Genomic DNA, 144,179 nt, shown 5'->3' with positions numbered 1-144,179 from the left:
CTCAGTTAAGTCCATGTTAAATGACCAAAATACCCTTGCTTATTAACTCTCTTTATAATTTTTGTTTAGTTTTACTTTTGACTTGGTTAAACCCATCATCATCTTCATCAGTAGGACCAAGTCATCTTCATCACCATCATCTTCATCATCATCATCATCATCATCACAAATCCACACCCCATCTCTGTCTCTTATAGATAATAAATCGCTAATCAAAATCAATGATAAACCTACTTTATTTCATGTTATTGTTAACCATTGTCACACTCAAAAAAATCAAACCATCAGATACATAAATAAAAGTTTAACTAATAAACAAAAAGAGTTACACCAAACAAAGGTCTTAAATAAACATACACTGATCAAGGGACTTCGAGACAAGGGGGTGCCCAGCAGCCGGAATCCACTGCCGCTGCCGGCATTTCACCATCGTCATTCCAGCCTCCGGTACCACCTCTGATGCTGGAGTAGTTGCTGCCGCCGGAATCCACTGCCACTGCCTTCCACTGCCGTCACCGGTCATCATCAGCATCAGCATCATCTCGCATCATCTTCATCGGAGCAGGGGTCAGGGGGGTGTCGGAGAGTGGTTATGGTTGTGAGGATGTCGGCAGTCGCCGAAGAAGAAGAGAGGGCAGAGGTGTGCAGAGGTTAGAGGGGGAGGAGAAGGAGAAGTGAGGGTGTGGGGATGTCGGCAGTCGCCGGTGGTTTCTTGCCGACTCCAAATTCCCCCAATCTCGAAGCCTAATTTTCAACATCTTCATCGTCTCCATCAGGTAATGAAGATGAAGATGGGTCAAAAGTAAAACTAAACAAAACTTATAAAGAGAGTTAATAAGCAAGGGTATTTTGGTCATTTAACATGGACTTAACTGAGAAATTTAACTAATGTTAGGGCTAGGGACAAACCGAGTGCATTTTTGACAAGTTTTGGGACCACGTGTGTAATTAGTAAACCACTGGGACCAAGTCTGCAATTTTTGAAAACCACAGGGACCAACCAAGCATTTAACTCTAATTAAAAACGAATATACAAAGGTAAAATGTAAGTGTAATAAAAATGAATATAGAAAAGTAAAAATATAAGGGTCATACAAAATTTGAAAGTCAGAGTATGTGCACGTGTCAACTTGTTACTTGCTTTAGAAAAAAGGTCCTAATATTAATACATGGCAAAAACTTATTTACACATGGTGTATACTGTCACACCCCCAAAATCCACCCTGCTGAGTATCACCGCTTGGAGGCGTGACGTGACCAGGATCGAGCCACCAATCATATTGAACAACATAATTAAGTAAATAAAACCAAACACAATACGATTGGTAACCAAAAGGAAGTAAACCAATTGTAGGTTAACAGCGGAAGATAAAACATAAGTTCAAAACATAAGTCCATAGTTCATAAGTTTAAAGTCCAAAACGTAGGTTTAATAAGTTCATAAAGTTTATTTATTAAATATGGGACATATCAGTTCGCATCTCACAACGACCACCTATATATGCAAGCTCCATAGCATCTAATGACCTGCAAAGCATGTAATAACGAGTCAACAACAAAGTTGAGTGAGTTCACGGTTGGTTGTCCCTTTTAGAGTTGTTTCCAAAAACATAGTTTAATCTCATTCGGCTATCCAGCCGTGGGGGGTTACCCCATAGTTCGAAAACGTTTATTAGTTAACCATCCCATGTCCACCTTCCCTGGCTATCCAGCCCGGCACTTTGGCCGTGGGGAGGTACCCCAGCATTTTAAACTACCAGACTCGTTTATCATATCGACTACTAACAAAAATCAATTGTGCCCTAGCGTCGGTGTTCTATCACCACCGACGTGCCATAGTCCATTAGTACACGCCCGTCCGACTGGCACGGTGTGAGGTTTGTTAAACCTAATAGCGCTATTAACTAATGACCCGCTCGCCATAGCCTCGGCGATTAAGTCGATACAAAAAGGGAGGGACTTCGCTGATAGAGTTCTAGTCTAGTAAGTCTAACACGTCCCAACAGGACGAGGAATTTACATTCCTGAACACGTCTCAAAGGACGAGGAATCCCTATTCCTGTACCCATTCCCATTCCCACCGGGAAATTACCATGCTTTGTAGAAAAGTGTGAACTCACCACGGTTTGCTCGGTTAGATTCTCAAATATCGCTAACAGTCAAGGTCGGTCAATCACGTCTACTAGCTTATAGCTAGGGTAGAATCTATTGAGGAGGATGATGAGAAAAGATGAAGAACAAGCAAGACAAAGCCCTTCTTGAAGCTCCACAAGTAGCTACCTTCTTGAATCCTTCTAAGCTTAAAAGGGGACTTGTAAAAATGGAAGATGAAGATGTGAAGAGAGAGGGGGGTGGGTTCGATTTGGGGAAACCGAATAGAGAGAGAGAGAGAGAGAGTAGTGAGGTTGAGTGTGATATTTGTTGTGATGATGAGGATCCATGAGTTCCATACTTATAAAGATTGTTTCATATATCTTGGCAACTTTCACAAGCTAAATCAATTAAAATAATAGATCATAATCTAGTTAGGAGAGAGTAGTGAGGTTGAGTGTGATATTTGTTGTGATGATGAGGATCCATGAGTTCCATACTTATAAAGATTGTTTCATATATCTTGGCAACTTTCACAAGCTAAATCAATTAAAATAATAGATCATAATCTAGTTAGGAGATTGGAAGTATGGTTAAGATCTTGGGTGGGGTCCATGGGGGCTGATTTACGGTTTGGGGGGGGGGGGTCTAGTGTAAAAATTGTGACTAAAATGTAACAAGGTAGTTAAATTCCAAGTAATAAACTTACACTTGTTAGTCAGTTTATTTGTGGTGGGTGTTATGGCATACGGGGACCATGACTAGCCAAGAATAATTAAATAATGTGTTTGACAAATATTTGGCGTCCCGGGTAATGTCCGGTTGTTCGGTCGGATACTGTTTCGTTAAAGTGTTTAATTATTCCGTAAGGCGTCTTATACATATATTTTTGTAACACAATTAATTCCTAACACATAGGAAAATATTCAGGACCATTTAGTCAAGTTTTCTGCACAAGCCAAGTACGTTAACAAACACATGTAAGTATATCACAGTAATCAGAGAGCAGTTAAGTAATTCCACACAGTCGTCAAACACTTTAATTATCAATAATAAATTGTACGGAATACATAGGATTTTGAGGGTTGTCACATTCTCCCCCTGTTAAGAGAATTTCATCCCGAAATTTAGCGCGTGGTTACTGAGGAAGCTAGTTAAGTTGCGTTGTTTTCCTGATTTTCCTGGGGTGTCACATCACCCCCCCCCCCCCCCGTTGATTTGGAATTTCGTCCCGAAATTCTGCGGTAGCTTCAGCCTCAGTAGTGGTTGCATTTTTCTTAAACAGCTGGGGATACTTGAGTTTCATTTGGTCTTCTCGTTCCCAGGTATACTCTGGGCCACGACGGGAATTCCAACGAACTCGGACGAGAGGTATTCTGGTGTGCTTGAGAATCTTAACGTCTTGATCCGTAATCTCTACTGGTTCCTCAATGAATCGCAGCTTGTCGTGGATTGTGAGCTCTTTGAGAGGAACTATGAGGGTCTCATCTGACAGACACTTCTTCAGATTCGACACATGGAATACGTTGTGAACTCCACTGAGTTCTTCAGGTAGGTTCAGCCTGTAAGCGACTTTGCCAATTTTCTCAATGATCTCGAATGGCCCGACGTAACGCGGATTGAGTTTGCCTCGTTTGCCAAAACGAACTACGCCTTTCCAAGGTGAGACTTTGAGTAGCACTCGATCCCCAACCTGGAACTCGAGTGGTTTTCTTCGCTTATCGGCATAGCTTTTCTGACGGTCACGAGCTGCCGCCATTCGCTGTCGTATCTGAGCAATCTTTTATGTTGTATCTACTACAAGTTCTGGGCCAGTGATTTGACTGTCACCAACTTCTGCCCAACAGAGAGGTGATCGGCACCTGCGTCCATATAATGCCTCGAACGGAGCGGCCTGGATGCTGGTGTGGTAGCTGTTGTTATATAAAAACTCCACTAACGGGAGATGCTTTTCTCAGCCATTACCAAAATCGATTACACATGCACTAAGCATGTCTTCAAGAGTCTGGATGGTGCGTTCTGATTGCCCATCTGTCTGTGGATGATTAGCGGTGCTCATATCTAAACGTGAGCCAAAAGACTTATGCGAGGTAAAACGAGCATCACGATCAGAAATGATGGAGGTTGGCACTCCGTGCCTTTATACCACTTCTTTTAAGTAGATGTCTGCTAGAGTAGAAAACTTATCCGTTTCTTTGATAGGCAGAAAATGTGCAGACTTGGTCAGTCGATCCACGATCACCCAAATGGTATCGTTTCCGCGTTGAGATCTGGGCAGACCAGTAACGAAATCCATGGAAATTTGCTCCCATTTCCATTTAGGTATCTCTGGTTGTTGGAGTGGGCCTGATGGTTTCTTGTATTCGACCTTGACCCTAGCACAAGTCAAGCATTTACCGACGTAGGTTGCTATGCTGGCTTTCATACCAGGCCACCAGTATGTAGTCTTGAGATCATGGTACATCTTGTCCGAACCAGGATGTACTGAGTAACGAGACTTATGCGCTTCATCCATCACAAGCTCGTGCAAGTCTCCATACAGTGGAACCCAGATGCGTCCGTTAACATAGTAGGCGTCGTTTTCTTTTTGTTCTAGCCGTTGCCTCGATCCTCTTAGGGACTCAGCTCTGATGTTCTCTGCCTTCAATGCTTCAACCTGAGCATCGCGAATCTGAGCGGGAAGGTTAGATTGGATGGTAAGTTGTAACGCGCGTACCCGCCTAGGTATAGTATCCTTTCGACTGAGGGCGTCGGCCACAACATTGGCTTTGCCCGGATGATACTTTATTGCGCATTCATAATCGTTCAAGAGCTTGACCCATCAGCGTTGTCACATATTCAATTCCTTTTGCTTGAAGATATGCTCGAGACTCCTGTGATCGGTGTAAATGGTGCACTTGGTACCGTACAGGTAATGTCTCCATATCTTAAGCGCGAAAACAACTGCTCCCAATTCCAGATCGTGGGTAGTGTAGTTCCTTTCGGGAACTTTAAGTTGACGTGATGCGTAGGCAATGACCTTGTCACGTTGCATCAACACGCAACCAAGTCCTTGGATGGAAGCATCGCAGTAAACCACAAATCGTCTGTGCCTTCAGGAAATGAGAGGATAGGCGCGCTACAAAGTCTATCCTTCAAGTGCTGAAATGCGGACTCCTGTGCATCACCCCAACGATAGGTGACACCCTTTTGAGTCAGTGAAGTGAGAGGTTGCGCAATCTTGGAGAAATCTTTGATAAACCTTCTGTAATATCCTGCCAAACCCAAGAATTGGCGGATCTCTGTTGGTGTGCGGGGTGCAGGCCAATTCTTGATCGATTCAACCTTAGATGGATCCACATGAATTCCATCCTTGTTTACCACATAGCCTAGAAAGTGGACTTCGCGAAGCCAGAATTCACATTTCGAAAACTTGGCATACAACTGCTCTTTTCGAAGAAGTTCCAGTATAAGTCGTAGATGCTGCTCGTGTTCCTCCTGACTCTTAGAATAGATCAGGATATCGTCGATGAACACAATAACGAACTTATCCAGGTAAGGCTTGCACACTCGGTTCATGAGATCCATGAAGACCGCTGGTGCATTCGTCAGCCCGAATGGCATAACCAGAAACTCGTAATGGCCGTAACGAGTTCTGAATGCTGTTTTGGAGACGTCCTCATCTCGGACCCTCAGCTGATGGTATCCCGATCTCAAGTCAATCTTGGAGTAATAGCTCGACCCTTGCAACTGGTCGAACAAGTCGTCAATACATGGAAGAGGATAACGATTCTTCACAGTCACCTTGTTAAGCTCGCGATAGTCAATACACATTCTGAAAGTACCATCTTTCTTCTTTACGAACAAGACTGGAGCTCCCCAGGGCGAAGAGCTAGGACGTATAAAACCCTTTTCCAAGAGTTCTTGTAGTTGTGTGGACAGTTCTTCAAGTTCTGGTGGAGCTAGACGATATGGTGCTCGAGCTACTGGCGCTGCTCCAGGAGCTAGCTCGATTTGAAACTCAACTTGGCGATGAGGCGGAAGACCAGGTAATTCCTCAGGAAATACCTCGGGAAAATCGTGCCCAATAGGGATGTCTTCAATTCTCTTCTCTTCCGTTGATGTGTTACTAACGAGTGCTAAAATGACAGTGTGGCCCTTTCGCAAACACTTCTGGGCCTTAAGGAAAGAGATGATGCCTTCGACAGCACCACTCTTGTCGCCACGAATCATGAGAGGTTCTTCACCAGAACGAGGAATGCGGACGATTTTCTCCTTACAAACAATCTCCGCTTGATGAAGAGATAGCCAATCCATCCCAATAACGACGTCGAAACTACCCAGTGTGATAGGAATAAGATCGATAGAGAAAGTCTGACCAGCTAAGACGAGGCTACAACCTTTAACTACGTGTGTGGCATCAAGACTTTTACCGTTAGCTAGTTCTACCGTGTGTTTGGTGTTCAGAAGTGTTGGAGTGCGCTTAAGCATTTGGCTAACTTTTACGAACACATAACTAGTATCGGCACCTGAATCGAACAAAACAGTAACAAAGAAGTCGTCCAGAAGAAACTTACCCATCACGACGTTGGGATCGTTCCTTGCTTCTCCCTGACCAATCACGAACACACGACCTTGGGTGCCGTTTCCATTATTGTTACCTTCATTGTTGCCTCCGTTGTTGTTTCCATTGTGGTTCCCGTTTCTTGGTTATTGTTCTGGTTTTGGTTCAGCTGGGGGCAGTTCCTCTTAAAGTGGCCTTCAACGCCACATTGAAAGCATCCTTTGTTGTTACCCTGTTGCTGCCGCTGCTGGCGTTGATTGGGTGGGGCTTGCTGTTGCTGCCGGTTCTGATTCGCTGGATGCTGACTCCTGCAGTCCCTTGCCATGTGACCAGGCTTGTTGCATCGATGACAGTTTCCTTTACCACATGGCCCACTGTGGTGCAAGTTACAGTGATTACATTTGGGGTGATTTCCCTTGTATCCACCCTGACCTTGATTCCCAGAAGACTGCTGACCGGGGCTCCTGTACTCATCTGTCTTTCGCTGCTGGGACTGAGCTGAAGTAGAACCTTTGCCTGAATTCCCATCCCACTTGCGCTTATTGTCGTTGGGAGCATCAGAAGTAGTGGTGCTAATACGCTTGGGCAGCCTGTTCTGCTCAACTGCCTGATCAGTGAGGTGATGAGCCAACTTGACGACTTGCTGAATGGTGCCAAGATTAGCCGAGGTTACATGGCTTTGAATCTCTGGTACCAGGCCCTTAAGGTACAGCTCAATGCGTTTGAAGGGAGGGTCCACCATAGTGGGACACAGAATGGCTAGCTCATTTGACCTCTTTGAGTATGCCTCGATCTCAGACCCCGTCATCTTCAAATTGAAAAACTCCACCTCCAGCTTGTGGATGTCGTCACGACTGCAGTACTCTTCTCTAATCAGTTCTTTGAAACCGTTCCACGGGATGGCATTAGCAACCGCCAACCCAAGCAGTTGAACCTGTGCTTTCCACCAGGTTAACGCAGCACCCTCGAGTGTTCCAGTAGCATACTTCACCCTGCGATCTTCAGGGCATTCACACATCTCGAAAACAGACTCGAGCTTCTCAAACCAGTGAAGAAGGCCTACAGCTCCTTCTGTGCCGCTGAAAGTGCTAGGTCGGCAATCCATGAAGGTCTTGAACGTGCACATAGGAGGCTGTGCAGGTTGACCTGAGGTGCGAGAATAAAAGACAAGGTTAAGCACGAGGGTTGGTGTGTGAAGGTAGGATCTAAACGTCCTAAGATAGGTCGAAGTAGCAGGTTATACCTCCTGCAGGAACAGCCGCGAGTGCCTCAGCAACTCGTTCGTTGATCAGAGCCGTCAACTGGGCTTGAGTGAGGTTGATACGTCCTCCGCGTCCACTTATGATCTTCATCACGAAGCAACGTAAGTGAGAAAAGTGTCGTGAAAGTGCGTAAGTGTGGGACGACGGTAGAGAGTAAGCACACAAGGTTCAAATAGCAACTACCACATTATCTAATGCACAGTGAGAACTATCTAACCGACAATATAACATAAATCATACCACTTATGGTGTCGAGTCTTGCATGTGGAGCGTAGTGTCGTTGTGGATCGTTGAGCACTGTACTGGTTATAGTCTAGCTTTTATAAAAAAAATTTCCCTTTTAAAAACCAAGTTCACTATAACCAATGGCTCTGATACCAATCTGTCACACCCCCAAAATCCACCCTGCGGAGTATCACCGCTTGGAGGCGTGACGTGACCAAGATCGAGCCACCAATCATATTGAACAACATAATTAAGTAAATAAAACCAAATACAATACGATTGGTAACCAAAAGGAAGTAAACCAATTGTAGGTTAACAGCGGAAGCATAAAACATAAGTTCAAAACATAAGTCCATAGTTCATAAGTTTAAAGTCCAAAACGTAGGTTTAATAAGTTCATAAAGTTTATTTATTAAATCCGAGACATATCAGTTCGCATCCCACAACGACCACCTCCATATGCAAGCTCCATAGCATCTAATGACCTGCAAAGCATGTAATAACGAGTCAACAACAAAGTTGAGTGAGTTCACAGTTGGTTGTCCATTTTAGAGTTGTTTCCAAAAACATAGTTTAATCTCATTCGGCTATCCAGCCGTGGGGGTTACCCCATAGTTCGAAAACGTTTATTAGTTAACCATCCCATGTCCACCTTCCCTAGCTATCCAGCCCGGCACTTTGGTCGTGGGGAGCTACCCCAGTATTTTAAACTACCAGACTCGTTTATCATATCGACTACTAACAAAAATCAATTGTGCCCTAGCGTCGGTGTTCTATCACCACCGACGTGCCATAGTCCTTTATTACACGCCCGTCCGACTGGCACGGTGTGAGGTTTGTTAAACCTAATAGCGCTATTAACTAATGACCCGCTCGCCATAGCCTCGGCGATTAAGTCGATACAAAAAGGGAGGGACTTCGCTGATAGAGTTCTAGTCTAGTAAGTCTAACACGTCCCAACAGGACGAGGAATTTACATTCCTGAACACGTCTCAAAGGACGAGGAATCCCTATTCCTGTACCCATTCCCATTCCCACCGGGAAATTACCATGCTTTGTAGAAAAGTGTGAACTCACCTCGTTTTGCTCGGTTAGATTCTCAAATATCGCTAACAGTCAAGGTCGGTCAATCACGTCTACTAGCTTATAGCTAGGGTAGAATCTATTGAGGAGGATGATGAGAAAAGATGAAGAACAAGCAAGACAAAGCCCTTCTTGAAGCTCCACAAGTAGCTACCTTCTTGAATCCTTCTAAGCTAAAAAAGGGACTTGTAAAAATGGAAGATGAAGATGTGAAGAGAGAGGGGGGTGGGTTCGGTTTGGGGAAACCGAATAGAGAGAGAGAGAGTAGTGAGGTTGAGTGTGATATTTGTTGTGATGATGAGGATCCATGAGTTCCATACTTATAAAGATTGTTTCATATATCTTGGCAACTTTCACAAGCTAAATCAATTAAAATAATAGATCATAATCTAGTTAGGAGAGAGTAGTGAGGTTGAGTGTGATATTTGTTGTGATGATGAGGATCCATGAGTTCCATACTTATAAAGATTGTTTCATATATCTTGGCAACTTTCACAAGCTAAATCAACTAAAATAATAGATCATAATATAGCTAGGAGATTGGAAGTATGGTTAAGATCTTGGGTGGGGTCCATGGGGGCTGATTTACGGTTGGGGGGGGGGGGGGGTCTAGTGTAAAAATTGTGACTAAAATGTAACAAGGTAGTTAAATTCCAAGTAATAAACTTACATTTGTTAGTCAGTTTATTTGTGGTGGGTGTTATGGCTTACGGGGACCATGACTAGCCAAGAATAATTAAATAATGTGTTTGACAAATATTTGGCGTCCCAGGTAATGTCCGGTTATTCGGTCGGATACTGTTTCGTTAAAGTGTTTTAATTATTCCGTAAGGCGTCTTGTACATATATTTTTGTAACACAATTAATTCCTAACACATAGGAAAATATTCAGGACCATTTAGTCAAGTTTTCTACACAAGCCAAGTACGTTAACAAACACATGTAAGTATATCACAGTAATCAGAGAGCAGTTTAGTAATTCCACACAGTCGTCAAACACTTTAATTATCAATAATAAATTGTACGGAATACATAGGATTTTGAGGGTTGTCACATTCTCCCCCTGTTAAGAGAATTTCGTCCCGAAATTTAGCGCGTGGTTACTGAGGAAGCCAGTTAAGTTGCGTTGTTTTCCTGATTTTCCTGGGGTGTCACATATACGGCCCCGTATATAATAAAATGAAACTAACAAAGTCAATGCCTTCAGACTCTGTCAGTTTTTTTCATTCCATACGGGCCGTATAACTGTATACGGCCCGTATACACCATGTGTAAAGAATTTGCCTGGTCGTATACAATGGATACGAATAACGTATACGGGCCGTATAACTGTATACGGCCCGTATGAAAAGAAAATTAGATTTTACCCAAAGTATTTAATGGATTTAAGGTGTGAATCACACGAGACATTTTACAGTCGTTAGGTGGTCAAATCTTTCTAAAAATAGAAAAAAATAAAACTTTAACAAGTAACAAAGATTGAAAAACAAAAAAAACGTGTCGTATGACTGTAATAAAAAGGAAGGGTGAGGCATTTGATGAGAGTTGTAAGGAGAAGCGTTTTAATCACTTGTTTTCAACGGAGATATAATGAAATGATTCTGCTAGTGGTCGGGCTTCCAATGCTTACACAGGGTGATAAACAACGCTGATATGAACCCAAACCAACTGCTTTGTCCTGAGTCGTCGGGAAAACTTTTCCTCAGGGGAGGGTGAGTAGTATGAGTCTGAGTCCATTGTGGTTCGTGAATGTTTCGAATCATCATAGAAGACGTGTCGGGTTCTGCTAGAAGAGTATTAGGATTTTGTTGGTTTGTTTCCAAGTAGGGTTTAGAATGTTTGAAGTATTCTTGGTTCAATACCAACTCTTCTGAAAGACAAGAATACAACGTTCATGTATCACAAGGAATGACCGATCTAAGGTAGAGAACCTGATTTAGATACACAAATTCATCTCCGGTTGCTACAGCACAAGCACATACACAGTTTGTGTAGAGATCTTTACGTACAAATTTGCATTATCCTTATGGTTACAAATGAAGTATTAAAAGATGTTTTCTTGACAATATGGTTTCTCGACAAATGAAGTATTATATGTCCTTGCTGCCTCTTCGGTTGGTGTTGGGATTGAACCCTATCAGAGGAACAGACAATGTAAAGCCAAAACTGGATCAGCTCAGTGGATTCAGAATAAGCAGATGCTGATATACATATCTCTCCCCTTGAAAGTGATTACAACAACTGATGACCTCCTATCTGCTGATCTTACTAACTGCTGACCAATAACTGCTGCTCAATTAAAGATCTGATGAAGACTCAAGTCCTGCTGTTTCAATCTACTGCCTTGAGTTAAGCACTGCTGATCCGGATAAGTGCTGCTGGGTTCACAGAGATAGAAGGTTGCAGTAGTAGTTCTAAAGTCTGTTTGTAATAGAATGTAATAGCAGTAGTTAACACAAGCAGTGTCTGTATAGATCAGAGGTTAGAGTTTGTTAGGAGGTTAGATGTCACTTTCATGGTGACGTCAGCTAAAGATGCTCAGTAGTTTGCAAGTGCTTATAAATAGTACAGTACTTTGTACTGTTCTATTAGCTCTTCACATCATTCGTCTTCTTTGCACGAACAAACTACTGAGCTCGGACTGAGGGGGAGTTTGCATTCATACATCATCATTGTAATCGTGTTTGAAATAAATTCAATCATTCGGTTCTTTGTGTAAAGATGTTTGATTAAAGTATTACTCTCATTTGATTGTATGCAAAGTTTGTTATCATTTTAATTCCGCTGCACAACTCATCCATTTTCCATTTTAACTTCAAACAAAAATACAATCAAAAGGAAACTCAGATCCAACAATTGGTATCAGAGCTAGAACAGTCAAATTTGATTTAACAATCATTTTGACGTAAATAGTTCAGCTCAAAACAGTTGATACTGATCGTTTGTTCGTCGTTGAAAAACAGAGTAAGGATTAATCACCATTATAGTTGATTTCTCAGTACCTGTAAAACAACAAGAATGACGTCACAATCTCAGGACGATAAAAACAACATTGGCTCGCTCTTTAAACCACCTATGCTAAAAAGAAATGAGTACAACATCTGGCAGAGGAGGATGGGTCACATCCTCGCTCAACAACGCACAGGTTGTTGGAAGTCTGTTATCTTTGGTCCTCATGTTCCTACAGTGCCAAGCGCTGAAGATGCTAAAAAACAAGTTCCTAAACCTGTTGAAAATTATACTGAAACGGATTATCAAAAATTTGAACTGGATGCTAAAGCATTTAGTATTGTTGCATCAGCGTTCCCCAACGAAATATATGCTGGACTGTTACATTGTAACAGTGCCAAAGAGTTGTGGGACGCACTTAAGGAACAGTTTGGAGGTACCGAAGAGGTCATAGAAAACAATAGGGAAATCCTGAACCAACAGTATGAAACGTTTTGTCATGTTAAAGGTGAATCACTGACTCAACAATTTGAGCGTTTCAGTTGTCTCATCAGTGAACTGAGGCTTGTTAAGGTCACGTTTTCAAACTCGACTCAAAATAGCAGGTTCCTCAGATCACTGCCAGAAAAATGGGACACAATAGCTATTGTCACCAGAACTGCACCTGAGTTCAAGGATCTGACCTTGACCCAACTCCATGGTCGACTCCTGACCTTTGAGAGGGAGTTGAACCAGAAAAGGAAGTTACAAGAGTCAGGGAAAACCGTTGATGATTATTCATTCGGTAACACTGCTCTTCTGGGTCAAGAAGAATCTGGTGGTAGTGGTAAGGATCAGGGTTATGATCACTTCATTGACATAACTGTTGGTGCAAACTTTAACAACCCTGATCCTCACTCTACAGGTTATGCATTCACTGCAAATGAAAACCAGATGTCAGACAATTTAAGCTTTGAACTCAATGATTTACAGCATTTCGACCCCACTGACCTAGAAGAAATGGACATCCTGCACCAACTGGCCTTGCTAAGTGTTAGAACTAGCAAGTTTTATAAGAGAACTGGGAGAAAATTTCCAGGTCTTCATGGGAACCTAAGGGTTGGGTTGGATAAATCGAAAATCAAGTGTTACAAGTGTAACAGGTTGGGACACTTTGCTAGGGAATGTAGGAGTCAAACAACTGGTCCCATAGTCACTCACCCTAGTTCAAATCCTAGACCTCAAACTCAAAACACTGTGCACTATGCCCAATATGCCCCAGCAGCACATGTGAACACTGCTCACTATGCTGTTGCCCCTATGCCAGTGCATTATGTCCAAACAGCTGCTCCACATATCCAATTTGTTCAAACCCCTGCTCCCCAGGCACAAGTGCAATCTGCACCTCAAACTACTGCTCCAGTAGTTACACAACCTGAACAACAAAGTTTCTTTAGTCAAGAGTTTGTTGACTGGAGCAGTATGCCTGAAAATCTTAATGATGAAAATTTTGCACTATATGATGATTCTTCTCACAATGAATTTTGTTTGATGGCATTAGAGTCAATACAGGAGGGGGTTGAATCTGAGGAGGAACAGCTGAAGGTTGAAACAGTGGAAGAGGTGACTGAAGCAGTGGTTACTGCTGTGACTGATGAAGTACTGCTGGGAGAAAGTTCAGGTACCCTGATTGAACCAATGACAGATCTATGGTCTGAAGAAGACAAGAAAGATGAAAAGGCTGGTGAGGAAGAAGAGAGAGCTGATAAGGAAGAAAATCCTAAATGTGATTGTGCAATGATGGCTGCTGCCAAGGTATCACCTCAAGTTCTAGAAAAACTATGTTCTGACAATTGCATTATTGCTTTTGTTAACATCAAAGAGGTGAATGAAAACCTTAGGAACAAAATCTTAACTGATGAAGTCAAATTTGAAAGATCTTTAAAAGAACTTAAAAACAAGTTGACTGAAAAGGAAAAAGAGATTAGCAGTTTAAAAGAAGAGCAAAGCATAACCAAAACCCTACTCCAAACTATGGTAGAAAAATACCAAGTTTGCAAAAAGGAGTTAGAATCCACCCAGATCACTTGTGAAAGATGGGTGGAATCATGCAAAGGGTATGAGGTTATGCTTGAGAAACAGATAAAAAGCAATGTAAAATTTGGGTTTGGTTATAGAAAACATGATAATGAAAACACTGCTTTTGAAAAATCTGTTTCAACCACTGATGTAACTACTGAGTTCATCCCAACAAACAAGGATGGCCAAGAAGTGAAAATCACTGACAAACTTGGTAACAAAATCACACTTGACAGACCAATGGGTCCCTCTGCATTTGAGGAGATTGAAAATCATCAATTTAAACCAAGATGGTCTGATGAGTGTGATATCCTTGAAAATTTCAAGCCAATGGACTTTACATCAATTGATGGTGTTAAGGCTCCAAAAGCTAAAGTCATTCCTCTTAAGGATATTCCAGCAGTGGTCAAAACCTCTGCTACAAAGGAGTCTGAAAAGAGGAAGAAGAAAGAGAAAATTGATAACTTATTTTGTGAATTCTGTGAGAAGAGGAACCATCTAACAAAAGATTGTTTCCATCTAAAAGCTTATGACTTAACCAAAACAAGTGTCACTACTTCAGCTGAAAGTTGCAGTGTTTGTGGTAAAACAAACCATAAAACTCAGGCATGTGTGTACCTCAAAAACTTCAATGAAAAGAAGAATGAGTACATGGCTAAAACATCCTTGAGTTCATCAGCATCTGCACCATCTGTCAAGTTCACAAAGAAACAACCACTGTTTGTGCCAGTTCAAACAGCTGTCACAAAACAGCTGAACCAAACATCTGTCAAAAGAGATGTTCAGGTTACTGATGCACCTCCTGCCAATCAGTTCAGAAAGGGCAAGGAAAAACAGTCTTACCAAAGGATTCCACACGTTTATGAGGTCTACAAAAAGCCCTCTAAACCCAGAGTGAATAGGCATCCTTTCGGTTACCAGCAGTTGATTGGGCAAGACCGCCAACAGTGGTTAGCAAGAAACAGTACTAAAACTGTCCAAACCCCTGACTTAACCACTGCCCATCACACTGCATCCATACCAGACACTGTTGAGACCCCATCCAAAGCCCTGTTGGCTTTGGAGTCCTTAATGAACTAATCCTTTTACTTCATGTGCAGGGAGCTTCTGCATGCTTTGATAGTCTATGGTATGTAGATAGTGGAGGCTCCAGGCACATGACAGGATGTAAAGCCCTCCTCAAAGACTTTAAAATCCATGGTGGGGGTGATATATCCTTTGGAAATAATAGTAAAGGGAAAGTTCTGGGGTCTGGCACAGTGCAATCTGGCAATGTAAAATTTGAAAATGTCAATCTAATAGACAATCTAAAATTCAACCTTCTGAGTGTGTCTCAAATGAGTGACAAAGGGTTTGGGTCATTCTTCATAAAAGATTGTTGTAGGATTGTTGGACCAGAAATGGTCAAAAAGATTGAAGCAATAATTAAAAATGGTCAAACTAAACTTGTTGCTCAAAGAAGTGGCAATGTTTATGTTGTTGACATGTCTAAAGAGTGTCCCAGAGCTGATGCCTGTCTGTTCTCAGCTGCCTCTAACAAAGAGACAGAACTTTGGCACAAAAGACTGGGACACACAAATCTTAAGACAATAACAGAAATTTCAAAAAATGGTTTGGTGAGAGGCCTTCCACAAAAATTGTTTTCATGTCCTGAACATTGCATTTCCTGTTTAAAAGGAAAACAGCATAAAAGTTCCTACAAGTCCATTGAGGAGTCCAAAACAACCCAGTGCTTGCAAATGCTGCACATGGATTTGTTTGGCCCAGTTCAAGTCATGAGCCTCAAAAAGAAAAGATATTGTTTAGTTATAGTTGATGACTTTTCTAGGTTTACATGGACTTTCTTTTTGCACTCTAAAGATGAAACTGCAGGCATTTTGCAAGACTTTGTGACACAGGTTGAAAAGTAATTTGATCTTCCAGTTAAAAGCTTTAGGAGTGACAATGGCACAGAATTTAAAAATAGGGAGTTGGATGCCTTCTATGTGAAGAAAGGGATTGTAAGGCAGTACAGCATCCCTAGAACACCAGAGCAAAATGGGGTTGTTGAGAGAAAGAACAGAACTTTGATTGAGGCTGCCAGAACCATGCTTGCATATTCAGGTTTGCCATTAACTTTCTGGGCAGAGGTAGTAAACACTGCTTACTATGTCCAGAACAGAGTTTTAATCAACCCCAGGCACAAAAAGACTGCCTATGAAATTCTGTACAAAATCAAACCACTGATCTCATACTTCAAGGTATTTGGCTGCCCATGCTTTATTTTGAACTTAAAAGATTCCATTTCAAAATTTGCAGCCAAAATTGATTGTGGTTATTTTCTGGGATACTCAACCACTGCCAAGGCCTACAAAGTGTTCAATGCACGGACCAAGGTAGTGGAGGAGACTTTGGATGTAAAGTTCAATGAACTTTCATCAATGAAAATCCCAGCAAATCCTGCTGAACTGTTTGATCTTGAAAAATTCACTTTTGAAAATACTGCTGTCAAGACTAACAGTGCAGGTCCATCAGAGGATACAACACCAGACTATGGGTATGAAGTCATCATCCCTCAAAGGTCTGCCACCAAAGGGAAAGCATCAGTTGTTCAAAACATCTGTGAAAGCTCAACCACTGCTGCATCAACAGTTGTTGATCAAAGTAGCCCATCCACCACTGCTTCCATATCCTCAACTACTGCTGACAAAAGTCCTCAAACAGTGGATAAAAGTCAGCAGTGGTCTACTCCATTACCACCCATTCCACCACCTTTTGAAGCCACTGCTGGGTCATCAAAGTCACCAGCAGTGGTTAGCTCATATGATACACATTTGCAGCCTTCACCAACAAATGCCATCATACCATACCAAGGAGATTTAATCTTCTTGAGATCTCATCCACCTGATTAAATCATTGGCAACATCAATGAAGGGGTGCTCACAAGAAGCCAAACCCAAAACATTTGTCTTTTTGCTGGTTTTCTATCACTCCATCAGCCAGTCAAGTACCAAGAGGCACTAAAAGACAACAGCTGGGTAGAAGCCATGCAAGAGGAGCTCCAACAGTTCAAGAGACAACAAGTATGGGAGCTTGTACCACTGCCAAAAGAGGTCAGTCCCATTGGCACAAAGTGGGTCTTCAAGAACAAAACAGATGAAAGGGGCATTGTTGTCAAGAACAAAGCCAGACTTGTGGTTCAAGGTTACAGACAGGAAGAGGGGATTGATTATGATGAAACATTCGCCCCTGTTGCAAGATTGGAAGCTATCAGACTGTTCCTGGCCTTTGCTGTCAACCACAACATGAAGGTGTTTCAGATGGATATCAAAAGTGCTTTCCTCTATGGTACATTGCATGAAGAGGTATATGTATGTCAACCTCCAGGCTTTGAGGATCCATTTTATCCTGATCATGTCTACAGGCTAAACAAAGCCTTGTATGGCCTGAAACAAGCACCAAGGGCCTGGTATGAAACTCTTTCCAACTTTCTACTCTCAAATGGTTTCAAAAGAGGTACCATTGATAAAATACTGTTTCTTAAATGGAGAGGGAAAGATTTAATGATTGTCCAAATTTATTGTCACACCCCAACCGATGGCGGAAACATCGGGATGAGACGAAGTGTGTAAAGATTGCTAGAGACGTCATAACACTATGTGACAATACTTAATTAGATTCAAATTTCATTTCAAAAGTAAATGTTACACAATATTCAAAAGGAAATAACAACATTGTTTCAACAAATAACATAACAACAAAAGATAGATAAATTTAGGTGTGTATCTAGCCACCCTAAACTTGTTTCATCAATCATCCATACTTCAATAATCAACCTGCAACATGTATTAAAATAGAGTTTCAATGCAAAAGCAAAGAGCGAGTATACAAGTTTGTTTACATAGCATAATAGAAAAAAAAACTCATATCCAACATGAACATAATAAAATAGTTTCAGCCATGCTAGTTTACGCAGTCCAAGTGATAGCCCAAGTTTCCAATGCGTTAAAGTACCTAACCCAAAGTTTCACTGGAGGTTAATATGTCTCCTCCTAACAATACCCCTCGACTACAAATGGGGGAGGTGCATTACCCCTATAGCGCTACCATTGTTAAGGCGGAACTACACACAAGGATTAAACGTTCACATAGCACAAAATAGTCTCAAGTATCACAAGTTTCATGTTTCATGTTTAAAAGGATAGAGCATGTTTCAAATAAGTTTCAAGTGTCACATGCGTTTAATATAGAATACATGTTGCACCCAAAGTGTTTAAAAGTAAAATGGGTTCGAGTATACTCACAGTGGTTGCGTATAAGAATCCCTTGAAATGACGCACGAGTAAAGATTACGAAACCCAAAAGGACGAACGAAACGGTTATCCTAGACGTTAAAATACCACATAACGATTCGTTAATATTTATAGGTTAAATATAATTCCTAGTATTTAAGGTTTACGGTTATATTAATTAATTATTAACATTATTTCATTTTCAACGTTTCATGTAAAAAGAAAACAATTAATTATCTTAATTACTTATAGATAGGTCTAATAACTTTAGTTTATAAAATTATCCAATTATCTAATTAGCCGAGTAAGTCGATATGAATTAAACTGGTGGGATGAGTTTAGTGATTAGTAGTTATATTTATAAAACTATTTGGTTGAAGAAGTGTTTATATTTTTTTTTATTCTTATATAAATGCGAAACATAATTTTTTATTAAAAAAATATCTTTTTTTTTAATCAAGTATGACATGCAGTGTATGATTAAATACTTGTTAGATTATTTAGATGTATAATTCTTTATATAAACGGCTTTTTTTTTGCTTTACAAACGAAATAAATATAAATAGCTTGTTACACAAAAAAAGAGATCTGTTATTTCTTATAAAGTAAATAGAAATAGATTTAAGGACTTATACCCCTTTTATTTATGTACTGTAAACTAAAAGAAAAAAAACATCAGGTTCAGATTCATATTTTATATGAACCACTTTTATGAGAATTATTGTACTGAGTTTTAGGTGGAAAAAATAAAACATTAAATATACAAAAGATTGGCTTTGTTTAAGTACTGTCATTGTCTCCTTTGTTTAAAAAAAAATCAACACAGACGAAAACCAAGTCATCTTCTTTAATAATTCATATGTAGACTAACAGAAACAAGAACATTCATTGTTTTTATATCTTGAGTTTGATTTAACTATTTCAGCCATTCATCATATACAAATTAATAAAATAAATTTCATCGAAGAGGAACAGAATATATCGAAAACAAGACGAACGAACCTCCGACGACGGTGCGAGTTCCGTCGAATCCCCGGTGAAGTTACCGAACTAAGAACCGAGCTAGGAGCCGAGATCAAACGAAACCCGAAACCAAAACTAACCACGAGACCTGAAATTAAAACCCGATTCCCGACAAGAACAACATCAGCAGCTGCACCACCATCACCGCTGCAGACGGTGGTGTCGTCGCCTGCCGCCGCCACAGCTCGTCGGTGCTCGACGCTGGCTCCGACCTGTTTATTCTCTCTCTCCAATTGCTGCTTATAATGTCACTCTCGTTCACCGAAGAAGTGAGAGGGGTAAGAATGAGGGTGTGAGGGTGCGACTGTTGTCGGAGAACTGCACCGGCAGTCGCCGGTAAAGCGGCTCCGCCTGTTATTCCGGTCGCCAGAATATAAACGGTGGGAGGGAGTGGATGTGGTGTGAAATAACATTGATTTTTTTGTAGGTTGTGACTGAGTATGTGGTGTTTGCAAAGGGAGAGGGGAGTGAAGATGATGGTGTTGTCTGTGTTGTGAGGTTTGGAGAGGATAAGGCTTGTGAGTTAGGGTTTCTCCAAAAGAAAGTGCAGAGAAAGAGATGGGAGGGAAAACAGGTCAAGTGTCGGCTGTTTATAAAAGATGATTAGGGTTTGATGTATTTTAGTTTTAGGAAAGACCATTATAATCCCTAAATTTTGAAGGATTTAGATAAATTAGTTGAATTAGCTTAGTTTTAAGTTATATAACATAGTTGACCAACTACTAGGTTATACGTAAATTCTAAATGAACCAATCTTTACAACTAAATTTAATCTATCCTTAATTTTAAAGTTTAACGGGACTAACTAGATTATTATAAAAATAAGCCTTTAAATAGTAAAATCAATTGATTAAACCATGAATAAATAACCATTTTTTTTCATAATGAATCAGACCAAAGATAAAGATTTTTCGACGATTAAAACGAAACGACGAATATTAGGATACAAAGTTTACAAAAATAGGAATATGAAAAATGGTTTCTAAATATGGAAAGTTATGAAAACACGGAGCGTTACATTTATGTGGATGACATTATTTTTGGAAGCACATGTACCAAAATGTGTGAAGAGTTTAGAGAACTCATGACAGCTGAGTTTGAAATGAGTGCAATGGGTGAGCTGCAATGCTTTCTTGGTCTCCAAGTACAGCAAATGCAAAATGGAACTTTCATTCATCAAAGCAAATATGCTAAAGAACTTTTAACCAAATTTGATATGAATGATTGTAAACCATGCAGCACACCCATGGCCACAAATAAGCTGGTCATGTCTGATGAAAAGGATGAGCTGATTGACCAAACACTTTATAGGAGCATGATTGGGTCTTTATTGTACCTAACTGCATCCAGACCAGACATCATGTTTGCAACATGTGTCTGTGCAAGAAGTCAATCAGCTCCCAGAAAATCTAATCTCATTGCTGTAAAAAGGATTCTCAGATACATAAAAGGTGCTCCCACACTTGGTATCTGGTATCCAGCTAATGGGAATTGATGTGGAAAAAGTAGTTCAACTAATTAAACTAAAATTACCCTAAATTACGACTCAAGTAATAAAAATCTAGACTCCTAAACCAGACTAAACTACTCACCGGCAAGTGTACCGGTCGACTCTAGCACAGAAAAGTAAGTCCGGATGTCGAACCCACAAGGACTCTACGAATTACGTTAACGACTCAGTTAAGACTAAATACTGACACGACTAACAAATATTGTGTTTGGGGGGGGTTTTTGCTAAAATCCTAAAATTGTGATTAAATTAGAATTAACTAAAGCACGCACGAAGAACTAAGGTTTTGATTCAGATGAGATTAAAGACTACCTAGACATGAATCCGGTTTGACAATGAATGGACTTTTAACAGGTTTATTGTTGTATGGAGCCGGGATCGTTAAATACTAAACCTTAAGGTATTTCAATGCTAAGACTTCCCGACCCTTCTCAGGAAGAAACCTAGGAAACCCTACAAGGCTGTTATGATTACCGACTGTTAGATTTCCTCTCAGTCCTCTAACGATTCTAAAAGTGCCCTAATATGACTATCTACCTCTCAGCGCGATAATCTAAGGCAGTTCTAGGTTCTGACTTGACTTACTAGACACAACTGCAATTAGGGAACTAACCTCGACTTCTCTCAAAATCTAATTTAGCTATATATTGCACTGCGACCTAATAACTAACTCGAGCCTCTCAGCGACAAGCTAAGCAGAATACTTACTTCTAATTATATTTTAGTTACTGTTTCTAAGGCTATCGGCCGATTTACCCAAAGATTACCCGAACCCGCAAGGATGCAAATAATCAACACAGACCTATGTTGTGATAAAGACCGTCACTAAGATCTATGTGAAACAGCAAGTAATCCACAATCAAAGGTAAATACGCATGTGCACCAAGTCAAAAATTCTAGAACACGTTACTTTAAAAATCAATCCATAATCAAACAAATGAAAACCATTAAAAGATCCAAAACAATGATCAAACCATCATCTAGTCTAGGCAGTTACGAAGATCTAGCCAAGAAACATCATGTCTAACGAAAACAAATCAGTTTCAAAACAAGAATTCATGACTAAAGTGACAAAACGTGAAAGTAGTGAAAAACGGGAGGTAAGACCCGAGTTATCTTCTTTCCTACGCTCCGTGCTTCGATCCTATGATTCTTGTACGCTCGAACGCCTCGAAAACCTTCAAAATCTGCTGAGAAAATCGCCTTAGGGTTCTTGATTCGTGTCCTCTTGTTGTTGATGATAAAATATTCAATTTATATGAAACCCTAGTCGACCATCATATCAGGCGTGTCAGTTACACCAGTCGCGTAGCGCGACTGGTAAAGGATTCTCTCTCGCGCTACACCAGCGCATCCCAGGTCAACGAAAAATCAAACTGTGGCAGTAGCGTAGCGCGACTGGTAAGGGTGTCACCCTAGCGCTACGCGAGTGGGACTTTTTCATAGAATGTTGCTTCCAAAAGCTAGTTCAACTCTCCAAAATCCTTGAAAATTATTCTAACACCTTGTGTATTGATTCCAGGACTTGACATTCGACATTCCAGCTCGGTTTTGCTCCAATTCCAGCATTTTTGTGTATCACGACCTGGAAAACGCAATACAGATCAATAGCACGCAATTCTAACCTAAACTAAACTAAAAATAACGATAAAATATACAAACTATACACGATAAAAGTATGTATTTTGCAATACATCAAATATCCCCACACTTACTCTTTTTTCGTCCCCGAAAAAGAATTATGCAACGGAATCATAAACAAACAAACACTCGGGCTGAAAATCATAGGTATATTTAATTAAAACCAAGACTTGCGTTAGCTGCGATTGCGGATATATTGATCCACTCTAAACCCGAATCTAATCCTAAACCCTTATCATGTAGATTTAGTTCAAGTGCGGTCAGTCTACCTAGGGTCTCACACTAGAATCAACAGTCCACCTATTCCCAACTCAAGCTTATAGGGCTAAAAGAACGATCATTTGACCAATTCCTAACCGTTTTATACCAAGATAAAGAGAGTTTGACATCAAATCTAATTTTTTTTTCTTTTTCTCTTTTTTTTTTCTTTTTTTTTCAGCTTGTTTTTTTTTTCAAATTCATTTTCGTGAGACTAGACGATGCTTTCCCTAACCCAGCGGTATTCCGACTGTAGAGTCGCTATCCCCAATCACAGATTACATAGGTTTCGGTACTTTTATTCGGCAAGTCGATTTCACACATCCCAGAGGCATTCCGGCTGTAGAGTCGCTATCCCCAACCACAGATTACATAGGCCTGTGTTACTTTCATTTAGTTTCTAGCTCACTTTTATTTATTTTTTTTTTCAGCGAGATATGACAAAAAAACTCTAACCATCTTAGCTTATAACGGCACCCCTTATACTATTTTTGCCAGTTTTAGTTTCCCATATTTCCCAGGCGAGAACCCACTAGCAGACCGACAATTAAGGTATATTAACTCAAAGGGATTTAAAACCAAAACCCGGGCCTACCCACATATCCCTAACTAGACGCAAGCTTGATTTATTATGATCTCATATTATTATTATTCAAACCCGAGCAATCATTTGTTTTTTCTATCATTTTCCGTTAAAAATGCAAACTTCTTTTTATTTCGAAAGACATTTTCTGATTTTTCAATTTTTTTTGTATTTTTTCAATTTTTTTAATTTTTTTGGATTTTTATAATTAAGACTCGATTATTTACATGTATTCCTATCCCCACACTTAGAGATTGCATTGTCCCTAATGCAAGAACGAGAATACGACTCAAACTAACTAACTACTAAATAAATAACGAACTAACGAAATAAAAATAAATACAACAACAAAAGGGAAACGACTTAGCTGATATGTGAGACTGTCAAAGTGCCAGTCATTTCCACATAAGCCCTCCAATTCGAAACGCGCTCAGCAAACAATTCAACCTCGTACACGCGAACGAAAGCGGCTAACATAATCACCTATCAAACAACGAACAACCTACCAACATGCCATCATATATATATATCTATCAAAATAACAGCATAAGTTGTTCTTCAAACCAACCCAACCTACCCAACCAGTTTAACGTATATCAATATCAAGTACAGACCAAACAAACTAGGATGAAAACAGCAATAAAGAAAAATAAACATCAAAAGATATCATCAGCTGCTGCTCATCCTCCTGTACTCCATCCACAGTCTCTAGCCACTGTCTGTCTCGTGGCTACTCGCCTCATAAACCTGATAAGTAGAAACAGAACCTGCCGGTGCACCACGTTCCCTGTGTAGTAGCTCAATCATGCGCTCCAGTCTATCAAATCTCTGCTCCACATAGCCAGAGAATGACTCTAAAGTAAGGGGAACTGGTAATGGAACTCTCCTCTCAGCCTGCTGTGCCGGCTGTACCGGTGACTGTGGCGGCTGCTGAACACCCGACGGTCCTGCCTCCTGCTGAGGCTCAACTACCTCTACCGGTCCTCTCTGTCGCGGCTGAACAGGTGGGCCCTCTCTAATCGGCTCCCAGCCGTACGGTGCCTTCCATGATGCTATTCCTGCCTTCTGCAGGTCCTCTAACCCAAAGATCGCAGTAGTCGGCCCCCTATGTAAGAACTCAGGTCGATATACATCTAAAACCCCCAACTGTGATGCAATCCTAGTAATGTAGGGGCCCATATCCAACCTAGCTCTATTTCCACCTCTCCTACCTCGACTAATCGAGTCTACCAACACGGTGGCTAAGTTAAACTCTCGCCTCTGCACCCTACACATCAACACAAACAACTCAATCCAGTTGGCCTTATTCTCCCCTGATTTCCTACCTACCAACGTAGTCGCCAACAACCTCAGCACATACCTATATATCGGATTCCTAACCGTAGTAATCAGATTTGTCTGGCCAAACTTCGTATCCGATATCGACTCCCAGAACGCCTTCAACTCTCTTTTCCCCACACTAAACCTCCTATTCTCCACATACGCACCCCTCAGACAGGTCGAGAACTCGGGCCTCCTAACCTCATCCTCAGTATATAAGCCCGAAATAACCGCGAACCGAGGTACGTTCATCTCATACACCTTCCTACCAGAACTGAATGATAACGCATTTCCCTGCTCGAACTTACCTTCCTTATGATACCACGTACTGTGGAACTCTAGCACAAGCTCTACGTACTGTGGCTCAATGCAGTTCATCGCAGCTATTAACCTCTCTCCTAACAAATCTCTAACCTCCTGCTCAGCTCCTATCTCACCCAACCATTCCCAGTGTATTATCCTATGCTGAAGCAAACCCATTTTCTTAAACTTATTGAACTTGTCCCATTCGTACGTATCCTCTTCGAACTTGAGGATCGGATGGTCCTCTCTGTGCATCTTACAATCCGGGATGAAGCTATACTTATCATATGTGATTTTTCGTAGATTCGGATCATCGGGTGCTATCTGAATGATTGGCGTTTCGACAACTACCGGATCCTGTCCCGGTGCAGTCTGGCCCGCGGCCCTTTTCCTGGCGCGACCTGCTCTCGCACTGCTCGCCATATCTGCAAAACAATTAACATTCAAGACAAACCAAGCAGATCATCAGTAATAACAAACTATTTTTGGATTTTTTTTTTTTTTTTTTTTTGTACAGTCGAACACTGGCCGTATAGCATTTCGTTCGCGGCCATTATCCGATACAAGTGACTTTTACGCATATCGGTCGAAAACCAAATCAACTATGCCCGAATGGAGATTGAGTACGAGCAAAGTGATCCGATTGTCAAGCGATGTACATCGCGCAAATTGACACTGGACAAGACTTCAAGACGACTCGACAAACTAAAGACAACACTAGATGACTCACACGACGCAAACTTGACGCAAAAGACGCAACATTTACCCCCTTCCGGCACTTTGCTCGCCCTCGAGCAATCCCAAGTGCCGAAAATTAGACAATCCCAAAGTGTGGAAGCAATGGATGCGGCGCGCGTATGTTTGATAAAAAATTTCGAAGTTTGGTGACAGGGCGCGCGTCACATCCCCACACTTGAGTTTTATTTATCCCATAAAGGTTAGCGCATAAGAACTCGATCAATAAGACACGGACAAAACCACCCCACCCGTAGAAATTATCACACCCCCAACCTCACACCTCTCAAATCAAGCAACATGTCCAAAACCAACCCATGCCACCCGCATCCGTGCAATAATGAACAAGCACACGCAAACCATTATCCTACTGATGCAACTCGATACCCGTAAACAGCATACTAACAACTTGACCAAACAAAACTGAGGTTGACACTCGACACCGACTCTAGTACAAACGTCAGACTCGACTCAATGACTCGACAAACTCCAATGAACTAACCAAAGTCCCGGACTTAAAATAACAACTGAACAGAAAGAAAAATGCGAGAAACGTACCTGAATGGCTGTAAAATATAAGAAACGGGATTATGAAGTGGGTTGTCGGCAGCGAGTGTGGAGGAGGATGTGGCTAATCGGCTGTATGTGGGTGGTGTGGAGGTTAACGGTGGCTGAATGGTGCGGGTGGAGGTTGAACGGTGGTGAGATTGTCGGAGGTGGGTGGATGTGGTGATGGATGATGGCCGGCCGGAGCGGAGGTGGAAGGGTGGTCTCGGAGTAGGAGGGTTTGGGTGAATGGAGATGGGGGGGTTGATGATTTGGGAGGTGGAGGTGGTGAACGGGATGGCCGGAGGTAAGGGTGTGGTGGTGAAGGGGGGTTATCGTGGTGAAGGGGGGTTATCGGCGGTGGGGGTTGAACAGGTTGAAAGTGGTGGAGGGTTGGGGATGTCGGCTGTGGAAAGGTTTGGGGATAAGGTTGTAGGTTTTCATGTTTTTATATTTTTTTTTTTATTTTAGTTGGGCAGTAACGTAGCGCGAGAGGTATAGGTGGTGTGGTGGCGCTACGCGAAGGGTAGGTTCAGGTGAAAGGGTTCAAAAGGGTAAAGGTTCAAACGGTTCAAAGCTGCAAATGAACCCCGAAGGGCTCGCGTAGCGCGAGTGAAGGGGGGGGTACCCGTCGCGCTACGCGACTGGGCATTTTGGACAGTAGGTTCGTGGGATTTTTGGTTTTATGCCTTAGAAAAATTTTTAAGTTTTACCAACCCATTCCCAAGTCATCCCAAAATTTTCTAAGTATGGGACTTACCTGAGACCTCGTTTTCTTCAAATTTCCAGCTCCTCAAGGCACGTTTCCTGCAAAATTTCTCAAACACACACGAGACACGAAAACAAAAACTACGAAAAACACAAGAAATACGCAATTTACAAACGGTACAAACTCTACAACCGAAACCTTACGCAATTACTGTTCGGCGAAGGTGGGTGGGTCCTCTAGAGGAATTTCTTCCTCTTCGGTAGCATCAATTGGACCTCCCAAGTAATGTTTCAAACGGTGGCCATTCACCTTCCAAACTCCCTTATCAACTTCATCGTAAAGCTCAACCGTGCCGTACGGAAACACTTGTTTAACCACGTACGGTCCATTCCACCTCGATTTCAGTTTACCTGCTATCAATTTCAAACGGGAATTGAACAAGAGTACCTTGTCACCTACCTTAAACTCTTTCAAACCTCGCAACCTTCGATCATGCAATGCCTTTGATTTTTCCTTGATGCTCCAAGATCTTTCATATGCGGCATCCCTCAAAGCTTCCAACTCGTGAATTTGGAAGAATCTCCTCCTTGCGGCTTCGGTAAGGTCAAGGTTCACGGTTTTCAACGCCCACAACGCCCTATGTTCTAATTCAACCGGGAGATGGCAAGCTTTGCCATATACGATCATAAAGGGTGTGGTGCCTAACGGTGTCTTATAGGCGGTGCGGAATGCCCACAAAGCGTCGTCGAGCTTTTCCGACCAATCCTTCCTACTTTTTCCTACCGTTTTCTCAAGGATTCTCTTCACCCCTCGGTTTGCATTCTCTACTTGGCCACTAGTTTGCGGGTGATATGCGGTGGAAAGACGATGAGTGACACCGTATCGCGCAAGTGCCTTTTCCATGGCGGAATTGCAAAAATGCGTGCCACGGTCACTTATTATAGCTTTAGGTATCCCGAAACGTGTAAACAACTTCTTGAGGAATCTCACCACCACTCGGGCATCATTGGTGGGCAAAGCTTGAGCTTCAACCCACTTAGAAACGTAGTCAATGGCCACGAGGATGTACCTATTCCCGCTAGAAGACGGGAAAGGTCCCATGAAATCAATGCCCCAAACGTCAAAGACTTCCAATACTTGGATTGGATTTTGAGGCATTTCATCCTTGGATGAGATGTTGCCGGTACGTTGGCAACGATCACAAGTCCTAACAAACTCTACGGCATCCTTAACTACCGTCGGCCAATAAAACCCACTATCGAAAACTTTTTGTGCCGTCACATGTGCTCCGTGATGACCCCCAGTTAAACCTTCATGCACATGCCTAAGGATGTCTAAACCCTCTTCCTTAGCGACACACCTTCTAAGCACTCTATCTCCTCCTATCCTAAAGAGGTAAGGATCATCCCAAATGTACTTCCTAGCCTCCCTAAGAAGCTTTTTCTTTTGTTGGAAAGACATACCCCTCACAAGGTCTCCGGTTGCCAAATAATTTGCCAAATCCGAAAACCATGGCAAACCCTCTACCTCGACACTCACAAAATCTATGGTTTCGTGGGGAAAGGTATCTCCTATGGTATCCTCACGAACTTCCTCTCTCTTAGGGTCCTCTAACCGTGACAAGTGGTCGGCGGCCACATTTTCCGCTCCCTTTTTATCCTTAATTTCTATATCGAACTCGGAGAGCAAAAGAATCCATCTAATAAGACGTGGCTTTGCGTCTTTCTTTTGAAACAGAAATCGCAAAGCGGAATGGTCGGTGAACACGGTGGTTTTAGAAAGCACGAGATATGAGCGAAACTTGTCAAACGCAAACACTACGGCTAAGAGTTCCTTTTCCGTCGTGGTATAGTTCTCTTGAGCATCGTTCAGAGTTTTGCTCGCGTAGTAAATCGGATGAAAGTGTTTATCGACTCTTTGACCTAGGACCGCACCTACGGCATAATCACTTGCGTCACACATGAGCTCAAAGGGTAAGCTCCAATCGGGCGACACAAGTATTGGGGCACTAACGAGTTTCTCTTTCAAGAAGTCAAACGCCTTGATGCACTCCTTGTCGAAGACAAAAGGTACATCCTTCTCTAAAAGCCTAGTCATCGGGCGTGTGATTTTGGAAAAATCCTTTATGAAACGCCTATAAAAGCCCGCATGACCTAGGAAACTCCTAACGGACTTAACACTAGTAGGTGGAGGCAATCTACTTATGGTATCTATCTTGGCCCTATCCACCTCTATTCCCTCTCTCGACACCTTGTGTCCTAGCACTATCCCCTCCGTCACCATAAAGTGACACTTCTCCCAATTCAACATAAGGTTCGTCTCTATGCATCTCTTAAGCATCCTATCTAGGTTGGAAAGGCATTGGTCGAAAGTGGTGCCATAAACCGAGAAGTCATCCATGAAAACTTCCATGGAGGTCTCAAGCATGTCTTGGAATATGGCTACCATGCACCTTTGGAAAGTTGCCGGAGCGTTGCATAACCCGAAAGGCATGCGGCGATACGCATAAGTGCCGTAAGGGCATGTGAATGTCGTTTTATCTTGATCCTCCGGGGCGATGGGGATCTGAAAATAACCCGAAAATCCATCGAGAAAACAATAGAATTGTTGACCCGCTAGACGCTCCAACATTTGGTCAATGAATGGTAAGGGGAAGTGGTCTTTCCGGGTGGCGTCGTTTAATTTTCGATAATCTATGCATACACGCCAACCGGTAACGGTACGGGATGGGATTAACTCGTTCTTTTCATTCATGATCACCGTCATCCCACCCTTTTTTGGGACGACTTGGGTCGGGCTAACCCATGGTGAATCGGAAATGGGGTAAATTGCCCCGGCATCTAACAACTTAAGAACCTCTTTCTTAACCACCTCTTGCATGTTCGGATTAAGTCGCCTTTGAGGTTGCACCACCGGCTTATAGTCATCTTCCATGAGTATTCGGTGGGTGCAATAGGCGGGACTTATGCCCTTGATATCCGAAAGTCGCCATGCAATGGCCTCCCTATTCACTTTCAACACCTCTAAGAGTCTACCCTTCTCTCCCTTCTCTAACTTAGACGAAATAATGACGGGAAACTCGGACCCCTCACCTAGGAAAGCATACTCTAAGTGGGACGGGAGGACTTTAAGCTCTAAAGGGGCGGGCTTCTCTACGGGTGTACTCTCACTTTCACTCTTTATTTCACTCAATTCTAGCACTTCGGGAACCCACTCATCCTCGTCTACCTCTTTACTCTCACTAACACTCTCCTCTACCTTCTCAACTACCTCCTCTATCCTACTCTCGACTAGGTCGGCTCCACTAATGTAGTCAAAGCAATGGTCAACACAAGATAAGAAAGACTCTATGAAATAGACCGAATGACAAGGACTACTAAGATCGTCGGAACTACTAGGGTGTTCCATGGAGCGTGCTATCTCGAAAGTCACCCTCTCCTCGCCGACTTGAAGTGTGATTTTCCCGTCGAAGACATCGATGATGGCCTTGGCGGTACACAAGAATGGGCGTCCTAGAATGATGGGAACCTTTTCGTCGGCTTCCATGTCAAGAACTACGAAGTCTACCGGGAAGACAAACTTATCCACTTTGACTAGAAGGTTTTCTATGATACCTCGTGGATACTTGATGGACCTATCGGCTAGCGACAAAGACATGCGTGTAGGTGACAACTCTCCTAGCCCTAACCTCTCATACATAGAATATGGCATCAAGTTAATACTCGCTCCTAGGTCGGCTAGGGCCCTACACTCGGTATCACCCCCAAACAAACACGGGATGGTAAAAAGGCCCGGATCCGTCAATTTCTCCGGAACCTTGTTCAACACTACGGCTGAACATCCTCCACTAAGGGGGATGTTGGAAACCTCTCCTAACCTATCCTTACGCTTCAGAAGGTCCTTAAGGAATTTTGCATACTTGGGCATGGACTGGAGGGCTTCTATGAAAGGAAGGTTTATCCTAAGCTGCTTGAAGATTTCTAAAAATTTTCCGTACTCTTTGGAATAGGTTTGATTTCTAAGGCGGGACGGAAAAGGAGCACGGGAAATATCAACAGTCGGTGAAGGAACAACTTGGACGGGTTTCTTTCCTACACTCTTCTCACTCGAGGGCGCTCCGGTGTGTGCGGTACTTGCTGGGATTAACCTAGGTTGCACTTTACCGGGCGCCTCCATCTCAATCTCTTCATCTACAGGCTCTTCCTCTTCTATCTCTACGGTCTCGGGTCTCACTACCTCTCCTAAGGTCCTACCACTACGGGTTGAAATTGCCTTCAAAGAACCAGATGGGTTGGGCTTTGTGTTGCCCGAAAAGTGACCGGGAGGTCGTTCTTGCAACTGGCGTGCAATATCCCCAACTTGTCTTGGAAGGTCTAGGAAACTAGAATGATTGTTCTTTAGGAGAGTGGCGTGGTCCTCTAAGGTACGTTGGGTAGCTTGGTCCTTAACCAATAATTGGGAAAGAAGGTCCTCTATCCTAGACAAACTACCCCCTGACCCCTCACTCTTGGGTTGAACCTCTTGGTTTGACCCCTCACCCCTAAACTGACCACCTGAACCTGAACTAGCAAATTGACCTGTTTGACCCGACCCCCCACTAGAATAAAAACCTGGCCCCCTACTTTGGTATTGACCTGACGGAAAACCAGGAGGGTTACCTGAGGAGCGATAATTATTAGCACACCAATTAGAGTTACTATTGTTGAACGGGTTAGTTGGACCCCTATTTTGACCTGCTAAATACTCGACCTGCTCTAGTGTGATGGTTGGGCAATCAATGGTGTCATGTCCCCCTCTACAAACCTCGCATCTATCTACCTTCTTCTTAATTTCTAGCAACTCTTTGGTGATATAGTCAAGCTGAGATATTACCTTTGAGTCTGAAACGACTTGATTCACTCCTCGAGAGGATGAGGAGGTAACCACAGGATTGGAATTCCTGCCGGTAGCACTATGATCTATATCAGCATGAGCGAAACTCTCAAAGAGGTCGTTGCAGTCAGCCACAGTTTTCTTTCCCATTAGGTGGCCTCCTGCGGATGTGTCGAATCGGGCCTTGCACTCAGGGGTAAGACCATTATAAAATTTTTCTACTAAGGCCCAATCCGACAGTCCATGTTGGGAACAACGCGAGAGCAATGTTTGAAACCTCTCCCATGCTAAGTGATAAGGTTCGTCAGGCTCCATTCTGAAGGAATGGATCTGATCTCGAAGGCGGGAGGCCTTCGCAGGTGGGAAATACTTAGCAAGGAAGGCATCTCTAAGTCCAGCCCAAGTGGTGTAAGTACCTGCCGGCTGCGAATCAAGCCAGGTGGCTGCGCGGCCAGCAAGCGAAAAGGGGAAGACTTGGAGATAACGGGCATCAAGATTCACACCTTCGATACCGAAGGTGCTACACAGACGGGTGAGACGGTTGATATGTGCTGGCGCGTCTTCATCATCACGACCGTGAAACTGACAAGAGTTGTTAATGGCAGTCATGATGTATGAAGGAATTTGCCAAGACTTATCATTGGTGATTTCAGGGAGGGTGATGGGTGAGTTTGCGGTAAAACCCGCGGTGGAACGCTGGTGGACAGTTTGGTTTTCGGCCATTTGGTGAACTGGTGGTGGACTATGGTGACGGGAGGGTGGTGGGGAATTGTGGGGTGATGACTTAGGGGTAAAGTCGAAGTTCGGTGGTTTAGATGGAAGTGTAGAGTCAGAAAGGGCTGAAGATGAAGTTGGGGGTTTTCGAACCTGAGGGATTGGTGTGGAGACAGAAGACTTGTCAATTGGTGGCTTCACTGGTCCCTGCGAACGTGTGTGGGGCATGAACTGCAAAACCAAGAATAAAACAAGTAAGTCAACTCCAATAAAAGACTCAAAGAAATACGAAAAAGACACTAAAAGTACTTGGACTCCTACGACTCACAAACACACAAAAAGCACGTAACGAAATCAGTTGAAATCCAAACAAAGCAGTTAACGCAATTGCCAAGAAATCCCCGGCAACGGCGCCAAAAACTTGATGTGGAAAAAGTAGTTCAACTAATTAAACTAAAATTACCCTAAATTACGACTCAAGTAATAAAAATCTAGACTCCTAAACCAGACTAAACTACTCACCGGCAAGTGTACCGGTCGACTCTAGCACAGAAAAGTAAGTCCGGATGTCGAACCCACAAGGACTCTACGAATTACGTTAACGACTCAGTTAAGACTAAATACTGACACGACTAACAAATATTGTGTTTGGGGGGGGTTTTGCTAAAATCCTAAAATTGTGATTAAATTAGAATTAACTAAAGCACGCACGAAGAACTAAGGTTTTGATTCAGATGAGATTAAAGACTACCTAGACATGAATCCGGTTTGACAATGAATGGACTTTTAACAGGTTTATTGTTGTATGGAGCCGGGATCGTTAAATACTAAACCTTAAGGTATTTCAATGCTAAGACTTCCCGACCCTTCTCAGGAAGAAACCTAGGAAACCCTACAAGGCTGTTATGATTACCGACTGTTAGATTTCCTCTCAGTCCTCTAACGATTCTAAAAGTGCCCTAATATGACTATCTACCTCTCAGCGCGATAATCTAAGGCAGTTCTAGGTTCTGACTTGACTTACTAGACACAACTGCAATTAGGGAACTAACCTCGACTTCTCTCAAAATCTAATTTAGCTATATATTGCACTGCGACCTAATAACTAACTCGAGCCTCTCAGCGACAAGCTAAGCAGAATACTTACTTCTAATTATATTTTAGTTACTGTTTCTAAGGCTATCGGCCGATTTACCCAAAGATTACCCGAACCCGCAAGGATGCAAATAATCAACACAGACCTATGTTGTGATAAAGACCGTCACTAAGATCTATGTGAAACAGCAAGTAATCCACAATCAAAGGTAAATACGCATGTGCACCAAGTCAAAAATTCTAGAACACGTTACTTTAAAAATCAATCCATAATCAAACAAATGAAAACCATTAAAAGATCCAAAACAATGATCAAACCATCATCTAGTCTAGGCAGTTACGAAGATCTAGCCAAGAAACATCATGTCTAACGAAAACAAATCAGTTTCAAAACAAGAATTCATGACTAAAGTGACAAAACGTGAAAGTAGTGAAAAACGGGAGGTAAGACCCGAGTTATCTTCTTTCCTACGCTCCGTGCTTCGATCCTATGATTCTTGTACGCTCGAACGCCTCGAAAACCTTCAAAATCTGCTGAGAAAATCGCCTTAGGGTTCTTGATTCGTGTCCTCTTGTTGTTGATGATAAAATATTCAATTTATATGAAACCCTAGTCGACCATCATATCAGGCGTGTCAGTTACACCAGTCGCGTAGCGCGACTGGTAAAGGATTCTCTCTCGCGCTACACCAGCGCATCCCAGGTCAACGAAAAATCAAACTGTGGCAGTAGCGTAGCGCGACTGGTAAGGGTGTCACCCTAGCGCTACGCGAGTGGGACTTTTTCACAGAATGTTGCTTCCAAAAGCTAGTTCAACTCTCCAAAATCCTTGAAAATTATTCTAACACCTTGTGTATTGATTCCAGGACTTGACATTCGACATTCCAGCTCGGTTTTGCTCCAATTCCAGCATTTTTGTGTATCACGACCTGGAAAACGCAATACAGATCAATAGCACGCAATTCTAACCTAAACTAAACTAAAAATAACGATAAAATATACAAACTATACACGATAAAAGTATGTATTTTGCAATACATCAGGAATATCAAGCTTTCAGGTTTTTCAGTCAGTGACTTTGCTGGTTGTCACACAACAAGGAAGTCCACTTCAGGAGGGTGCCAGTTTCTAGGTGATTGCTTAGTTTCTTGGCAAAGCATAAAGCAAGCAGCAGTTTCAACATCCACTGCTGAGGCTGAATACATTGCTGCTGCAAGCTGTACAGCCCAACTCCTGTGGCTTCAAAATCAGTTACTGGATTTTGGTATCATTGCCTTAAAGACACCACTTATGCTGGATAGCCAGGCAGCAGAAAATATCATCAAAAATCCAATTTCCCATTCTACCACCAAACACATCGACATCAGACATCACTTTGTGAGGGATTGCTATGAAAAAGGTTTGATTTCTCTGCATCATGTCCCAACTAAAGACCAGCTGGCAGATGTGCTCACAAAAGCACTTGATACAGCCACTTTTGAAAGTCTGGTCTCTAGGATTGGGATGCTGAACATGGAATAACAAGCAACATCTTGTTTTTCTATGAATAAAAGCAACAAAATGTTTTCAGAAAATCAAAAATCCATCCTTAAAAATAGCTTAAAAATGAAAATTTCATTAAAATCCTTAAAAGTTTGCCATAACCACTGATTGTTCAAAAGTCTGCTCTACATCAAAAAGTCTGCCCATTGCTGAAAGGCAACCTCTGTTCTCTTATTCCTTGATAACCACTGTTGTTCAAAAGCAGTGTCTTATCCACTGATATGCTATCTACTGATAGTAAAAATCATCCACTGCCCCCTTTCCACTGCTTTCATCAGTTGCTTTCATCCAAAGTACTGTCCTTCATCTTCACCAGTGGTTGTCACGTGGGCAGTACATAGTGTCAGACTTTTTGTAACGGCTGCCACGTCAGCATTCACTCTCTCTCCTATAAAACTCCCCACTCACCATCCAAACAGGGTTTTACTGTCGAATTGAATTCATAAAAATTCTCTTCTCAAAGCAGTTTTTCTTTCATCTCCCACAAAATTTCTTCGATCAATCATTTCAAAAATGACAAAATCGAAGTCATCTGCAAAACCCACATTAAAATCTTCGAAAACAGCCTCTCAAAAGGCAACCACCACTGACATTCCATTCAAAAAATCTCACAATCTCCTGGGTCTTCTCACATAACCAGGAACCACAGATGTTTTCAATTCCATTATCACCATCATGGAAAAATCAAAGTACAAAACTTTGCTCACAGCCGACGCACCCATCTACTTGGCAACCCAAAGGGAGTTTTGGATGAATGCAACCCTTGAAAAACAAGGAGACATTGTCACTGCAATCAAATCTTCCATAAAGGGTAAAGCTGTCCACATTACACCACAATCCATCTCCGAAGTCTTTCAACTCAATGATCAGGCAGGTAAAACTTCCTTCACCAAAAACGAGTTGCACATTGACTTCATTGAAAGAGGGTATGAAGCCACAATGATGACGAAATTAACTTTAGAAAAAGGTTATTTTCCTCCTGCACCAAGATTTTTATTTCATACCCTCCTAGTATGTGTTTCAAACAAAACCACTTCTTTCAATGAGATCCCTATAAAGATTCAAAATCTGGGATATGCGATTCTTCAAGAAGAAAATTATAACTATTCTCGGGAAATCTTTAAAGATTTGGTTAATAATGTTGAAAGCAAATCATTTTTACTGTTTCCAAGGTTTTTAAGCTATTATTTTCAAAAGAAATTCAGTAAGGATGATATGTCTCTAATAAACCAAGGTGAAATAACTGCAATAAACTGTCTAACATCTGAAACATTTTCACGTATGTTAGCACCTTGCAAAACACAAGCAGGGGTACCTGAGCAGATTTTAGCAGCTACCACTGCTCCTCAGGTATCTGCTGCTGAGCCTACTGCTCTAGGTGATCAAAGCAGCAGAACAACTGTTTTGAAACCCACACCTACCAAACCAAAAAGGCCATCCAAAAAGAAAAATCAAAAACCCTCCAAACCAATCAAAAAGGCAACTCTGGCAGATGAGATACCAGAGTTAATGCCTGTGACAACACAAATGTCACTAGAAACCACTGCTGCTTCTTCCTCACAGCAGTTGGTACAAATATCTCAACCCATAACCATAACTCCTCCTGCTTCTTCACAAAAAGGACAGGTTGTACACAAAGGGCCACCACATCATGATGCTCTGGATACACTTGTCTCCATCATCCACAGCTCAATGCCCGGAGCAACCCCGCCTTCTAAACCCACCATCACATCCTCAATTCCACCAAAAACACAACTACTGTTGAATGCAATTGACTTGAACCAGGCACTATCCAGTCCTTCTCAATCACCTGTCAATGAGAATATACCTCAACAAATGACTGAGCCTGCTGTATCATCCATTGCTAACCCACCAACAACGCCTGAGGAGGTTACACCCATTGAGTTACAAGTAACTCTTTGTGGTAATCCAAGTGAAGCAGCCACTACAACTGTTGAACCTACAGGTTTACAGTTGGGCAGTGGTTTCATTAATAAGACTTCCTTGGAGGCAATTCCTTACATAGCACCTCTGCCAACCACCAGTGGATTTATATATCCAACTGGCATCATCAAAAGGTTGTCAAGTGTTGAAGGAAGAAGACCCCAGTACCAAGAAAAAGGGGCATCAGTGGTTAGTGTTTGGAATAAATTTCCTACATCTGCCACTGATAAAACCACTGTTAGTGGGAAATCAGATGATCCCATTAAATTGGGTGATGATTTAAAGTACCAGAAATTGACGGATCATGTTGAAAAACTTGATAACTCTGTTGCAGAGCTCAAAAATATGCTCCAGCAGTTGTTACAGGTACAAAAGGTACAATCCACTGCTGTTCCACCTCAAGCACCTACTCTACAACAAGCACCTGCTACAAATGAGCTCTGGAATCTCTTTCAACCTTATCTCCATCATCAGGCACAACTGGCAGATCAGCAACATGAAAAACATGTTCAACAGCTGAGAAATGCTATGGAGTCTAGGTTCAAAGACACTCAGGCTGATCTAAAGGCTCTCAAAACTCAGATCCTGCACACCACTGGCACTGCTCCTCCACCAGTATTCTTCATTGATCAACTCCCTGAAGATAATGCCAAAAAGGGGGAGAAAATTCAAGAATGGAGAAGAAAGGGAATAACTGATGGTCTTTACCTTGCACCAGAAAATTCAAATATGACCAAGCAGACCCCTTTGCCAGATGGCAGTAAGAAAATTGATGAGACTACAAATGCACTTGCAGAAGCACTTGCTTGTGTAAAAAGGGATAGAGAGGCCAAAAAGAAAGCCAAGGTGGATTATCCGGATCAGGGTACTTCAGGGTCAAGAGATGATGAAAATCTTTTTGATGAAAAGAAGAAGCCTACTAGAAAAGTAAGGCTACCCAAATCCATTCCGGTCAGGCGTTCAAAGTCTGTTCAAAAACCACCTCCCAAAACAGGTGTTGTAACCTCTGTTGTATCAGCTGCTGTTGGTACCTCAGTAGTTTCAACATCTACCCTCACTTCGACACACACTTCATCTACTGCTTTACCATCATCACCACCAAAATCACAATCACCTCCTGTCAAAAGGCAGAAGACAGCAGATGTTAAAACATCTGTTGTAAAGACAACAGTGGTTGGAACACCAGTTGTTTCAACAACTGTTAGTCTATCACAAACCACTGCCACTACAACCATCTTTCCATCCAAAACATCATCAGTCCCTCCTCAAATAAAGAGGAGGAGGCTAACTCCTAAAGATGATGTCACTTCACCACCCCAAACATCCTCAAAACCTTTAGCTCTTGTCAATATACCAAAAAAAGTTCCACTTTCTTCTGTTCCAATGCACAAACCTTTACCTCCTGCAGGTGTTCAATTTCCTCTTGAACTAGAAGCTGTCAGAGAAGAGATAAAATCCTTCTATACTGAGGATGACCCTGCCAAAAGGAGTTTGCCCTCAATCAAAGGATATCCATGGCCTAAAAACATTGATGAATATTTGAAGATAAAGGCCAAACAAGCAGAGGATATCTCGCAATGAAACTCACAAGGGAAATCTGACAAAGAAGTTTCAAGATACTACCAATATCTGCTTACACAAGTCAATTCCCTAGAACGTTTTGCAAAGAATGTTAGTCAACAAATTTCTGAAAGAGCTGCTGAAACTCTGAAGAAAGACTACATTGAAAGCATCATGTTTTACAAGAAATACAAAGGAGAGAGACACATGTACAAAGAGTGGACTGTTCCTGAGCTTGAAGCTGAAGCAGCTAGAATTCAAGATATGATAAAAAGGAAAGTCACTCACACTCCTCCTGATTGGGCAAGGTTTAAAAAGAATGTACCTGAAAAGCAGTTGGAACTAAAAAGAATGAAAGAAGAATTGGTGGTTGTTGAATTCGGAACCAAAAGACAAGTTGCTAGATGGAAGGAAGATTTGGTCAGGTCAACCTACAAAAGGTTGGAGGAATTAAGGAAGAAAGATCCTAAAATCCCTCAAAAACCTGACTACCCTGAAGCAGCGGTTTCAAAAGGACCATCAAAGCTGCAAATCAGGAGATCCACTGCTCCAGCTGGTACTTCCTCTTACAAAAGGAGGAGACAAAGCCAGTTAGGAGGTGAGACAGTTCAAGATATTCTTTCGGGCAATATAGTTTTAAAAGAAGGCGTGTTAAAAACGTTAAAAGAAGAACTTGAACAAGAAAATTCTGCTACCACTGCTCAGCCAGTGATAAATCGGCCAGCCTCTCCAAATACTTCAGCAAATAAGCATCTCCCAAGAAACCCACCAGGCTCAAAAATACAAAAGTGGGCAACTGACAAACAGACCCGCGTATTGACTTTGCTCAGGTCTGGTGGAGAAGTGAAGATAATATCAAGGGAACAAGCTCTTGGCCTGAGTCTTGAAGATTTGCAGGATCTCCTTGATCTTCCACTTAGCAGGGATGATGAAGATACAGATGCCCTTAACTTTGAATTGCAATTTAAAGGCCAGATAAGGGAGCTGTTGATGAGGCAATAAAATATCCACAATAATGAAGAGTTTTGGCATTATCTGTTCCAGGGGGAGATTGTTGGGATTGAACCCTATCAGAGGAACAGACAATGTAAAGCCAAAACTGGATCAGCTCAGTGGATTCAGAATAAGCAGATGCTGATATACATATCTCTCCCCTTGAAAGTGATTACAACAACTGATGACCTCCTATCTGCTGATCTTACTAACTGCTGACCAATAACTGCTGCTCAATTAAAGATCTGACGAAGACTCAAGTCCTGCTGTTTCAATCTACTGCCTTGAGTCAAGCACTGCTGATCCGGATAAGTGTTGCTGGGTTCACAGCAATAGAAGGTTGCAGCAGTAGTTCTAAAGTCTGTTTGTAATAGAATGTAATAGCAGTAGTTAACACAAACAGTGTCTGTATAGATCAGAGGTTAGAGTTTGTTAGGAGGTTAGATGTCACTTTCATGGTGACGTCAGCTAAAGATGCTCAGTAGTTTGCAAGTGCTTATAAATAGTACAGTACTTTGTACTGTTCTATTAGCTCTTCACATCATTCGTCTTCTTTGCACGAACAAACTACTGAGCTCGGACTGAGGGGGAGTTTGCATTCATACATCATCATTGTAATCGTGTTTGAAATAAATTCAATCATTCGGTTCTTTGTGTAAAGATGTTTGATTAAAGTATTACTCTCATTTGATTGTATGCAAAGTTTGTTATCATTTTAATTCCGCTGCACAACTCATCCATTTTCCATTTTAACTTCAAACAAAAATACAATCAAAAGGAAACTCAGATCCAACAGTTGGTAAAAGACATAGGATGGTTTCTAATACAGGCTCTTTTAGAGAAGCGTTGGGATTCAAGGGTTTATGAGTAAAAGATGGTAGTTTATTGACAGTATAGTTTCTCGACAAATGAAGTATTATCTGTCCTTGCTGCCTCTCCGGTTGGTAATAGACATAGGATGGTTTCTAATACAGGCTCTTTGTCAGTTGTGGTTGATTTATAGGAGGAGGTTATGAAACGAATATATGTTTATGCGAATTCACAACATCCTTGCTTTATTCTCTTTAATCTATTAGAACGTTCCTTGTTTTGTCACGTACATGCGTTTAATTCCCAACATCCTTATTGTATCAGACTATCTCACCTCCTTTTCTCTCTCTGACAACCTAGACCCAAACCACCGCAATCAACCACGTTCTGCGAAAAAAACATCATATGTTCATCATTGTTCTTGAAGATGAAAATGAAGAAACGAGGGTTTATTCTCATTAATCTATTAGAACGATCCTTGACTTGAATTTGTGGATTTCGGTTGGGTCAGAAAAACTTAACAAGAGAATCAACTAAAAAAATACAATTGATTACTCGGTCGAATAACCGGTCCGTTAAAGTTGAGCTTCCTGATGCAACTTTCACAGTGGTACCAATGTCCTACTACTACAATCCTTCCAACGCCTGATTCCGATACAACCCTCGATGTTGAAACCGGTTTTACCTCATGAAAAGGAAAGAGTTAACATTCTGATTCAGATTCAGGAAGTAGATATTTATGAGTGAAAGAGTTAACATTCTGATTCAGATTCAGGAAGCAGATGTTTATTAGTGTTTGAGAAACTAACAAGGTAAACCTGAATTTTCAAAATTTTAGACACTTACTTGAACCGTTAGTAATGCTAGATGTCATTTTGGCTGAACCACAACCTATTACAGCACTGTATGAACCTGTGTTTTGAAAATAGGCTTTGTTCTTCGTTTATTGGATCGTTCTAGTAGATTAAAGAGGTTTTTACCATTTTTTACCATGCGTATAAGGGTCGTATACCGTTTATACGGCCGTATATGATTGGTAAAAAATATTTTTACCGATCGTATACTATGTATACGATGATTGTATACGGGCCGTATATTGTTATACGGCCCGTATACTATGGGTAAAAAATGGTAAAATTGGTTTATTCTCTTTAATCTATTAGAACGATCCTTGTCTTGAGAACCCGATTCTGATTTAAACAATGGAATTTGTGGATCAACAGAATAACTGAAAAGAACTCGCCATTCTCTTGCATCTGTATACGTTGATTGTGGATTTAACTTGCAAGAATTGTGTCCGTCGCATGGACTCAGACTCATAATACTAGCAGAACCCGACTCGTCTTCTGTGATGATTCGAAACATTCACGAACCACAATGAACTCAGACTCATACTACTAGCAGAAGAACCCGACACGTCTTCTGTGATGATTCGAAACATTTCGAATCCATAGCAGAAGAACCCGACACGTCTTCTGTGATGATTAGAACGATTCTTGGTTCAATACGAACTAAATAACTGAAAGACAAGAATACAACATTCTACAGCACAAGTTCATCACCGGTTTCTACAGCACAAGCACATACACAATTTGTTGGAAGAACCCGACACGTCTTCTGCTAGTTACTCTTTTCTTCGATTTCAACAAATCTTTCAAGGTCTTAAGTGATGGACGATTTCAACAATACGTTCACAAACCACAATGGACTCAGACTCATACTACTAGCAGAAGAGCCCGACACGTCTTCTGTGATGATTACAACGATCCCACTCACAAGTTGTTGATAGATATCGTCCGGTGATTGTTGATACATGGAAAAACAAGGACCATTCACCTCTTTCAACCTACCAAAACACCAAAATCCGTACCGGTGATTGTTTATCCATACTATTCTTTATAACCATATTCCCACTCACAAGTTGTTCATACATCTCGTCCATTCAAGTTGAGCTTCCTGATACATATCGTTCGTAAGAAACTTTTCGTGCACTGAACCTTCAGCTGTTTTATTATCACGAAAGTACTGAACAACCGAGATAGGCACAATAACAACAACAGCTTTCCATGATTTGGAGACTGATCGGAATCGAATCAGTGATTTTACTGGAAGCCGTTTGATTATTTCCTCTTGGATCTCGAAAGGCACGTTGTCTAACATCTTGATTTTGATTACCAACTCACCATATCAATTTCTAGGTAGTTAACAACGCTAATTAGAAAAAAACGTGATTCATATACACAACGGTCTCTTTGCTTCGTCCACTAGAACTATTTGTGTATGCATTCTTTTGGTAGTTAACAACGCTAATTAGAAAAAAAATCTGTAAAATTAATCATATCGATTGCTATAACAGGATGGATGTGACACACACAGATAGATAAGTTGTCACAGTTGTCAAGACTGTTTGTCGGGTTTCCAATGCTCACACAGGGTGATAAACAACGCTGATACGAACACATGTGTTTCGAAATAGGCTTTGTCCTTGGTTTAATGAAGTTACACGTAACATCTACTTATATTCAGATTTAAACAATGCCCGCCTCAACTGAGATAACGGACATCCATCAAGCTCAAAAAGAAAACTTGTGTTTCCCATAGTCACAAAAGATTGCGGTTTGTATTTTGCATAGCCACCGTTTTCGTAGTAAAAAACGGTTGCGGTTTGTATTTCGCATAGCCACCATTTCCGTAGTAAAAAACGGTTGGGTTTGCACATTCAATCTTCAATACTTCATTAAAATACCACTAGTAGAAGAACCCGACACGTCTTCATGTTACGGAGAATGTTCTAGAAATTGAAGGAAAAGGAAAAGATTTGTTGAAATCGAATTTGACAACTATGACAGCTTATTAAAAGTAGCAATCACCTCCAATCATTTCCTGGTCAAATCACACACTATAAAGTTTAAAGTTATCGTGTGTTGTAGTTTGGAAAGATGACCGAATAGAGATCTGAATAACAAACTGTGGAGAACTTGTTTGTGTCGGTTTCTTCTGCTAGTTACTTGATCAACGGACTGATCGGTAACGTTACTCTACTTGTGCTCCGATCTAAGCGGCGTGTTCCGATCAACGTTGTTTAAAGGTGATGAAGAGTTTAGAAACCCTAGAATGATGGTGTTTTTACGGGAAAAAACGTGATAACTGAAAAACATCCAACATCCATATATACGGCCCGTATACAGTTATACGGCCCGTATACATTTGGTAAACATCAAAAACCTCAGAATTAAATCCATTGAGCCGTATAGTTTTTATAAATCGTATACACTTGTATACGGCTCGTATAACTATATACGGGTCGTATATAGTAAAATCAAAAAAAAAACATTCTTTGCGCATTTTCCTATTCAAAAACATTCTATAAGGGCCGTATATTTTGTATACGGCCCGTATACACTAGGGATGTGAAAATAAGATATAGGGGGTGTGGGAACAAGGCACCCCTAGAAAAAACATTAGTGGATTACATAAAATTACAAAACTACCCCTATTGGATGTATATCAAAAGTCATCTTCTCCAATAAAACTCTGCAAGCTACATCAAGTCGGAAAATTTTTTTGGTGAACATTTTCGTCCTTTTCTTTTATTTCAATTTCAATTAAAATTAGCTTCAAGCATTCGTCTATTAGCATATTCAAGGGGGCGGTGTCAAAATTTCATGGGGGGCGCTCGAGATTTTCACGTACGTATAACACTAAAGAACTTTTTTTCAAAGGGTGCGCCCGCCCACCCACGGCTTGGGGTGGGTCCGCCCCTGATTGGTATACGGTATGTGAGTATACAATATTATTTTAATTATGTATTACTCATAATGCATTATGCTTTAATTATAACTAGGTTATAACCCCGTGTATTACACGGGTGTAACATCCCGAAAATACACATTTTTAAATTTGTATTTAGTTGCAAATAAAATTAGTAAAAAAATAAACTAACTAGGAATGGCACTAACCTAGTTAGATGTTGACATATGAGTAGTTAAGGAGTTAAAACAAAATAAAAAACGAAAGATGAGAGACCAAAGGTGCCTAAATTGAAACTAATTCTAATAAAACAAAAAAAATTAAAATCTCAAACACACTGATGTGTGTGAGATCGATCAGACAAGAAGAAAGGGGGCGACCAAGCTCTTCAAAACCCTAAATCCCACAAAACTCTTAAATTGAAGGTTCAAATTTGATCCAAAACGAAATCCGAGTTGAAATTAGTGATCCCCATTGCAAGGGGGTTGTAAGGTATGTAAAATTTGATGAAAATTCTCTGTTTGAAATTCTCATGAATTTGGGAAATCCGAAACTAGATGATGCATGTTTGTTATTTGGATAGAATATGGATGATATAGTGTCTAGGAGTAAAACCTAGACAACAACATGTGAAATCATATCTAAATTCAGGAAATTTCATGAACACATTGAAGGTGGTTTATGGGTTTTGTGAGAAAATGATGAACACTAGGGTTTAGAAGGTTATTCTAGTGTAAATTGATTCATAGAAACTGATTTATGAAAAATATGATGTTTAATTCTATATGTGATAGCTCAATTAATGTTAATCGAGGCTAAGTGACAAGCCAAGGATTAGAATATAAAAGATATAAATTCTGCCCTTTTTGTGTTCGTAGAAATGCCTCAAAGAAGGCTTGAAACTGAAAATTTAAGTTAAAAACGCATAATTGTGATGTTTAGGCAAATTATGCGACATATGATTGAAAAGGAGTTCTAAACGTATCGTGATTAAACTCTATAGGAAAAGATACCGGAGCGTCGAGTGGACAAGCCGGTGGCGACTTACGTTTGAAGGGCGTGCATTGAAGGTATGTAACTTGATCCGTTACATTGAGTAATTTTGATAATTAGAGTGTGTTTAGTTGTGTTGTAGATTAAATGTTGCGTTGATCGAATGACAATATCCGTTATTTGAAATAATAGGTTAAGAATTGGTTAGAAGTCGTTTGGTAGTCATCATAATGGAGGATTCCGTAGATGAGCCAAACGGGTTGAATAATGGTGTAATAGTATTGTTAGAATTGTTAATAGTTAGCATAGGCGGTTACAATCATACGAGCATGAAACCATAAGATTGGTAATAAAATGCCGGTGATAATAAGCCCCGGAAGTTGGGTAAAAAGCGCCTATGTTTACTAATTAAAAAGGGTAGTAAAATGAGTGTAACTTGAATGGGTCGAATAACGCATAAGTGACTTTTATTCGTTCTGCCCGTAAATCCAATTTTCGGTATGACAATTGTGGTAGGCACGTCGGTAATGAATTTACAGACGTATAGGAAAAAGAATCACCTAAAACGGACAACCGAGCGAAAAGTTATGAGCATTTAAAGTTGAATTTTGTGAAATTCCGTAGCTGGGCGGATATGCAGGACCAACTCCTGGACTTGCTGGAAAACGTACTCCCCCGCGCCACGCGGGGGAGACACAGGGGACTGGCGCGACACGCGGGGGCACCCGCGCCACGCGACAAAATGCATGATACCTGGCGCGACACGCGACAGGATCGAAAATAAAATTTTATTTTATTTTTCATGATTCGATGTCGGAACTTATTTATATGTACTATATCAATGTCAAAACTAACATTTTTAGTGGTTTTGACCTTAGGTGATAAAAGGGATCTTACGGATGGCGGTCAAGCAAGTTTTGAAGAACTGAACACAACTTTAGAAGCTTCCGCGATTTCATAACTTTGTTAAACAATGTTTTTATTTCTTTTGAATGTAAACAACTTGCTAATCATGTCATGAATGTTTTAAACTAGTCGGTAGTTGACTAGTTTTTGATTACTTAGAACTTTATTTTGGTAACTATGTTTTAATTTAGACACCTTTTATATAAGTCGTGCGAATTTTTATTAAATTCAAGTAGTAATTAGACCGGTGTTACAACGGGTTCAACAAAAGTGTAAAACACTAAAGAGTGACATGTGACTTTTATTAAATGATATAGATATGTGGATAATGAGAAAACTTAGTTAAATAATAAATATATCTATCTATAAAGACACCAAGCACCTATACTTAATATATTCAACTTAAATTTAGTTTTTTAAAGATACGGGAGCTTATGAATACAGTATACGTATTATTTGCTATTAGAAACTAAAATATATATATATAAAAATATATTCCAAACAAAATTTGTGATTAAAATATATATATTAGATGCTAAATTTGCATTTTTTTTAAAATATCTTATGATATGTCGTCTTTATTTTAAAAAACAGAACATATATACTGTTATAGTTTATATTTACACCAGCCTTTTAAAAAATAATAAAAACAATCTCTGTAAACATAAATACAATTTCATAAGGCTCATTTTATTCTCACATCCTTAAATTCTTATTTCCATACCCTTTTCAGTCTATCTCTTTCTTCATATATCCATGTATAGAGAGATGGGAATGGTGTGTGAATTTTAACACCCCATAAGGCTTATTAAATTGGAATTAGTATAGTGAGTGACGGATTAAAATTAATAAAAAAGTCATTTCAGCTTTGGCTAGGTGTCAGAGATTCTTGTTTTTTGAAGAGAATATCAGGGTTCAAATTTTAGCATGGGATATATAGGATTTATTTGGCGTAATTTAATAGTATGTTATTGTGACATTTACCATTCAAAAACATTAATAAAGAGAAAGTGAATCAACAAAGTCAGAATACAATGAATTAAACAAAAGGAAAGGAACTAAAAATAAAAAATTAGTAGAAAAAAAAATTGAAAATTGATTTTGTTTACAACGTTGACAAAAACATTTATTTGTTCAAATTATAAAGTTTGTTTTTTCCCACCTATCCCATCGTATTCATATTTTATTTTATTGGATTATGTTTTTTAATTGATTAATTTATCTTTAACAAAAGATATAATCATACTTAAATAATATTTAAAAAAAATTATCAAATTGAGACCACCTCATAGAGCGATATGTGTCCCTCAAATGGTTTCTTTTATTATATAGTATAGATCTACTATATTTAATAAACAAAAAAAATATGGGACACGTGTCGCTTCATTAGGGCACTACTAATTGTGTTTTTGGCGGGAAAAGTGACGGGTTAAGTTTTCGGAGCATATGGGTTATCCATGTGTATTTGGATTATGTAATCGGATCAATATATATCTTCTAATAAAACAATAAAACAGTTCTTTCCCTTTTCTTATCACCAGTTACACCAATTCACTTTCATTTTCCGCCGACTAATACGCTTCCTCCTCTATGATTTCCCTTCCATTCATTCATTCGTTCTTTTCAAGATCCGCCTTCGCCAGGCAGTTTAATCTTATCATTAACGGTGATTGAAGATCCGATAGATTAGCTTCGATTCGTGAACAAGGTAATATTTTTTTTGTTGATATTAGGGTTTAAGTTTTTTCCGATTTTAAGTTTTTCCGATTTTAAGCTTTAATACATGTTTCCGATTGTATCTAGGTAAATAAGAACCGAATTCTTTAATACATGTTTCCGATTGTTTTCCGATTCGTGAACAATTAGTGTTTTGAACGGATATAGTGGGTGGTAGGTTTTTGAATAAGAACCCAATACTTTAAAAAAAGGATGACGTATTAAACTTTTGATTATAAAATATGGTTTTCTTTTATTGGACGGCGATTAATTTTTGAACGGATAATATCTGGTTAAAATTATGATTGATTCAGACGAATTTTTGATTGATTTCGAACTGATTCGGTTGATTTAGTTGTCATTACAGTTTGTTTCGGATCATTTCTAAGTTAAAATATTGATTGATTACAGTTTATGGCTGAGGTCATGCTTGCTGCTGTTCTGTTGTATCGGTATCGAAGGTCATGAATGGTTTTCACGAGTGTGCTAATTGCTTTAGTCCTGCCACTACGCGTTGCTCACGCTGCAAAACTATACGATATTGGTATGTTATGTTTACTTTGTTTGTTTGATTTTTACTTTTTCTTTGATTTGAGTTTTGAATAATGCATACTGAGAGGGTGTTTGGCAAATGAATAAATCCTTTTATAATAAACTATAACTTTTATAGGAAATAGGAAATAAGCAATTCTGAGAAGTTAGGATTTATAACTTCTCAAGAATAAAAAGGACTTTTGGGGTATATTTTACCATTATACCCCTGCTGCCTCCAATAATACTAGCACATGCCTAAAAGAGGTTGAAAGCCATCCATGATTTTGCAAATGATGTTGTTAAACCATTTCACAGAATTATTATATAACTCTTTAGATGAATAACGTTTAGTCTACATGTTTTCCTAAATATTGAACAAAGACCATACGCGTAGGTAGCTTATGCTGTAAGTGGTATTTTATCAGCTAAGTTTTTTTTTTACAAAATTAACGATCAAAGATTTTAACAAAAAGTCCTTTTCAACTTAAATAAGCTAACCCAAACACACCCTGAACTGGTAATGATCAGTTTTTGAGTGTTTGGATAAAAGTCGTTATGAGTTTTTAGGGTAATAATATTTAAGATTTGGAGAATCTTGTAAGAAGTTAAATTTTTTTAACTTGATTATCGAGATCATGGATGTTAATAGGGCTCATAGCGAGCGCTATAGGGCATAGCGTAGCGAGGCGCTCATTCAGTTAACATTTCTTATTTTTTAATATTAAGAAATAAGAAATGAAGGGGTAATATACTTATTATAGTCGCCAGTGATACTTTATAGGCTAAGTTATATGATTTTTTTAAATAATTTTGAATTTCAAAGTTAATAAATAAAATCTTAGTCAAATTTGAATCCTTATTTTGGTAAATTAAATAAATTTTATTTTTTCTATAATTATCAATTATTACCGATAATAAATTGATTTAACTTCTAAGTGATTCAAAATTCAAAATTCAAATATTGTTTTTTTTAATTCTTGATTATTTTTTTAATTTTAATAGCTTTTAATTATTTTTCTAAATTAAAACTCCAATCAGTTCCGATTTGAAGGGATTTCATATTCCTTAATTGTGTTTTTTTTAATTTGAATTTTTTTTCTCTTTCTAAGATAACGTAGAAGTAATTCGGATTTTTATTTTTGGTAATCAAACCTGTTCCATTCTCAAAACTATATTTTGGGTAACTTTAAAAATTTAACTTTCTCATATTTAAATTTGTATAACTACTTAAAATAACTCCCCTACTTTTTTATTATATATACATGTTCCAAAACCTCATGCTCAAACACGGTTTAGATTTCTTAAACCTATTGAAATATCAGTTTTCAATATGGAACCTCAAAACATAACCATGTTTTCACAAAAAAATCCCTCTTCAATTTCAACGCAGACAATTTCCGTTATCCGTATGCTTTGCCATGACCATTAACAAAAGTCAAGGACAGTCATTATCTAGAGTTGGTCTATATCTAAAAGATCCTGTTTTCACGCACGGTCAACTGTATGTTGCGCTATCAAGAGTTAAGACGAGAGATGGTGTGAAGATTTTAATATTCGACGATGAAGGAAAACCAACAAATCAAACTGCCAACGTCGTTTACAAAGAGATTTTTGGCAACTTATGATGTATAATTTTTTCTTTCTTTTCGTTGACTTTTAACTTTTGTCCTGTTATATTAATGTTACCTGTTGGTTTATTTTGTATTTGTTCAACAAGTTCTTATATTCTTGTGTTTTTTATTTATTTCAACATTTTTGTCTTAAAATTTAATGAAATAATATGTTACATTTTAATAAAAATACAAGTTTTTTAACTAATTAAATTAAACTACCCGCGAAGCAGTCGCGGGTGATAACCTAGTTTTACCATACATCTGTATATTATTCAAGTATTATTAATGGAGGTGATTAGGTGAATGCGAAATGACAATCAATACCTACCAAGCTTTTATTTCTACAAAGCATGTGGTTTCTTTAATTATACGTCAATTTGATTTATTAAATATATATCCGTACATATAACTTTTTGTTCCCTTTAGGTATAATATCATCGGTTAGAGTGATTTGATCAATGTTCTTAAACCCGGACCGGACTGGCCGGTCGGGCCGGGAACCGCTAGTAATACCAGGCCGGTTCACATGTTCGGGACGTTTTTGCAGTGGGCCGGCGGTTTGGCCGGTTACCGGCGGTTCGGCCGGATGTTTAATGAACCGGAGAGGTCGGGCCGATTGACTTTTTCCGGTTGCAGAGATTTTCAAATAGTAGTTTTCTGGAGATCGAGCCTCAAGTTATTAACGTTAAGATAGATGAAAGGAAAAAACAGGGGTTAAAATGGAACATTTTGATGGAGGAGGTGTCGAAGGGCGGCGGAGCTCAGCCGCATATTGTGGTTTATGTGAGAGAAAAAGAATGCTTTTCATATGAAGAAGAAAGAACAAGTACAAAAGCATTTTATGTTTATTTATATTATATACTTTTTCTTGGTTGAGTGTGAAGTGTGGAGTCCAACGTTTAAATTCAATATTCTTTATTGTTTAGTCTGAAATTTATTTATTTCTTCACTGTACTTAGGTCATCCGTAGTTATAAAGCCCTTTGTGGGGCGCTATTTGACACGTGTCGTGCCACGTCACACAGGGGTTTTATGGGGCGTTATATCACTAGAACCCGTAGTCATAAAACCCCTACCCATCAATACCTAATTATTAATTTTCGTTTTTATTATTAATTATAAAAACACTGACTAATTTTTTATTGGTCCAAAGTTTGAAACCTCCCCCCATACCGCCTCTATAATACTCGCGCCCCACCCCATTTTTCCACTCATACCGCCCTCCGTTTCGGTGTTTGGGAGCGTTTTCCGGCGCTATATTGGGGCATAGCGCCCCACTACGTTCTGTCTTATCTCCATCTTATTTTATTGTTTTTTTAATTTTATTGAATTCAAGTTTTTTTACCATATTTAAACTTTTTTTAATTATTAATATACACGTAGACTCTATTATTATATGCTTTTTTAATTTTATTGAATTCAAGTTTTTTACTATATTTTAACTTTTTTTATTATAAATATATAAGTAGACTATTATTATATATAAATATTTCTATATAGTGATATCTTTTAAGACGTTATCCGGGTCTTAAATCCGGTCGAACCGGTCAGACCAGTCCGACCTTTGACTCCGTAAGGCGACCGGGTCAACCTCCGGTCTGGTTCTGAAAACATTGGATTTGATGAGAGGCAAGGACATGTCAGTCGGTGATCTTTATGTTTTTAAATGGTCAAGGAGTGAATGGAAGCTTTTGGTTGCAAAACCTCCAAAACATAGCATGAGACTAAAATTGTCTTAATGAGTTTGATATTTCATTTGTCTATTCACTTATTATTAGCATCGTATTGTTTCCTTTTTTTTTAACGGTGAACTACATGTATAAGGTTACCACGCTCTACAAATCGGGGAGCCCCGTATTGCCCCACTTTGACCAGACTATGTTTTCTTAACCGGGCCCACGCTGGCTTCAAAGTTTGGTTTTTTGGGCATTTCCCCGGGGAACCATACCGTCGGCTGCCACTTGACAGTCGTTGTGCCATCACAAGAGCAAAACTCTCTGGTGTAACACACGGTGGGATGAAAACCCAGTTGGGCTCGAGAATCGAACTGTCAACCTCACATAAGGCCTAGTCCAAATCCTTCATTGCCTATATCCACCCCAATATGACACAAGTGGGAATTGAACTCGAGTCTCCATTGGAAAACCCAAGTCTCCTACCAGTAGGCCACAATGAGGGTGTAACACCCGGTGTTTCGAAAGTCGAAGTCAAAGTCAAGATTGAAGTCAAAGGAAGAAAAGATTGCTAATTGCAATCTGTCACTTCTTGCTCAATTCATGTTTTGACTTCTTTGACTTGTAGATAGTCTATTTACGCTTTTACGTTAGTTGTATTATGTGGAGTACTTATTAATAAACGAGGTTTAATCGATGTTTATCGCTATTTATTGCATGTGTTATCGCAATCGCGCTCGCAACTCGAATTACGTGTTCTGGATGTTGTTTTACGTGTGTGTGTGTCCTTATGTGTTACTTGAGCATGTTTATTTATGTTATGTTGTGGTGATTAATCGAAACGCAATCGCAACTCAATTGCAATCGAATCGCAAACGCTAAACGCAAGTTATTTAGGATGATTGTATGTTAGATATAGTAGTTGGGATTAAAAGTAATTTGAATAGGAAACTCTATCGCATCGCAACGCTCTGCACGCGAATCGAAACTGCAAAACTCGTCGCGCCATGCACTCGAATCGAGTGGTCAGCCGACCGGCTGCCACCCGATCGACCAACCACTTTCTCCTCCTTTCCATTTATGGAAACCCTATAAATACCCCTCATATGTCAACATCCCTTGATGTTGACAACTCTCTCTCTCTGCCCTACTCGCTCTAGCCGCTATTTCTTCAGATTTCTCGCGATTCATGTAAGTTTTCCACCTAAATCTTGTACTTTCTTGATCTACACGCACTCCTACACCTTTCTATCTTTTGAATCTTAACTTTTAACCGTGAAATCACTAGATTTGAGGTGTTCTAGGATGATGTCATCATGGTGTTCATAAGAACTTCATGTTTTGGCTTCAATCCTTCGAGAACAACTTAGATATGAACGATTTCCACATAAATAAACAAAGATCTTTCATAGATCTGAACAGATTCATGGTGAAAAGGATTGAAAGATGGTTTTCTAAGCTTTCTTTCAACTCTTTTACACTCAATGCACTCAAAACCGATAGAATCGGAGTTTGTTCTAATCTTCTACTCCTTCTTGTTGAAGTGTTGGTTCAAGATCTGGATTTTATCCACGAGAATACCGATTTCGGGTTAAACATGAAACACCGTCTCGAACAGTTAACTGGTTGGGCTACGGTGGTTCTTGTCCGATCGGGTCACTAAGTCTTGGCGAGGTTTCTGTTGTTTAGCACGTTATCAAATCGTCTCGAGAAAACGGAAAACTATCAAAACAACCAAGTGAAGAAGACGATCAGGTCGTCTGGGACGGATTGCCGTCCGATCGGATTGTCGTCCGACCGGACAGCCACCCGATCGGATTGCACCTTGGGTCCCACACTTAACTTTTTATTTCAACATTTGAGGTTTTGAACATTGAACGGATTGCCGTCCGATCGGATTGCCACTCGATCGGACTACCACCCGACCATGTGATGTTTTGACTTCAACACTTAAACATTTTTCAAGATGTTCAATGCATACGGATTGCCACCCGATCGGATTGCCATCCGATCGAGTGACCGTCCTGCGGTGAACTTGTTCTCAACCTGAGAAGCCTCGCCAATCGGATTGCTGTCCGATCGAACAGTCGTTCGATCGACCGACCTGAAGGGTAGAGATACTTCTCTGTTTACAAAATGCTACAACAAAAACTTCAAAGTTCAAGCCATCATACACAAACACATCCATCCCAAACGAGATGACAATCCAATCGAGTGGCCACCCGATCGGGCGACCACCCGAACGGATTGTCATCCGATCAACCGGCCACCCGATCGGACTGTCACCCGATCGGATTACCGTCCGATCCACTGACACTTCACACCGATTTACGTGTCGCTTATCTTCTATACTCTCGTTCTGATCAGGCTAATCTCGCCCTAAGCGCTCCCTTCAATCCATCATCGCTGTGAGTATACTCAATCCCTTTTTGCTTTACGCACTTTTGGGTGTTACATACGTTACTTATTCTAAATCACATCAAACACACTACGCAATACTTTAACGCAAACCATTACCGCATGTTATACGTGACTTAATGAATGCTTGTTTGTTATGTTTACACATGGAATGCTGTCTACCTGCCTTAGCAACGATAGTACTATAGTTTGGGCTCAGCACCAGTTCACTCAGGGGTTGTTAAGGACAATTTGTTACATGGCTCACAGTGGTGAGTGTGTATTACGAACTGCCTTGGGCAGTCAACCCGCAGTCATTGGTATCGATAGGTTCATGTAGATAACTAACGTGCTTCATTTCACTCTGTGTGCGTGTTGGTTATGCGTAAACGATTTCGAACTCTATTATATCTATTAAACATGTATGCTCACCTTTCCACTATGTGTATTGACTTTTACTTTAACGTATGTGGCAGGTGCTTAAGATGCTTATATGCTTGGCTTGCTGTGAAATCGAGGCTAGGAAAGGTCTAGAAACAAATAAACGAATTGTCTGTATTTGAAATCTAAGTTGTCGGAACAAAACAATTTGACTGGATTTTGTTTGTAATAATTATATTACTTTTTATGTCATGGTATTGGACGTGATATTTTAAATAATTGGTAATTATAGTTGTTATGGAAACTTCTGGACAATCTGTTTCGCTCAGTGCCACGCCCCGATGTTTCCGCCATCGGTTGGGGTGTGATAGAGGGGATAACATATTGTTTCATTAACGTTGAAATATTTGAAAAGGTTTTTTTGTGTTTAATACTTTAAATAATTATTCAATTGGTTTATTCATTATTAAATTTTTAATACAAAGTAAATTATAAACACAAATCATAAGCAATCAATAAGTTTGTAAGTTTACTTATGCCACAGTTGCTTTTAGTAATTGCACTATACCACATTTAAAAAAAAAATTAAAATCTATATTTATTATTATTGTTTTGTTGTTATAGATATAATGTTGTCGGTTGGACCGATTTGATCAAATCTGGGGAACTTCCATGGAGTAAGATCAATGTTTTCAGATGGTCAACTAGCGAAGGGAAACTTCTCCTTGCAATAGATGAAGAATAATTATGACAGTTCAAAACAATATTTTACCAATATCGTGTTTTCATAACATTCTTATCTTATTTTCAGTATTGTCGTATTTGATTATTTTAGTAATTAAACATTATGAATTGTGAGTTTTTATTATTTAGATTATATTATTCGAAATCGTTATAAAATTTTACACATAATTTCATGGTGTTTGTTGGGTCTATTTAACGAAATCGTTTTTAATACTGTTTAATCTATATATATATTTTTTAAAATTATATGTCATATATAATTTTTTCTCTACCCGTGTTGCACACAAGTGATAACCTAGTTGGTTCTATATATAGATACCTTAGGGCCACCGGGGTGGTCGTGGCAAAGGTGAATGGCAAACCTCTTGCCGATCGAAAACCCCACCATCATCAAAATCATCCGCGCGGCAAAGGTGAATTCGGGAGATTGCAAGGGTGATATCGGCGACTTGTTGCCGATGGGGGAAAGAAGAGCGAGAGGAAGAATGGTGGGGCCCATACCCAAATCAACCAATAACAAGTTTTTGCTTTTTTTTTAAATGATTTGCCTAATCTCAAATTAGGCATACACCCCTTAACTTTTTTGGGTAATAGGCAAAAGTTCTAGACAAATTACATGGCACAATTCAATTGGGTGGGGAGAAACTTTGGCGTAAATGGATTAGGCATGCACCCCCTGACCCCTATTGTTAAAACTAATAACCAATAGGGGTAGTAGAGTCATCGTCAACCTAAAAAATTCTCTGCCAGTTCACTCTTCTCTCTTCACATAAACTACTACTACAAAGACAATTTGAATGGTCAAAACACAAGAAAGTTTCTGGTTAGATATCCGTACTAACAAAAAAATTCTAGTAGAGGGTCAATGGATCCCCCAACGACTATGGTGGGTTCATGAGGTTTTCTTTACATGTTTAACATAACGAGATGGTTCATGATAGAATTTTAATAATTCAAGATAGAGTTGATAAGGTCTTCTGAGTCACCTAAACCAAAAATGGGTTCAAGGATCGTTAACGACTGATTTTCTTTCTGCACTTCGGACATATGTTTGACAGAATTCCTTTTGCTGCCTAAACCATCATCATCTTCATCTTCCGACTAATAAATGAGTTCTATAATTATGTGACTCACCTGTTAGATCATATCAGATACAATGGCACAGTAAGCTGACAAGAAACTACATATTATCTTAGACCGTGGGGTATGGTGGGGCGGGGGTTTGGGGCATGGGTTGACACGTGGATATGGGGCACTCAATACACAAACCCAAGTTTCATAGGGGTATGGTGGGCGTGGCCAAGCCACATCATTTTTTTTTAAATTTAAAATGGCCCGCTATGCCATAGCCAACAAGCCAATAAGAGCCGGCCACATAGGATCGCTAGCATGCCCCATGCCCGGCCTTAAACTCCCGCCCAAGGGGCCACGCCCAAACCCAAGCCCACCCGGGGTGGTGACTTGGGCGTTTCTATCCACCAACCCACGCCCAAACCCCCGCCCCATACCCCATAGTCTTATGGTCACTGAAATCCAAACGAGCTTATTCTCAAACATCAACATAAATGCAGAGTCAGATGATGTATAGCAGCAACTTAAATACAAAATGAAAAATCCATGAAGCATGCTATCTAACGACTTAGGTTCCACGCGATAATACGCAACATTAAGCAAAGGTCTATGGATCAATAATCTAAACGTTTGTTATAAACCCTGTAAATCCTAGCATATAAAGACTACAAGTGATACTTCTACGAAACATTACCTTGGTCATTTTCTGTCTCTTGTAGATAATCATCATCCTCCTCTTCGCTCTCACTTGAGCTCAACTTATAATCATCCGAACGCAAACCACGTCTCCCCAATATTACAAGATCTAGAAGCTTCCTCCTGACGACATACACAGGATTCGGCTCAATCAAACACCCTCTCTCATAACCTTCCCGGAGAAAAACCGTGTGCCGTTTACCCTTTGTCGACAAATAAAACATTCCCGGATGATCCAAGAACAGATCCCTCACATTCAAATCAATCCCAAACCATTTCCTAAAATGACTAATCTTCTCAACTTCAACCGTCTTTTCCACAGTCAAACTTAAGAACTCATGAACAATCGCAACCGCTCGTTTCTCAATTTCCATAACTCCAGTTTTAGATCTCTTCTTAACGCTTGTTAACTCCTCGTACGGCCCGGTGTACGGCAATTTCTGCCATTCTTTAACTTTAGCCCGTAAATTCTTCTTTAATTTCATACTTGGAGGATAACCGTGTTTAAAACTAAACCTCATTTCCGTCCTGTCAACGCTACAATCGTCTTTACAACACTCCGTAATCCTCCAATTTTCTACAGCAGCGGTTAACTTTTCATGACTAGGTGTTGTAACGAGCTTTATTAAGTGAGTATTGGGTTCATGTGCATCGAGAATGTTAAAAAGGTGCGGATTTTGGGATAAAATCGAATCCTCAAAGTCATCCGGAAGACCAAGTTCTCTCCACACTTTAAAAATTGCTCTAAGTGGCAGTGTCTTTGATAACGACATGGAAAGAAGCCGGGTCAAACGGTCAATGACAAGAGGGTGAGTGTCGTTAATAGCAGTGGATTCGTCTTTTGATATTTGCATTGCGGTTGGCGTTAGTTTACAACAAGGTTTAGAGAGTGCGGGGTCGTAATAGATTTCGAATATGCGGGGGTATTTACGTAAAAACGCAGTGGCGCCACGGTTGAGGTGGAGTTTTTGAGAGAGGCGGTTGAGGAAATCGACTGAGACAGGGGGTGGGTTGTTGCTCGGGTTTGCGAGAATAAGATCTTGAATGGAGATGACTTTAAGGAGGTTTTTGTAATGGTCCATGAACTTTTCGAAAGTGGCGTCTCGAAACCTAGAAGCTACATACTGAGAAGAGGTTGTCTTGGAGCGGTGAGAAAGAAGTGAATGAGGGCTGCTGGAAGTTATCTTTTTAATAACTTGGGTCGCCATGCCTAATGAAACGAAGATCTTTTAGCTCATAGCCATTGGTAGGTACGTGCTCAGGTTTAAAAATATCATATGATCTGAAAAGCAAAAAGAGCATTATCTCAGTACAGCCTAACAAACTATAGCAAGCGGTAGAACTGAAGAATATAACATGCAGGCATAATTTTCATAAAATGAACATATTCCAAAAGAATTAAGCAACTAATATGTTGTATTGTGCAACTTTAGAAGACTACAAGAGGCTGTGATACCTAGTGTCCTTTAAGACTAATGTTTGGTGGAGTTTGTAAAGCATACTGTAATCTAATGTGAGAAGCAGAAAATTCCATAAACTGTAACTAAATAAACATAACATTTTTATAATTAGCAACCCAGTATACTCTTAAGCTAAACAATTGCACACAACACTTTTATAACTTGTGGTGTTCCTAATCATTTGTCTACCTGACAGTAGCATTCTTTCTGTCTAATTAAGTTAACATCTTGTTATATTTTCGTGATGATAAAAGAACAAACATATCAAATCAATCATCAATGGTAATTATTATAACCTTGGTACTAATGGTGTAATTTCCAATAAATAGGTATGAAGATGGGTAAACCAGAGGTACTAAGAAGCGTGTAATTAATTCATCATCATGTTTTTCGGACTTAACTCTCATTGGGGAATTTCATCGAGCACTTGGTGCCCTTAAGAAAGGCACATTGAGGATGCAGCCAAAGAGAAGGCACATAGTAATAGTATAGTATAGCATCAAACTACTTGATCTAACAAGTGGCAACCGCAAAACTGAGGAAACATTCCAACCATCAGCTTCAAACAGCCAAACACAACCCTGGATCCATCTAACTATTTAAACAGCACAAAATGAAGCTGCAAATCGGCCCAAGTGCAACTCGAAGCAAACAACACAATAACTGCTCTGCTCCACATACAAACTCAAAACTTCAAATACACCTGCTGCCCCATATAGGAACTAACTAAATGAGGGCAAAACTAATTCACAATATTCAAAAGTGCAATGTCATATTACAATACCTAAAAACTAAAATTGTACCTTTTTTTCAGGCAAAATTTGAAGAAATAGAACGTGGATGAGGGAGCAATCACGAGCATGTGTGAAAAAAAAAATACCTCAGTTAGGATCGAGTACCGACAGTGAAACTGGTTTACGGATTGCACCTCTCTCTTTTATGTAACATGTAAGCTTTTTTTCTTTTTCTTTTTTTCAATAATTTATTACTTTTTTTTACTGCGAATTTCCACTTTGTGTTTGGCCACCGGACTCCTTAAATTTCAGAGTCTCATTGTTCTACTCTGGTCAAACTATGTTGTCAAACTATGTTGTCTTAACCAGGCTCATGTTGGCTTTAGAGTTTTGGCTTGGGTGTTTCCACGAAAAATCATACCATCGGCTGTCACTTGACAGTGGAGCAAAATTGTTATGAACCTAATGATCTATACCAAGAGGCCCAATCAGGTGGCCCAGACCAAGAGGCCCAACAAGTTAAACGGGCGGTGAGGGGTTTAGTGCAGGTTATAACGAGCAGAGATATGGAGCATAGGGATTAGGAATAAAGAGTTAAATGTCATTTTAGTACCTGTGGTTTGGGTCATTTTGTCAGTTTAGTCCAAAGGTTTCATTTTTCGTTTATGGGTCCAAAAAGGTTTCACCGTTGCCATTTTAGTCCACTGGGTTAATTTAATCCATTTTTTCTGTTAATGAGAATGGTAATTCGGTCATTTTATATGTAATTCTGTTAACCAGAAGGGCAATGCGGCCATATAAAATGACCGAATTGCCCTTCTCGTTAACAATAAAAATAGATGAAGTTAACCCATTGGACTAAAATAGCAACGGTGAAACCTTTTTGGACTCACAGGCGAAAAATGAAACATTTGGACTAAACTGACAAAATGGCCCAAACCACAATGGCATTTAACTCAGGAATGAATATTGTGAATGTTGTTTAGCTTCTTCCACCCATCCCCAAATCTGATATCTGTTCTTCCCATCCCTTCTATGTTGGTTCTTTAATTTTCAATGTAATCACCCCTTCGATATCAATAGAAACATCACGATTCCTTTCTAATTTGGCCATTAATTTGTTGTGTTAATATCCATTCACTTCATTTGTGCTTTCATTGATTCGCCTGCGTTGATGGCGGACGAAGCGATAATCCACGAAATTATGGATAGCATCAGAACTCTACTCGTGATTAATGATCAAATGCAGTGTTCTCCGAAACGAATGTCTAACACCTTGGATAGCGCTCCTTCTCCAAATGCAGGATTTCACTAGTGATGTGATTCAGTTGTGTGTTCTCCGAAACGAATGTCTAACACCTTGGATAGCGCTCCTTCTCCATATGCAGAATTTCATTAGTGATGTGATTCAGTTGTGTGATGATTCTCATATAGGGATCGCAATTCCTCTGAATTATGGTTCAATTGAATCAGAACATGAAGTTATTACTTATCTGACAGGTATTGTGGAATGGCCGTTGTACCCGGCTTCGATCCCTCCCATTGGCAATTCACATCTAGATCTGGCTTCCAAAATAATTGTCGCTCCGTCATTTCCATCTGGTTCGATTCACTCAGCTTCGATTTTGTCTATTACTGACAGCAATGAGCCACCACAAGAGCAGAACTCTATAGCATAACACGCGGTAGGACGAAAACCCGGGTGGGCTCAGGATTCGAACTGATAACCTTGCACAAAACCTAGCTCAAATCCTTTGTTGCTTTAATTCACCAAAAGTGACACAAGTAGGGATCGAACTTGGGTCTCCACTAGAGAATCGAAACGTCTTACCACTAGGCCACAATTAGGAATTTTTCTTTCTTAAATAATTGCCATGCTTCATCTAACCAATTTATAAACTAAATCCGGAGTAAGATGTGGTTTGATTATTTTTAGAATTTAGTTTAAAAGGTTTTTTTTTCACATTTGGATTTTCAATGTTTCAAAACCTTATCATGTTCATCCCAATCGTTAACCTCATCTAATTTTTTGTTAACTTTTTTTGAAAAGACCAAAATACCCTTGCTTTTAATTGTTGTTATAAAAATCTAACTTATAATAAAAGACTCCAATTAATGCCACATGGCAATCTCTCCTTAATTTATTAAAAATATTCATAAATAAAAATAAATATCAAATTAATATATGATATGTAATTCTAATCCTTATTTTTTATTCTTAATATTCGTAAATAAATATAAATATCAAATTAATATATGGTATCTTATTCTAATCCTTAATTTTATTTGGTTGATAAATGAAAGGAAGTTACCGTCCGTTGAAATCGATTATGAAAGAAAATATTTTTAATTGATACTCAAAATGGATAAATGTTTGAAATCTACGGAAGATCAAAATTTGATGATAATACTATAAGTATATAAGAATAATATAATTACACTTTTAACTTAAAACTATTTTCATTTTTTACTTTTAATCCCAAAGCTTTTTATATTTGTCAATTTAACCTAACAACTTTTTTACTTTCAACTTTAGTACCTTATACTTTTCATATTTCGCAAAAAATCGTTTTATGTTTTGTTCTAAATTTTGCGAGTTAACACGACGTAATGTTCATGTGTGGTTCAACGTTTTTACGTTTTGTTTTACGCTTCGTTCTACATTTTGCGAGTTAACATTACGCAACATGCGTGTGTCGTTCAACGTTTTTATGGTCATCTATTTTTTCCCGTTTGATAGGTTCATCATGACGCACGGATCCTAAATCGATTTAGTTATTATTTTCTATGTTTTATGTTTCGGTCTAATTTCTCTGCATTAACACGTCGCAACTTCAGTGTTGATGGTCGCTAGCGGTACTATGGTCTTGGTGCTATTTGTCACGGTTTTATGCCCCCACCGCAACGCGGGGGGCTTAATACTAGTAGATCTATATAATAATAATAATAATAATAACATATATAAATAAACCCACCCACAACCCCTCCCCCTCTCTAACTGTGACATCACCACCATTCTCCAACCACCATAATCCACCCTACCACCACTTCTCAACCCATCTCTCTCTCTTGTTCCAGCCGATTACCACCACACCAAGAATTATTGCCCTATACCCAAACTCGATCAATAAGAATCCCAGAGATCAAGAATACCTCCGGTGAGACAAACCCCCCTCCCCCATATTTGAACTAAAATCCCACATTAACCCATCACCGATCAAGAGCACCTCCTGTCGCTGCTAAGAAACACCACAAAAATGTGACAATTGCCCAATTTAGGTTAATATCACATATCCACCCCATTTTGAAACCACTCATTTTCTACTCTCTAGTTCTATAATATTTGAAAAGCAAAAAATATTTAAAAGATGTCTTCGGTTCTAGTGATTCTAGTGGTCTTACGTTGCCTGCGGGGTTATCATCCGGTGTGTTTAATGATTTTGTTTTCGACTCGTCGGATTCTACAGGAATAGAGTTTCAATTGAGCTTTAGGATACGACACAATCATAGAAAAGATATGTGTTGCGTGATCGCAAAGTGGCTCATAAAGTTCTAATGAACGATTACTTCGTCGAAAAACTCGAAGTACGACGCAAATATGTTTGAATCAAATATGTTTGAATCGAGATTTACCATACCTAAGGAATTATTTTTAAAAAACTGTAAAGGATATAAATTTTTTTTACCGCAATGGGCCATGAAGCACAATGAAATATGTAATTTTATGTACACATGTCGTATTGCACAATACAATTTTAAAGCATGAAAGGAATGTAATATCACCCGATTATATCCCCCACCCCTAGGGACTGATATAGTAGTAGACGATATAATTTATGAGTAGTTTGATGAAGATAAACACTTAAGACTTAAATAAGATAAACACTTAAGACTTCAATTTGATCTTGTGGAACACACTACTACCCTACTCAACTAGAACACCAACAATTTGGACAATGAGGAGTTTAATTTAAGTTTATTTAGTTTTTTAATGTTTAATTATTCTATTGAGTTAAGGTGAACCATGCTAACTATATAAACCGTGAGAATAGATCTGGGTCATCTAAATATTTAATCACTTCATGATATTGATTACACATCAGCCCTTACCATTATATATATTATTAAGCTCACATTACACTACTACCCTACTCAACTAGAACACCAACAATTTGGACAATGAGTAGTTTAATTTAACTTTATTTAGTTTTTTACTGTTTAATTATTCTATTGTGTTAAGATGAACCATGCTAACTATATAAACCGTGAGAATAGATCTGGGTCATCTAAATATTTAATCACTTCATGATATTGATTACACATCAGCCCTTACCATTATATATATTATTAAGCTCACATAGTGATGTGCTAAAAGTAGTTTAATAAAAACAACTAAAATTAACCTAATCTGGACACAAAGTAATACTTTAGACTCTCTAAACTCGACTAAACTACTAATCGGCAAGTGAACCGATCGACTCTAGTAAAGCTAAGTAAGTCTGGATATCGAACCCACGAGACTCTATTTAATTACGCTAATTTAGATTCTATCTAGACCTAGACTGACTCAGATACGACACTAACCATTTTTATGTTTGTTGGGGGGGGGGGTTTCTAAATATCCTAAAATTGAAAATTAAATTAAATTAATTAACTAAAATTAATAATCACGAATTAAACTTGGATTTTATCAATTGATGGAAACGACTGCCTAGACTGGATTTCTGATTTATTTTAGTAATGACGTTATTATGTCTATTAATTACCATGGAAACGGGATCTTAGTATACTAAACCTACCGAGATACCGAACAAGCCCCTCGACCCTTCTCAAGGTGAAACTTATGGAATTCTAAATAGGCTGTTATGACTACCGGTTAACTAGACTCCTTCACAGGTTATCTAGGTTTCTAAAAGTACCCTAATTCGATTCACTCCCTCACGGGTTATAAACCTAGGATAAGTTTGGAATTTCAGTTTAACTTGTTAGACAACTATCACTACGGAAACTAATTCAGACTCCTCACAGATATCCTACCTAGCAATTTAAAGACGAAGACCTAACAATAATTTCGCACCTCACAGCTATTTAAATTAGTAGAACACTTAATTATTAAATTATCAATTATTACTTCTAAGGTGTATTGGCCAATTAACCCTAAAGATTATAAATTTATTCTGTGATATAGACACTCACCAAAACTTATAACCTAGAATGAATCTATTATGTGATATAGACAGTCACCAAAATTCATACAAAGCAACGAAAGATAATAAAACAATTTAAAGCATGCAGACACATTAAACCAAAATAACAAACCGACTACTTTTGTCCACAAAATCCATAACTAATTAATAAAATATAATAAAAGTTATAACTCAGTAAAAGAAGTATAGCCAACAATCGTCATAGAATTAAACGCAAAAGAAGTAATTTCAAAAACTAGAAACATAGTCACAGAATGAAAGACGAAGAAAAAGAACACCCGAATCGCACAAAGTCGACCCGGTTGACTTCCTAAGCTCCCAGACTTTGACCAGCAGCTTCAAGTTTTCAAAAACCCTCCAAAGTGCTAAACTTGCAGCTGAATTCGTCCAAGCTCTCTCAAATTCACGATTAGAGTTTAATGTTAGAGTTAATGATGTATTTATACTTAAACCCTGACAAGAATCCTGTTCGAATTATGACAATCTGCCGACAATTGACCCGGTCGCACTACGCCAAGCCTAAACTTCCTGCCCTTCGCGTAGCGCCAAGCCTTGTTTCTTCATTGCCGCGTTTGTCCAAGGCTATTTCAAGATCCCTTTGCGTAGCGCCAAGGGACTGATTTCCCAGATTTCTCGTTTTGCATTCCCGTTCAGCACGTGACAACCCGGAACTTGTTTCCAACTTCTTTTTCAGCAGATTTTTGGCGTTTTCTTCAACTTTCAACAGCAATGACCTGAAAACAAACAAACTAAAAGAAGTAACAAAAACTAAATACTGAAATAAACTAAACGAAATATGTACAAACAATACACGAATTAAGGATGTATTTTTCAATACATCAAGTATCCCACACTTGCATTTTTTCGTCCCCGAAAAAGATCTATGCAAACGGAATCATAGTCAAGCAAAAATCCGGATTCAAAATTTAGATTATTTTATAACATTAAAAACTCGTATTAACCGCGATTGCAAATATAAGTGTCCACTTAAACCCAAACCTCGGTTCCAAGCCCTTATCATGCAATTTACATTTAAGTTCAATCAATCTACCTAGGGTCTCACACTAGAAGCCGCAGTTTCACCTAATCACGCCTCAAGCTCATGAAACAAAAGAAACTAATCACTGGATTCTTTCCTAACCGTTTTATACCAAAGTTAAGAGAATTTAACATCAAACTTTTTCTTATATTTTTCTTCTTCTCTTTTTCTTTTTGAGCACTAGACTTTGCATCACCTAACCAAGAGGCTGTCTCAACCAGAGTCACCATCCCCGAGAGTGACAACGTGAGCGTCGGTAATTTTTCGCATTTTTTCTTAACTTAACCTAGAGGCAATCTAAATCAGAGTCACCATCCCTAATGAAGATTACATAGGCCTCGTTTATATATCGATCTAGCTCAATTTATTATATTTTTTTCTTTTGATAAAGAATTCTAACAATTTTAGCTTATAACCTAAGCAGTTAATGCGGAAAAATATCGGTTATCGGTCAAGGACCGATATTTGAGATATCGTTTATCGCGGTGAGATATCGGTAATTTATAATATCATGCATAAATATATATATTTATATTTATATTCATATCTAGAGCCTATATATATACTAGAAGTCTAAAACCTATATAATATTAATAGCAAAATAAAGAAGTGTTCATCAAGAGGTGGTAGAAAGTCTAGGTGTGGGAATGAAAGTCTCAAAAGGTGGTAAATACTTTGTCCCACATTGGTGTGGGAACAAAGTGAGTGGTTGTTTATAAGGTAAAACATTTACTACTCCATTGTAGCTTTATGACATGTTTTACCACAAATCCTACCCGCGCGCATGGGGGGTGCAAAAAATGGATTTCTGAGCTGGAATTTGGTTGAACTCGTGCGTGCCCGCACGTCCTGCGGACACGAATGCAGCTCTGAAAACCCGGGCCCGCGTGCGGCGGTTTTTGCACCGCCATTTAAGGTTTTTTTTAAGCAGCGAGACATAAAAAACGGCCCAAACGAGAATCTTGGCGGGACAACCGATATGAGATATGCAATATATCGGTATTTTCACCGATAATATCGCTCACCGAGATGCAGACCGATATGTTGGGCTAGGGCTGCATAGCTTATAACAGCATTTCTTACACTATTTTTGACGGTTTTGGTTATCTACTTTTTCTAGATGAGAACCGACTAGCAGACTAACAATTAAGGTATATTTATATCAAAGGAACCTAGAAACCGGGTCGAGCCTATTCACATATCCTAAAAGAGACACAAATTTAAATAAAAAGAGAAAAAAAAACATAAATGCTTGTATTTTAAAAATCAATAAATTATTTTTATTTAAAATCGTAAGTTCATGAGATTAATTTTAGAATTTAAATTTCAATATAATAATCTTGATATTATCTATATATTAAAAATCCAAGAACAGTATTTTTTAATATATTATAACAAGATTGTATGGTTTGGTCGCACATAAATCAATGTCTAGATTGAGTTTATGATTATAAATATTTAAAATAAAATAAAGGTTATACTATATATAGGGTGTGATTATATGCACGCCGGCTACGTTACTAATAACACCTCTATTGATTTGATGTTCTTCGGTTGTTTAAAAGATGAAAATAGTTAAACGTTGTTTATATGGCTATGCGGCCGTTTAAATGGATATTAGATGGCTATACACCCGGATTAGTTGGAATGACCAAAATCTAAATGCTCGTTTCTGTAACGCCCCATAAATCGGTTAATATTAAAATAAATGAAAGCGAACAAAAATTTACTTAGTTAATGGGTTATGATAAGATATAAGTTAAATGTTGGAAAAATGTTTGAATTAGATACTTATTTAACTTGGAAGGGGGTAATGTGTAAAGTTTTATTAGTTTGGGATTTATAATGTAGAAACCCAAAAACACACACTATGTGCGTGATCTGGGATCGACCAGGGACTGGAGAAACAAGGGTTCACCCTTGTTCTTGCAAAAACTCATCAATTAGCAAGAGAATTCCATGATAATCAGCTTCATGTTTTAAATTCTCGATCTACTAAGCATACCTAGTGAAGTGGTAAGTCGAATTTCTTAACTTGGTGAATTGTAGAAAAAGGGTTTCAACCCAATCATAAATTGTGGTGTGATTTGTCTAAACTGGATGTTAGGTTACTCCCTAGAGTAGAAATCATGCTTGGTGGTAGTTTAATTGAAAGATAATTTATAAACCCACTTGATGAGAAATTAGTATGAAAACACAATCAAGTAGAAGTAAATATGTGTAATTGAGATACATGATCTTGATCATAATACTTGAATGCTAGATAAATTGATGTAGAATAAAAGAATTATATGAACTAGATTGATTATTGATGATATGTATGATAAACTAGTAAAGGTCATGCTTGAATACTTGTACTTTATGCTTTATTAATGTGACGCACACTAAGTGTTTGATGAAATGCTTAAGAGAATAAATGTGTAAATTCTGAAAATGGGTGATAATGTTGTCATTTGTAAATGATGGGATGAAAGTGTTGGACTAAATGAATGAATGCGTTTAATGTAGGCGTGAAGGAAGAAGGCTCCAACACTAGGAAGTCAGAAAGCTCACAAGACCGAGGTACGTTAGTGTACATCTTACTTCTATTATGTTGTCATATGTATAACAATCTTCATTGTATTATATTGTTATGTTGGAATCATGAAAGTCAAACTATATAATATTGTTGAAAGCAAAGTTTAGAATCGTCATATACGGATGGAGAGAAAGAAATATGATAGATGGAAATGCTTTATATCCGATTCCTTCTAGTCGAATCAGGTATGGAAAGTTAATTATGTTTGATTGAAAGTTTACTCGACCTGTCTTATCGGTTTGGAGTGTAATCGAATGTAAAGAATAAATTCGTTCGTTATGAATGAATCGAATGAAAATTTTGATAACCATACTAGTACCCGTTGTTAACGGGTATGTTAAGAAAGCAATGCTAGTCTCTGTATTGAGACGAGCATGTAACGAACCGTCTAACGGCTGGTAATGTAATTGAAAGATGCAAGGCCGCTAATATGATTATTTGGGTTATTAGTCAATTATGATAGAGATGAAATGCTAACTTCTTTTGTTTATGTTGAACGTATGTAAATCCTCGGTTTAGGCGACTTGGCAAGTTGGAGCGAGCATACGTACACTTTATGACCATCAAGCGCTTCCGCTAGTTCGTATCAATGTTTTGGGTTAAATGTGCGTTTTGTATAACTTGTTAGTAGTCGTACTTTTAAACACTTGATGTTATGGTTTTTAGTCGTGTCAGGTCGAACGGGATTGTAGACTTAGTTGTTTTTGATGATGGTTAAACAGGGGTATGCTCGTCATATGGACGGGTCATGCCCAAATTTTGTTAAAATCATGCTTTAATGATATTAGTATATTTTACCTCAAAAATAAAGAAAAGTTTAGACATTTTAAAAGATTATATTTCTTAGCGTCTTTTGGATGTCGTTTCTGCTAAACGCAAGTGAGGGTCTTACCGTTTCAGAGTTGAGATGATTGATGTGACGGATACCAAAGGTGTGTGTATGCAAAGGACACCACTCTTTATTCGTTTACATGGTTATATGACCATTTAATTGTCCTTTACATGGTTACATCGCGTTTAATTGAAACTAGTATTAAGCACCCCCCGCGTTGCGGCGGGGGCGAGCACTAATGCCCAATGTTGTAGAAGGCGCTAGGCGCTAGTCGGGTGGTGAGGTACCGCCTAGGGATTAATCGGGATTAATAGGGATTAATCGGATTGGACTTTTTAAGTATAATTTTACAAATTTTTTTATATATATAGATAACTTTATACTTTTTATTAATACTCAGTCTTATATCAACTAATCCGTAGGCCGTTGCCCTCTAAAGCTACTCGCCACTCCTCTAACCTCGCGTTCAGGCACTGTTTAGTCTCTGCAATCAACACAATATCGTCTGCAAAAAGCATGCACCACGGAACTGTCTCCTGAATCAACTTGGACAGCTCATCCAAGACAACCGCAAAAAGAAAAGGGCTCAACGCTGACCCTTGGTGGAGTCCTACCTCCACAGGAAAGAAGTTTGTATCCCCTACAGGCGCGCGGACACTAGTTTCCGCTCTATCGTATGTATCCTTAATTATGTCTATATACTTCCCAGGTAGCCCTCGACCCTCCAAACTATCCCAAATCAGTTGCCGTGGGACAGTGTCATATGCCTTTTCAAGGTCGATAAACACCATATGTAGATCTTGCTTCTTCGCTCTATACTTTTCCATCAATCTCCTTAGAATATGTATCGCTTCTGTAGTTGACCTCCCTTTCATGAATCCAAATTGGTTTACTGAAACCTGAGTTTCTTTTCTAATTCTAGTTTCAGTTACCCTTTCCCATAGCTTCATAGTGTGGCTTAGTAGTTTGATTCCTCTGTAGTTCCCACAACATTGAGCGTCTCCTTTATTCTTGTATAGAGGCACCACGACACTACTCCTCTACTGATCTGGCATTTTTCCAGTCTTGAAAATACGATTGAACAAAAGTGTTAGCCATCGGACTCCTTCTTCCCCCAAACACTTCCACACCTCAATCGGTATGTTGTCCAAACCCACAGCCTTGCCCCTTCCCATCTTCCTAAGTGTCATCCTCACCTCTTCATGTGTGATCCTAGTGCAGTAGCAATTATTCTGTTGTCTCCTTTGAGTCCTGGGGTAACCCATCGCATACAAGCTGGCTGGTGTAGATGGAGGGCAGCCAGTGGGGTTTTGTGCGATAGGAGGTTCCCAACTAAACTAAAGGGAAAATTTTACAGAGTAGCAGTTAGGCCAGCTATGCTATATGGAACAGACTGTTGGGCTATCAAGAAGACACAAGCGCGCAAGATGGAGGTAGCAGAGATGAGGATGCTGAGGTGGATGTGTGGTCACACGAGGTTAGATCGTATTAGAAATGAGGTTTTTAGGAAAAGATTAGGGGTGGCTAGTATATCAGATAAGATTAAGGAGGGGAGATTGAGATGGTTTGGGCATGTGAAGCGGAGACAAACGACGTCACCAGTTAGAGTAGTGGAAACTCTTACTGTGGAGGGGAGGAGAGGAAGAGGCAGACCCAAACTGACATGGGATGAGCAGATTAGGCATGATTTACTAGAGTTGCATCTTTCTGAGGACATGGTCCAAGATAGGACTGCGTGGAGACGTAGGATTAGGGTTAAGGACTTTTAGGGGATATTGCAGTAAGGTCTTAGGTGTATTTTAGGGACGTAGGTTTTCTTATTCTTTAAGTGACCTTACCTGTGATTGCATTCATGTGTTCATGCCCAAATGTTGTATGATATTATATATGATTTACATTATATTTTGTCACTCTGATAACTTTCTTGGTATTGGTATGATGTTATTATATTGTATTGATATTATACATGATTTACATTATATTGCTGACTTCTTATTGCTATGTTCTTTGACTTGGTGTGTTGGTATGATGTTTGTTTTGGAGCCGAGGGTCTCTCTGGAAGCAGCCTCTCTATCCCTAGGGATAGAGGCAAGGTCTGTCTACATCCCACCCTCCCCAGACCCTATAAGTAGCTTTGCTATTTGTGGGATTTACTGGGTATGGTTGTTGTTGTTGTTGTTATACTTTTTATTAATAAATTTACAAGTTTAGGAGATAACTTTATACTTTTTATTAATAAATTTAAAAGTTTAGGAACCATGTGTAAACTAGTGAAAGATAGAGGGGGTTAAATGTTAAAATACCTAAAATTAAATGTTAAAATAGGTTTATAAGTAATATTTCGGCTGTAAAACAATGGGCCAGATTCAAAAATGGGTCAAATTTTGTGTTTAATGGGCTATAAAACATGGACCGATTAGTCCGATTTTGACCGCCTGGGATCGATTTTGACCGCCTAAGACCGACTTTGACCATATCCGCCTAATTGGACCGACTAGCTAAATATTAGTCAGTAACTCACCGCCTAGCGCCTAGGCGCCGATTAATTGGCCGCCTAGGCCGATTTCTGCAACATTGCTAATGCCACACTACTGTCAATGACCACCGAAACTGAAGTTGCGGTGTTAATGAGAAGAAATTAAACCGAAACGTCGAAACGTAAAACATAGAATAAGATAACTAAGTTGATCTAAGACTCGCGCGTTACGATGAACCCGCGTCAATATTTTCTCGTTTGACAGGTTCATCGTAATCTATATATAATATATATCATTACCACTATACAAACCATAATGCATACATTACAACAACCATTGCATCAATATGTTGCAAATTATATTTATACAAGATTTTGGCTAAATTAATTAGATTATTATAAATAATAATAATTTACAAATAAAACAACACAACTTTGAATGGAAACCGATTGAATATGGAAGATAATGAAACCATTATTTGATTAGGGTACAACCACTTAAGCACAATTTACAACCATACATGCATACAAAACAAATTGAATTTGGTAAGGTAATGAAACCATTATTAATTGATTAAGGTACAACCACTTAATCACAACTTACAACCTATATTTGATTAAGGTACAATAATTTAAGCACAACTTACCACCAAATATGCACACAATTGTTTAAAATTAATAGTATATAAATAATATAATAAAATATTAGATACACTTTTTTTATAGTTTTATTATTTTAATATTATAATAATTGTTATTTTCTTTACTTTTAAAGTTTGATAAGGTTGATGTCAACCGATACTTGTATCGAAACATCGGTTCGTTACTTTTTAAGTTTGATAAGGTTGGTGTCACCCGGTACTTGTATCGAAAACATCGGTTCGTTATCGGTACATCAAGGTACAAACCAGCACCAGCCTGGTACATAAAACGCCAAAAGTCGGTACCGGATTGAGTTTCATAGTCTTTTAGTTCGAGAAATTTGGTACTGCTACCCAAAACTATTTGCTCATCCCTGATCACAGGTACCGTACGAACAACAACGGTATCGTACAACTTTTTTTTTCAGGGGTAGGGATGAGCTCGGTGCCAACTGATACCCCGGTTACGGTATCGGTATATAAAGTAAAAACCGGTAGCGAACTAGTACCAGGAACGCCAAACGTCAGTACCGAACTGGTACTTAGGATCTTTCGGTTTAGGAAATTCGGTACCGATACCCATTACTACTTGCTCATCTCTTACTACGGATTTCTACCAACGACATCATTACCATACAACTTTTTAGTTTATTTTCTTTTGGTTATTTTTTAGTGTTTTTTTCTACATTTTCTTTTTATTCTGGTCAGCGGTTCCGTGTGCAACGCGCTCGTAGTGATTTCAAACACATATAAAAGCAGACTAAATAACAAAAAAGTTCGCCGCAACGCGGCGACAAGTTTTTTAACTAGTTATTTATAAGATTATAAGATGAGAGATTACATGAAAACAAATTAAGAAAAAAATAAAAGGTTTGAAATATATATAATTGAAACCTTACGAAGGAGGTACAATAAGTAAAAATAATATAAATGGGGTATGAATAACAGCCCCCATTTCGTATTTACTTATTAGGCTATACGGTATGGTGATGGTCCTCCCTTAGAGGATGATCCGCTACGTAGGCGTCGCATCATAGTCCCTTAGAGGATGATCCGCCATGGTAAAACACTGGAAATGAGAGGATGATCATACCCCACAATCTTGATTTTTTTTTTAATTTATCTACTTTTTAATTTATCCTACCCCATAAATCAACAACAAGATTGATGCTTTGCATCTGATCAACCATCACAAAAAAACCCCAATTTTGGTTCTTAATCACACTCACAAAGAGTTTATAACAACAATCGGCCAAAGAATCACAAAATATAAACTATCAAAGATAACATATGCTGACCTATAATACACCTCGAATCAGTCGAAACCAGCAAGTCATTAAGTTGCAAAACATTAGCATCTATCAAACATTAACCAAACAGACTGAATTCTAATTATTGACTAAAGCTAAGGAAAAAGACATTACAAATGCTCATCTTCTCTGCAGGTTGGTGAACATGAAGTATGCATATCTGTCTACCTCCTGAATTGTGTAGCGCTTATCGCAGAGTTGACTGACTCTCTTTCATATTCTTCCCAACCGCCACATAAACCTTATCTTCAACAATTTCCATAATCCCCAATGTGTCCACAACTGGATACCTTATCCCATTCATGCTCGCCATCTCAAACGTTAGGTTTTCTTATCATAACAGTCCTGAATACGTTCATTTATACTCAAATCAAATGCAATAATCAACATAATCAATCAGTTATAACACACTCACACATTGTATGTGCATATGTTTGTCCACAAATTCATACTCATGAGTGGCTATCAACCAAAACAATCAAAGATAAAAGACAATTGAACTACATACACACACATACACAGATGAATATTAATTGCAATTATCAACATAATCAATCAATTACAACACGAAATAACTTATATATGCATATATTTGTTCACAAATTCAAATTCATATGAGATTATCAATCGAAACAATCAAACACAACATTCAATCGAACTATATACACACACATACACAGATGAATATCAGTTGCTTAAATCACACAATTACTTATATGTGCATATGTTTGTTCACAAATTCAAACTCATACACACTTACACAGATGAATATCTACTTATATCGAGCTATATACACACTTACACACTTACACACTTACACAGATGAATATCTACACACTTAAGGTCAAAGGGGTATGATAGGGCAACCTTTTATAACAACAATCGGCCAAAGAATCACAAAATATTCTGTTGAATGCTTGCCGCCGCTGCTACGGGTCATGAGCCGGAGCTCCGGCGGCCGCTGCTGCCGTCGGATCCACCACCATCTTCTCAACCACTACCACCCTTCTCCATCACCATCATCAACTCAGTCAATCGGTGCCACCGAGACAACGCCGCCGCCATCTTCAAAGGGTTTGATTTTGGATTTGGGAGAAGGGTTTGATTTTGGATTTGGGGGTTTATTGGTGTGTGAGAGAAGGGGAGGACCGTCCTTGGCGTCGAGAACCCGACAATGGCGACGATGGAGGAACGGCGACGGAGGTCTCGAAATGGAGAAGGGGGCGGCGTCTCAAGGTGGACGTTGCTGGACGGTCCCCATACCGTCCAGCCTTACACCTGCTTAAGAGGAAAAATAGTGGACTTCACATCTAAGTTTGTGAGATGAGAGGGTGTAATAAGTAAATAGATGTATTTAGTACCACCCATAAATAAATGTTATTAACTAACTTGATACAAGTACAAAAGTAAATATAATAGTGTTCAAATAAGCCAATGATCTCTAAATCAATTGATGGAGGGTTTGCATTTCTCTTGGGAGATGCAGGTTCAAATCTTACTTGGTGCAGAGTGAGGCATTGGTAGGCAATGATAGGAGACCCAGGGAAACCTATGTTCGATCCTTGAGTCAAACAGGTCCTACCGGTAATTCGACCGTCATGCCTGCAGATGGGTGGGTTACCGTGTTTTTCCTGGAATTAGTGGTAGACTCAGGTTACTCTACTCTCGAAGTACTTTGTTTAGTACAGTAGGTGTACTGAAAGTGCTCGAGATTGATTCTATCATACCCTAAAAAAAATAGTGTTAAAGATAAGTTTCAAGCTTTAGTGGCCCTACCACGAGGCAAGTTCGGTAGGTCATCAAGAGTAGTTGTTGACTTTTTGTTGGCTTTCACTTGAAAACATTATTCACATTGCACAGCAAGATGGTGACTCCATAGCTTCCAGCAGCAACTCAAAATGTCAAATTGCACTGATCTAATACAAGTATCCTCCTCCTCCTCATCAATTTCTGATGACATATATGATTTGTTTTTAAGTTTCAGAGGTGCCGACACTCGTAATGGCTTCACCGATCACCTCTACAACGCCCTTATGGATGCCGGTGTCAACACTTTTTTGGATGATGAAGAGATTGAAACTGGAAAGCAGCTGCAACCCGAACTGGAGAGGGCGATTAAATCAGCTAGGGCTTCTATAATCGTCTTGTCTGAGAATTATGCTTCTTCCACTTGGTGTCTGGATGAATTGGTATTAATCCTTGACCAAAACACAAAGTTTAACCACATTGTGATCCCCCATATTTTATCATGTCGAGCCCACCAACGTCAGGAAGCAAAAACACAGCTTTGGGGAAGCATTGGAAAAGCATAGAGAGAAGATGAGATGTGAAAAAAATGAAGTGAAAAGAATTCAATGGGGTCAAAAGATCCGGTCATGGAAGAAGGCACTTACACAAGTAGCTGATTTGAAAGGACTAGATGCAAAGAACAGGTTGGTTGTTATAAATCCCCAAATTGTATTGTAATTAATTTAGTCCACCACATAAATTGTTTGATATTATCACCACAGCACTTTTTCACAACCATTGTAGATTGGAGTAAAAAGTAAATTACAAAAATCGTCTTTTATGTATGCCACTTAACTGTGTCCTTTGTCTTTAATAATTACAGAAAACGTACTTGATGTTTGCAAACCCTTGCAAGTTATGTCCTTTAGCCCTATATCAGTTAATTTTTTGTGGTTAATCTGACCAAATAGACCCCACATGAGGGTATTTTGGTCATTTTATTCTCATGTGGGGTCCATTCGGTCAGATTTAACCACAAAAATACCCTTATGTGGGGTCCATTTGGTCAGATTTAACCACAAAAAATAACTGAATTAGGGCTAAAGGACATAACTTGCAAGGGTTTACAAATATCGAGTACGTTTTCTGTAATTATTGAAGACAAATGACACAGTTTGCAATAAGTGACATACATAAATGACGATTTTTGTAATTTACTCTTGAGTAAATCCCGATCTTCTATTAGTAATCGAACCACGTTAAGGGAATAAATATGTTTGTGAACGATTCATTAACATTTATTTACTGAACAAGATTTTATGTTTGCGTTCACGAACACAAATAAATTTGGTGAATGCGATGAAGGCTAGAGTGGATGTTGGAGGGGAGCATCGCTGGAACTTGAAGCCCTAATCATGGAACAGACGTCAATAATATTCGTCAATGTGAATATTGAAAAAGGAAAGGAGAACAATGCATAAACCATTTTTTCGCAATTTTTTTTTAAATAGGATTTTTGCAGTATTCATAACTTTTCGCAACTTTTTGTAAAAGTTTTTCGCATTTTTAAAAAATATTTAGCGATTTATGAATCCATGTTGACTTTTTTAAGTCATCGTCATCATATAACAAAAAAAGGAACGTAAAAGAAATGTCATGTAGCATTGGTTACATGATATTTAGGTCGATCAAATATATAAGATTGGAACACTAAGGTAAACTTGAGTGATCCTAAAACTTGATTACTATCTTACAAAGTTATCCCTTGAATTTATACTAAAGTTGTTAGTTTTCGGATTTTCACAAAGATGTTTCATATTATCACTGCAGGAAAGAGTCGGAGTTTATTAAAGAAGTTGTAATCGACATCCAACGTAGATTAGGTGTACCTTCTAATAATAAACGGCCACTTCTGGTCGGGGGCGACTATATCAATGAGATGAGATCCATTAGTTCATGGTTGACAGATGGATCTTGTCATATTGTCGACGTTCTCACAATTGTAGGCATGGGTGGGATTGGGAAGACATCCCTGGCCAGATATGTTTTCATGCTACACTCGCGTACATTCCACAAAAGCTGCTTTATTGAAGGTATTAATACAAGATGTAATGAAAAGAGTAATGGATTGCTTAAATTACAAAAGCAACTTCATGGAGACCTTTCAAAAGAAATCCAGTTACGAGTTAATAATGTCTCTGAATACACCTCTAAGATTGAGAATGCACTTAAACTTAACAAGGTATTTGTAGTGCTTGATGATATTCATAGTCTCGATCAGTTGGATGCTTTACTTGGAAAAGAAGGTTTTCATCCAGGAAGCAAAATCATAATTACAACCAAGGATGCATCTTTAACAGAAAGGTGTTCATTGTTCAACCCACAAGTTCAACCAAAGCGTAAGACGGTCTCACTTAATGGCTTAACCGAGTCTGAATCGCTAGTGCTTTTATGCATTCATGCATTCAAGAGACAAAACCCCAAAGAAGGTTACAAAGAGGTTTCGGAAAATCTTGTGAAGTACTGTGAGGGACATCCATTGGCTCTTGAAGTTTTGGGCAAGTCTCTGAACAAGCGAGATGTAGCATATTGGGAAGACTGCATAAATGGACTGAAGAAAGAACCTCATTCCCATATAAATAAGGCATTGAAAATGAGCCTTGAGTCTTTGCCATTAAAAAATGATAAGGAATTGTTTAAGCATATTGCATGTTTCTTTGTGGGAATAGATAGAGATTTGACTGAAACAATACTGAAAGAATGTGATATTAACACAAGATCTGGGATTACGAATCTCATTGATAGACACCTTGTTAGAATAGGTTGGAAAAACAAGCTGATGATGCATCAATTGGTTCAAGAGATGGGAAGAGATTTAGTACGTCAAGAATCACCTGACAAGCCATGGGAGCGTAGTCGATTATGGTGTCACGAGGAGTCATTCAAAGTCTTGAAACAAAAGAAAGTAAGAGGGTAGTAGCTATGCATGTTCAAAGTATTTTGGTAGTCTATATACATGTATATAACTTTGTATGCATTATGTAGGGTCAGAGAAATCTTCTAGGTCTTGCCCTTGACATGAAAATGCTTGACAAAAAGAAGGTACGTGGATCTTTGGAGCTAACAACAGACTCATTAAGCAATATGGATAATCTGATGCTACTACAACTCAATTATGTACAGTTAAAAGGATCTTTCGACAAGTTTCCAGAAGAATTAAGATGGTTGTGTTTGCATGGCTTCCCTTTAAAGTCTATACCTCCAGAATTGTCATTGGAGTATCTGGTTGCTCTTGACATGTCCTATAGCAATATTGTGTCATTTGGCATGTGTTACACCAACACACAACAACTTGAAAGCGGGCCAAAGGTAAGATGTTACATATATGGATGGGTAATAAGACAACCTTTTTTTTCTATTGAGTAAATGCAACTCATTACCTGTTTTAACTTATATCCATTTCAACAGCTGTCTGGGTCAGGTTCAAAAGACAAACGATTGCTTGGATTATTGAAGATTCTTGATCTGAGTTTCTGTCAACAACTTCATAGCCTCGGTGGTTTTTTCGAACTCCATGCACTTGAGAGGTTAATAGTTAAAAATTGCACAAGTTTGATAGAGGCGTGTGAATTAGTTGAGCAATGTGTTGAACTTCTCCACATTGATCTGAGTTACTGCTACAAGCTTAAAAAGCTTCTGATAGGCAAGTTAAAGAAGGTTAAAACACTGTTTTTAGAAGGCTGTAATTATGATGAATCTCAAACCGAGATACGTGGTATAAGTTCATCAGATAGTAGCTTAAACTCACAGACCTCTTCGTATAATGCCATCATGGAGGCTACACCAAGTGATTTCAAGTTCTTTGCAATTTCCTTACCGAGCTCATTAATATTCTTGTCACTTGCAAATAATAATTTGTCTAACGAATCCTTTCCCATGGACACGAGTTGCCTATCCATGTTAGAGGAATTATGTTTAGATAATAATCCAATTGGATCAATGCCCAACTGCGTGAGAAGCCTTCCTAGGCTTAAGTTGAGATCAATCGAGCATCCTCCACCGAAGTTAAGAAGGTTATCAGCTGAACCTTCATTGAACCATTTAAATGTGGGGAAAATAAAATTTGATCCCCAAATGTCCCCGCTCAACTTTTATAGAGGCTTGAAAACGTTAGAACCTTGGTCACTTGAAATCGATGGCATGGTTAAAATCCAACCATTGGTAGACGTCGAGGAAAAGGTATTAAATAGATTGGGCTGGAAAAATTTGGAGTCTGTTAAAGAAAGGCAATGGGGAACTTGCTACTTTACTGGATCAAATACATCACCTAAAACCCAGGTTTCCTCTTGATTAATTAACTAGCTTGTTGTGTGAATATATACATATGTGTATCTATTATTTAACGTGAATATTAATGTTGTATTTGACAGATGTATTATGAATTTGGAATATTCAGCACATTTTATGAGGGGAAGGAAATGCCAGAGTGGATCGATGAATTTCGAAGCGATGGCCCATCAATATCATTTACGATCCCGTCATCTGTTAAGAAGCTCCGTGGGTTGAATTTCTGTTGTGTGGAGATGTATCCACAATGGAATTATTTTAAGTTACCAATGATCAAAATTAGTAACATTACAAAAGAGCACACTTGGATTTATGATCATTATGTTGAGGAATTTGACTTGGGTGGAAAGTGTTTAAACTTTTTAAGCTATTGGATGTTTGAGCCGAATGAGATGAGAAGTGATGACGAGATTACTATTACTGTGGAACAGATACCAAACTGGGTTTCGCACACACAAGTTACAAAGCATTGCGGGGTGACGCTTGTGTATGAAGATGGAATGATTGAGGAAGAAGAAGATGCATTGGATTATTACAAGTCATGGAATCACATAATCGGCGGAGATCTCTCTGGTTTCCAGTTAGCAACACCAACAGGAGAATACCTCTTATATAACATGCGCTTTCAGAACCGGACCGATACATCACGATTTCGTACTCTCATTGCTCATGGAGCCAGTTACAAAGGTACATGTTTTATAAATTAAAATTTAGTCAAGTGGATGTGTGAATGCATGGATAACATGGAAGTGGGAGAGTATAGCTATGGATTTCGTAACCAAACTTCCGCCCACGCCATCAGGTCACGACAGCATTTGGGTCATAGTTGATCGTCTGACCAAATCAGCCCACTTTTTGCCAATCCGGGAAGACTACAAGGTAGAACGACTAGCCCGAATCTACACCGACGAGATCATTTGTAATCATGGTATGACTCGTGAAATCATTTCAGACCGTGACGCTCGGTTTACCTCGCGATTGTGGGAACGTTTCAAGCAGCTCTTGGTACGACGCTTAACCTAAGTACCGCATTCCATCCTCAAACCGACGGACAGACCGAAAGAACGATCCTTACCCATGAAGACATGCTTCGTGCGTGTGTCATAGACTTCGGTGGTAGTTGGAACAAATACCTACCGTTAGTCGAATTCTCGTACAACAACAGCTATCATGCCAGCATACAAATGGCACCATTCGAGGCTTTATATGGATGAAGGTGTCGATCACCTATTGTGTGGCACGAGATCGGTCACTTGCAATTAACCGGTCCCGAGTTACTACAAGAAACAACTGACAAAATCCTCCAGATTCGAGACAACTTGTCGAAAGCCCGGGACAGACAGAAAAGTTACGCCGATAGAAGACGCAAGCCCCTTGAGTTTGACGTTGGCTACTACGTACTCCTAAAGGTATCACCTTGGAAGGGTGTGGTCAGATTCGGCAAGAAAGGGAAACTAGTGCCTCGATATGTTGGACCTTTTAAGATTCTAGAAAGGATTGGAAAAGTCGCCTAGAGACTCGAACTACCGGAGGAACTTAGTAACGTCCACCCGACTTTCCATGTGTCAAACCTCCGAAAATGCCTAGCTGACCATGATCTGATTGTACCTCTCGACGACCTTCAAGTCAACGAAACGCTGCATTTCGTGGAAAAGCCTGTCGAAATCATGGATCGCCAAACCAAGCAACTCAGACGCTCACGTATCCCTATCGTGAAAGTTCGATGGGAAGGCAAACGAGGCGCAGAGTTCACTTGGGAACCCGGAAGCGACATGAAGGATAAGTACCCGTAGTTGTTTAAAAAAAGATCTGATGTGTGAAATTGGTAAAATCATTCACGGTGCTGTGCAGCTTCGAGCCTAATTTCGGGACGAAATTCCCTAAACAAGGGGAGGTTGTAACACCCCGTGTTTTCGAATGTCAAAGTCAAAGTCAAAGTCCAACTCAAGTTTGACTTCTTGGCTGTAATTAGTCTATTTTTATGTTTTGTATTATGTGGAGTAAGTGTTGTGAAACAGCGAAATCGAGGTAATCGAATGTTTAATCGACGCGAAACGCTTTTCGACTGTGAATAGTAGGAAGTAACAATGCGATAAAGTTAACCAATCAATCATCAAGCTAATCAAATCATCAATTGAACTCGAAACTCGAATTATGCGAATTTGGTGTTATATTACGTGTGTGTGTGCCTTATGTGTTACCTGTGCGTGCTTACTTTATGTTATGTGTGGTGATCAATCGAATCGAAACTCAAAACTCAATCGAACTCAATCGAAATCGAAATCGAATATGGAATGTAGATGCTTGTATGTAGATATAGTGGTTGGGATTAAAAGTAATGTGAATAGGAAACTCTATCGTATTCGTATCGTCTTCAATCGAAATCGAAATATCAAAAATCGTCGCGCCAAACACTCGAAACAGGCTGTGGATCGATCAGGCTCCTAGCCGATCGAAAAGCCCAGCCGATCGGACAGACTGTCCGATCGAGCAGGCTGTCCGATCGGGATGCCTGGCCGATCGGCCAACCCTTTCCTCTTTGGGAAGCCTATAAATAGGCCTGTCATTGTCATTCTTTCTACTTTTGGAAACCCTCTGACCGACCAGCTTGTGCTCCCCTTCTTTTCTCAGATTTCTTTCGATTTCGGTAAGTTTTCATCCTAAATCTTGTACTTTCTTGATCAATGCACACTCCTACACCTTTATATCTTTCAAATCTTGATTTCTAACCGTGAAATCATCAAGATCTAAGGATTCTAGGATGATGTCATCATGGTGTTCTTCAAGAACTTCATGTTTCGGCCTCAATCCACCAAGAATCACTTGGATCTAACCGATTTCCACATAAAAACACTAAGATCTACCACAGATCTGAACATTTACCTAGTGTGAAGGATTGAAAAATGGATTTTCCAACTTTCTTTCAACTCTTTTACACTCAATACCTTCAAACCGGTAGAAACGGGGCTTGAGCCAACTCACCAATCATTCTAATGGCCAAGTGGTACAAGATTCGGATTCTATCTACTAGATTCACCGATTTCGGGTTAAACCTATAAACTCCATTCCGAACCGTTCACCGGCCGGACTTGGGTGATTCGTGTCCGAGCAGGGGAAACAAGTAAGAGCGAGGGTTCCATGGTTCATCTCGTTGTCAACATACCTCGACATAACGTCAAACAATCAGGACAACCAAGTGTTAGACGAACAGGCCGACCCGGTCAGGATGCTGACCGATCGGACAGGGTGTTCGAACGAACAGCCCAACCGATCGGACATGTCAGCCGATCGACCAGGCCAGCCGATCGGCTAGCACATGGCCCCACACTTTGACAATTTCATGATGTATAGTATTGAACGAAGTGATGTCCGATCGAACGAGCTGTTCGATAACATTACTCATCGGATCATGAGATACTATGCTTTAACCGTTAATCGATTTTCAACTCGTTCGACGTATTGGAGTGCCACCCGATCGAACATGATGTCCGATCAGGTGACATCCAGCTGAGGACTTACTACCGAAGTGTCTAACCGATCGGTCCGTTCGATCGATCGACCTGAAAGGTAAGAACACTTAGATGTTCTCAAATACTACAACGAAAACTTCAAAAGGACAAGCCATCATACACAAAGACATCCTTCACAAAGGAAGAAACAATCCACTCGAACAGTCCAAGCGATCGAGCCTATCGGCTGATCGAACAGGCTGTCTGAACGGACTGTCCAACCGAACGAACAACCCGTTCGATCGAACCTACCGTCCGATCGACCAGGCTGTTCGACCCATCATCACTTGTTCCCATTTTACGCGTTACTCATCGTTATGCTATCGGACTATTCAGGCTAACCCTACTCTCAAGCGCTCCCTTCAATCCATCGGCTGTGAGTATACTCGAACCCTTTTTGCTTTAGCACTTTTGGGTGTTACATACGTTACTTATCTAAATCACAATCGATCACACTTCTCAATTATTTGAACGCTAACCGATTCGCATGTATTACGTGACTAAATGAATGCTTGTTGTTATGTTTACACGTGGAATGCTATCTACCTGAATTAACGACGTAGTACTATAGTTTGGACTCAGCACCCGTTCTCACGGGGGTTGTTAAGGACAATTACTTGCATGGATTACGGTGGTAATCATGTATTGCGAACTGTCTCGGACAGTCAACCCGCAGTCATTGGTATCGATAGATCCATGTCGATAATTAACATGCTTCGTTTTCCTCTATGTACGTGTTGGTTATGCGTAAACTATTTCGAACTCTATATGTTATATCAAACTTGTATGCTCACCTTTACATTTCATGTATTGACATTATTTTAACGTATGCGACAGGCAATAAGGATGCTTATCTGCTAGGAAGGCGAGCTAGGAATAAGCGTCTAGAGCATAGTTGTCTGTAGATCTTGCAGATCGAGTCTCTAGAGGCATTTGAACAATATTTATAATTTAATTTAAATCTGAGTTGTCGGAACAGTATATTTGACTAGATGTTTATCTGTAATAACTTGTTTATTATTTGGGATACGGTATGGGACGTATTATTTAAACTGAATAGTAATGATAGTTGTTGTGGAAACTTCTGGACAATCTGTTTCGCTCAGTGCCATGCCCCGATGATTCCGCCATCGGTTGGGGTGTGACACATAAGTGGGTCAAAAAGTGAAAGACTTGAAGCAATTTGATGTATCTCTCTCTCTCTCCATATATATATATATGTATAATGTGTGTGTGTTATAACACTATATATAATACCGTATAACAATATGTAACACCATATAATACCATATAACACTATGTAACACTATGTAACATTATATAACAAATATAACACTATCGTCTGTCTGATAGCATGTCTATGATAGATGTATAGTGTTATATATTGTTGTATAGTGATATATAGTGTTGCATAGTGTTATATTGTGTTATATGGTGTTACATAGTGTTATACGGTGTTTATATGGTGTTATATAGTGTTATATATAGTGTTATAATACACTTCTCACACTTTAGGCCCTTTTTACACTATCCTTACCCTATATTAGTATACTAGGATGGTGCCAGATGCCGCGCGTTGCGGCGGCAATATCTAGGTTGTTTATAGTCAGCGGAATTATGGTTGTTTACGGTCTTAATGCATTTTGTACATTCGAAAAATATAAACTACAAATTTTTTGGTTTAGAAAACCCACATTAGATAGCTGCCGTTTTTTCGTTTAGAACCGTTTTGACATGTTACCTAACCCAATCAGTTCAACCATCTAGTCAAATAAAACTGAACCAAATTAGTGAATTACCAATAGTGAGCAATTTGATGGTCAAATTGTAAAGTATATATTCCTTAAAACATTAAGGGCATCAGAGGTAGATAGTGTTTAAACTATAAAGTATATACTCCTACTTTTCATCAAGATATAATGGAATAATATAAGCCTTAAGAATCTGATCCTACATAGGTAGACCTAAAGAAGAAGCTTTCGCATATTTCTATCCTTGTCCGTACATAGATCCAAACAAAAAAGTTAGGTAATCTTCAACTTATATGTCTGTACGTACAGACTAACTTCAACATCAAGAAGCGAGTTAACATCTACTTAACCATATACCCTAAATCTCGTCACGTCATTAGACCATCATTGTTGTTTTTTCACTTATATTTTTAATAATACAAACCTTTCATTTTGCCTCTTGAAACTTGACATACCATTGTTATTTCCTTAGAAACCAACAAAAGACTTTAGAATCAATTTGCTTGCAGCCTGCAGGCATAAAAAGGACAACCTTACGAAGCTGTAACACATATATATATTCTCTGGCATATGCTTACTATCTATATAAGTGTCCTAATGGAGATCCAATTCAAAAAATATTATGCGCAACAATAAAAGTTAATATAGTTGTGATGTGAAGTTGTACCTTTGATACTAATTCTTGAACTATACACTATACAGTCTTATATATCTATGGTTAGTAACTTAGTAAAAGAAAATAAGAATTATTTCATCTTTGAAAATCATATTCTTCTTGCTGGACAAACCCTAGCACCTTTATTTCCTATATATAAGGATTATCCCTTCCTCCAAACTGGCCTTCAAGTTCAACGATGACCACCAACAAACTTAGAGTGCAATATGGCCTATCTTCTTTCTATAAGCAAGCTCCCTCCTTAGAAATCCATTTTTTACCCAAACAAATAACCAAAGACATCCCCATTTACCAATTTTTGCTTAAATCTTTGATTCCACAAAGAAACAATCAACGTTTTCCCAAATCTTCCAAGAATATTTACAAATATCTCTTTTTATAACCCACAAACAACCTATGCCTTTGCATTTTTGGCAAAAGAATAACAATTTTTGTTAAGAAAAATTAGGGTTCAAGAGCTCATTTGTTAAGAAAAATTGTGGTTCAAGAGCTCATAACATGAAGGAAATGAAGACAATAACATCGAATGTAGGTTAAGAATATGAACTTACAAGAGAAGATGATGCAGCGGTGAAGATGATGGATCGAGTGACCAGTGAATCGCTGGGAAGAAAGGCCGGATAGTGAGAGCAGAGGAAGAAGAAAGATCTGGAAGAAAATGATAAATGTATTAAAAGAGAGCACAGCGTACAAGATTAAGAGAGAAAAGGCAGGTAGCAAAAGCCACCGACCTTTCTCTTTAATATTATATAAATTACATAGTATTAAAAAACACATATAATCTATAATATTAATACCAATTATTATTGAATATTCAAATAAAATGATATGATACATTACATAAATTCAAATAAACATTCAACCAAAACCACAAAATGATATGAAAACCCATAAGTACTAAAAATCTTTAGTCAAAAACATCAAATATTAAAAATATGGTGAAAAATTCTAAATCCTACAAAGATTTATTACATGTCGGTTCGGTTCGGTTATGGTGGGTATGGAAAAAATGATAACCATAACCGACCCACTACTTTCGGTTTTCAAAAAAACCATTAACCGACCCACCGGTTTTTTATTTGGTTCGGTTTTTCGGTTAATTCGGTTATGGTTCGGTTAATTCGGTTTTTTGCACACCCCTAGACTTAATCATATGAAAACACTCGTTTCGACGTATTCAATTGAACTCACTGTAACATACAGTTGCATTGCGATTAACATAAAGTAAATCGAGTTTATACTGTACAATCATAACGTATTATATGCGACCCGATTCATATGTAGGAACCATACAAAATAAAACATAAAAGCGTATACTAACTTTATGTCGAAAAGTAAAAATGCAAAGAAACGTAAATTACCATAGTATTAGCGAAAAACATAAGTTACAAAAGTATTGGATAAAAAAAAGAAAATTCTATGTGATGAAAACCGTATTATTTAAACTGAATAGTAATGATAGTTGTTGTGGAAACTTCTGGACAATCTGTTTCGCTCAGTGCCATGCCCCGATGATTCCGCCATCGGTTGGGGTGTGACACATAAGTGGGTCAAAAAGTGAAAGACTTGAAGCAATTTGATGTATCTCTCTCGCTCTCCATATATATATATATATATGTATAATGTGTGTGTGTTATAACACTATATATAATACCGTATAACAATATGTAACACCATATAATACCATATAACACTATGTAACACTATGTAACATTATATAACAAATATAACACTATCGTCTGTCTGATAGCATGTCTATGATAGATGTATAGTGTTATATATTGTTGTATAGTGATATATAGTGTTGCATAGTGTTATATTGTGTTATATGGTGTTATATAGTGTTATATATAGTGTTATAATACACTTCTCACACTTTAGGCCCTTTTTACACTATCCTTACCCTATATTAGTATACTAGGATGGTGCCAGATGCCGCGCGTTGCGGCGGCAATATCTAGGTTGTTTATAGTCAGCGGAATTATGGTTGTTTACGGTCTTAATGCATTTTGTACATTCGAAAACTATAAACTACAAATTTTTTGGTTTAGAAAACCCACATTAGATAGCTGCCGTTTTTTCGTTTAGAACCGTTTTGACATGTTACCTAACCCATTCAGTTCAACCATCTAGTCAAATAAAACTGAACCAAATTAGTGAATTACCAATAGTGAGCAATTTGATGGTCAAATTGTAAAGTATATATTCCTTAAAACATTAAGGGCATCAGAGGTAGATAGTGTTTAAACTATAAAGTATATACTCCTACTTTTCATCAAGATATAATGGAATAATATAAGCCTTAAGAATCTGATCCTACATAGGTAGACCTAAAGAAGAAGCTTTCGCATATTTCTATCCTTGTCCGTACATAGATCCAAACAAAAAAGTTAGGTAATCTTCAACTTATATGTCTGTACGTACAGACTAACTTCAACATCAAGAAGCGAGTTAACATCTACTTAACCATATACCCTAAATCTCGTCACGTCATTAGACCATCATTGTTGTTTTTTCACTTATATTTTTAATAATACAAACCTTTCATTTTGCCTCTTGAAACTTGACATACCATTGTTATTTCCTTAGAAACCAACAAAAGACTTTAGAATCAATTTGCTTGCAGCCTCAGGCATAAAAAGGACAACCTTACGAAGCTGTAACACATATATATATATTCTCTGGCATATGCTTACTATCTATATAAGTGTCCTAATGGAGATCCAATTCAAAAAATATTATGCGCAACAATAAAAATTAATATAGTTGTGATGTGAAGTTGTACCTTTGATACTAATTCTTGAACTATACACTATACAGTCTTATATATCCATGGTTAGTAACTTAGTAAAAGAAAATAAGAATTATTTCATCTTTGAAAATCATATTCTTCTTGCTGGACAAACCCTAGCACCTTTATTTCCTATATATAAGGATTATCCCTTCCTCCAAACTGGCCTTCAAGTTCAACGATGACCACCAACAAACTTAGAGTGCAATATGGCCTATCTTCTTTCTATAAGCAAGCTCCCTCCTTAGAAATCCATTTTTTACCCAAACAAATAACCAAAGACATCCCCATTTACCAATTTTTGCTTAAATCTTTGATTCCACAAAGAAACAATCAACGTTTTCCCAAATCTTCCAAGAATATTTACAAATATCTCTTTTTATAACCCACAAACAACCTATGCCTTTGCATTTTTGGCAAAAGAATAACAATTTTTGTTAAGAAAAATTAGGGTTCAAGAGCTCATTTGTTAAGAAAAATTGTGGTTCAAGAGCTCATAACATGAAGGAAATGAAGACAATAACATCGAATGTAGGTTAAGAATATGAACTTACAAGAGAAGATGATGCAGCGGTGAAGATGATGGATCGAGTGACCAGTGAATCGCTGGGAAGAAAGGCCGGATAGTGAGAGCAGAGGAAGAAGAAAGATCTGGAAGAAAATGATAAATGTATTAAAAGAGAGCACAGCGTACAAGATTAAGAGAGAAAAGGCAGGTAGCAAAAGCCACCGACCTTTCTCTTTAATATTATATAAATTACATAGTATTAAAAAACACATATAATCTATAATATTAATACCAATTATTATTGAATATTCAAATAAAATGATATGATACATTACATAAATTCAAATAAACATTCAACCAAAACCACAAAATGATATGAAAACCCATAAGTACTAAAAATCTTTAGTCAAAAACATCAAATATTAAAAATATGGTGAAAAATTCTAAATCCTACAAAGATTTATTACATGTCGGTTCGGTTCGGTTATGGTGGGTATGGAAAAAATGATAACCATAACCGACCCACTACTTTCGGTTTTCAAAAAAACCATTAACCGACCCACCGGTTTTTTATTTGGTTCGGTTTTTCGGTTAATTCAGTTATGGTTCGGTTAATTCGGTTTTTTGCACACCCCTAGACTTAATCATATGAAAACACTCGTTTCGACGTATTCAATTGAACTCACTGTAACATACAGTTGCATTGCGATTAACATAAAGTAAATCGAGTTTATACTGTACAATCATAACGTATTATATGCGACCCGATTCATATGTAGGAACCATACAAAATAAAACATAAAAGCGTATACTAAATTTATGTCGAAAAGTAAAAATGCAAAGAAACGTAAATTACCATAGTATTAGCGAAAAACATAAGTTACAAAAGTATTGGATAAAAAAAAGAAAATTCTATGTGATGAAAACCGTATTATTTAAACTGAATAGTAATGATAGTTGTTGTGGAAACTTCTGGACAATCTGTTTCGCTCAGTGCCATGCCCCGATGATTCCGCCATCGGTTGGGGTGTGACACATAAGTGGGTCAAAAAGTGAAAGACTTGAAGCAATTTGATGTATCTCTCTCTCTCCATATATATATATATATATATATATATATGTATAATGTGTGTGTGTTATAACACTATATATAATACCGTATAACAATATGTAACACCATATAATACCATATAACACTATGTAACACTATGTAACATTATATAACAAATATAACACTATCGTCTGTCTAATAGCATGTCTATGATAGATGTATAGTGTTATATATTGTTGTATAGTGATATATAGTGTTGCATAGTGTTATATTGTGTTATATGGTGTTACATAGTGTTATACGGTGTTTATATGGTGTTATATAGTGTTATATATAGTGTTATAATACACTTCTCACACTTTAGGCCCTTTTTACACTATCCTTACCCTATATTAGTATACTAGGATGGTGCCAGATGCCGCGCGTTGCGGCAGCAATATCTAGGTTGTTTATAGTCAGCGGAATTATGGTTGTTTACGGTCTTAATGCATTTTGTACATTCGAAAACTATAAACTACAAATTTTTTGGTTTAGAAAACCCACATTAGATAGCTGTCGTTTTTTCGTTTAGAACCGTTTTGACATGTTACCTAACCCAATCAGTTCAACCATCTAGTCAAATAAAACTGAACCAAATTAGTGAATTACCAATAGTGAGCAATTTGATGGTCAAATTGTAAAGTATATATTCCTTAAAACATTAAGGGCATCAGAGGTAGATAGTGTTTAAACTATAAAGTATATACTCCTACTTTTCATCAAGATATAATGGAATAATATAAGCCTTAAGAATCTGATCCTACATAGGTAGACCTAAAGAAGAAGCTTTCGCATATTTCTATCCTTGTCCGTACATAGATCCAAACAAAAAAGTTAGGTAATCTTCAACTTATATGTCTGTACGTACAGACTAACTTCAACATCAAGAAGCGAGTTAACATCTACTTAACCATATACCCTAAATCTCGTCACGTCATTAGACCATCATTGTTGTTTTTTCACTTATATTTTTAATAATACAAACCTTTCATTTTGCCTCTTGAAACTTGACATACCATTGTTATTTCCTTAGAAACCAACAAAAGACTTTAGAATCAATTTGCTTGCAGCCTGCAGGCATAAAAAGGACAACCTTACGAAGCTGTAACACATATATATATTCTCTGGCATATGCTTACTATCTATATAAGTGTCCTAATGGAGATCCAATTCAAAAAATATTATGCGCAACAATAAAAGTTAATATAGTTGTGATGTGAAGTTGTACCTTTGATACTAATTCTTGAACTATACACTATACAGTCTTATATATCCATGGTTAGTAACTTAGTAAAAGAAAATAAGAATTATTTCATCTTTGAAAATCATATTCTTCTTGCTGGACAAACCCTAGCACCTTTATTTCCTATATATAAGGATTATCCCTTCCTCCAAACTGGCCTTCAAGTTCAACGATGACCACCAACAAACTTAGAGTGCAATATGGCCTATCTTCTTTCTATAAGCAAGCTCCCTCCTTAGAAATCCATTTTTTACCCAAACAAATAACCAAAGACATCCCCATTTACCAATTTTTGCTTAAATCTTTGATTCCACAAAGAAACAATCAATGTTTTCCCAAATCTTCCAAGAATATTTACAAATATCTCTTTTTATAACCCACAAACAACCTATGCCTTTGCATTTTTGGCAAAAGAATAACAATTTTTGTTAAGAAAAATTAGGGTTCAAGAGCTCATTTGTTAAGAAAAATTGTGGTTCAAGAGCTCATAACATGAAGGAAATGAAGACAATAACATCGAATGTAGGTTAAGAATATGAACTTACAAGAGAAGATGATGCAGCGGTGAAGATGATGGATCGAGTGACCAGTGAATCGCTGGGAAGAAAGGCCGGATAGTGAGAGCAGAGGAAGAAGAAAGATCTGGAAGAAAATGATAAATGTATTAAAAGAGAGCACAGCGTACAAGATTAAGAGAGAAAAGGCAGGTAGCAAAAGCCACCGACCTTTCTCTTTAATATTATATAAATTACATAGTATTAAAAAACACATATAATCTATAATATTAATACCAATTATTATTGAATATTCAAATAAAATGATATGATACATTACATAAATTCAAATAAACATTCAACCAAAACCACAAAATGATATGAAAACCCATAAGTACTAAAAATCTTTAGTCAAAAACATCAAATATTAAAAATATGGTGAAAAATTCTAAATCCTACAAAGATTTATTACATGTCGGTTCGGTTCGGTTATGGTGGGTATGGAAAAAATGATAACCATAACCGACCCACTACTTTCGGTTTTCAAAAAAACCATTAACCGACCCACCGGTTTTTTATTTGGTTCGGTTTTTCGGTTAATTCGGTTATGGTTCGGTTAATTCGGTTTTTTGCACACCCCTAGACTTAATCATATGAAAACACTCGTTTCGACGTATTCAATTGAACTCACTGTAACATACAGTTGCATTGCGATTAACATAAAGTAAATCGAGTTTATACTGTACAATCATAACGTATTATATGCGACCCGATTCATATGTAGGAACCATACAAAATAAAACATAAAAGCGTATACTAAATTTATGTCGAAAAGTAAAAATGCAAAGAAACGTAAATTACCATAGTATTAGCGAAAAACATAAGTTACAAAAGTATTGGATAAAAAAAAGAAAATTCTATGTGATGAAAACCGTATTATTTAAACTGAATAGTAATGATAGTTGTTGTGGAAACTTCTGGACAATCTGTTTCGCTCAGTGCCATGCCCCGATGATTCCGCCATCGGTTGGGGTGTGACACATAAGTGGGTCAAAAAGTGAAAGACTTGAAGCAATTTGATGTATCTCTCTCTCTCTCCATATATATATATATATATATATATATATATATATATGTATAATGTGTGTGTGTTATAACACTATATATAATACCGTATAACAATATGTAACACCATATAATACCATATAACACTATGTAACACTATGTAACATTATATAACAAATATAACACTATCGTCTGTCTGATAGCATGTCTATGATAGATGTATAGTGTTATATATTGTTGTATAGTGATATATAGTGTTGCATAGTGTTATATTGTGTTATATGGTGTTACATAGTGTTATACGGTGTTTATATGGTGTTATATAGTGTTATATATAGTGTTATAATACACTTCTCACACTTTAGGCCCTTTTTACACTATCCTTACCCTATATTAGTATACTAGGATGGTGCCAGATGCCGCGCGTTGCGGCAGCAATATCTAGGTTGTTTATAGTCAGCGGAATTATGGTTGTTTACGGTCTTAATGCATTTTGTACATTCGAAAACTATAAACTACAAATTTTTTGGTTTAGAAAACCCACATTAGATAGCTGCCGTTTTTTCGTTTAGAACCGTTTTGACATGTTACCTAACCCAATCAGTTCAACCATCTAGTCAAATAAAACTGAACCAAATTAGTGAATTACCAATAGTGAGCAATTTGATGGTCAAATTGTAAAGTATATATTCCTTAAAACATTAAGGGCATCAGAGGTAGATAGTGTTTAAACTATAAAGTATATACTCCTACTTTTCATCAAGATATAATGGAATAATATAAGCCTTAAGAATCTGATCCTACATAGGTAGACCTAAAGAAGAAGCTTTCGCATATTTCTATCCTTGTCCGTACATAGATCCAAACAAAAAAGTTAGGTAATCTTCAACTTATATGTCTGTACGTACAGACTAACTTCAACATCAAGAAGCGAGTTAACATCTACTTAACCATATACCCTAAATCTCGTCACGTCATTAGACCATCATTGTTGTTTTTTCACTTATATTTTTAATAATACAAACCTTTCATTTTGCCTCTTGAAACTTGACATACCATTGTTATTTCCTTAGAAACCAACAAAAGACTTTAGAATCAATTTGCTTGCAGCCTGCAGGCATAAAAAGGACAACCTTACGAAGCTGTAACACATATATATATTCTCTGGCATATGCTTACTATCTATATAAGTGTCCTAATGGAGATCCAATTCAAAAAATATTATGCGCAACAATAAAAGTTAATATAGTTGTGATGTGAAGTTGTACCTTTGATACTAATTCTTGAACTATACACTATACAGTCTTATATATCCATGGTTAGTAACTTAGTAAAAGAAAATAAGAATTATTTCATCTTTGAAAATCATATTCTTCTTGCTGGACAAACCCTAGCACCTTTATTTCCTATATATAAGGATTATCCCTTCCTCCAAACTGGCCTTCAAGTTCAACGATGACCACCAACAAACTTAGAGTGCAATATGGCCTATCTTCTTTCTATAAGCAAGCTCCCTCCTTAGAAATCCATTTTTTACCCAAACAAATAACCAAAGACATCCCCATTTACCAATTTTTGCTTAAATCTTTGATTCCACAAAGAAACAATCAACGTTTTCCCAAATCTTCCAAGAATATTTACAAATATCTCTTTTTATAACCCACAAACAACCTATGCCTTTGCATTTTTGGCAAAAGAATAACAATTTTTGTTAAGAAAAATTAGGGTTCAAGAGCTCATTTGTTAAGAAAAATTGTGGTTCAAGAGCTCATAACATGAAGGAAATGAAGACAATAACATCGAATGTAGGTTAAGAATATGAACTTACAAGAGAAGATGATGCAGCGGTGAAGATGATGGATCGAGTGACCAGTGAATCGCTGGGAAGAAAGGCCGGATAGTGAGAGCAGAGGAAGAAGAAAGATCTGGAAGAAAATGATAAATGTATTAAAAGAGAGCACAGCGTACAAGATTAAGAGAGAAAAGGCAGGTAGCAAAAGCCACCGACCTTTCTCTTTAATATTATATAAATTACATAGTATTAAAAAACACATATAATCTATAATATTAATACCAATTATTATTGAATATTCAAATAAAATGATATGATACATTACATAAATTCAAATAAACATTCAACCAAAACCACAAAATGATATGAAAACCCATAAGTACTAAAAATCTTTAGTCAAAAACATCAAATATTAAAAATATGGTGAAAAATTCTAAATCCTACAAAGATTTATTACATGTCGGTTCGGTTCGATTATGGTGGGTATGGAAAAAATGATAACCATAACCGACCCACTACTTTCGGTTTTCAAAAAAACCATTAACCGACCCACCGGTTTTTTATTTGGTTCGGTTTTTCGGTTAATTCGGTTATGGTTCGGTTAATTCGGTTTTTTGCACACCCCTAGACTTAATCATATGAAAACACTCGTTTCGACGTATTCAATTGAACTCACTGTAACATACAGTTGCATTGCGATTAACATAAAGTAAATCGAGTTTATACTGTACAATCATAACGTATTATATGCGACCCGATTCATATGTAGGAACCATACAAAATAAAACATAAAAGCGTATACTAAATTTATGTCGAAAAGTAAAAATGCAAAGAAACGTAAATTACCATAGTATTAGCGAAAAACATAAGTTACAAAAGTATTGGATAAAAAAAAGAAAATTCTATGTGATGAAAACCGTATTATTTAAACTGAATAGTAATGATAGTTGTTGTGGAAACTTCTGGACAATCTGTTTCGCTCAGTGCCATGCCCCGATGATTCCGCCATCGGTTGGGGTGTGACACATAAGTGGGTCAAAAAGTGAAAGACTTGAAGCAATTTGATGTATCTCTCTCTCTCTCCATATATATATATATATATATATATATGTATAATGTGTGTGTGTTATAACACTATATATAATACCGTATAACAATATGTAACACCATATAATACCATATAACACTATGTAACACTATGTAACATTATATAACAAATATAACACTATCGTCTGTCTGATAGCATGTCTATGATAGATGTATAGTGTTATATATTGTTGTATAGTGATATATAGTGTTGCATAGTGTTATATTGTGTTATATGGTGTTACATAGTGTTATACGGTGTTTATATGGTGTTATATAGTGTTATATATAGTGTTATAATACACTTCTCACACTTTAGGCCCTTTTTACACTATCCTTACCCTATATTAGTATACTAGGATGGTGCCAGATGCCGCGCGTTGCGGCGGCAATATCTAGGTTGTTTATAGTCAGCGGAATTATGGTTGTTTACGGTCTTAATGCATTTTGTACATTCGAAAACTATAAACTACAAATTTTTTGGTTTAGAAAACCCACATTAGATAGCTGCCGTTTTTTCGTTTAGAACCGTTTTGACATGTTACCTAACCCAATCAGTTCAACCATCTAGTCAAATAAAACTGAACCAAATTAGTGAATTACCAATAGTGAGCAATTTGATGGTCAAATTGTAAAGTATATATTCCTTAAAACATTAAGGGCATCAGAGGTAGATAGTGTTTAAACTATAAAGTATATACTCCTACTTTTCATCAAGATATAATGGAATAATATAAGCCTTAAGAATCTGATCCTACATAGGTAGACCTAAAGAAGAAGCTTTCGCATATTTCTATCCTTGTCCGTACATAGATCCAAACAAAAAAGTTAGGTAATCTTCAACTTATATGTCTGTACGTACAGACTAACTTCAACATCAAGAAGCGAGTTAACATCTACTTAACCATATACCCTAAATCTCGTCACGTCATTAGACCATCATTGTTGTTTTTTCACTTATATTTTTAATAATACAAACCTTTCATTTTGCCTCTTGAAACTTGACATACCATTGTTATTTCCTTAGAAACCAACAAAAGACTTTAGAATCAATTTGCTTGCAGCCTGCAGGCATAAAAAGGACAACCTTACGAAGCTGTAACACATATATATATTCTCTGGCATATGCTTACTATCTATATAATTGTCCTAATGGAGATCCAATTCAAAAAATATTATGCGCAACAATAAAAGTTAATATAGTTGTGATGTGAAGTTGTACCTTTGATACTAATTCTTGAACTATACACTATACAGTCTTATATATCCATGGTTAGTAACTTAGTAAAAGAAAATAAGAATTATTTCATCTTTGAAAATCATATTCTTCTTGCTGGACAAACCCTAGCACCTTTATTTCCTATATATAAGGATTATCCCTTCCTCCAAACTGGCCTTCAAGTTCAACGATGACCACCAACAAACTTAGAGTGCAATATGGCCTATCTTCTTTCTATAAGCAAGCTCCCTCCTTAGAAATCCATTTTTTACCCAAACAAATAACCAAAGACATCCCCATTTACCAATTTTTGCTTAAATCTTTGATTCCACAAAGAAACAATCAACGTTTTCCCAAATCTTCCAAGAATATTTACAAATATCTCTTTTTATAACCCACAAACAACCTATGCCTTTGCATTTTTGGCAAAAGAATAACAATTTTTGTTAAGAAAAATTAGGGTTCAAGAGCTCATTTGTTAAGAAAAATTGTGGTTCAAGAGCTCATAACATGAAGGAAATGAAGACAATAACATCGAATGTAGGTTAAGAATATGAACTTACAAGAGAAGATGATGCAGCGGTGAAGATGATGGATCGAGTGACCAGTGAATCGCTGGGAAGAAAGGCCGGATAGTGAGAGCAGAGGAAGAAGAAAGATCTGGAAGAAAATGATAAATGTATTAAAAGAGAGCACAGCGTACAAGATTAAGAGAGAAAAGGCAGGTAGCAAAAGCCACCGACCTTTCTCTTTAATATTATATAAATTACATAGTATTAAAAAACACATATAATCTATAATATTAATACCAATTATTATTGAATATTCAAATAAAATGATATGATACATTACATAAATTCAAATAAACATTCAACCAAAACCACAAAATGATATGAAAACCCATAAGTACTAAAAATCTTTAGTCAAAAACATCAAATATTAAAAATATGGTGAAAAATTCTAAATCCTACAAAGATTTATTACATGTCGGTTCGGTTCGATTATGGTGGGTATGGAAAAAATGATAACCATAACCGACCCACTACTTTCGGTTTTCAAAAAAACCATTAACCGACCCACCGGTTTTTTATTTGGTTCGGTTTTTCGGTTAATTCGGTTATGGTTCGGTTAATTCGGTTTTTTGCACACCCCTAGACTTAATCATATGAAAACACTCGTTTCGACGTATTCAATTGAACTCACTGTAACATACAGTTGCATTGCGATTAACATAAAGTAAATCGAGTTTATACTGTACAATCATAACGTATTATATGCGACCCGATTCATATGTAGGAACCATACAAAATAAAACATAAAAGCGTATACTAAATTTATGTCGAAAAGTAAAAATGCAAAGAAACGTAAATTACCATAGTATTAGCGAAAAACATAAGTTACAAAAGTATTGGATAAAAAAAAGAAAATTCTATGTGATGAAAACCGTATTATTTAAACTGAATAGTAATGATAGTTGTTGTGGAAACTTCTGGACAATCTGTTTCGCTCAGTGCCATGCCCCGATGATTCCGCCATCGGTTGGGGTGTGACACATAAGTGGGTCAAAAAGTGAAAGACTTGAAGCAATTTGATGTATCTCTCTCTCTCTCCATATATATATATATATATATATATATATATGTATAATGTGTGTGTGTTATAACACTATATATAATACCGTATAACAATATGTAACACCATATAATACCATATAACACTATGTAACACTATGTAACATTATATAACAAATATAACACTATCGTCTGTCTGATAGCATGTCTATGATAGATGTATAGTGTTATATATTGTTGTATAGTGATATATAGTGTTGCATAGTGTTATATTGTGTTATATGGTGTTACATAGTGTTATACGGTGTTTATATGGTGTTATATAGTGTTATATATAGTGTTATAATACACTTCTCACACTTTAGGCCCTTTTTACACTATCCTTACCCTATATTAGTATACTAGGATGGTGCCAGATGCCGCGCGTTGCGGCGGCAATATCTAGGTTGTTTATAGTCAGCGGAATTATGGTTGTTTACGGTCTTAATGCATTTTGTACATTCGAAAACTATAAACTACAAATTTTTTGGTTTAGAAAACCCACATTAGATAGCTGCCGTTTTTTCGTTTAGAACCGTTTTGACATGTTACCTAACCCAATCAGTTCAACCATCTAGTCAAATAAAACTGAACCAAATTAGTGAATTACCAATAGTGAGCAATTTGATGGTCAAATTGTAAAGTATATATTCCTTAAAACATTAAGGGCATCAGAGGTAGATAGTGTTTAAACTATAAAGTATATACTCCTACTTTTCATCAAGATATAATGGAATAATATAAGCCTTAAGAATCTGATCCTACATAGGTAGACCTAAAGAAGAAGCTTTCGCATATTTCTATCCTTGTCCGTACATAGATCCAAACAAAAAAGTTAGGTAATCTTCAACTTATATGTCTGTACGTACAGACTAACTTCAACATCAAGAAGCGAGTTAACATCTACTTAACCATATACCCTAAATCTCGTCACGTCATTAGACCATCATTGTTGTTTTTTCACTTATATTTTTAATAATACAAACCTTTCATTTTGCCTCTTGAAACTTGACATACCATTGTTATTTCCTTAGAAACCAACAAAAGACTTTAGAATCAATTTGCTTGCAGCCTGCAGGCATAAAAAGGACAACCTTACGAAGCTGTAACACATATATATATTCTCTGGCATATGCTTACTATCTATATAATTGTCCTAATGGAGATCCAATTCAAAAAATATTATGCGCAACAATAAAAGTTAATATAGTTGTGATGTGAAGTTGTACCTTTGATACTAATTCTTGAACTATACACTATACAGTCTTATATATCCATGGTTAGTAACTTAGTAAAAGAAAATAAGAATTATTTCATCTTTGAAAATCATATTCTTCTTGCTGGACAAACCCTAGCACCTTTATTTCCTATATATAAGGATTATCCCTTCCTCCAAACTGGCCTTCAAGTTCAACGATGACCACCAACAAACTTAGAGTGCAATATGGCCTATCTTCTTTCTATAAGCAAGCTCCCTCCTTAGAAATCCATTTTTTACCCAAACAAATAACCAAAGACATCCCCATTTACCAATTTTTGCTTAAATCTTTGATTCCACAAAGAAACAATCAACGTTTTCCCAAATCTTCCAAGAATATTTACAAATATCTCTTTTTATAACCCACAAACAACCTATGCCTTTGCATTTTTGGCAAAAGAATAACAATTTTTGTTAAGAAAAATTAGGGTTCAAGAGCTCATTTGTTAAGAAAAATTGTGGTTCAAGAGCTCATAACATGAAGGAAATGAAGACAATAACATCGAATGTAGGTTAAGAATATGAACTTACAAGAGAAGATGATGCAGCGGTGAAGATGATGGATCGAGTGACCAGTGAATCGCTGGGAAGAAAGGCCGGATAGTGAGAGCAGAGGAAGAAGAAAGATCTGGAAGAAAATGATAAATGTATTAAAAGAGAGCACAGCGTACAAGATTAAGAGAGAAAAGGCAGGTAGCAAAAGCCACCGACCTTTCTCTTTAATATTATATAAATTACATAGTATTAAAAAACACATATAATCTATAATATTAATACCAATTATTATTGAATATTCAAATAAAATGATATGATACATTACATAAATTCAAATAAACATTCAACCAAAACCACAAAATGATATGAAAACCCATAAGTACTAAAAATCTTTAGTCAAAAACATCAAATATTAAAAATATGGTGAAAAATTCTAAATCCTACAAAGATTTATTACATGTCGGTTCGGTTCGGTTATGGTGGGTATGGAAAAAATGATAACCATAACCGACCCACTACTTTCGGTTTTCAAAAAAACCATTAACCGACCCACCGGTTTTTTATTTGGTTCGGTTTTTCGGTTAATTCGGTTATGGTTCGGTTAATTCGGTTTTTTGCACACCCCTAGACTTAATCATATGAAAACACTCGTTTCGACGTATTCAATTGAACTCACTGTAATATACAGTTGCATTGCGATTAACATAAAGTAAATCGAGTTTATACTGTACAATCATAACGTATTATATGCGACCCGATTCATATGTAGGAACCATACAAAATAAAACATAAAAGCGTATACTAAATTTATGTCGAAAAGTAAAAATGCAAAGAAACGTAAATTACCATAGTATTAGCGAAAAACATAAGTTACAAAAGTATTGGATAAAAAAAAAAGAAAATTCTATGTGATGAAAATAATGCAAACTAGGATTAACCCCCGCCGCGTTGCGGCTGGGGGCTTACGAATTGTTCAACTTACGAATTAGAAACAACATAGTTTCACACAAAATAGAAGCAAATTGTTCTGTTCTGAAATGTCTTTTTCCCACTTCACGACTCTCTAACCACTTCGCCAGCTTCCCCTAAAAACACCAATTCACCAATCTTCATGTTATCTTAAAGGAATACATTTGGCATACGACTAAATCAACCCACTGCGTAGTTAAAAAAGAAACTTATAAAAGGGGAAACAAAATCTTACGCAAGACGGAATATGTCAAATTGTGATGCCACCCGAATTTTGTATAAATAAGCTGCACAACCAGAAGACAACAATTAATACCAGATGACGAATATCCACAGCCTTACTACTTTTAGCAAAACCCTATGTAAAAATATATTCAATATGACGATAAATTATTTTTGTGGCTATTTGACTAAAGAAAACTTAATGTTAACCTATATATTAAAGTAGCAATGCTGTTGCTCGAGCATAACCAGAACATAATGTACTGTAACATGAAGATGAATGCTTAAAATATTTGACACTAAAATATTCATTACCTATGAGCTCATAAGAAATAAAAAATAAGTAAACAGACTTTTTAGTTTGGACTTCCCATATGGGTTGTTATATGATCATTAGAAACAAAAATAGTCTCCTACTTAAGATATTAAAAAATGTCAGTAAATCAGAACCGGTGGAAGACCGATGCAGCCAGGAATAGAACATACAGGGGAAATACGACTACGCGGCGGGAATCTAGTTGGTATCGATTCGTTTCATTACAACACAGACACTCGTTATAACAACGGAAAGCCAATACCACGAAAAACAAAGTCGTTATATGTTAAAGGATATTAATATGTGTTTTAATCGATCTTTTACAAATGATACCGATATCACGTTCAGTTGGTATTGAGTTGGTTTTTTCGTTACCGTTACTTTAATTAGAGTTATAAATGTTAAATACTACAAATTTTTCAACTTTCAGCACTTACAAACAGAAATCATTTTTAATCAAAAACGGCATAATACACACATGAATATTCTATAGGATATAAAATAGGTAAATTTCGAGGAGTCGATAGTCACAAAAAATCACATTTATGGTAAACAATTTACCCAAAACACAAGCTTCTGTCTTCCTCATTCATCGCCCCAGCCCACACCGCCGTAGCCACCTCGCCGCCACAACCATTTCAAACACCCAGCAGCCAAACGCCGCGGTGAGCAGAGCGGATCTGGTTTCGTATCGTCTGCTTCATCAACGCAAACCCGGTTGTGGTGCTTAGCCGTAGCGGTGGCGGCGGCGACTTCAAAGGGTATTCCGATTACCAGAAAAATCAGTAAATCCCGGTTCTTTAGCTGACCTGGGTTCGTGCACTCCGGTAATTATTGGTTCCACGCCGGCAAGATTGCGTTTTGCTCCGGTCGTTTTTGGGTAGCCATCGTCAATATCCTTGAAGGGCAATACTGAACCTCTTTTTCAGACAAAGGGCAAAACGTTCTTACCAATGTTGTTTTTATAGGCGCCCTATGTGAACTAATAAAAATTCAGTGGCCAAAGTCAAAAAGCGAAGACTATCACTGGCGCAAACCAGTGATGTCAATTTAAGTAACAAATGGATACACATCTCCTCTACACCAAGTATACAGATCTAAAGGTCTAAAAAGAATAGCACTTATTAACAGTAAAATAATAACCGTTACTTCACCTTAGAAGCAGGCGTATCTTCTTGTTTCGGTTCTGTCTGAAAAAACGGAAAAGCAGTAGGAGAAGTAGCAGTCTCCATAGCATCAACCGCTACTCTAGCCTTAATATCACGAAGTTTCTTACATTTCTCCACGAAATTAGATTTAGTTGCGGCCAAGTTGTTCTTCCCAAACTGCTTCAATTTCATTCAATAAAACCTTAATAGAAAGTTATTAACAGATTCATGTATGAAGATTGAGATAAAGCACCTGGTGGTTGCAGATGAAGCAGTTGATGGATTGCTGAAGGAGAATCGAGGTCGCCATTGTGTTGGTTAACATGTGAGTTTGAATTTAAGTCTCTTCTCCCCATCCTGTGATCCCCATACGCTCATCTCAGATCAAATTCATGCCTTACTATCGAAGATTTACCTGTTACCCACCAACATGGTTGAAACATAAAGAATGAAGCAATAAACACCTGGTTCGGGTTGTATAATCGGAAAGTAAACGGGTTTTACCTTAATAATCGGGAAACATACGGGGAACTTCGCCGGAATAGGAGCGGACCTAGGTGTTTCGCCGGAGCTTCTTGAAGCCATCCTTGTCACTCTGGGGATACCATATCTGCGGTCACCATCGACTTCTGTTGATGTGGACAGAAACAGCAACGGACAACCTAGCAACCGCCGGAGAACCGACATAACCCCACCACCATGTACGGCGGACCCGTCTGTCATGTCGACGCCGGAGAGGCATGTGCGGCGCGGCGACCGTATGGAAGCCGGAGGTCTCTCTGTCTCCCCTCTGTCTCTCCAGAGACTCTTTCATGTGGGTTAGGGTTAGATTTTGAAGAAGAAGAAGGGGGCGGTGGGTAGTTGGATGAGGGAAAAAAATGAAAGAAAACAAACCTCAGTGTGAAAACCTAAAATTGAAGAAGGGCACTGGCGCAAAGTAGCGATGTCAATTGATTTATATAATAATAATTACAAAAGTATAAGCTAAAAAAGGAAAAAAAAATAAAGTTAGGGGTTGATGGTGGAATATCCACCGAATTTATACTTTAAGATATATAATAAATTTTATACCGAATTATTTCATATATAAATAACTAACTTTTTTGTGCATTAGCATTTGTAACTTGTGCTTGGGGGATTTTTCAAAAAAAAAAACTTTATTTTTTAGTTTTAACCCAAAAGGTTTTTACCTTTTACAATTTTAACCCTACAAAATTTGTTTTTTTTAACTTTAACTCAAAACTTTTCATTATTTGCAATTTAACTTCACAACTTTTGTTAATTATACTTTTCGTCTTTGGTTTAACGTTTTTACGTTTCGTTACGTATAGTTCTAAATTTTTCGAGTTAATACGATGCAACGTACGAATGTGGTTCAACTTTTTTATGTTTTGTTTCAAATTTTGCAAGTTAACAGGGCGCAACGTGCATGTGTGGTTCAACGTTTTTATCTCTATTTTTTCATGTTTGACAGGTTCGTCGCAACACACAGATCGTAGGTCGAGTCAGTGTTGGTGGTCGATCACGGTTGTGTGACATTAGTACCATTTGACACTGTTTTACGCCCCGCCGCAACGCGGGGTGTGCTTTAGGGGTTCTCCAAAGAAAAAATGGTTATGCATATGGTTGTTGTAACCTTGTCTTTAGGGGTTTTCCAAAAAAAATTGATTTTTTTATTTTTCACCCAAAAGTATTTCATAAATTACTTTTAAATCAAAACTATTTGTTTTTTTTTCTTACTTTTGACCCAAAACTTTTTATCTTTTGCAATCTACCCTCACAACTTTTTTTACTTTCAACTTTGATCCTTTATAGTTTTCATTTTCCGCAAATTTTCCGCTTTATGTTTGGTTCTAAATTTTGTGACTTAACACATCGCAATGTGTGTCTTTGGTTTAACGTTTTTTCGTTTCGTTCTAAATTTTGCGAGTTAACACGACGCAACGTGCGTGTATGGGTGAACGTTTTTTACATCGTCTATTTTTTCCGTTTGACAGGTTTAACATAACGTGCTGGTCCTAAGTCGACTTAGTTATAACTAAAGAATCCCCGCCGCAAATGCGGCGGGTCTCAATTCTAGTTTTATTAATTTTAATTTATGACTGATAAGGTTAAAACTTATAACAGACTACATTGACTGAAGTTTCAAGTTTCGTATTGACCAGAACACCACCCACAAGTTACACTCGCGCGTGGAAACTAATCGTCTCTCTCCCAACCATATTACATCCAACTCAGCATGCATACAGTATATACCATACCATATATTACATTATATTATATTAAATGCACGCATATCACACACTCAGTGTGCGTTTGAAACCCTAACTCTCTGTCTTGTTATCAGCAATGAAGTTGAAGCTTCGAACAATGGAACCAGATGCACAAAATCCGATTCACCAACTCTATTCACAACAAGCGTTTACAGGTTTGTTTGTGATCACCGATTGTTTTTATATGCTTCCGTTACATTCTGAATTCACAAATTGTTTAATAATAATCGCTCCTCATTTGTTAATTTTCATTTGCAGCAGGATATCCGAACGGTGGAGATACGATGATGATACGACGACGTTTTGAAATGAGAGAGTCGATTCGACGAGAGCTTGAAAAGGAACGGATTAGAGAGGAGATAATTGCAGAGGAAATGGCGCGAAAGCGGCTTTTGGAAGCTGAGGTGCGGAGTGAGTTGATGATGGAGCGCCAAATGGCTATGAGGCGAGGTGGAGGAGGATTCGAGGCGCCGTTGTTTATGCGGCAGAGACACGGGGACGTCGTGTTTGAGCAGAGGCGGTTGATTGGAGATGAGAGGGGGGTTTTGGTGAAACCGATTCAGGTGTTAGGGGATTCTCCTAAGATTAAAGCGGAGGAGAATGACGACAAGGAGGTTATTGTGTTGGTAAGTGTTTGTGTTATGTGTGCAGTTATGTATTGTTAGTTGACTAGTTGTGATCTTGCATTTATCTGCAGCTGTGATGTGAGGAGTCATTGTTTGAATTTGAAGAAAGATAGTTTCATGATTCACTAGACAGGGTAGGGATTAGCTCGGTACCGACCGGTACCGGTACCGAAAATCCCCAAAAGTAGGTACCGGTACCGAATATACCTGGTACGGTTCGGTATCGGTACCGGTAAATACCGATACCGTACCGGACCGGTACCAAAAATGTCAAAAGTCGGTACCGAATACCGAAAATAGACCCGGTTCGTTAAATTCGGTACCGGTACCGGTTCAGTACCGGTACCGGGTACCATTTGCTCATCCCTAAATTCATAGGGATTCTAAGACAAGATATGTACATATCACACTTTGACTCTCATGATCATGACTAGCACACTGGGATGGATTCACAATAAGTTGTAGCTTAGACCATAGGGTATGGTGAGGTTAGTCCCCAAAGAGACCACCCGACACGTAGGCGCCACCTCATCAAGGGTGGAGGACCATCCCCTTGGAGACTACCCAAGGGTGTGAAGGACTACCCATCATTGCCTCGTCTCCAATATAATATTAATATATTAATAAAGGGGAAAGAGAGAAGTCAGAGTGGGGCCCACACTTTCGCCTCATCTCCAACGTCCGGGAGAGGACGTGACCGCCGCGACGACTCACAAGGGGGCGGTGTGCGACGCCGGCGACCATCCGGGACGGGTAGGGGACGACCCCCATACCCTTTGGTCTTAGTGCCCGTGGTCCCCAATTTTCTTGACTATATACTAAAACTGTACATCATTTTTCCATCATTTGAACATGGTTATGCAATTTTTGGTCCTGTGAACATATTAGGAACTGTTGGGATAAAGCTTTTCTACCATTTATCGTTGTGTTTTTTTTTTTTGTGTGTGTGTTTCACAAATTGGATTTCAGTAGGGTTTAATTATCATTTTTGACATGTAGAATAGAGAATCAGTATATACTTGGAACTGTTTATAATTATTATTTACTAAAACTCAGTCCAACTCTAATATGTTTGTTTGTATGCCATTTAGAAATCGTATATAAAAACATGTGTGTCATTGTATTTCCACATGCTACGATCTTAAGCAAAATTCTTCTTTTACGATACGGGCCCTGACCCTAAAATCCGCTTTGGGCCCGAAAAATGTTGAGCCAGTCCTGCTCACACCGAACATCGTCCTTGTATCTTAGATCTTGTTGTCAAGAGTATTATGTATGTTTTGTCCATCTGACAGACTTAGTAGAGCTTGATTCGGTTACGATAATTGCTGATTGAGTATCTTGATCTGAATCATCTGAATGTGATTAGTATGATAAATGTTATGTTACTATGATGTGATTGATTTGCTTGTATGGTAACCATGGTAAATTGGTAACTCATTGATCGTGTTCTTATTGTAGGGTAAAACCAATGACGAGACTCTATCTGGAACAAAGAGGAAATCAACACCACCAGTTTCTGAAGGTTCAAGCCAGCCTGGTCCGCGTGGATCAGGCAGGTCAAGGAAGAAAGTCAAAGAGGAATGGAGTTGTGCAATATGTCAGGTAAGTACCACAAGTGAACGCGCTTTAATCCAACATGTTCAAGGAAAAAAACACCAGGTTAAAGAGGCAGCTTTGGTAGCTCAAAAAACCGGTTCCAACTTTGGTCTTGGGGTTGCACCCAAGATACCCCTCATCAAGCCTGTGCAGCTTGCTTTAACAACCATCACTACGAGCTCCTCTGACACAAACAAACCATCAAGCTCATCTGACCCGAACGAGGTGAACAAGAAAGATGTTCTGAATGGTAAGAACAAAGATAAATTTAAGTTTTGGTGTGAAATATGTCAAGTAGGAGCCTTCTCTGAGGCAGTGATGAATGATCATAAAGAAGGAAAGAAGCATTCGACTCGCCTCGCTGACTTTTATAGAAAGGGTAAAGTTGACTCGGAAGCTTCTGCAACTGAAAACACTTGCGAAACCAAGGGCAAAACTGAAACGAAATCAAACCTGGAAGTGGTCATTGCAACGGTAAACACTACCACGAAAACAGGTTAATTCTAGTATCATCTGCCTTGGTGGTTATCCTGAGTTAATAATACATTCTAGTGCGATAATGTGGCGTCAACATTTTCAGCCAAAAGCCTTCAAATTTTCAAGTTATATGATGAAGGATTAAATATGTGAACATTTTATTTATGTTATGACAATTGGAAAGACAGTTAATTTGTGAATGTTATGACAATTGGAAAGACATTTAATTTATGATTTTGATACGATAGATGGCACTGTATTCATAACCTTTTCACAAGGATGTAAAGGACTGTTCATTATATTTACCATACACCAACTGACTATAATCTATCTATATGGGGTGGCAAATTGGGGGTGGGGCATTTTCGAAAGATAGGCATAACTAAAATTAGACATGTTTATGAAGCAGTAGTGTACATTACTAAAAAACTATGAAATCTCAATTTTGTTTACCTTTTACCAAGACCAAATGATTTTTTTCCCCAAAACAGTGTTGGTGAAAAACTTATTTACCAAAATTGATGATCTGAAAAGTATTTACCAAAATAGGTATATTCTGAATACTTATTTTTTCTCACTCCTAATTTTATTAAATAAACTAATTTCTATTTATTTATTTATTGAACGGTAAACTTCATTAGAAAAATGCAACCGACCCAAAACAGGCCGGCCCAGAACTCCACAAGACTACATAATTACAAATTTACACCAATCTTCCCATGACAATTCCTTAGATTTCAATCTATTTCTATACCAAAGAAATCCCACCGCCTTTACCTCACTAATGATAGCCTTGATCTTCACCGATTTGTTAGAGAATTTTAACTCGTTTCTTGCCCTCCAAATGCTCCAGTAACCTATAATGATAATACCGTGCAACACTTCCGAACACTTCCTTCGCCCTATCCGAGATCCTCATCACATTATGCAATTCAAGAAGGTCACTGAAGGTGAAAGCAAAGATGTTCAGAACCCTACACCAGTTACTTATATGTTGCCAAAGGACTAAAGCCACCTCATAAGAAGTAAAAAGATGATCGGTATCTTCCTCTCCAAAGTTGCACAAAGTGCGCGTCGTGTTTTCAACTTGAATACCCTTTCTAAGCTCCAAGGCAATTGCAATCTTACCCATTTCAGCCCTCCACGCAAGAATATTGCACTTCAATGGAACCCAACTGCACCACTTCATGCATAACTGTTGCTAAAGTCTGACCCAAAGTCAATAATCTGCGAACTGAACTGACCGAAAATACCCCATCCGTATCAGCAATCCACTTCCATTAATAAAGAGAATTAGAGAGCGAAACACCTGCAATGAGGCCTATCAGCTAAGACAACTCGCTAGTCTCCACTACCGAAATCATTTCTCTCTTCCACGACTCGATTAAGCCAGATAACCCGTCCACCCTTCCAAGCCACTCTCTAACCTTGCACTTTTTCATTGTCTCGAGACTGAAAAGAGCTGGGAATTTAAACCTTCACGATTCATTAACCAGCCAAGGGTCTAACCAAAAAGCGACTTCTTCTCCTTTTCTAATGACCCCCTTAGAAAAGTTATGCAGCGGCACCTAATTCACAATTGGTTTGGGCTATTGGATTTTATCACCCCTAACTAATGGCTATTAGCTGCTGCCACCCCCAACTATCACTTTGATGTCCGCCACCCCCAACTTAACACTTAGTTTGTTCTGTCACCACAACGTTAACTGATCACTAACTTTTGAGCTTGTTACTATACTTTTCGGGGTGTCCAAAGATCCCTAAAACCTTCCTAAGATCCCTATGACACCCCAAAAGGATAAAAACAAGATCAAAAGTTAGTGATCAGTTAACGACGTGGTGACAGAACACACTAAATGTTAACTTGGGGGTGACGGGCGTCAAAGTGATAGTTGAGGGTGGCATCGGCCAATAGCCAATAGTTGGGGGTAATAAAATCCAATCCTTCAAACACCATTTGTTGAAATAAAAATCATCAGTATTAAAAACATTCATAATCAAGATCCCGCCGCAACGCGCGGGTTGACATCAACTCGTAAATTACACTAACTAAAAGACAGAAAAAAATATAGTTTTTTATTATTTTGCGTTTTGTATTTAATGCTTTTGTGGCATTTTAGCGTTTTGTAACTAATGAGAGAAATATAGTATTTTATTATTTGAAAAGTACATAACAAACACAGAAAAAATTACACAAAAGAAAAAAAAATTAAAACTCCTCGTCAGAAGGGACTTTGTCTGAGAAGTATCCATCACTCCCCTCGTCTTCTTCTACGGATTCTTCTTCCAGTCTCTCATCCAAGTCATCACTTTCACTTTCATTGGCTTCTTATTCTTGAAGATTTTGAAGCCTCCATTTGAGCATGTCCTGCAACAACGCCAATTTTATGTTCATGTCTTTGTTCAAACATGTGGCGTTGTGTAACTAGGGGTGCAAACGAGCCGAGCGGCTCGCGAGCTACTCGAGATCGGCTCGAGAAAAAGCTCGAAACGAGCCGAGCCTTATCGAGCCCAGCCGAGCTTGAGCCTCAAAACAAAGCTCGTTTGTTTATCTCGCCCGAGCTCGAGCCTCACATATGAAGCTCGTTAGGCTCGTCGAGCCTTATCGAGCCTTAGTGTAAACGAGCCGAGTCGAGCCGAGCTTATTTAAACTTGTTTACAAGCTGACCTCGAACATAAAAATAACCTTATTTAGTAAACGAGCCCGAGCCCGAGCTTTACTTATCGAGCTCGCATGCCTAAAAAGTCGAGTATTTATATTATTTTTATTTAATATACTAATTAATAGATAATAAACGAGCCGAGCCCGAGCCGAGCTTGAGCTTGATAAAATACAAACGAGCCGAGCTCGAGCTTTGAAAACAAAGCTCGAATCAAGCCGAGCTCGAGCCCGAGCTCTCATAAGTTAATCGAGCTCGAGCTCGAGCCTGGCCGAGCTCGGGCTCGGCTCGTTTGCACCCCTATGTGTAACTCCTCTAGGAACCCAAGACCCTGTTTGGTCATGATGTCTTCAAGCATGTAGTCTTCCCGCTCTACGCTGTCACATATAACGGTGACCATGTCTGTGTCTTCATCAAAACGCCATGATGTGATGATTAGGTCCATTTTTGCATTTGCTTTGTTTGGTCCAAATTTTCTGGTTAATCTTCTTATAACCGTATGTGTTTTATTACAGTGGTTATCAAGAGGGGCGCCAAGTGATAGGATCCCCCTCTGTACTTCTTCTTCCATGTTCAAAATGGCTTTGATTGTTTTAACAAACACTCTTCTTCTGTTGTCAAAACGGATCACGAACCTTCTGATTCTAAGGGTGTATCTCCATGAAACAATGGTTGGCATTTTTCTTCCTTTCTGATTCTTTTTTTTTTTTTTGGAATTTAGTGTTTTGGTTAAAGATGGTGTTTTTAGTATGATCAATGGAAGTGATGATTGAAGTGATGGTAACGTCGACACAAATGAACACAAAATAATGTTCATGAACAGAAATAGAAACAGACGAACACAAACAGTCGTTCATAAATAGAATATATAACACACTGACACTTATTAGATATTTAATTTGTTGGAATTTTGAATTCTTTAAATAAAAAAATTAAAAACACTAATGAACTATCGAACATAAACGAACACGTTACCGAACGTTCACGGACATAAACGAACGAACACGACCTCGGTTCATGTTTGTTCATTTAACTAAACGAACAAAATTTCTTCTTCGTGTTCGTTTGTTTAATAAACGAACGAACACAAACAAACTTCCTGTTGTTGGTGCATTAATGTCTGTTAACTTCGTCTTGTATCGAGTCTTGTAACCAGATAGGATAACCAATGCTCATATAGGCTAGAATATTAGGTTTGTGTGTGTGATAACTATTTCGCACGAAATGGCCAAAGACCATATCCATTTCGTACGAAATGAACTAAAGTCATTTCGCACGAAATACCCATGCCTATATATATTAGAGCATAGGTTGTCATTTGTAACGATTGGAATTTGGTAGCGAAGCTCTGCCGAATTGTCTCCAGGTGCTGTAATACTATTAAATCAATACAAGAGACATTTAAAGTGAATCAAGCTGTTATCAAGTCCGTTTCATTGAATTCCGCCTTTGATTCGGATCAAAACTCTTCTGAACGACTCATTTAGGTCGCACAACGATCCTACAAGTGGTATCAGAGCTCAGGATGAAGAGTTCTTACCGATTTCAGCTGAAATTCTGACTTCTACACCTTCTTTTTCAAAATCATCAAGATTTTACGGATAAAATGGATTGAATTTCACATATTACACGCGAAATACAGTTTTAACAAATCCTTGAAAGTATCAGATCTTAAATCGACTTATAACCGGATCGATTGGACAAAAATTTGGCCGATATGATGATGCCAGCATCATTTCGCACGGATTGAACAAGTTCATTTCGCACGGAATCAACATTTTGATTGTCATTTCACACGGAATCAACATTGTGAACTACATTTCGCACAAAATCAATCTTGTGAATTTCATTTCATACGAAATAGATTTTCATTTCGTGTCAAGTTGCCATTTCGCTGGAAAGTGTCTTTTCGTTTGACCATTTCGCACGAAACAGTCATTTCGTTTGAAAGTTGTTGTTTCACTTGAAGTCCATTCGCATCAAGATCATTTCGCACCAACTGAGTACTATTTCAATTCAGTTAATTGATAAGTGTTTAAACTGATTTTGTTTGTTTGTTTGTATTCAGGTAATGCAAAAAGTTCACATCATGGCTGAAGAATTTTACAACACGTTTTACAAGGCGTTTACATCCGAGTCTTCCGAAACCTCAAGTGTTACACCAAAAACCATAACAAAAGCGATCAATGAAAACATTAAACATGATAATTTCTACGGAACACATTCAAAACCACCAACGCTTGAAAGTATTGAAGATTACACTTGGTGGAAAGAACGTTTCATCAACCGGGCAAAAGCTTACGCTCATGAGAGCTGGTTCTGTTTGGAATTTGGTTATAGTAGACCGGTCAATAATAAAGGAGAAGATCTCCCACTCAAAAGTTTATCCAAAGAAGACAAATCCGAATTTGCAGCTGAACAGAGAATGATCGCTTTAATACAATCATCAATTAGAAATGATATGTTTGCTTTACTACAACATGACGGTTTTTCAAAATCTGTTTGGGAAGCTTTACGGGTTAAAGCAGAGGGGGGTAAACAAATCAAGAAAAATAAAATTGCTTTATTAAAGAAAGAATTTGATTTGTTTGATAGCTTGAAAGGTAAATCAGTTCGACAAATGATAGAGAGATTTGGCCATTTAAAAATTGAACTTGATCGTTTTGGAATTGTTAAAACTCGAGAAGAAATAATTGATAAAATCATAGAAGCGTTACCACGAGCTGATCAGTGGTAAACGTTTGTGTTCATATTGAAAAATGATGTGTTATATGATACAATTTCTCTTGATGTCTTGATAGAAAAAATTGAAAGTCATGAACTGGAGTTGCAAAAACAAAACAAGATGAACGGTTCTTCACATCAACAAAATGTGGGTCTTTATTACAAAGGAAACATACCCTCGGTGAAAGTTAGTGATTCACCAAAGACAGCCTTTAGTGGCGAGAAGATAAAAGAGCCTCAGACAAGTTCATCAAGTTACAATCCAGGATAACATTTATCTTTTCCAAAAGCAAACTCCGAAGAATCAGAAGAAGTTCTCTGTAACATCGCTCTTAAATTGAAGAATTCCCCGGCAATGAGCATCAATGCAGCCAAGCAGCAAATGAGCTTTCTTGCATCTGTTCTGGAATCATATGAAGGTCTAGTGTCTGGGAAAATAGGAAACTCAGAACTGACAAAGGAAGACTATGACTAGATCGATCCAGCAGAAATGGAACTCTTTGACATACGCTGGTGTCTTGCAAGTTGCATTCGAAGAGCTCAGAGATATATGGAGATTACTGGGAAGCAGTCAATAGGTGGTCCGTCAACAAAGCTGGGTTTTGATAAATCCAAAGTGACCTGTTTCAGATGTAAGCAAAAAGGTCATTTCAAAAGAGAATGCAGAAACTCTGAAATTGACGAAACTGAGAAACCTTTCAATGATGATTATTACCGAAAGGCGATTTACCACCGTAGCAAAGAAGAGCCGAAAATGATTGAAAATAATCCCAAAGAGAGGTCAAGAGCATGTGCTGTAATCCATGATGATGAAGGATATGATTGGAGTCAGATTCTTCCAGAAGAAGATCGTGTTGATAATCGAAGTACAGCTCATGGCAAAACTATTTCAAAGAGCAAACATTATGCTTTTGTTGCTGAAATCAAAGAGAAAACCAGAGAAGAGATTCTGAATGAGAAAACATACAGAGAAAGAAGCATTGCTGGAAACAGAATTGATGAAATGCAAGAAGAGTATGAAGATGCTGTCAGCTATAAAAGATGGGACAAGAAGCGAGAGTGCTATGTCAACAGAGATGGTGAACCTGTTGTTCCCAAGAAAGACATAATTTTTGATGATGTTCTTTTAGTAATTCCTCGATCCGTCGAATACTATTCAAATGTTGAAAAAGATAAAACATATGTGAAAAGGCTGGAAAAACTCATAAGAGATGTCATGATATCAAGTTTGAGGAAGAGGGATGAAGAAAGAATGAAGAAGAATGTTGAAAATCTAGTTGATGATTTGAAGAAAGTTGCTGAAGAAATCAAAGTTGAAGCTGTTAAAGAAGAAGAGGTGAGGGAAGAAAAGGTTGAGAAAGTTGTTATTGAAAAACAGCAAGTTGTTGAAGAAGAAGGAAAAGAAGTGAAGGTTGAAAGATCAGCAGATGTTAGTGGTGATGATGGTACTGGTGGAGAAAAGAAGGAAGATGCTGATCAAACAAAGACTGCAGAGAAAGCCGAAGTGCCAATCACTGAGGTAAATTCTGATTTTGATATCTTAAACAAAAATGTTGAAAAGTGCAAGAAATACATGGAAACATGTAGTGCTTGTACAGAAAAAGATGAAAAATTCAGAACAAGAGATCTAGAATTTTCTAAAATTGAAGAAGTTTTCAAAAATAAATACAAAGAAATGTTAGAAAATGAAAAAGTTTTGAAAGATAATAATGAAAATATAACACAGAAATGTAAAAATTTAGAAAAAGAAAATGAGATTTTGAAAGAAAAAATTTCAAAAATGACAGAAGAGTGTTCACAAAAAGAAGTTGCATGTCAAGAAATGAAAAAAGAATACGATTCAGTAAAATTGGCTTATCACATTACTAAAAAAATCATATGAAGATGTGAAAAGTCAAATGAAACTTGTTCAATCACGATTGAGATACTGTTCTGAAACAACTGATACGTTTAAACGGCAGTATAAAATAAAGCAACAAGTTGTAAATTCTTATATTGAGGATGTTGCTAAGCTAAAACGTCAGATTGCTGATTTAGAACAGGATAACAACAAGTTAAATAGTTATCATGCGTCATCATATGTGCTTGAAAGAATTTTCAACATAAAACCGGATGGTAAAGATTCTGAGCAAAACAAAAAGGGCATTGGTTCAGAGTTTCATCAAGTTCCACCACCGGAAAAGTTTGCATTTTATAATGATGAAAAGGTCGAAAAAGCTTTCAACATGGTAGATCAATTGCCAGAAAACATTGACGTAATCTATTCCAAATCTGATGATTCTAGTGATTCAGAGGTGGTAGGTAAGGTCGTTTAAAGTGTGTTGAAAGAAGAGTCAGTTGATATAGGTAAATCTGAATCACAGGATGAAAATGAAGGTAGTTTTCATGAAGAATATCTGAAAAATTCAAAATCTGAGAAAAATTTGAATGAAGATTCAAAAGGATTGGTTTATACCATGATTGGATCGGACAAATTATTCTTAGATGTTGTATTCCCGATTCAGAATGTGATTTCAGAAAAGATTGATAAAGTTTTCAAGATGGTTGAGATTGAAAAGTCTAAAATCCAAAATTTGCTGGAAAGAGTCACAAAAGTTTTTATAACAAACCTGGTTTCAAGAAGAAAAACATGAAAGCTGGGTTGGGTTATAAAAAGAAACAGAATTGGAAGAAAAATGAAATGCCAAATTATCAGGCAAAGATGAATTTTGTTCACGGAACAAGTTCTGAAGAAGAGAAAGAACTCCAATTTGGACGACAGTATGCTCAAAAGAAAAAGCAACAACCACAGGTTAAAGATGTGTCCAAGAGAACATGTTTCAAATGTGATCAAACTGGACATCTTTAGGGCTCTAAACGAGCCGAGTCGAGCCGAGCTAGACCCAGCTCGAGCTCGGCTCGAACTCGGTTCGAGCTGGCTCGGCTCGAGCTCGAATTTCAAATCGAGCTGAGATTTGAGGCTCGAGCTTGGTTCGATTAGAATTCGAGCTAGCTCGGCCCGGCTCGATCTAGCTCGAACTAACAAAGAACCGCAAAATTTATTACTTAAAAAGCCCTTAAAAATGAATTTCTTCATAACCTAAGGGCCATAATTTCCATTTAATTTAACCATATGGCTAAATATGCAAGTATAAATAGTTAATTCACTTTCTCATTTGTCTTTACCTTCTTTTATAAGGGAGATACTCCATTAGTTTTTGTTTTCTAAGCGATGTGGGACAAAAAAATGAAGGATGTAAACCTTATCGAGCCAGCTCACGAGCTAACGAGCCGAGCCAGGCCAAGCTCGAGCTCGGCTCGTTTACAAACCGAGCCGAGCCGAGCTGGCTCGTTTACAACCGAGCCAATTTCGAGCCGAGCTTTCTTCGAGCTTTTTTCGAGCGAGTTTCGAACGAGCTGCGAGCCACGAGTTTTTTGAACACCCCTAGACATCTTGCACGCAAGTGTCCAAATCTGAAACCTGTTGATGTTGAAACAATAAAGAAGTCTGATGATGTTAAAAAACAGAAATCTAAGTATGTGAAACAAAGGTCAACCAGATTTGATTCAAAACAAACTTGGAGGCACAACACAAACAAGTTTGCTTCGAATCAAACTTGGAAATCAAACCCGAATAGGTTCGATTCAAGACAGACTTGGAATTCTCACACACTCAGATTAAGAACAACACAAAGTTGGAGAACAAATGTCGATGCTACAAAACCACAACAGTTTTGGAAACCAAATGTTGTTCAGAATCAAAATGTTAAAAAAGATTCACATTTTTACAAAAGAGGGACTCCAAAAGGTCAAACATGGACAGTTAAGAAACAAATGACTTCGGTAAATGATGAAAAAGTTGAAGTCAAAGTTGAAAAAGTCTTTGTTTAGAATGACAAAGATTTTCCGAAATTAAATGATGCATATTGTGTTGAAATGCCTGAGGTCAAAAAGACCTGGGCTAATTTGTTCAAGTAATTAAGTAAGTGTAAATGTGCAGGTGCTTCCGAAGATAATAGAAAGTCAAGAAGAGGAGTATCGGAGGAGCTTGGCACGAGGAGAGGAGGCTGCTGATCCCTGAGTTGGTTGAAACAGGGAGTTTGTTTGTTTCTGTACATAAATAAACAATATTTCAAAAATCCTAAAAATTGAAAAATTTAAAAACCAAAAATATGTCTTTATTTTGTCAAAATTTTGAAAAATAAAAAAAAAAATATGTTTGTTTTTAAATTTATCAAAAATTCAAAATACAAAAATATGTTGATTGAATATGCCGAAACCCTCACGGCGGAACAAACATGATTAATTTCACAAGATTGAAAAACGGTTTTCAAACTGTAAAAAATCAATGTGTTGTAAATCATGGGGATACGTTATACTTTCTGCAGAACAGAGCATGTGACGCAGAAAATGGATGGCGAGACAAAGCTATCAGTGTCAGTTTATCAAATTTTCTTTAAATGATTTTGCATTTTAGAGGGAGTAAGGAATTTTGAAAATACAAAAACATTTGAAATTTTGAAAAAGCCAAAAACATGAGAAAATGAAAAAGAGTTTTTGTGTAAAAAGAGGAAATGATAGTACATCAGTAGACAATCACAGTACGCTAAAGAAATGGAATGTTAATTGTGATAAACAGTCTAACTGATGATATGCCAGTAGGTTTTTACACGCTTAGTAGATTGTTTTCGAGATATAAACCTAAATATTAATACTTTACTTATCTCGTGGGGAACATCTCTCGGATATATGGGTAACCCCCGAAATCTTGTTTGAAGGGCTTTCTATTTCTGACATACTAGGTCTTTGTATGTGATGATATTTGGGGTATTATACCGGGACTTCTGATTTTGCGGGAGCAATAGCCTAGTCCTCGTATAATACTCTGCACTGCTTTAATCATAAAGCCCACCCTCAGCATAAAAAATGATGAAACATTGAAAAATGCTAATCATGTGCTGTTGAAGAAAAGATCCCCAATCGGGACACACCTAAAAACGAGCCATCATCTCTTTGTCTGAATGGAAGTTCTAACCTGAGCTCTCATGGTCTCGCATAACCCGTTTACAGATATCATTAGTGTACATTCACCTGTAAGACTGAATATAGGATTTTGGATACGGGAGTATATTCTGAGGTGGGACACGCAAATAAGTTTAAGTCATTAAAACATTAATCTGTATCTCGAAACAGTTGAACTTTGTGTGAAAATTTAAGTGGATCAGTATACTGACAATCTAAGTGAATCGTTTAGAACTTAAAGTGTTTAAAGCTCAACGGTACTATTGATTTGTCATAAACTGATATGATCCTCTGACACGAACTCAAGCAAAAATATTGTCTGTAAATATGTTTGTAAATATTTCTTTACTGTTTTATGTTTCAGAAAAATACAAAAAGATTTTGATTTCTACTTTATTTTCGACAACCGATGTCTGGGATGTTGAGTTTCAAAATCTAGTATGCTGATCGTGTTTCTGAAAATAAATCAAGTTCATTAATTTGAAACTTGAAGTTTTTTTTAAATAAAAAATCAAAAACAGTTTGTGAAGATCTCCAAGGTCATTAATTTGGACTTGGATGATTAACTGTGAGGGAGTTGGATTCTTAAACTGTTAAAATATGCAAAAGAGTCAGTTTTCGATGTTGGATTCTTAAATACTGCCAAATCTATGAAGATTGTTGATAGGGGAAGTGTTTTAGAAAGTTGAATAGAGCCAGATTACGATTTCTGGACAATTGAGTGTTCATAATGCTTTTATTTATAAATGTTTGAGTAATTGCAGATGTTGTTCCAGACTACGATCCCGACAGCCGAGTCTAAGGGGGAGTCTGAAGACGAGCTCGAAGCAAGGGGGAGCTTGTAACCGGAAAGTCAGGTGTCGATCCCAAAAGCACGGAAGCTTAACGAAAGGGGGAGCCTAAAGGAAGTAATTTTGATAGAGAAAAGAAGATAAAGATTGATGGATGCTTACAATGTTAGACAGTTTGGAAACGGTTCACGAACTGTTCGCCGAACGTTTGGTTTGTTTACAGCCTTAATGATGACAACCCCCTGGTAAAGATGTGAGTGTATTAAGAGCATGATGGAACATGAAAAATACGAAGCTAAAACCATCGCCACCATGAGATCAAAACATCAAAATAATCAATCTTTGACCAAAACCTAACAAACAATCAAATCTAAACCTATTACGGGCATGTTTGACTAAGCTTTTTGAAACAACTTATTAACTTATTGGCTTTTTAGAAAGTCATAAGCTCCAAAATGATCTTTGGTAATGAGGGTGTATGTGAAGGGAAAAGTGTCCATACTGACTTTTCCAAAAAGTCAATAAGGAGTTTTATAAGCACTCCGAAACACCCCTTAGGTTCAATACCTTTTGCAACTTCATGTAATCCTCATCCCCCCCCCCCCCCCCCCAAGACCATATGCATCAAAATCCACCCCTACGTACCCCTTTAATCGTCTTACTCATCGAGATATCAAATTTCTTCTAAACCCAAATGAGAAAACAATCCAATTTTATCAATAAAAGCTCGTGGGGAAGATGAGTTTTAAAAAAAGAATTAAAGATATGTGGATAATATTGAAGGTTTTTGATAAACCAGAAAGAAAGTCACATGACTTGCCGAAGATGGATATACCATAACGAATTTTTGTTTTTGAAAATAGCTAACTCAAATACCCGTTATTATATCTTCGATGTATGAAACTAAAAGAGTCAATTAAGCGAGAAGAAACACCCTTACTACGGGTCAAGTTATTCTACAAAGGCTTCTAATTGTAAGAAGTGTAAAAAGGATTTATAGAGTGACAAGTGTCCAATAACCTAAAATTAAACCAACTACATCACCACCCAAAACCTAAACACCCACCCCCACCCCACCCTACCACCACCCAAAAACCTAAACCCCCCACCCCCGGGCCCCCCCATCCCCCCCCCCTCCCCCGGCAAAAAAAAAAACTATACCTCACAAAAAAAAACCCCAAAAGACCTAACCCCCCACCCCCGCGACAAAGAAAAAAAAAACTATACCTCACCAAAAAGAACCCAAAAAACCTAACCCCCCACCTCCCACCACCACCCAAAAACCTAAACCCCCACCCCCTCGGCAAAATATATATATATATATATATATATATATATATATTTGGGTGGGTGATGGGGGAGGGGTGGGGGTTTAGGTTTTTGGTGGTGGTGGATGTTTAAGTTTTTTTTTTTTTTTTTTTTTTGTAGTGGGTTTTTTTAGGTTATTGGACACTTGTCACTTTATAAATCCTTCTTACACTTCTTACAATTAGGATCCTTTGTATTTGATCCTAATCCCCCCTACTAGATACCATAATACTACTGCGAGGTTACACCATAGTACACATATGCAAACATTATGTTTTTCGCAAGAGGGGTCAAGCAAGGGGATCCGTTGTCGCCGTTCCTCTTTATAATTGCAATGGAAGGGCTTAGCGTGGTGATGAGGGAGGCAGTTAGTAAGAACTTGTTCAAAGGTGTTGCGCTTCCGAATGGCGGTCCAGTGGAATCTCATGTCACTTTTGCGGACGATGTCTTGTTCTTTAGCGAATGGGATGAGAGAGGTATGTTAAATTTGTCAAGGATTCTTCGATGTTTTTTTTGTCTTCCGGGTTGAAAGTCAACTACCATAAAAGTAAGGTGTACGGCGTGGGGGTTAGTGAAACGGATGTGAGGTCTTTGGCTTGTATTATGCATTGTGAAGCCAGTTCATTGCCTTTTAATTTTTTGGGTTTGCCGGTTGATGCTAACATGGATTTATCAAAGAATTGAGGGCCGGTTATAGATAGGCTAAAAGATAGGCTCAACGTGTGGAAGGCGAAATCTCTTTCGTTTGGTGGGAGATTAACTCTCACCAAAGCGGTGTTAGGTAGTCTTCCTCTTTATTACCTTCCGGGTTTTAAGGCACCTAAGAAAACGACAGTGGAGATGGAAAGAGTGAGAAGAAACTTTCTATGGGGAGGGGTAGATGCCTCTAGTAAAATTTGTTGGGCGGCATGGGACCTTATTATGAAACCTAAGTGCGAAGGCGGTTTGGGGGGTGGGAAGCTTGGGGGTTATGAATTTGGCGTTGCTTTTAAAGTGGTGGTGGAGGTAGAAAACGTCGGAAGATGCCTTGTGGGTTAAGTGTGTTAAAGCTATACATAAAAACAAAGTATACGACTGATTGTCATATGGCAAAGAAATCGGTCACGGGTTTGTGGTCGAGCATTGCAAATATTGAGGAGGAGTTGTGTCTTATGGGGGTTAAACCTAATAAGAGTTAATAGCCAAAATGGTCTCTGAGGTTTGTTCACTTTTGCCACTTTAGTTCAAAATCCAAAATTTTTAAATCTTGGTCCCTAAGGTTTGCATTTTGTTGCCATTTTGGTCCAAAAGTGAAATTTGACCAGAATCCCCAAATTAAAACCCCCTGTTTTGTCCTTACCCTCAGGGGTATTTTGGTCATTTTAGAATTATTATAACTAAATATTGATTAAACCTTTTTCTATTTATGATTAAACACAATGACTTCTGTCTCTCTCCTCTCTCTCTCTCTCTCTCTTGACCCAGACCCAAACATCAACCCAGATTAACAACAACATCAAATTAAACCGATTGACAACAATAAGCCGATTAACAACATCAACCCAGATTCATATTCACTCTTCTTCTTCTTAATGCCCAGTCAAACAAGAGCATCGAAAATGAACCGTAATCAATAAGTTGTCTGCAGGCAAATCCATATATGAAGCACACAAATATTAGGGAAACTAAAGCAAAACAAGTGTATTAAGTTTGAAGTTGTTTATACTCTACGGTTGAGAGTTCCCAAGCCCACCTTATTGCTTCCTTCTTGAAGTAATCACCGAAACTAAAATTCCCGAGCATCTCAAAAAAATTCCCACTTTATTGCCTAGCCACCTGCAGATGCTGGAAATGGTCAAAGCAAATTTCTTATAATTTTAATTTAATTTAACTTATATACCTTTCCAAAAAAAATAGGCTTGAACTGAAGCATGCCAGCAATAGTGAGGAGGACAGTAGTATCATCAGGCACAAGGGAAGAGCTTGGAAGAATCTTATGACCTCTTGCAGCATAAAATTCAAGAAACCGCCTGCAATTAGAATTCCCACTTGTCTCAATCCGATTACACCGAAACTCGTCGAAAATCAACCCAAGTCGATTCAGATCTTGAAAATTCTTTCAAATCCATCGGCACGAACTCATATCTGAAACTCAGGGACGACGGTTGTAGTCGGAGCCTTTACAACAGGGATGACGGCGGTGGTGGAGTTCAGTGACGGTGGTGTTCGAGAGAGAGGAGAGAGAGAAGAGAGAGATGATGGCAGTGGGATGGTCGTGTTGGCGGCAGTGGGATGGTGGTGGTGGGGATGATGCGGTGGTGGGGGTGGTGGTGTGGTGGTAGTTCAGAGAAGAGAGAGAGAGAGAAGAGAGAGAGGCAGATTTAATTTTGGGATTCTAGGTTGAGCTGAAACACACAAATATTAGAGAGAGAGGCAGATTTAATTTGGGGAATTCTGGGTCAAAATTCTTGTTAATCTGGGTGTTAGAGAGAGAGGCAGCTCAAGGCAGATTTAATTTGGGTTTAATTATTTTTAACCAATATTACTCTATAATAAAGCCAGAATGACTAAAATACCCCTGAGCATAAAGACAAAATAGCAGGTTCTTTTTTGAAAATCTGACCTGATTTCACTTTTGGACCAAAATGGCAACAAAATGCAAACCTCAGGGACCCAGATTTAAAAATTTTGGATTTTGGACTAAAGTGGCAAAAGTGAGCAAACCTCAGGTACCATTTTGGCTATTAACTCGCCTAATAATCTCATGAGGAAAAATGTGGGTTTAGGAGACAAAACTCGTTTTTGGTGGGACATTTGGATAGGGCAGTTTCCGTTGAAGCATTATTTCCCGAACCTGAATGCTATCGAGTCGAGACGTTTAAAGGGTGCTGGGTAAAAGACAGGGTTGGGCTTTGCACTGATGAGGGGTTACGGTTTACTTGGGGTTGGCCGAAGGTCTCTCTTTCGGGGGTCGAGGCGGAGGACGTGGATGTTCTGTCTCAAATGCTGGAAGCGTATCAGTTTCATGCTGGGTCAGACGGGTGGCTTTGGGTTAAGGATTTAGAAAGTTCGTTCTCGGTTAGTTAGGCTAGAAGCATAATTGAGGCGGTGAAAGGTTTATGGAGTGGTTGCCTTGGGTTCCTATTAAGGTGCAAAATAAAATTCCGGTTAAATGCAACTTGTTGGCGAGGGGAGTGGTTTTACTTTCGAGTAATTGCGACCTATGTCCAGGGGAGGAAGAGCCTGTGTCCCACATTTTTATAGGCTGCAGCAGGGCGAAAGAGATGTAGAGGTTTTTGTCTTTGTGGACATGTGTTGACTTGACAGGATGGGATAATTTGGGTCAGCTTTTGGGGGTTGTGGAGGAGCAGGTTTCGAGCGGGTAGAGGAAAGCGCTGCATTTACACAGCAGTATGGCTGCTCTGGAAGGCCAGAAATGCTGTTGTGTTTAACAAGGCGAGCAGGTCGTTAGAGACAGTTGTGGTGGAGGACGTCAAATTGAACTCGTTTGGGTGGATTAGAAGCAGGTCAAAGCACAGGGGTTTAATAAGCTGGGATATGTGGTTATCTGACTGACCCAACCCATTTTCCACTCGTAGTTTGTGTTTCAAAAGCATGTAAAATGGAAAAAATACGACTCACTAGGCCATAACTATCACAAGGACAATGGTCTAAATATTCCAACCAAAACACAAGATGTTCAACACTAGATTTAACACATGATAAGGATCATAGATCACAAAGATGTTTACCACAAGATTCAACACAGACAAACTGAAAATAACAGATTCAAGATCGAAGAGTACATTGACAGAAGTAGGTCCAGAAAACAAACCATAAACAAAGCCACTTCATGTGCACCCTCATTTAAGCAGCGTCTTCACAATAGCCTTCACATTCAGCTTTTTGAGATCTGTATAAGACTGTCCACACCCGATAAACATCACAGGCGCTCCTGATATGTAAACCATAGACAGTGCAGCTCCAACCTACACAAAAATAAATAAATAAATAAATTAACTAATGTTCGACATACAGAAAAAAAAAATATACCAGTTTGAGTTTACCTTGTCATCTATGGTATCAAACTTGGTTAGCAAGATACCGTCAATCAACCTAGGGCTCTGTGAGGGTGACAGGTCGGCTAATTTCTGTAAGAACACAGGTAAACACCTAGTTAAACAAAATGTATACAGCTTTATCTACATTCCACCCTATGATATAAGCCTCGAGACCTGATTGAACTTTGAGAGTTGATCCACAGCATCATTACCGACCAATGCTTCCCCGACAAAAAGTACCAGATCTGGACTGTTGACGTATATAAGCTTGGATAGTGCACGCATCAACGGTTCATTGTCCTGCGCATGTCATAGAATTATGTAAAAATACATTCTATATAAATGATCCGAGATAGAAATATAGGATATGAAGCTATGAATAATACCTGCATGCGACCCGCTGTGTCAACAAGAACAACGTCTGATCCGTTACGGGTGGCTTCCTGAATTGCTTCCTTAGCAACAATCGCAGGGTCTTTCTCGTATCCCTTTTCAAATATCGGGATCTGAAAGCAAGATATGTTTTAAAACTAAAAACTACAATACATGAATATATCAGAATAAAAAAAATGAACCGTCAATCCATCATATACCTGAAGCCTACGCGCATGAGTGCGAAGCTGCTCAACTGCTCCTGAACGGAAAGTGTCGCATGCAGCCATCATGACATTGATATCATGCTGTTGAAGCCAGTAAGCCACCTACACCGTTGGATTCAGGCTTAGGTTATCTTTTAGAAACGCGTGAATTTATGCCATGTGGCAAAATTGATTGGTTGATTATTACCTTGGCAAGATTAGTCGACTTTCCAACCCCATTAACTCCGACAAAAACCACTACATACGGTTTATGCTGTTCCTTAGCAACGTGAACGTCCCTCAGAATGTCAATGGAACGCCTTGGGGTTAAGATACGAACAAGCGCGTCTTCCATTGCAGCCTGCGGTAGTTGGTTCCATCAAGTACATATTATTTTACACTCTTAGAAAAAATAGTACAAACGGTTAAATACGCATAAAAGGTCGATTGGATCTACCCACCTGCACTGTGGATGATATCCTAGTAAAAGAAGCGAGCTTTTTGCCCTCGAGGCTGACTGATACAGACTCACAAAGCTTCTCAGCAATTTCTTCAGCCTGTGGCACACAGCAAATGCAAAACACACAAGTTCAAGCGTAAATATCTTCACACTTTTCCCAAAAAAGCAATATATATATATAGAAAAAGTATATCGTACATTACGGCTTAACGTACTTCACGTACAACAACGTGCGTGATTTGTTATATAACATGCGTGATTAATGTTTTCAATATGCATGATTATTGTGTTTCAACATGCGTGATTTTGGATTTTTGAGCTATAACGTGCGTGATTTTAAAATGAACGTGCGTAATTACCTGTCGTACGTGATGTACGTTTCATGCGAGACCACCCTTATTGCGAGAACCAATGTGAACACAACAAAATAAACCTACCCCACTACCACCTAAAAACCTAAACAACCCCCCCCCCCCCCCAAACCCACAAAAACCTAACCCCCCACCCCACCCCCACCTCCCAAAAACCTAAACCCCCCACCTCACCCAAGCTAAAAACTAAACCATAAAGCTAAACCCCACAACTAAATGCTAAAACAAAAAATTTAAAATCGCTAAATTTCGTCACAAAAAAAAAAAAAAAAAAAAAAAAACTACGGCATATGCACATGTGCAGCAGTACGGTTGTTCAATTTTTTTAGTGACGAAGTTTAGCGACTTTTAATTAAAAAAAGAGTTAACTGCCATTTTCGTCCCTGTGGTTTGTTCATTTTTGCCATTTCAGGCCAATTTTCAAAAATACACCAGGGAGGAAGTTTCCTCCCTGACATACTGGAAACGTGCCACTTCAGTCCAAAAATTAAAACCCTTAAGTCAGACAGGTTAAATGAAGGGTATTATTGTCAATTCATATATCTTTTATTTCCACCTTATTTTATGAATTGACAATAATACTCTTCATTTAACCTATCCGACTTAACTGGGTTTTAATTTTTGGACTGAAGTGGCACGTTTCCAGTATGTCGGGGAGGAAACCGGCGCATTTTTGAAAATTGGCCTGAAATGGCAAAAGTGAACAAACCACAGGGACTAAAATGGCAGTTAACTATTAAAAAAATTGTGTGTGTTTATTTTTTTAGGTATTTTTGGTTGTGTTCACTCTGGTTCTCGTGGTTCTCGCAATAAAGGGTGGTTCCTAACGGATCCTTATCCTATATATATAGGGAATGTTTAAAATGAGAATTCCCCCGAGTTACAAGAACTTGAGAACTCCTTGAAAAGAAGGTTTTTTTTAATCGCCATTTTTTTTAAATCGTGTAACTTTTTCCAAAAAAATTGTATACAAAAATTTACATGAGTGTAACCCGCCAAAAAGGGTGACGACATATGTTTTTGTAATTTTTTTTACAGTAGTGTAAACGATCAAAAACCTAGCGTAAATGAACGCTAGGCTGTTCTTTTTATTTTTATTTTTTGAAAAACGTGCATGATTTTTAAAAAAAGACCTTTTTTTCAAGGAGTTCTCGCAACTCGGGGGGGTTCTCATCAGAACCTGATCCTATATAGATACACACACACACAAAAAAAAACTAGGTTTTAATATTAAGAAGGTAGAACAACATACCACATTCTTTGTCATAAGCCTGTCTTTCAGAGCCTTCAAAGCCGGTTCTAGATCCGCCTTCTCCAAATTAGCCTTCCCAGCAATGCTATACAAAAAGAAAAATAAAAGATGATCTAAAATAATTGATATTTTATGTATAATCATACATTAAAAAGATTTAAGATGAATGATTTAACTGACTAAAAGTTAAGAAACAAATATACCTTTGGAACATGGATGTAAACCACCCTTTCTTCTTCGAATCTACCTTCTTATCTGTCTCCGATTCATCTTCATCTTCAGTCTCACTGTCACTGCTGACAATCTCATCTTTGTCCATCATACTCTCCCCTTTAACAACTTGCGCAACCGCCATGTCAGCATCACCATTCTCACTCACCGGATCCGTGAAATCCAATTTGGTTTCAGCGGGTTTCTCATCCCACACACGGTTCTTTTTTGTAGGCTTTTTCTTCGGTTCCTCTTTGGAAACCTTGTTAACAACAACATTAGCCTTCTTCCCACCTTTAGACCGAAGCTTATGTAGCTTATTTACATCAAAAGCCTCGGAATTAGCGTTGTTATTACCGTTTTCTTTTAAGTTAACTCTACCCTTGTTAACTACCTCCCCGTTTGAATGCCCGTTTTCTAAAACACCCGTTTTTACATCATCGTCATCCGCACTATCTTTTCCCGATTCACCACCACCGCTCTTTTTTCGATTACCTCCGTCAAACCCCGACTTCTGCGTTTGTTGTCCTTGCTTTTTCGTTACGTTACTAACCGGTTTCGCCATCACCTGCTTTGATTTCTTCATCTCCTCAGCCCGAGCCTCCGCCTCTTTCCTCAGCTGCCTAAACGTTTCATCGAAATCATCATAAACCATCCGTTTAGGATCGTAAACAACCGAAAACTCTCGTTTCACCATAGCAAGCAGGTCATCCACATACAAAAGATGGAGAATCTTTTGATACACCGCAACAAAAACGAGACCGAGCTCGTTGTGGAACGTCCATTTGAGCGTGTACGACGCACCAGGTACGTCGTAATTGTACGATGCAGCACCGGATCGTTCTTCCAAAAGGCATGATCGGATCAAGGTGTCGATCGGTGATCCCCTTAGAGCGTTACCAAGCTCTTTGCATGTCCAGAGGATTAAACCCCCTCTGGTAAAGATCAGTAACTGCTCTAACATTTCTTACCCTACTTATACCCCTGCACATCACGAAAAAAAAAAAAAAAAAAAAAACACCCCGAATAAATTAACCGAAAACTGAATAACAAATCGATTGTGATCTAATCAAATTGATATAAAATTGCACGTCCAAACACCAAATTCACTTGTAATTAGTTTCAAAATAAACCAATTTAATCTACAACACACCACTGAAACCCTAAAGATTGCAAACATGAATTAAATTAAAAACCCTAAAAGTTCAAATTTTTAAATAAATTTACCATCTAACAGATCAATCGAATATACAACACAACTGAAACCCTAAAAGATTACAAATTTGAATTAAAAACCCTAAAAAGATTCAATTGTTTAAGTAAATTTACAATCTAACAGATCAACCGAATCTACAACACAACGAAAACCCTAAAAGATTACAAATTTAAATCAAAAACCCTAAAAATTTAATATTTCAAGTAAATTAACCATCTAACAGATAAATCAAGCTTCTAAAGGTCGATATTGCTCTTAACTAATATAGTATATGTAAGATCGGAAATAATAATAACAGATCGCTGATGTTTGTGATTCGATTTATAATTGGGCACTGAAGACCAGATGATAACAAAATTCAAAACTGGACAATCAAAAGTTGAAGATAGAAAGAAACGTACCTGTAAAGTGATTGTTTTAAAGTTGGGAGATCAAAGAAGAAATTGAAGATGAAAATTGAGAGGAAAAGAAATAAAAAAGAAAGAAAATGTTGAAGAGGAGAAAGGGGGTGTTTGGTTTATATAGTGGGTGAGTTGTTTCGAGGAAAGTCATACTCGAATTTTTGATTGTTGCAAGAACTTGTTTGGTCAATTTGTGTTGGCCCAACAAAAAACATATGATTTAGTTTTAGTGATTATGGGACACATTCCTAATTGGTTTGTGATTGTGTTATGTGGTTTGTTTACCTAGGGTTTTTATCGTTTTTAGTCACTTAACACGTTTAGTTTTTGAAGTGAAAAGTCGTTAAGATTTTTGAAAACTTGTTAAAGACGTGTGAGATGTACATATTATCCTTATTGTTCAAAGGAATAAAAGAAAATGTAGAAGCCCCCTCAAGCAACTCCAGCTTCCTTAAACGATTAGATTTTAGGTACATAGAGGGAATGTGTTATGTGAATGTTATTTTCTAATGAAATGCCCCTTCGGATATGTCTTAAGCTACGTCATGATCATGATTAGGTTCAACGTGCGTTATAGCCTCCATAGGACATTCAAACTTTTCACTGTTGTTAATGGAAAGTATTCATTGTAAAGGTTTATAGGTTAAGGCTTAGTAACTAACTTAAAAGTTAACCCCTTTGGAAAGAGTAAGCGTTATGATTCATCATCTAAAACTACCAAAAGAAATGATCTTTGATTGATGAGAGTTAAACAAACTTCTTTAAATATAACATTTGAGATTTGTATTTGATACCATTAAAGGTTGTTGATATGTGTTTTGGCAAGTTAAATTAGTTTGCTATGTTGTACACATAAATGTCAATATCATATCATATCATACACTTATATACGGCAAAACTTTTCTCTTTTTGGAGGTACACAAGTATTTTCTACTTTCTCACTTTTTATACCATCGCTAACTTAAGCAGACGCTCCCCATCCCTTACCTTCTATGATGTTAACCAGTGGTTTTTTTCTTCAAGGCTAATTTTGACCAAAATCCATTCATGAAAGATCAAATCACTTTAGTGAAAAAAAAACATTAGAGCATGAATTTGTTACGTTATTTAGCAAGGTTAGTAGTCCTAACTTTTTCCATGGAGCCTGTGTGTTTCTTTCCAAACCTAGAAAAACACTACCGAAAAGATTCATTGAGTTTCTAAGAATGAATTACCTCCTTGACATGAACTATAATGTGTATATAGTCGTGGAGAGTCTATAGTGTAGTAAACACAAATGTGACAACATTCTCACAAATTAGTTTTTATTTAAGGCAACATAATGTGAGGCATACTTTGTGAGTTGTCGCTAACACCAAAGACAAGTAAAATTGGGAACTCGTTAAGTAGTAAGGGGTTAACATTGTTCCTAGGGAAGCAAATAATGAGATATTCATAAAGATTTTTTTCAGGAATGCTTTAACACAAAGACGTTGCAAATACAGTAAGTAGAAATATTATTGGAACTAGAGTTAAAGACGTAAACTCTTAATTTTACCCTTACAGTCAAAAAGGAATACAAAAAGAATATGTAGAACCCTGAAATCCTTCTAAGCAGCCCGAGCTTCCTTCATCGATTAGAATTTGGGGGAAACAACATCGTTGTTTGTTATGTTGCACTAACAGGAAAGGGGATTAGAGGAATTAGATATGTAAATATTTAGATTGGAAATGTGTTATGAGAATGTTATTTTCCAATGAATTAACCCCTGTGGATATGTCTCAAGAAATGTAATGATCATGATTTGGTCCAATGTTCATTCTAGTATCTATAGGACATTTAGATTTTTATTCTCTTTGGAAGGGAAAATACTCATTACGAAGGCTTATAGGTACTAAAGCTTAAATACACCTTTTGGCCGACTCAAGGCTTGGTACTTAGCTTAAAACAAAGAAGTGGTTAACTTCTTTGGAAAGAGTGAGCATTATGATTCACCATATAAAACTACCATAAGAAATGATCTTTGAATTATGAGAGTTAAACAAGTTTCTTTAAATGTAAACAACTGAGATTTGCATTTGATACTATTAGAGGTTGTTGACACACATTTTGTCAAGTTAAATTTGATGCTTCATTGTACACAAATGTCGCTATCATATCACACACTTATATATGGTAAGACTCTTCTCTTTTTTAAAGATATACAAGTATCTTCTACTTCTTCACTCTTACCTTCTAATACAATCGCTAACTTAAGTTGGGAAACCTCATCCTTTACTTTCTATGATGTTGTTAACGAGTGGTTCATCTTCTTCAAGTCTAATGTTTATCAAAATCCAGTCATGGAAGATCAAATCCCTATAGTGAAAGCATTAGGTTGCACAGTATGGGGCGTTTCCCCATGCCACCTCAACAAATTTTGTACAATAGTGCCCCATCCATACCCTGAATGCCATGCAGGGGGCGCTATTGTTGAATTGTGAACGCAATGACGAGCTTTGGTGAGGTGTGTTGGTGGGGCCCATGCCTACTAGCCATTTACCAACGACTATAAATTTAAAAAAATATGTTTTATTAAAAAGTTATATATAAAGATACAAACTCTCATACTCAATACATCTCTCTTAAATAGACTCAAATCATCTTAAATCAAATTAAGAAAATGTCTACAAGTTCTGAGACGTCAAATGATTCTCCAACCTACTCGGACACTGATGTGCACAAAGTGGTTTAACTAAAACTAACTAATTTAACCTTAACCTAGACACTCTAAGTTCTAAATTCAAAAACTAAGACTCTCTAAACCTAGACCACACAACTGGCAAGTGTACCGATCAATGTAGAACAACCTAAAAAGTCTGAGTATCGAACCCACAAGACTCTAATTACGTTAACTAGACTAAATTACTTATCTAAACTGACTCAACTTTATTGTTTTTATATTTTGAGGGGGTTTTCTAACAACCTAATGCAATTAATTAAAACACTAACTAACTCGAACTCAGACACGAACTATGACTGAAGGTGTAATCAGATGATGATGAAGCACTACCTAGGTTGGAACCCGACACATGAATGATAGGTTTTCTATCGGAATAGGAACTATTGTGGAACCAGGATCTTCAGATGCTAAACTCAAAGGTGATCTAAAGGACCCTCGACCCTTTCTCAAGGTGAAACCTAAAATAACCTAAAAGTTGTTAATCTACCAGTTATCGTGTATTCCCTCACGGGATTTCCCTCCTAATAATGAAGTACCCTAATAGACAATCTACCTCACAGCGCGAAAGTCAAAGGGTAACTATGGTAATCTTGATCAAACTCGGTATGCAGGTAAACTAAGGAGATCTTCTCACAAAGGCTTTATCCCTAACAATCTAACAACCTAGACAAACCGACAATCTCTCACCTCATGGCTATTAAGATTGGCTGAACACATAGACCTACTCAATTTATGAAAATCACTCCTATGGAATACTACGTCTAGCAAATCATCCAATAACCAAGAACACACAGTAATTGACCTAGCATGCAATTATTATTATTATTATCTAAAAGACATTCAACAGGGAACGTGCAGAGTAAAAATCATTAATTGAATAAAACTAGATACGCATACACATCATCGCCAATAAAAACCAAGTCTTTACTTCATAATTAAAAACCATGAATAAGTTAAAAAATTGATAAAAACCAAATCATTCAAGAGATGTAATCATCATGACCTAGGCAGTTACTAATGTTTAGCCTAGCAACAACTCAAGAACATGAACAATAGTCAAGAAGAATCTAGAAAACATGGTTTAAATCAAAGTGACAAAGGAACGATGAAACCGAATGGTTGACACCAGAGATTTCAATCACACGCCTTGAAACCTTGATCCTGATGCTTAAGTCTTCAACTTTTTCGATCTCCTGTTCCAAATCGCCTTTTTATGCTTCCAAGTTCATCCTGAATCGTTATGGGATATAATTAGGTCAATCTCGAAACAACAACAACCTTTTGTGAACTGGGGGACCCGTCGCATCGCGTGACGGGTATGTTCTCCCCTTTCGCGTGAAGCAGGAGGCATTATTTACCACTTTTGACCTTTTTACCCCTCGCGTCACGCGAGGGGCTTGCCTTCCCCCTGTCACGTGACGCGACATGGTCTTTTCCATCTCTTTCTTCGTTCGTTTGTCTTCCACACACACGTGACTCGTCCGACAGCTCGGTTTTCTTAAATTCAGCTCGTTTTAGCTTCATTTCTCTTCCTGAGCCCTGCAAATCAAAACAGTTAAATACAATGCTAAATCCTAACTAAAATAACACAAAACTTAATGAAAATTGTACAAACTATACACGAAAACTAGATGTATTTTGCAATACATCGGGCACGCTTAACGATTTGCTCATTGCGGTGGCGTAAGAAGCGGTTGAAGTTTTTAAAGAGGAGGAAGCAGAATTATCACAACCAACGCGTTCTAGACAACCACATCTTGAACAAGACTGGATTGGTGCTCACAACTGTTTGGTTAGTGATTATTTTGCAGAAAATCCATTATACAATGAAGATCAATTTCGACGTTGCTTTCGTATGAGTTGCCGTCTTTTTTGTGGATTAGTGGCGATTTAGAGCGCGAATCTACTTATTTCGAACAAAAAACGGGTGCACGAGTCTCCGTTGCAAAAATGTATGACCGTCATTCGACAACTAGCTTTCGGAATGACGAGGGAAGCTTGGGACGAGTATATACGGATGTCGTCACGAACGTGTAGAGAAAGTATTCACAATTTGTCTAATACAGGAGATACAATGGAAAATATAGCCTTTAGTGCTCTCCAGCTGGCTTCTATTAGCTTTACTTTAAGTTACCTGAAACGCGCTTTAAAAAGGTTTTATTAGCAAGAAATATTGGCGAGTGAATCCCAGTTTAATCAAAACAAGTTTTATCATTTTACAGCATTGAGGGCAATCCAACAATTACATTTGTTTATCTCTACTTTAATTACCACCCACAGTACTGTCAATCCTGACTTGTGGTAATGTTACTACTCACAATGTAGTAACAAGTTATGTATACAAAACCCCAACATACCGATAATAATTGTAGATTTACAAATACTCAATCACTGTTAATTATAATTTAAAACAATTGAGGTTTTGTAAAAACAGTTTACAAAAAGAGGAATTACTCACAAAAAGGTTTACCAAAAAGAAGGATTACTCACAAAAAGGTTTACCAAAAAGAAGGATTACTCACAAAAAGGTTTACCAAAAAGAAGGATTACTCATATTGTTATTTTAGATAATTCCTGGTGACTTCCTGGTTATAATCTATTAAATAAACAATGCACACGCGTTAGTAAGATAACCCAATTTACATTCGCTATACTCTTCCCCCGAGACAGAACACCAACGACTGAGTCAGGCAGAGCCTTGACATGCGTTACGAAGCTCTAGATCAATCGGGCAGAGTAACTAATATGTAACCGGGGGTTATAATACTTACAAGGAGGCAGAGCTTCGCTTTTAGGGGTATAATATCCCGAGGGTTTAGACTATCAGAGGGTTTGAAAGAAGAAAGGAAATTGAACGGCGACTGAATGAGGCCTGAAATCTTATATAGGCTGGCCGAGGGGTCCCTCGCGCCCCGCGAGGACCACCTCTTTCTCCTTCGCGCCCCGCGAGGGCCTTAATGGCGACTGTAGGCTTGTCGAGTCACATAGTAGCCTTCACAAGTAGCCGGACACGTGGCTGACCAGGGTGTCGCCCAGTGTCATTGAGTCGTGGCCCGCGACAGACCAAGAGTAATGGGTCGCGCCCCGCGAGAGAGGGCAATTATTATTTTTATTTGATTTTTGATGATATTAGGGTTAAACGGGTTCAACTAGAGGTCTCCTGGTATAATTTTGGGCATAACTCCTGTGCTCTTAATAAAATATGCACTTGCTTAAGTATAGTAACCCAATTCAATTTTATCAATATGTCACGAGACAGAATGATGCGTGTGAAGTGTTATATATATTAGGTGTATATTTTAAGCCTTTTTACACTTTTTAGCCAAGTTTTAAATTTATAAAACACGATATTTACTAAAACTAAACACACATATGGGCAAGTGCACCCATCGTGAACGTAGTATAGTGTTGGTAAGATACCGAGGTCGTCCAAGGACACAAGAGCTTTTAGTACCGGTTTATCCTCAACGTCTAATCAAATCAAAAAGTTAGAAAAAAGGTTTTTAAACAAGAAAAATAAAACTAACTAAAATGCTGAAAAGTAAAATAAAAGTAAAAACAGATAGACAAGATGAATCACTTGGATCCGACTCGTGTGTAGTGTAACCTTTGATTATTTTCGCACTTTTGCACTTGTTTAAGAGATTATCTTAGTTATTGTAGTAGGCCCCTCTTTTGAAGGTGACGTTACTCTCAACCCAGTAGTTTGAGTCAGCAAGGATACAATCCTAAAGGGTCGGATTATTGAAGGACAATTAATTAAGTTATTAATGCATAATGTGGTAGGCCCCTCTTTTGAAAGCGACGTTACCCTCAGCTAAGTAGTCTAAGTCAGCAGGGATACAGTCCTAAGTAGCCGGGTTAAAGTTTTAATAGTAGTTTAACTTATGAGGGGGTCAAAGAGTTTGGACCCCCGCCATCCAATACCGTTGGGTATTGAAGGAGGTCCTACTAAATTTGACCCAGGTCCTTTGCAGGATCTATACACTGAACAATGGCAAGACTCTTACCAAATTGTTCCCTTAACCCCCGACCAGGTAGCCAACATACCTCCATATAGACCGTGGAGATATGAACGGTGAAAATCTTTTATTTTATATAGACAGTAAAATAATGCCAATACACCACGGACAAACGATAAGGAAAAATCACCTTCAACATAAAGAAACTAGTTATTAAAGTCATTAATACAAAACCAAATAAAAAGTGCAAAAGATTAAAAATAAAAAAGTATTATACTAAACACTTGTCTTCACCAAGTGATGTAAGAGACTTAGGCAAACATGGCATTTGATTGTCAAGAACTCTTACGATCAATCTTGGATCCCGAGACGACTCACACACTCTATGATGGACAACGGATGATGGTGGTGGATGATGGTGTTGTGATGGTGGTGGGTGGTGGGTGAAGTGTGAGAGAGGTGGTGTGCCAAGGGATGCCTTTGAAGTGAACCAGGCACCCTTATTTATAGCCTGTACAGAAGCCTGGACACGGCCCCGTGTCCACCCTTTTCTCTTCCTTTATTGATTGCAGTTTGTCTGCATTAGTTGACCACGCCCCCCGTGTCCATTGAGCACGACCCCGTGTGCAAAAGCATATCTGTACTATCAAGATTTTCCTGGATTTCGCAAATCGTATAGTTGACCACGGCCCCGTGTCCGCTGAGCACGACCTTGTGGTGGGCGATGGAAGCTTCTACAACTTTGTCTTTTCTGCAGACACCTGAACACGCCCCTGTGTCCGCTAGGCACAGGGCCGTGTCCACTGGGCACGCCCCGTGTTGAGCTGGGCACGCCCCGTGTTGAGCTGGGCACATCCCCATGCTCAGCTGGGCACAGCCCCATGCTCAACTTTCTTTTTGCTTTTGCTTTTGCTTTTGCTTTGGGAGATGTTGTCGAGGGGTCAGGCATGCCACGTTTCTTCCCTTTCTTTGTATTTATGTTGGTTTTGGCTGTATATTTGTTCCTTTTGTTCATTTATGCTTATTTAACCCTGAAAATACAAAAGGAAGACAAAAGCACACTTTTTCCAACATTAGTACTAAAAAAGGGTTAGTTTTATGCCTCATTTGATGTAATTTATATGTTGCATTTTACACACATCAAATACCCCCACACTTGAATCTTTGCTTGTCCTCAAGCAAAACTCTTTATAATGTGGCTTACACTCCTAAATGGAATGGGTAGAAGTGAAGTTTTGGGCTTGGCTTGAGTGTCGGGAATTCAAGATCTTTATTAGGTTTTATTTTTATGCTATTTACAATCCTATTCGTATTGATTTATTTTGAACATTTCATAAGAGAAATTACTTATTTGGGCATAACATGCCTCTTTAAAATTCCATTTATATACAAGTTCACATACCTCACGGGAGATCACTCAACACTCAGCCGAAGATGTATTTTTGTGAAACACTCGAAACCGGCATGAAACTTATTTCTTCCATATGCTTGCCAAGCAATCAATCCTTTTCCTTTTTAACTATATACCTTTGTAAGTATCAAGAGGACTTTGGGGAAGGGTTAGGCTTGGGTTAAAGGTAGGTGGTTGGGTTGGTGGTTAGTAGAAAAGGGCGAAAGGCGTAAAAAGCGTCGGTTTTCGTAAGACTTTTTATTTTTTTTGACTTTTTATTTTAATGAAGCAATTTTTCAAACAAAGTTCTTTTTGATAACCTTGTTTGTTTATTTCTTTTGGCTTCATTATCATCATCATTTTTCTCTCTCTCTTTTTTTTTTTGATAAGGAAGTCATAAGAAAAACCGAGCTTTGTTACTAAAATAAAGGGTTTAAAATGAAAAAAGGGGTTTTGGTGGGGAAAAGGGTGTTTGTTTTGGGTTAAGAAATGAAAATGTTTAGGCTCAAAGGGGTTAACTAGGGGGATTTTGGGTAGGTGGTAAAAAAAATAATGGTATTGAAATAAAAAGGGTTAGTCCTAATGCCTCCATCATTTACTTACTTGGGTTTAAGTTGGTAAGGACCGGGAATGTATCGTCATAGCAAGTTCTAGAGTCGTAAGAAACCAAGCGACTATTCACACAAGAAAAGAAAAATGAGCATTTAGTTTAAAGATGTATATTTGTATGCTCAATAAAGGCTCAAAAACTCACTTTTTGTGGGAATGGGTTTTTATGTGATTAAGTATATATATAATCAAATCTTAACTAGATTTGTCATGCCGTTTCATAATTTTCTTATGTTGGTTCTTTTTATCACGACGCTATCGGTTGTAAATTTGTAAAAATATAACCTTTTTAGAACTTGTTATTCCCAAATTAAACCAAGACAAGTAAAAAAATGAAAAGCTTTTGAAAAAATAATTGAGGTGTTTAGCGGTTCCAATAGAGTTTTGTGTAAGGCTTGTAATTAGGACTTGAAAAATTCAAGGTTTTAGCACCCCCCCCCCCACACACTTAAATTACACATTGTCCTCAATGTGTCCCAAAAATAAGTTTTTCGGTTGATTAAAATGTGTAAAAGTGGGTTAAAAACAAGATTTTATGTTACTGGGTAGCTGAACACGGGGTGGTGTTGGCTGAGCACGACCCCATGTCCAGACTGCCAATACCAAAAGTAAACAGAAGGCTGGGCACAGGGGCGTGTTCAGTGAGCATGGCCCCGTGTCCAGTTACCTGAACTGGGCATTTTCTGCAGAACCTTGGGCACGGGGCGTGTTGGGTGAGCATGGCCCCGTGCTGAACTTGCTATAATGAAGAATAATTATCGGGAGGCTCTGTTTTTGTGCATAGGGTGTGGGTTCAAGCTTCCTTTAGTAACCTCCACCATTTCGAGTGTGTTTTATTCCTGAAAAGTAAAACTAAACCAGAAAACATAAAAGTTAATCTAAACTAACACTAAGGATAGTTCCGCGGAATGCCTCCTTGGTGCGCCACGCTTATAAGGGTCCTTGGCTAGACCCTCCTTATCGGGTGGTTCTGGCTCATCTTCAATTAGGGGGTCGTCATTGCCGATTGGATATTTCATTGATCGCTCAAGATCGATACTCTTTCTAAATGCCCCTAATTGAATAGATAGATTATTGTACCTCTGGTTTTTCAAAGCTTCGTGTGTTTTTACAAAAGGTCGTCCCAACACTAGAGGAGCGTCATCAAGGATGACAAAGTCTGTTGGGATTATCATTTGATTTGTTTGGACCAAGACATCCTCAACTATACCGATTGATTTAGATAGAAAAATGGGTATTTGAAATGGAGAAAAATCACTAATACTTAATTTTTCGAAAATGTAATTAGGCATTATGTTAACACAAAGATCTTTATCAATTGTGATGTTACTAATAAATGAATTTTGAAAGAAACATGGAACCGGTGTAATTTTAATTTCAAACGGGTCTTCTTTTATTAGCGAAGTCTGATCATTAGTTAACTTAACATTTACCATTTCGTCAATTTTACTGTTAGTATTTAACTCTTTTAAAAACTTAGCATGAGTGGGTACTAAACAATGATTTTCGAAAGAAGGTGACAAGAGATTAGTTTCTTCAAAATTAGACTCTTCTTGAATTTTAACGTTATCGGCCTCACCTTTTTCGTTGTTTAACTCATGTGTCGGTTTTTCACTTATTTGTTCTTCCGTTTTTACCTCTTCAACTATCTTTTCTTTATTTAATTCTTCTCTTGCGCGGGACTCCTCTTCCCTTGCGCGAGATTCTTTTATGCAACGTTCGGTAGTTTTAATGTGTTCTAATATCCTATTGGTCATTTCGGTGATAGAGAAAGGATCGAGATCCTCAAAGCTTGAATCCGGTTGTTCGATCCTTGGTTCCTCATAGTACTCATATGAAGTAGATGGTTCATACCATGGTTCTTCATTGTAAGTATATGATGGATAAGGGTCGTAATTTTGTTCTTCATAGTACTCATATGAGGTGGGTTGTTCACGCCATGGTTCCTCATAATAAGTATATGAAGGTGGTGGCTCATATCTTGATTCCTCAAAGTATGAGTATGAAGGCTCATACCTTGGTTCATCAAAATATGAGTATGAGGGAGAAGGTTCATACCTTTGGACTTCATAGGATGTGTATGAAGTCGATGGCTCGTACCTGGGCTCCTCATAATAGTGTATGAAGTGGATGGTTGAGATGAGTAGTAATATTGAACCGAGTGCGGGTTACCACAATTAGTGCAATAGTCTCTTCTATAATCATCCTCCTCATAGGTATAGTTGTAGCCTCCTGAGTATTGATCCATAAGAATCACTCAGCAGACCACAACAGAGTCTCGGGACCAGAAAACAAAAATAAAGACGAAAACAGAGGCTGGACACGGCCCCGTGTTCAGTGGACACGGCCTCGTGTTCAGGGTCTGTATCTGGGCGTTTGAATAAAAGTTACTGGTCTTGTTGAGCACGGGGGCGTGTTCAGTGAGCATAACCCCGTGTTCAAACTCTGTACCTGGGCGTTTTATGAAAAATATGCAGCACGGCCCCGTGTTCAGGCTACTGTAAATGCAAACTAAACTAAAATGCAGAAAAATGTGCGCGCGTTTTGAAAAAGTTTTGTAATAATTGATTAGGCCGTCGATTTTAAGCTTTCTTAAAATCCTTGTGTTCCCGGCAACGGCGCCAAAAACTTGATGCGTGTGAAGTGTTATATATATTAGGTGTATATTTTAAGCCCTTTTACACTTTTTAGCCAAGTTTTAAATTTATAAAACACGATATTTACTAACACTAAACACACATATGGGCAAGTGCACCCATCGTGGACGTAGTATAGTGTTGGTAAGATACCGAGGTCGTCCAAGGACACAAGAGCTTTTAGTACCGTTTATCCTCAACGTCTAATCAAATCAAAAAGTTAGAAAAAAGGTTTTTAAACTAAAAAAATAAAACTAACTAAAATGCTGAAAAGTAAAATAAAAGTAAAAACAGACAGACAAGATGAATCACTTGGATCCGACTCGTGTGTAGTGTAACCTTTGATTATTTTCGCACTTTTGCACTTGTTTAAGAGATTATCTTAGTTATTGTAGTAGGCCCCTCTTTTGAAGGTGACGTTACCCTCAACCCAGTAGTTTGAGTCAGCAAGGATACAATCCTAAAGGGTCGGATTATTGAAAGATAATTAATTAAGTTATTAATGCATAATGTGGTAGGCCCCTCTTATGAGGGGGTCAAAGAGTTTGGACCCCCGCCATCCAATACCGTTGGGTATTGAAGGAGGTCCTACTAAATTTGACCCAGGTCCTTTGCAGGATCTATACACTGAACAATGGCAAGACTCTTACCAAACCATTCCCTTAACCCCCGACCAGGTAGCCAACATACCTCATATAGACCGTGGAGATATGAATGGTGAAAATCTTTTATTTTATATAGACAGTAAAATAATGCCAAGACACCACGGACAAACAATAAGGAAAAATCACCTTCAACATAAGAAACTAGTTATTAAAGTCATTAATACAAAACCAAATAAAAAGTGCAAAAGATTAAAAATAAAAAGTATTACACTAAACACTTGTCTTCACCAAGTGATGTAAGAGACTTAGGCAAACATGGCCTTTGATTGTCAAGAACTCTTACGATCAATCTTGGATCCCGAGACGACTCACACACTCTATGATGGACAATGGATGATGGTGGTGGATGATGGTGTTGTGATGGTGGTGGGTGGTGGGTGAAGTGTGAGAGAGGTGGTGTGCCAAGGGATGCCTTTGAAGTGAACCAAGCACCCCTATTTATAGCCTATACAGAAGCCTGGACATGGCCCCGTGTCCACCCTTTTCTCTTCCTTCGTTAATTGCAGTTTGTCTGCCTTAGTTGACCACGCCCCCGTGTCCGCTGAGCACGACCCTGTGTGCATAAGCATATCTGTACTATCAAGATTTGCCTGGATTCCGCGAATCTTATAGTTGACCACGGCCCCGTGTCCGCTGAGCACGGCCCCGTGGTGGGTGATGGAAGCTTCTACAACTTTGTCTTTTCTGCAGACACCTGAACACGCCCCCGTGTCCGCTAGGCACGGGGCCGTGTCCACTGGGCACGCCCCGTGTTGAGCTGGGCACGCCCCGTGTTGAGCTGGGCACAGCCCCATGCTCAGCTGGGCACAGCCCCATGCTCAGCTTTCTTCTTGCTTTTGCTTTGGGAGATGCTATCGAGGGGTCAGGCATGCCACGTTTCTTCCCTTTCTTTGTATTTATGTTGGTTTTGGCTGTATATTTGTTCCTTTTGTTCATTTAAGCTCATTTAACCCTGAAAATACAAAAGGAAGAAAAAAGCACACTTTTTCCAACATTAGTACTAAAAAGGGTTAGTTTTATGCCTCATTTGATGTAATTTATATGTTGCATTTTACACACATCACAGAACCCCAATGTACTCAGTTGGGCAGAGCCTTGACATGCATTGGTGGGTCCTAAATCAATCGGACATGGTATTGAATCAATGATCAAGGGTTAAAACACTTAAAACGGGGCAAGACTTTGGAGTATTATAGGTGAATTACTAAAAGAAAGAATGGATTATAGAAAGACAGAGTGAGAGCGAGACTAAAGGAATGAGCAATGGAAATGTTCTTCTCTACACCTACTTATAGTGGCATGTAACTTGGGGAATACGTTGAAGAACTAATCCCCTGATGTCAATATCCTCCACGTACTCACAATTTCTACATTTCATATTTAGATTTTTTTTATTATTTTATTATATACATATTATAATTAATTCAGATGCTTCACTTATTTGGCGCTTATAACTTCTAAAATATAACGTTTTATAAAATGATGATTATGTCATTAGAACGAGTATATTCTTATCTACATTTTGGCCCAAGTTTCATTAAAAACGAAGTAAGGTTAATTATAATGTATTTTTATTATTATAGTTTTTAAACGGTTCCTAAGTTCGTCTAAATACTTCATATTTTTAACTGTTAACTTACCCGTAATCTATCTGTTTAATGATATAAGTTTCTGTATACTTTATTTTAATTTTTATAAATTTTGGAAATGTTACATCCTCCCCACCTTGTTTTAAATCTCGTCCTCGAGATTTTCTGAAATATGGATGAATCCTTTTAGTTTGTCATTGATCCTAGTTCCTACGTATATTCTGGTCTTTGTTTTGAATTCCACTTTACTTTGACTAGAACTATTCTCTATGCTTTGGGATTTTTGACTTGTATGGTCTTTCAATTCTTCATTTACCTTCTAAATCTTTGAAGAGTTATAACTAAGGATTCATCAGCTAGGTATTTCCTTAAATTATATACATGAAATAAATCATGTACTCTTATCATTTCTTCTGGTAACTTTTAGCTGATACGCTACTGATTCAATTCATTTAATGATTCTAAATGGTAAATCTTAGTAGAATTATAGGGGAAGAGAATCTTTGTAAGTGCATCTAGTCGTGGTAATTCTTATCTTTTCAAGAGTTCTTAACGAAGGTAAAATTAGCGTAAGTTTTTAGATGTTTTGTGTCTTAGCACCACTTTTAGTACAGGTTTCCTAATGTGTCAATAATCGCAAGGGGAATTCTTTTATTTTTGATGGCGTCCCAACTTATAGGGTTCCCATCGTTCATCTTGTCACACGAGTTACGAGACGGATGATCAAATGAAATAATGTTTGATATCGGAATTAGAGACGTATACGAGAGATTCCTAATAAATTAACACACCTGTTCTTGATTTATCCCTAATTGTCCATCATTATGGCTTTGGATTTCTGTTAGTGCATTACGTCTATTGACTTCGTCTTGTATCATGTAATAGAATAGAATAGGATATCTAGTGCACGAGGTTCGAGAAACGAAACTTGGTGGATAAGCAAGTAGTTCCGCTTATATGGACATAAAAGCGAAACCACTAGCATGTAGTTCCGCTTATATGGACATGTCCATATAAGCGAAACCTCCACATCTATATAAGGTGCACTGATTCGCTTATTCGGCACGACGGTTCCTGAAATTGTAACGAAGTGCTGTTAAGATTTGTCCAGGTTGTAATCACTGTTAATATCAATCAAAGTGATAGATTGTATAGTATCAAGCTGTTTATATGTCCGTTTCTCTGATTCCGCCTTTGAACCGGACTTAAAGTTCTTCTGATCGACTCATTCGGGGTATACAACGATCCTACAAGTGGTATCAGAGCACAGGAAGAAGAGCTTAGCTTGATATTATTCTTATTCTGACTTCTACACCTTCTTTTTCCATTTCAGAAAGTTTCCACGGTTAAAATCGGTCAAATTTTTCACAGGATGTGTATTAGTGGATAATAACAAACCCTTGAAAGTTTCATATCAAAATTCGACCTAAAAATGGACCAAATTACATTCGGATATGGTTCCGCTTATTTGGACATTGTATGGTTTCGCTTATAGATCCATATAGTTCCGCTCCAGTGAACAAAATCTCAAAGGGTTTCGCTTGAAAGACACATAGTTCCGCTTGAAATTACATAGTTCCGCTCATAGGTTCCACTTGAACGGACAATTGACTTTCGCTTGAATGAACAATTGATAGTTCCGCTTATACATCGCTGATAGTTTCGCTTATACAGACATTGTAGTTCCGCTTATTCGGACATAGTCAGGTTCATTTATTTGACATCAAAGGTTCCGCTTATTCGACTCATCAAGGTTTCGCTCATTCGGTCCAAACAGGGTTCGCTTATCTGTCCAACCAGTTTAGCTCATTAGTCAACTTGGGTTTCGCTCATACGTTCGATCTGATTTCGCCTGTGTGTCATATTTTCACTCGAAAGTGAACAGTTCCATATCGGGATCATTTCGTGTCAATCAAGTGTCAGTCAGTTTCA

At 38.2% G+C, this 144,179-nt stretch overlaps 6 protein-coding genes and 2 long non-coding RNA genes across 29 annotated transcripts; 3 read left to right on the top strand and 5 right to left on the bottom strand.

The window, feature by feature from the left end:
• Positions 1 to 8,587: 8,587 nt before the first annotated feature.
• On the bottom strand, positions 8,588 to 20,104 carry LOC110940793. Of its 2 annotated transcripts, none has more exons than XR_002593556.2 (3): positions 19,485 to 20,104; positions 18,495 to 18,574; positions 8,588 to 8,606 (listed from the first exon to the last, which is right to left on the bottom strand). It is a non-coding gene; the product is annotated as an uncharacterized LOC110940793 (long non-coding RNA). The 2 variants fall into 2 exon arrangements; XR_002593554.2 differs by lacking the exon at positions 8,588 to 8,606 and adding an exon at positions 17,975 to 18,026.
• Positions 20,105 to 27,317: 7,213 nt separating this feature from the next.
• On the bottom strand, positions 27,318 to 28,013 carry LOC118492100. Its single transcript, XM_035989884.1, has one exon. The coding sequence runs from the start codon at positions 28,011 to 28,013 to the stop codon at positions 27,318 to 27,320; it is 696 nt and encodes a 231-aa protein (XP_035845777.1).
• A 28,125-nt stretch (positions 28,014 to 56,138) lies between these two features.
• LOC110940792 (protein ROOT PRIMORDIUM DEFECTIVE 1) lies at positions 56,139 to 59,534 on the bottom strand. 2 transcript variants are annotated; one of them, XM_022182364.2, is made up of 4 exons: positions 59,377 to 59,534; positions 58,975 to 59,276; positions 57,112 to 58,395; positions 56,139 to 56,480 (listed from the first exon to the last, which is right to left on the bottom strand). In XM_022182364.2, exons 3-4 carry the CDS (start codon positions 58,319 to 58,321, stop codon positions 56,437 to 56,439), a joined length of 1,254 nt encoding a protein of 417 aa, XP_022038056.1. In that variant the 5' UTR covers positions 58,322 to 58,395; positions 58,975 to 59,276; positions 59,377 to 59,534; the 3' UTR covers positions 56,139 to 56,436. The 2 variants fall into 2 exon arrangements, with proteins under 2 accessions (XP_022038056.1, XP_022038055.1); XM_022182363.2 differs by lacking the exon at positions 58,975 to 59,276.
• Positions 59,535 to 67,435: 7,901 nt separating this feature from the next.
• On the top strand, positions 67,436 to 68,899 carry LOC110938929. 2 transcript variants are annotated; one of them, XR_002591825.2, is made up of 4 exons: positions 67,436 to 67,569; positions 68,062 to 68,115; positions 68,204 to 68,316; positions 68,651 to 68,899. It is a non-coding gene; the product is annotated as an uncharacterized LOC110938929 (long non-coding RNA). The 2 variants fall into 2 exon arrangements; XR_002591824.2 differs by having other exon boundaries at positions 68,062 to 68,316.
• Positions 68,900 to 73,278: 4,379 nt separating this feature from the next.
• Positions 73,279 to 103,635, bottom strand: LOC110940791. Of its 16 annotated transcripts, none has more exons than XR_004893933.1 (16): positions 103,212 to 103,635; positions 102,961 to 103,122; positions 102,714 to 102,884; positions 101,257 to 101,308; positions 101,035 to 101,137; positions 100,089 to 100,185; positions 99,317 to 99,371; positions 97,253 to 97,349; positions 96,450 to 96,535; positions 94,421 to 94,517; positions 93,618 to 93,703; positions 91,579 to 91,675; positions 90,776 to 90,861; positions 88,747 to 88,843; positions 87,943 to 88,028; positions 85,951 to 86,049 (listed from the first exon to the last, which is right to left on the bottom strand). XR_004893933.1 is itself a non-coding variant. In XM_022182354.2 (14 exons), the coding sequence occupies exons 6-13, from the start codon at positions 101,048 to 101,050 to the stop codon at positions 85,186 to 85,188; spliced, it is 648 nt and encodes a 215-aa protein (XP_022038046.2). In that variant the 5' UTR covers positions 101,051 to 101,137; positions 101,257 to 101,308; positions 102,121 to 102,541; positions 102,714 to 102,884; positions 102,961 to 103,122; positions 103,212 to 103,635; the 3' UTR covers positions 73,279 to 73,735; positions 85,150 to 85,185. The 16 variants fall into 16 exon arrangements, 9 of the variants coding, with proteins under 9 accessions (XP_022038046.2, XP_022038044.2, XP_035846445.1 ...); XR_004893935.1 differs by having other exon boundaries at positions 93,649 to 93,703; XR_004893930.1 differs by lacking the exons at positions 87,943 to 88,028; positions 99,317 to 99,371 and adding an exon at positions 73,338 to 73,735 and having other exon boundaries at positions 85,953 to 86,049; positions 90,807 to 90,861; positions 96,481 to 96,535.
• On the top strand, positions 75,288 to 80,318 carry LOC110940789 (disease resistance protein RUN1-like). Its single transcript, XM_035990550.1, has 5 exons — positions 75,288 to 75,822; positions 76,949 to 78,083; positions 78,164 to 78,487; positions 78,587 to 79,456; positions 79,549 to 80,318. Exons 1-5 carry the CDS (start codon positions 75,710 to 75,712, stop codon positions 80,170 to 80,172), a joined length of 3,066 nt encoding a protein of 1,021 aa, XP_035846443.1. The 5' UTR covers positions 75,288 to 75,709; the 3' UTR covers positions 80,173 to 80,318.
• A 1,171-nt stretch (positions 103,636 to 104,806) lies between the features above and the next one.
• Positions 104,807 to 107,924, top strand: LOC110940788. 4 transcript variants are annotated; one of them, XM_035990549.1, is made up of 4 exons: positions 104,807 to 104,955; positions 105,055 to 105,135; positions 105,242 to 105,606; positions 107,068 to 107,902. In XM_035990549.1, the coding sequence occupies exons 2-4, from the start codon at positions 105,057 to 105,059 to the stop codon at positions 107,704 to 107,706; spliced, it is 1,083 nt and encodes a 360-aa protein (XP_035846442.1). In that variant the 5' UTR covers positions 104,807 to 104,955; positions 105,055 to 105,056; the 3' UTR covers positions 107,707 to 107,902. The 4 variants fall into 4 exon arrangements, with proteins under 4 accessions (XP_035846442.1, XP_022038041.1, XP_035846441.1 ...); XM_022182349.2 differs by having other exon boundaries at positions 105,239 to 105,606; XM_035990548.1 differs by lacking the exon at positions 104,807 to 104,955 and having other exon boundaries at positions 104,980 to 105,135.
• Positions 107,925 to 123,798: 15,874 nt separating this feature from the next.
• LOC110940787 (signal recognition particle receptor subunit alpha homolog) lies at positions 123,799 to 128,843 on the bottom strand. Its single transcript, XM_022182348.2, has 10 exons — positions 128,695 to 128,843; positions 127,071 to 128,061; positions 126,868 to 126,952; positions 125,246 to 125,341; positions 124,993 to 125,145; positions 124,800 to 124,907; positions 124,593 to 124,712; positions 124,381 to 124,506; positions 124,213 to 124,296; positions 123,799 to 124,134 (listed from the first exon to the last, which is right to left on the bottom strand). Exons 2-10 carry the CDS (start codon positions 128,039 to 128,041, stop codon positions 124,009 to 124,011), a joined length of 1,869 nt encoding a protein of 622 aa, XP_022038040.1. The 5' UTR covers positions 128,042 to 128,061; positions 128,695 to 128,843; the 3' UTR covers positions 123,799 to 124,008.
• Between the last annotated feature and the right edge of the window lie 15,336 nt (positions 128,844 to 144,179).

The sequence above is a fragment of the Helianthus annuus genome, chromosome 5 (genome assembly GCF_002127325.2).
Source record: "Helianthus annuus cultivar XRQ/B chromosome 5, HanXRQr2.0-SUNRISE, whole genome shotgun sequence".
Taxonomy (NCBI): domain Eukaryota; kingdom Viridiplantae; phylum Streptophyta; class Magnoliopsida; order Asterales; family Asteraceae; genus Helianthus; species Helianthus annuus.
This window is presented reverse-complemented; position numbering and strand designations above follow the sequence as displayed.

What these genes read in the sequence shown, in the direction of transcription:
- LOC118492100 (XM_035989884.1), bottom strand. Translation starts at nt 28,013, where the DNA reads ATGGAAAAGGCACTTGCGCGATACGGTGTCACTCATCGTCTTTCCACC.
- LOC110940792 (XM_022182364.2), bottom strand. Translation starts at nt 58,321, where the DNA reads ATGGCGACCCAAGTTATTAAAAAGATAACTTCCAGCAGCCCTCATTCA. An exon ending in AGAGACAGAAAATGACCAAG is followed by an intron (nt 56,481 to 57,111) that starts GTAATGTTTCGT and finishes ATGATCTAACAG; the next exon opens with GTGAGTCACATAATTATAGA.
- LOC110940789 (XM_035990550.1), top strand. Translation starts at nt 75,710, where the DNA reads ATGAGATGTGAAAAAAATGAAGTGAAAAGAATTCAATGGGGTCAAAAG. An exon ending in AACTTGAAAGCGGGCCAAAG is followed by an intron (nt 78,488 to 78,586) that starts GTAAGATGTTAC and finishes CCATTTCAACAG; the next exon opens with CTGTCTGGGTCAGGTTCAAA. An exon ending in ATACATCACCTAAAACCCAG is followed by an intron (nt 79,457 to 79,548) that starts GTTTCCTCTTGA and finishes TGTATTTGACAG; the next exon opens with ATGTATTATGAATTTGGAAT.
- LOC110940791 (XM_022182354.2), bottom strand. An exon ending in CCGCTGCATCATCTTCTCTT is followed by an intron (nt 88,844 to 91,578) that starts GTAAGTTCATAT and finishes ATTTTCTTCCAG; the next exon opens with ATCTTTCTTCTTCCTCTGCT. An exon ending in CCGCTGCATCATCTTCTCTT is followed by an intron (nt 86,050 to 88,746) that starts GTAAGTTCATAT and finishes ATTTTCTTCCAG; the next exon opens with ATCTTTCTTCTTCCTCTGCT.
- LOC110940788 (XM_035990547.1), top strand. Translation starts at nt 105,057, where the DNA reads ATGAAGTTGAAGCTTCGAACAATGGAACCAGATGCACAAAATCCGATT. An exon ending in TTCACAACAAGCGTTTACAG is followed by an intron (nt 105,136 to 105,238) that starts GTTTGTTTGTGA and finishes TTTCATTTGCAG; the next exon opens with CAGGATATCCGAACGGTGGA. An exon ending in ACAAGGAGGTTATTGTGTTG is followed by an intron (nt 105,607 to 107,067) that starts GTAAGTGTTTGT and finishes TTCTTATTGTAG; the next exon opens with GGTAAAACCAATGACGAGAC.
- LOC110940787 (XM_022182348.2), bottom strand. Translation starts at nt 128,041, where the DNA reads ATGTTAGAGCAGTTACTGATCTTTACCAGAGGGGGTTTAATCCTCTGG. An exon ending in GGCTTATGACAAAGAATGTG is followed by an intron (nt 125,342 to 126,867) that starts GTATGTTGTTCT and finishes TGTGTGCCACAG; the next exon opens with GCTGAAGAAATTGCTGAGAA. An exon ending in TTGATACCATAGATGACAAG is followed by an intron (nt 124,135 to 124,212) that starts GTAAACTCAAAC and finishes ATTTTTGTGTAG; the next exon opens with GTTGGAGCTGCACTGTCTAT.